This window comes from Talpa occidentalis, unplaced genomic scaffold (genome assembly GCF_014898055.3).
Source record: "Talpa occidentalis isolate TD23 unplaced genomic scaffold, MPIMG_talOcc4v2.1 talOcc4.6, whole genome shotgun sequence".
In the NCBI taxonomy this organism is placed as follows: domain Eukaryota; kingdom Metazoa; phylum Chordata; class Mammalia; order Eulipotyphla; family Talpidae; genus Talpa; species Talpa occidentalis.
Genome location: NW_023604972.1, coordinates 106,200,514 through 106,344,692, shown reverse-complemented (window position 1 = coordinate 106,344,692; position 144,179 = coordinate 106,200,514). Strand labels below are relative to the sequence as shown.

The following is a 144,179-nucleotide window of genomic DNA, read 5'->3' as shown; positions in this document are numbered from 1 at the left end:
GATAATAACATTGGGTGTTATATAACTAACAATTGTTATTTATTTATTTTAATAGAGGCATGCTTTATTTATTTATTTATTTGGTTGGTTGGTTGGTTGGTTGGTTGGTTATACATGCACTGGGTACAGTCAGAAGCGCGGGAGGGTGAGAGAATCACCAGAGTCAGAGCGGGGAGCAGAGCAGGCAGAAGGACCGAAGTACACTGCTGAGGGGAGCAGCGGGCGGCAGGAGAGGTCTGCGCGCCATGTGGGGCCCTCCTCCGGTGGCCTGGGAGCTGCTGGGGATCGAACCAGCGATGCAGAGGCCGCGGGCAGCTTCGCAACCCAGCGCTCAACCACTGCGCCACCGGGGAGGCCCTGTTATTTATTTTTAATATCTGTCTTATCTTTAAAAACTAGGAAAGAGCTGACACCACAGTACATAAATTTTAAACTGGAATTTATTACAACTGAAGACTAGATCTGCTAAGTTATAAGAAGGTCTAAAGACGACATTTTTATTCTCCTAGCAAGGATTTATTTTGAGCCTAATTGACATGAGATGAGAAACTGTTGTTTTGTTTTGTTTTTTTTAAAAAAAAAAATCTTACTATAAAAATAGAGAAGGAGAAAAACAGAAAACCTCGATCAACTCATTGCTTAGGAGCTGCTCTTTGGTAACATTTTGACCTTGGAATTAGAGCTAACCTATATTAAGCAACATGTTTCTCCCATTTCAATTGTATTCATTAAGGAATTCACATTTTTTAAATATTATTTGTCAATATTTTTCATAAGTCCAGAAGGTAGCATAGTTTTAAAGAGCTAGAACAAATCACCACCCAACACTCTGCAAGACTAGTTCCTCTTTCTTCCATGAAGGTATTAAATTACCCAAGACAACCTCTAATGATTGCTAAGATTGGGGCTAGCAACTTTGACTAAAGTTCTAAACTTCTAAAAACTCATAAATTAAGAATTCAAATAGGTGACAAAAAAGTTAGAAATGGGAAAAGAATGGTGGCTCCAAGCTTTGAGAGAGTACAAAAGCAAGAAGGGAAATGACATATGGCTGTGAGCGAGCCTAACGATTCATTTGACAATCAAGTTGAGAGTCCTATGCGCATGACATGCTTTTGGGAAAAGGAGATAAGCAAAACCTAGTGTTTGCTTCAAAATGTTCATCAAGTCAGAGGATACAAAATATAAAAGTTAACAGTATGATGGAGGGTATGCGGGTATGATAAGCATAATGTGTGGTTTGCACATGCAGCACAGAGCTCTGGAGTTGGGTTAAATTCCTAATTTGCCCATTTCTTGACTGTATTGTTTATTTTGTTTTTGTTGAGTCATGTGAGTTCTTTATATACCTTTGTGATCAGTCCCTTATCAGTTGACTGGAGTGCAAAGATTTTTTCCCAATCAGTGGGGTGTCTCTCTGTTTTGGTTAATGTCTCTTTTTCAGTTTGATGTAATCCCAGGTATTGATCTTTTCCTTGATTTTCTGTGCTTTGGGTGATGAGTCTTTAAAGATGTTATTGCGATGTAGGTCTTGTAGTGTTTTACCTATGTTTTCTTCTATATATTTTATGGTTTCAGGTCTTATGTCCAGTTCTTTTATCCATTTTGAGTTGATTTTGTTTTTATTTTTTTTAAGATTTATTTATTTATACAAGAACTGGGGTACAGTCAGAGGCACAGGAGGGTGAGAGAATTCACCAGAGACAGAGCAGGGAGCAGAACAGGCAGACGGACCAAAGACACTGCTGAGGGGAGCAGCGGGTGAGGCAGGAGAGGTCTGTCACACCATGTGGGTTTCTCCCTGGCCAGCTGGGAATCGAACCCGTGCAGCAGACGTTGCAGACAGCTTCACAGTGTGGCGCTCAACCTGCTGCACCACTGGGGAGGCCCTTGAGTTTTTTGTGCATGGTGAAGGGTAGTGGTCTAGTTTCATTTTTTTTTTGCATGTGATGGTCCAGTTTTCCCAGCACCATTTATGGAACAAACTGTCCATGTTCCATTGCCTATTGTTGGCTCCTTTGTCAAAAATCAGTTGTCCATATAAATGTGGTTTTATTTCTGGGCTCTCTATTTGGTTCCATTGGTTTGTGTGTCTGTTTTTGTTCCAGTACCAAACTGCTTTAATTATTATGGCTTTGTAGTATAGCTTGAAGTGTGATACCTCCTTTCTCCTTTGTTTTCATCAGTAGGGCTTTGGCTATTCGTGGGTTTTTTGTGGTTCTATATGAATTTCATCAGTATTTATTCAATTTTCTTTTAAGAATGTCATTGAGATTTTAATTGGAATAGCGTTGAATCTATATATTGCTTTTGGTAGGATGGACATTTTAATAAGGTTAATTCTTCCAATCCATGAGCAGGGGATGTTTTTCCATTACTTTGTGTCTTCTTCTATTTCTTTTTTTTTTTTCCTCTTAAGTCAGACTTCCTTTATTTTTTTTTGTTTCAAAATATTCTCCCATAACATTAACAGGAGGTTTATATCAAGGTTCAAATTAATATTTAATTATAATTATAACATTTTTATAGTGTTATAAGCCAATTGTTTAATCAAATAAAAAACTAACATATTTTAATATATCATGAATTTGTTATTATAAATTTTATTTTTATATTCCCCATACAATTGCTTCTATTTCTTTTAACAGCATTTTATAATTTTCTTTGTAGAGGTCTTTCACCTCTTTTGTTAGTTCCAAAGAGTAAATGCAAATGGCCAATAGGTATATGAAAAAATGTTCAACATCCCTTATAATCAGGGAAATGCAAATCAAAACCACATTGAGATACCACCTTATACCAGTAAGAATGGCACATATTAAAAAAACAAGCAGCAACAAATGTTGACGAGTTTATGGTTAAAAAGGAACTCTCTTACATTGCTGGTGGGAGTAAAAACTGGTCCAACCACTATGGAAAGCTGTGTGGAGGTTCCTCAGTCTACTAAAAATGGAGCTACCATACAACCCGGCAATTCCACTATGAGGGATCTACCCAAAGGACGCAAAAACATTGATTCAAAAGAACACCTGTACACCCCTATGCTTATCACAGCACTATTTACAATAGGTAAAACCTGGAAACAACCCAAATGCCCAAAATAGATGACTGGATCAAGAAGATGTGGCATATATATATAATGGAATATTATTCAGCAATCAAAAAAGATAAACTCATGCCATTCGCAGCAACGTGGCTGGAACTAGAAGGAATTATGCTCAGTGAAATGAGCCAGAAGGAAAAAGAAAAATGTTGGATGGTTTCACTTATAGCAGGAATATAGGAGAACGAAATAAGACATCAGTGTAAAAAAACAATTAACAGTACAAAATGCAACAAAGCAAAAATGGACAATTATAAATGAGAGACATACTACAGGAGAAGAGGAGGGAGAGACATCAGAGGGAGGGAGGGAGGAGCACAGGGGACTGAGGTGATGGTGCACGGGTGCATTGGTGAAGGAAACTCTATGGGGACTACACCTGAGGGAGTAGGGGAAAGCAAATATTGTTTAAAAATGAACAGTGATGTAAAAAATTAATATAAAAATAAAATAAAAAATTAAATTAAAAAAATAAATTCCTAATTTGCCATCTACAAAGAATGCATAGATTCTGGCTAATGTTTGAGTTTTCGACTTAGACAAATGTATCTGTCAGTACCAGAGAATGAGATCCATAGCAAGTCTATATTAAGAGACTTATAAAGAATTGGCTTATATGATTATGGGAGCCAACTTGGCAACTTTGAAATTTATAGGGTAGTCTCTCAGGAAGGGGAGACTGAACTCTCAGTCTACTGGCAAAATATCTTCTTCAGAGGAATTTCAGCTCCTCTCTTTAAGACCTTTCAAGGAATTGAGGCAGGCTCACACAGATTATCAGGATAATCTCCCTTACATAAAGAAACCAGGTGATAGACTTAATCACACCTACAAAATATCTTCACAGCAACATCTAGAGTACTGTTTCGCTGAATATCACAGTGAGGACAACACCTAGTCAAGTTGACACATTTAACTAACCATCATAGCAAACCTGGATCACACACCCAACACAATCACTTACTGTCTAAATGATCTTGACAGTTTCTAGATTTTAAATCCTTATTTTATCATCTGTAAAATGAGGAACATAGCAGTAATACTCATATAACTGTTGTGAAGATGAAATAAGATAGATGTAAAGATTAGATGTAAAACTGAATTTAAATAAGATTAAATTCAGTTTGTTCCCTTCTGAAAAGACACTAGTAATGTGCTTGACACATAGTAAATACTCAGCAAATATTACCCATCTTCACCATCTAGGTCATGCGGAATAAGTCAGCCCCTTTTCTCTGAACTTCAATTTCCTCCCCTGTAAAATCAGAATATTAATATCTACAATTCATAGGCATGCTGAGTACTAAATGAATATATACTGGGGGTGATTCTTTTAAAATTGTGCCAAAAGTGATTTAGCCACTTAGCAAATGGAGGAAACTTAAAACACATTTCACAAAACATACTTTTGAAAACTTCAATCAATAATTATAATCACAGATTTTTAAAAATTAGACTTCTTAATATATCTTCAGTTTCAAAGTGGAAATTCTCCCTAAGCCTTACAGGTAGTTAGGTAGCACTCAAATACACACAAACACATACACACATATAATCTATGGATTAATCTTTATGAAATCTATTAGCTAAAGAGGATATATAAGGAAAAATATTCTAGGATATAATACTACTAGTTAAATTATGTCTATTTTAAAAATACTTTTAGAGAAGTTATGGCTTAACTGACTTAGCCTGGTATTAACACTACATTAAGTTAAAATCCTAGCTCCATTGTTACTCAGCTTCTCTCCATATAAGTCGCTTCATCTTTTTTTTTTTTTAATTTATGCATACAAGAACTGGGGTGTACGCCAGAGGTATAGGGGTGAGAGGATTTACTAGAGACAGAGTGGGGAGCAGAACAGGCGGATATACTGAAATACACTGCTGAGGGGAGCAGCGGGCAAGACAGAGGTTTGCTGCGCCACATGTGGGTGAGCTCCCTGGCCGGAAATCTAACACCCTGCAGTGGCTGCTGATAGCTTGATAGCGCTGACTTTAACCCCTGTGCTACCAGGGAGGCCCCAGGACTCTTCATCTTTAAGATGAGGGTAGTAACAGTATCATCTTCACAGTATCATCTTTATGTTGTCAGTATAAAAAAAAATGATAGACTGCTGTGTACATGCCAGCTCTCCAAAAAGATGATTTCATGATCTCCTGGAAAGTTGTATGTTCTCATATGAAATATGCTCCTCCTCCAGGTTAAAGGAAAAAGAAGTTAAATGTTTATAAAATTTCTTTCAAATTAAATTCAGTTGTTCCCTTATGAAAGACATTCTAGCAGTAACTATCAAAATTTCACCCACATACATTTTTTGTAAAAATTTACCCACACAGATACTTGATTATATCTGTATGTATATGTGCATTGTAAAAGACGGAAAACAAACCAAGTGACAATCAATAGGAGGCTACGTTCTCTGTTATTAGGGTACACAACGCAACTGCTTAAAGGAATAAAAAAGCTCTCTATATACTAAAAATATATCCAAGATATACTAAAGTGTAAAACAGTATGTAAAGGGATGGAGATGGGAGGCTAAATTACATATTCATGTGGGTTTGCATTTACATAAAGAAACTCAAGAAGAATACAAAAGAAACCAATAAAGTGAGCAACTTGTGGTGGTAGAACACTGGATGGAATCTGGGTTGGTGGAGGAAAAGGGTTTGGAGCAAAACATTTTACTGTGTGTCTTCTTCTGCTTTTATTTTTAACCATGTGGATGTGTTTCCTATTTTTAAAATACATTTTAATAGGGCCTCCCAGGTGGCACAGCGGTTGAGCGCTGGGTTGCGAAGCTGCCCGATGCCTCTGCAGCATCGGTTCGATCCCCGGCTGCTCCCCGGCCACCAGAGGAGAGTCCCGCATGGCACGCAGACCTTTCCTGCCGCCCGCTGCTCCCTTCAGCAGTATACCTTGGTCCTCCTGCCTGCTCTGCTCCCTGCTCTGGCTCTGGTGAATTCTCTCACCCTCCTGCACTTCTGACTGTACCCAGTGCTTATATAAATAAATAAATAAATCTTTAAAAAATAAAATAAAATATATTTTAATAGAATTCAAAGGTGTTTTGTTGTATCAATTTTAATAAAATTGTTGTGTCACCAACCACACCCACATTTAATAATTATTTATTCTTAAAGATCTACAGGTCAGCTGAGGGGCAGTTGGGCTCAACTGAGAGCTATGGCAAGAGTGGATAGAGACAGGGGCCAATGATTTATTACCTGTTGATAATGATACACATCTAGAATATTCTAAACCAGAACTGTGAACCACAGATTTAAGTAGCAATGTGTGGTAGGCATACTAAAGTTTGATCAGTCTATTAATGTCATGTCTTGTCTTAAAGATTGTGTCATCACTGTCTGTCTGGATCATGGAAGAAATGGAAGACAGATGAGCTCACAGAACAGGAAGAGACTTTTGTGAGCTCACTGTATCCAATGCCTTTTACAGATGAGGCAACTGAGGTCTGGGTAAATTAAGGAAAATTAGAATACACAAGAAACTGTAAGTTAAGTTGAGCAATCACAGGAAGTACCAGGAAAGCCCTAGAGCATAATTAATTATTTGAAGGAAAGAACTTGGGAGGTACATCAAAGAATCTGTTAAATGCATGATATAAAAGAATGATTAAAGTTTCATCAGAGTGCAGGTGATGGGCTGACCCAGGAATACAGAACATAATGACATTAACTACAAACAGTACACACAGTCATAAATCAGGACTGATTTCATGCATAAAAAGGAATTCTAATTTAGAGATAGAGCTCAAGTATACATAAATAATAATAATGTGTTATAATTTTATTTGGAAAAATTTCATGAGATTTTATTTTGATTTAAAAGAGCTCAAGGGAATGCAAAAATGTGAATCTTTCTCTTATACTAGATATCTATTCTATCTTCCCCAGCAAAATACTGTTAGTTGTTTTGTGATTCCATAAATACATTCTGCATTATAGGTTTATAAAGATAAATATACAGGGCATTTGCATTTTTTTTTTTCCCAAAATTATTTTTTATTTATTTTTATTTTTTAAGATGTATTTATTTATGCATACAAGAACTGGGGTACAGGCCAGAGGTGTGGGGGTAGGGGGTGAGAGGATTCATCAGACAGAGTGGAGAACAGAACAGGAAGATCCACTGAAGCACACTGCTGAGGGGAGCAGCAGGCCAGTCAGGAGAGGTCTGTTTCGCCATGTAGGTAGCTCTCTGGTCGGCTGGGGATCAAACTCGTGCTGCAGTGCCTGTGGATAGCTTCATAGGTTGTGTCTTAACCCGTTGTGCCACCAGGGAGGCCCAAACTTCCAATGTTTTATGAACATCTGTACTTGTATTTTGTTGTGGTGCTTGCTCATATGAAGAAAAGGGCATTTGCATTTTATCTTAAGGATGTATTTCTAAAGATCTGTCATATTTCAATACTTACTTTCCTATAATACTGTTAAAGAATAACAAGATTTTTTTAACCAGCTAAAGAGGCAATGGCATTAAAAACAGTTTATAATTCACTAGACCCATCACTGTAAAAAAAATTATGTAATTCTTAATTAACCCTTTTAAATTTGGGGAAACTCACAATATTTATTTGTATAAAAATGCAAAAGACAGAATAGTTAACAATCCAGAAGGAATAAAGTTGGCAAAACTATAATACTTGAATTTTGAGATTAGACTATAGCTACAGTTATCAAGACAGGACAGTAAGTGTGGTAGGGGCACAAAAATAGGCAAATAGGAAATAGGTTAATGGAACAGAATATAACATATTCTTGGTATTTCCATCACACTAATGGCTGTACTTAAGTTGACAATTCATGTAAAACCACTAAATCTTTTTCAAGTGAGCAACTTTTTAATCTATGCCAACCTCATTCTCATTTTTCCCAGGTGATTATTTAGACCAAGTATAGGATTCTACATTTATCATGACTACATTTTAACTTATTAATTGCTCTTTTAGCCAAGATCTTCCTGGGATTGACTCTGCTATCTAATATAGCTTCTATCTCTTTATGCTTTTTATTCCCTGTAAATTTGGTAATCATGTTATTTAGCACTCTTTCAGTTACAATTAATAAAGATCCAATTAAAATTGACCTAAGCCATAGAGGAAACTTACTTGCTCACATGATCAAAAAATCTGATGTAGATTCAGATATACCAGATGTTGGTAATCAAATAGCACCAACTCATTTCTCTCCATCTCCCCATCTCTCAGCATTGTTTTCCTCTGAATGGGCTTGAACCTCTGTCCCTATGATTTCAATGAAAGACTTGAACCTATCTCTCATGGACCTGAAATGGGTCACATGTCCACCTCCAAACCAATCAGTGTGGTTAGGATAGTGTTTTTCTCTGATTCTTCCATTCTGAATAATATGCTCATTCCTGGAGTCATGGAAGGGTAAAATCCCCCTTGGACCACATGGATTGAGCCTTGAGAACGGGAAAAGGTGACCTCCCAAGAAAAACATTGGAACCACGTTGTAGGGGATGGACAACCAGAGAAAGGAAAAATGACATAATTATACTACAGCACTCACATAGGTTGTTGACAAAAAATGCTGGGTGTGGCCAAATGAAAGGATAAATAAGATGCTTACAAACACAGAGATATTGTCTCTGAAACTCCCTAATTTTATATTTAGTTTTTGAATATGTTACCAGGAAATGAATGGGTATTAGGTCTAATGGAAGTAGGAAAATATTACCTCTATATGCCCAATACTGATTAAGGCTTAATTGCCCTACTCTATTTATATTAAATCAAAAAACTGGAACAAGAGGAGAAGGTCTATATCTTAGTCAGACAGATTGCTATAATAAAATACCATAGACCTATTTGTGGTTTAAACAACAGACATTAATTTCTTACAATTCTGGAGGTTCTTAGAGCTCTACAGTTTTTTACAGTCCAAGATCAAGGTACAGGTTCTGGGTGAGGGTCTTCTTCCCAGCTTGCAGACAGTGGCCTTTCAAAGATCATGTTCACATGACCTTTCCTTGGTGTGTGCTTGTGGAGAGAAGGTATTCTCCTGTCTTCTTCTTCTTGTAAGAGTATTCATCCCTCATGAGCACACTATCCTTATGACCTAATGTAAACTTAAATATCTCCCAAAGTCCCCACCTTCAAATACTATCACATTGGGGAATAGTTCTTCAGCATATGAATTTGGAGGGGACACAAACATTCAATAACCTGAAAACAAGCTATAACCGAGTTCAGAAGTCAAGGAAAACAAGCTATAACCAAGTTCATAAGTCAAGGAAATGAAGGTTAATTGATCTGAAAGGAAACTTGCACTCCTGCTTATTGCAGCACTATTTACAATAGCTAAGACATGGAAACAACCCAATAGCCCCAAAACAGTTGAATGGATCAAGAAGATGTGGTACATATAAACAATGGAATACTACTCAGGAATCAAAAAAGACAAACTCATGCCATTTGTGGCAACATGGATGAAGCTGCAAGGGATGATGTTAAGTGAAATGTCAGGAGGAAAAAAATAAATATCAGATAGCTTCACTTACATGTGGAAAATAGAGGAAGTGAACAAAGGTTCAGAAAAAAAGACAAACTTGCAAACTGACCATAGATCTGAGACACACAGCAAGAAAGTGGGAGGGGGAGGGGTCAAAACAGGGGAGGGAAGAGCTCAAGGGAATTTGGTGATGGATCATAGGTGCAATAGTGATGGGAGAACTATTGGGACTATACCTGGGGAAGAAATCAAATAATGTCCAAAAATTATATCAATTAATTAATTATATCAATTAATCAATTTTTTTTAAAGGATGAAGTTTACTTAGCATTATTCACACAATGATGTTCACCAGAACCAGAAATGGTCAATCCAATCTTGCACTCAAAATGGGGTTACTCTTAAGGGAACTTAACCTGCACATAAAATGAGAAGAATATTCTCTATATCACCTCCAAAATTTTTCTTGGACCAGTAATTCATATTAAAGTCAACAAATCAGGTAAAAAGCCTCAAGCCTCAAAAAGCCTCAGTTTAGCTTATGATTGAGCTAAACTGTGTCCCACAGGCAGGAAGTTCACATACAAGACATTACACTTAATGGAAGCAAACTAGTCCATTAATTGAAGAATGTGACATGAAAACCACCTTTTAAAATCCACAAGAATATCTGATAATTATGTGATTGAGAGAAACTACAAGATATTAAAATGGGTGATGCCAAAAAAGAAAAGAAAATTACAGGTTATTATGCCAATTAGGTTTTTTTAAATTTTTTTAATATATATTTATTTAGTTATACAAACACTGGGTACAGTCAGAAGCGCGGGAGGGTGAGAGAATTCACCGGAGCCAGAGCGGGGAACAGAACAGGCAGACTGACGAAATACACTGCTGAGGGGAGCAGCAGGTGCAGCAGGAGAGGTCTGTGCGCCATGTGGGACCCTCGCCGGTGGCTGGGGATTGAATCGGCACTGCAGAGGCTGTGGGCAGTTTCGCAGCCCAGTGCTCAAACTCTGAGCCACCAGGGGCGGCCCTAAATATGTTTTGTTTTGTTTTTTTAAAGATTTATTTTTTTTATTTATGTATACAAGCACTGGGCACCGTCAGAAGCGCGGGAGGGCTAGAGAACCCACCAGAGCCTAAGCGGGAAGCAGAGCAGGCAGAAGGACCAAAGTACACTGCTGAGGGGAGCAGCGGGCGGCAGGAGAGGTCCGCGCGCCATGTGGGACCCTCCTCTGGTAGCTGGGGAGCAGCCGGGGATTGAATCCATGCTGCAGAGGTTGCGGGCAGCTTCGCAACCCAGCGCCCAACCAACCACTGCGCCACCGGGGAGGCCCACCTAAATATATTCTTAAAGCTTAGATATTTAGCTACTACCAGGTTGTCGTTTACATTTGTTAGATCTACAGAAAGAAAACAGGGTATGAGAGAAGTAAGTAGACTCTCTGCAGGGGCAGAGTCTACTTCTTAAAAAATGGAAAGGAATTAAAAAAAATAAAGAAAGAAATTAGCAAACCTGCCTTAACACATACTAGAGAGTCCAATCCAAGCACTGTAAGCTCACCATGGTTTTGCTTCAAAATCAGTCTCATTGTCCTAAAGTTTATGATTTCAAGTTCAGTGCCTATTCTAATAACAAGCAGACACCACATATATTTAGGGCCAAAAGGACAAAGTTGCGCTCTTAACCCTGATGTCAGACGGCTTGACTTCTAAGCCCCACTCCACCAATGTATCAGCACATAAATCACTTAATTCCTATGAAACTGGAGTACCATTTAACCAAACTCATGGAGAGTTACAGGGGAGCAAGAATCCACAGCAACAAATAGTGCAATGTTTTTTGAAGATGTGGCCTAGGCATATAAGCTCATTAACCACCCCGCCTCCAACTAGCCCCACACTACTTCTCATGTGGTCAGCTCTTAGTGATTTAAAACACCTACATGCGGTAAAGAGGTGAACATAGGGGCCCCCCTGATGGCGCAAGGGGTTAAGCACAGCAGTATGAAGCTATACACAGCCTCTGAAGCAGGAGTTCGATCTCCAGTCTGCCAGGGAGCTATCCACATGGCGCAGCAGACCTCTCCTGTCTTGCCCGCTGCTTCCCTCAGCAGCATATTTCAGTCAGTCTACCTGTACTGTTCCCCACTCTATCTCTGGTGAATCCTCTCACCACCCCCCTTTGGCCTGTATCCCAGTTCTTGTATGCAAAAATAAATAAATCTTTAACAAATAAAAAAAAAGAGGTGAACATGAATAATCATAATCTAAAACTGTATTAAGTCACTAATGAAAAGAAGGTCAACTACTTAATCTTAAACATGAGCATCATTATTTTAAAAATCACAACTTTCCAAGAAGAATAAATTGGCTGGTCATACTGAGTAACTCAAAAATGTGTTTAGATAATGTATTATAAATAATGCAACACTTTATTTTAATAGTTTATTTTGTTGTACAAATCAATAAAATTTATCATATTTTCTATATATTTTGGTGTTTGTTTATTTTACTATAATTTATTTTAATATAATTTAATGTTTGATTATATTGTACTCTTTCCTTGGTTTCATCTTTGTTTCTCCAATTAAATTGTTAAAGGTTTAAATTTATTAATCCTCTTATGAAAAATCTGTACACTCTCCACAGACAAAGTCACTGCAGAACCGTTATTCCTTATTAGCAACACCAACACTGGCTTTTGCAGTTCCCCTTATTTTCTTCACTCTATTCTTGTTTCACTGTTCCTGTTTCACTGATTTCTTCTGGTCTTTTTCTTCTGAGATAGGCCATGTCTGTCAAATCAAGTCTATGTTTGAGTTTATCTTTCTTTACATTATCCAAAGAATCATAAATCATGTCAAAGCCAGTTGTTTGACACCTCCGAAATGGGTCTGAATCTAAAACAAAGATCACATGGGGTGGTCTTGTACATTTTAGCTGTTTTCTCCTGAATTTCTGTATTGTTGTTTTCCTGGGGTCAATGACCTTTTGTTTCTGCTTTAGTAGTTGGTTGGTCATGAACTTCCTGGAACTTCTTTTCATAATTGCAATGGATCTTCAGGCCTTCAGTGAAATTTTCAAGAGATTTTATTTTTTAGAACAGTTTTAAATTTACAGAAAAATTATGAAGATAGAGTTTCCATACACCCCCTCATTCAATTTCCCCATAGTACAACTTTAAATGCATTATTTTAGTTTAAATTATTTTTTATTTCCACTTGATTTTTATTTATTATTTATAGAGGAATTTCTTTTAGTACAACTACAGATCTGCTGTATGCTTAAAATTATATTCAAAATTCAGAGTTCCCCCAAAGCCAACGATTACTTTACCTAATAAGACCTAACTCAACAGTATTAAGTTATATTTTAATGTAAAATTAGATTTTTACTTATATTTTAATGTAAAACTATAGGGATTACAGAGTCCAAAATTTATTGCTTTTTTTAAATTTCTCTGGTTTAGCTCTACTTTTTTTTTGTTTATACATGCACTAGGTACAGTCAGAAGTGCGGGAGGGTGAGAGAATTCACCAGAGCCAGAGCGGGGAACAGAATAGGCAGAAGGACCGAAGTACACTGCTGAGGGGAGCAGCGGGCGGCAGGAGAGGTCTGTGTGCCATGTGGGACCCTCCTCCAGTGGCCGGGGAGCAGCCGGGGATGGAACCAGCGCTGCAGTGGTTGCGGGGGAGCTTCGCAACCCAGCGCTCAACCGCTGCGCCACCGGGGAGGCCCTAGCTCTATTTTTTTTTTTAATTGCAGTAACACTGATATAGAATATCATGTATTATTTAGCAGTATAGGCTCACACATTTCAGGTATATTTAACCTTTATTTTTAAACGATATAACTGACATATTTGTTACACTGATCAAATAGAGCCAGAAAGAGAGGATAATTACATTAATCAATGCCTGTTGCATTCTCCCCCATGTGTTACCACTCCCATCTTACAGCTGTTAATGCCAGTTGCCTAACCTCTGTGTTTCTAAGTAACATATGTAAGGGCAGGACATGGGCACAGAGCAGGTTTTCTGATCCAGCAGACCTGGTAAAGGAGGAGTCAAGAGTCCTCAGCGGTTTTTTGCAGGTCTTTTATTGGGATTTACCCAGCACACAGCAGGCAGGGGTGCTGGGGGGCTGGGAGGCTGGCAGGCCTCCCAGCCCCCAGTAAGCCAGCCTCCCAGCCCCCAGTAAGTCTTCACTCTATCTGGGCTCTCCGGCGTTCTCTGCTTCTCTCTCGGCTTCTGCTACTTCCTTCTCGGCTTCTTGGCTTCTCTCTGCTTCTGCTGGCATCCCCGTGACGCCGCCCTTAAAAGCCCAGTCTTAGCCCAGGTGAATCCCATCTACCTATGCCCACACCCTACTCCAGGTGCCTGCCATCAGGCATGCATCCAGGACCTCAAGGATCCATCATCTATCCTGATGGCGGGAGGGCAGAAAAGCTTGATGTTTTCTTTACCCTACACATACTTATATTGAAATTCCTATATTTATCAATTTTAGAAATCTTGATAATTTTTCCAAATGCTCCATCAGCTCTATCACAGACATCAACTATAATTTCTGAGTAATGTAGTGTTTGCAAATGATCCACCCATTTCATTTCGTTCCCCTAATTCTGTTATGGAGTTTCCATCCTCTTTTCTCCAGACTACAATTCATGACTTTTCAGGCTTTTTGTGAAGCTATGACCACTTCACCAATCTGTGTTTCTTTGGTCTTGGGACTTAGTCTTTCTTGGGTTATTCCCTCTTTGTGCTGGAAAAGATCACCCACTTACTGCCTAAGAACAGATTCAAAGGGGCCAATTTTTTTTTTTAAGCTTTGCTCACCTAAAATAGTCTTCAATTTATCCTCAGAGTTGATAGTTTGGAATCTAGACTGAAAACACAGAATTCTATACTTCTATTCTATGTTCAGAAATCTATATTCTCAGAATTCTAATGACACTGTGCAGGGTAAAGAAAATGTCAGGCTTTTCTGCCCTCCCGCCATCAGGATAGATGATGGATCCTTGAGGTCCTGGATGCATGCCTGATGGCAGGCACCTGGAGTAGGGTGTGGGCATAGGTAGATGAGATTCACCTGGGCTAAGACTGGGCTTTTAAGGGCGGCGTCACGGGGACACCAGCAGAAGCAGAGAGAAGCCAAGAAGCCGAGAAAGAAGTAGCAGAAGCCGAGAGAGAAGCAGAGAACGCCGGAGAGCCCAGATAGAGTGAAGACTTGCTGGGGGCTGGGAGGCCTGCCAGCCTCCTAGCCCCTCAGCACCCCTGCCTGCTGTGTACCTGGTAATCCCAATAAAAGACCTGTAAAAAAACCACTGAGGACTCTGACTCCTCCTTTACCAGGTCTGCTGGATCAGAAAACCTGCTCAGTGCCCTGTCCTGCCCCTTACACATTGTTTCATTCTTATTTTTCAAAAGTTTCTACAGAGGTATATGATACCATTCTATTACATATTGTATGGGACCTGGTCTTTCAGCATTTTCTCTTTAATCTGAGGGTGATGAAGTTTTATGAGGACTTACTTTACAAGGGTCTCTTTTCAGTCACTGTGCAAGATAAACAGTGGGGCCTTGCAAACTGGAGACTTGTGTTCCAGCATCTTATTCTCCAGTTTCTATCTCCTAAAATTGTGTTGAAATATCTCATTTATTAATGGGTCTATTCCCATATTTTGCCTGAAGTTTGTTATGGTAATATTCTCAGGGTATAGTCAATGCAATCATTAACTCTAACAGCATGTATACTGACTTTGGAATATGGTCTAAAACTTAAGAATGGCTAGCATTCCAAGCCAAATAATGAAGTTATTTGATGAAAACCCAGTCACCTGAGTTGAACTTGTTTTCTCATCTGCCTCAGAAATAATTACCCACATGGGCCTGAGTAAATAACTAATGAAACATTTCTATGTTAGTATATCATATTATTACTGCTATTGTTCTAAAGCTTTTGAGAACAAGTTAAAGATATCAAGCCCTTTACCATAAACAGTCAACATGTATTTCCTAGGAACAAGTTTTTCTCTTCCACAATGCTGCTAATTTTATGACCAATAGATTGAAGGAACATGATATGCTTTTGCTAAAATTAATATATACATAGGAATTCTATATATAATGTATCTACAATGGACATAGGCCAAAAAAGATTTAATGATAGCAATACATCAGAGCCTTTTTGTAATACTTTCACCTCTTTCATCTTAAGACAGAGGCCCCATAAAGCTCAAGAACATGACAAGAGGGCATGATAAGCCAACATCCAGCATGCTTGCTAAAGCCAAAATCAACTCATATTTTATTATTCATCCTTGATATGCAAAGAAGACTAATGTGCTATATTTAGATGTTGGTTTGTTCTGTATGTATGCCACCCCTTCTTCTTACTCTATTTTAAAAGCTGGAGCTGTCCTAATTTATGAGTATAAAAAAAAAAAGATTACTGTATTTGGGCTTGCTATTTAAAACGCCTGAATGTAATTCTCTCCTTCATATGTGTTTCAGAAATTTCCCCTATCAGAAAGTTTATCAGGGTCAAAATCCGACTAATGAAAATGTTCTATGGTTTACCTGAAACTTGTAACTATGGTCACTTAAAAACTCTTTACTAGTCTTCAGCAAGGATTTGAGACAAATTCCACCCCAAAAAATTATTTTTTAACTCTAGGTAATCAAATACCATCAACATGTCTAAGTTACCAAAAAAGACCTACTTTTTAAATGAGTACTCTTTTCAGGGACACTTGTGATTGTTATTGTGAAATAAACATAAGCCATATAACAATCACAATGGAATATTTACAAAACCTTGATAAGATTTGAAAATTAATATTAAGAAAATGAAAGTTCAGTAAAAAAGCATTATATTACCATAAGAAAGATCAAGAGACAATGACTTGAATAGATCCCCAGAATATTTGAGATGGTTTCAGAAATAAATACCATACTATTATTAAAAACAGCTCTGTATCTTTGGGGTAAATGAAAGTCAATGCTCCTTTCACTTAAAAGTTTTTAATGACACCTTACCATGTAGTGGACATCTGTTGGTTGTGCCTGCCACGCATCCCCTGGAGACCTGTTCCTTTTACATACAATGTAGATCTGGAGAATTTGTCAATCAGAGGCCCATATTCCATCATGGCTTTAGGAGCTAATACAGTTCCTAAGTTAGTCAAACTTTATGCATTTTTCTCATGTTTACAGAAATTGGTCTAAGGGGTGAGCACATAACCCAAGAAGGACCACTCAGAGGCTCCTGATGAGATTGATTATGATTTATTATGATTTAAAAAGATTAGAGGTACCAAAGGCCATCTTTAACTACACATGCAGAAGATCTGCCTGAGAATCATGTTTAATAATCAGAGGAATTTAACTAGCAACAGAGAGTGACAGAGCCAGGAATTCTGTTGAGTCTATGGATTCAGTAGTGCTAAAGCCAGTTCCACACCTCAACTTTCTAAATAAAAGCCAATAAATTCTCTTTTCCACTTGACTTAATTTGAGTTGAATTTCTGTCACTTGCAGCCAAGAATCCTAACTAATAGAACAAGACAAGGACTTTTCAAATTACAATATATAATTAAGGTATATATAAGTATACTTGAACCACAGTTGCTCCTAAATAGTACAGCTGCCAAATAAAGTACCCTAGACTGTACCAGAAATGAAAATCATTCATCTTTGTTTCACCAGTGCCTACCCCAAAGTCATGCATTCAATAGACGTTAGTTTATTGACAAGGGAAGACAATTAGATATTCACATGCAAATGATGAGCTTAGACCCTCACCTTGTATTATAAATAAAAATTAACTCAAATGAATCATAGCCTTAAATGTCACTGTAGACATTTAAGTAGAAAAAAATAAAGGAGAAAATCTTTGAGACCTTAAGGAAGGCAAAACAAATTTATATGACACCAAACTGCATTTCATAAAAGAAAAAAACTGATCAGTTGGAACTCAACAAACTTTAAAAATTTTGTACTACAATATGTTTTTACTATAATAGACACCATTAAGAAAAATACAAAGAACAGTGAGAAGATATTTGTAAAACATATCTAGTAAAGGATTTACATCCAAAACATCCAAAGAATTCTTACAGCTCAATAATAAAAACCCATACAATCCAATAAAAAAAGGGTAAACTATGTGAACTGATATTTCACTAAAGAAGATATGCAAAAGGCTAATGATTTATATACACATGAAGAAAACAGAAACAAGAATGAGATACCACTTCATACCCACTAGAATGGCTATAGTTATTAAAGCAGATAATAAATGTTGGTGAGGCTCTGGAGACAACTCGAAATGGATGAAAGACTTGGATATAAAACTTGACATCATAAAATATAGAAAGAACATAGACAAAACATTCAACATTACTAATTACAGGGAGATGCAAATAAAAACTACAATGAGATATCACCTCACACCAATGAGAATGGCCCATATTAATAAAACTGGAAATAACAACTGCTGGCAAGGATATGGAGAAAAAGGAACATTCTTATACTGCTGGTAGAAATGTAAACGTGCCCAGCCACCATGGAAAGCTGTGTGGAGGTTCCTCAAAACACAAAAATGAAGCTACCATATAATCCAGCAATTCCACTCTTAGGAATCTACCCAAAGAACACAAAAACACTATTTTGAAAGGAAACCTGCATTCCTATGTTTATTGCAGCACTATTTACAATAGCCAATATATGGAATTAACCCAAATGCCTCAAAACAGATGAATGGATCAAAAAGTGTATATACACTTACATACACTTACACACACAATGGAATACTATTCAGCAACCAAAAAAGACAAACTCATGCCATTTGCAGCAACATGGATGGAGTTGGAAGGGATTATGCTAAGAGAAATAAGTCAGAAGGAAAAAGATAAATATCAGATGGTTCCACTTATATATGGAATATAGAGAAACCAAACCAAAGGTCAAAAACAAGACAATACTTGCAAGCTGACCATAGATGTGAGGCATTCAGAAAGGAGGAGGGAGGGGGTCAAAACAGAGTAGGGAAGAGCACAAAAGAATATGGTGATGGTTCATGGGTACTATAGTGGTGGGAGCACTATGGGGACTTCACCTGAGGGGCGAAACCAATTATTGAATGAACAATGATGTCAGAAAATATATTTAGAAGAAAACAAAAAACAAACAAAAAAAAAGAAACTTCGCTTTATAGTCATTTAGTATTACATAAATGGATATACCACCTATTTCCAGAAGATTTCTTCACCTTGACGATTCTTATTCTCTCTCATCTCCCCCCACTCATAAAAATAACTCTCTCAAGAACTTTTAATACATTTTAGTAAATTCATCCCAGTTTCTTTACCCATAGCAGGGAAACAAGTGCCCTTCAATAGTGGTTCATTCACATTTTTAAAGAGTCCTTAAGCAACCCAGGCAACTTGTCCTCAGAATGTTGACAATTTGACAAAGAAATAGAAGATTCTCAGAAATAACCATGAAATAGAGGTTCTGAGGATGGCAAGATCCTACTGGATGCAGATGGGGTAAAAAGGAGAAAGACTTTTTATAGGATGTGTAAGCTGAATGATACTGCATGACATTCAGAATTCCCACAGCTGGAAATGACAGTTACAAGGCTTCCTAAACCAGGACCTAAACATTTATTCTGAGTACTTTGAGCTACACATTCTTTGTTCTTGTTCTTCCCTTCTACTGCCAAACAATGTTCACCTGCTACAGGCTCTGTTCTCATGACCAAATACTCACACAAGCTCGGGCAGACAAAGAGCAGAAGCTGGAGAAATAATTGGGCTTTCATTTGAGTCCTGGGATTGTTATGTTATCTCTACATCATCAATACATAATTGTGTTGTAGAAGGTACTATTACATAAGTGCTGTTTTCCTCAAACTTAAGCTGACACCCAAAATTACTGTCCCTGAGGGGAGGAGTAGTTGAACAATAAGAGGGGAAGTTCTGCCAAAACACAAGAACAAAATAAAGCTCTGGAAAAAGAAACCTCCTTTAGTGATAAACATGTCAAACATATGGGTACAATTTCCCCTGATTAATATGTGAATCAAAAGCCACTATATAGTATCTTAGGTTTAACCAAGCATGGAAAATGAATCCTGGCTTTAGTGAACTACCCATTGAACCAGAAGTTTAACCTTTAGAAGATCTGTTGAATCACCATATAGAAGAATACTATCGAACTTGCTTCTTGAGTTCCAAAGTATTCTTAGGTTTTGAGAACCATGCAGATGTAAAGTGTCCCTGCTTTTAATATTTGTCCTTTATTATATTTACTATGCCATGAACAAATCCAAACCATTAAGAAAACACAGAGCACCTACCATATGCCAAGTACATGGTAGGTATCCTCATGGGTGAATGTTGATAAAGGATAAGGATGCCTAAGAATTTCAAATATAGTCCCATGTATATAAAACATGGTCTATGAAACCTTTACTTGTGAATCAACTGAGAAGTAATTAAAATGAGGATTCCTGGCCCCATCTCAAGCCAAATGAATCAGAATCTCTGCAGATAGAACCCAGGAATAGAGGTCTTGTTTTCTAGGTAGTTTTTATGCACACTGAAGCTTGAGAATGAAAGCTATGATAGAAGAGATTCACATCACAAACGTGTGTAACAGAGAAGAATAGATGTCTCCATGAGGTTCCAAGGTAATTATGTGCTGGAGTGTCTGTGCATAATAGTCTCAGTGTTGATAATTTTACATATAAGGTATGGAAGCTGAGAAGGCCAAGATCAAGGTATGAGCAGATTCAGTGTGTAGTGAAAGCCCACTTCCTGATCAGACTATGTCTTTCTGTACGTCCTCACACAGCTGAGGGATTTCTCTGTAGTCTCTTTTATAAGGGCACAAATGCCATTCATAAAGACTCCTCCCTTGTGGAGCCTCCCTGGTGGAGCAAGGGGTTAAGACGCAACCTATGAATCTATCCGTAGCCTCTGCAGCAGGAGTTCAATCCCCGGCCAGAGAGCTACCCACATGGCACAGCAGACCTTCCTGACTTAGCCCACTGCTCCCCTCAGCAGTGTATTTCAGTCGATCCGCCTGTTCTGTTTCCCAATCTGTCTCTGGTGAATCCTCTCACCCCCCACACTGCTGGCCTGTACCCCAGTTCTTGTATGTATAAATAAATAAATCTTTAAAAAAAAAAAAAAGACTCTTCCCTTGTGCCCTAATCACCTTCAAAAGGTCCATCCACCTAAGACCATCACTTTGGGGATTAGGATTCAACATACGAATTTGGGGGAAACATTTATTCCATTGCAGAGGTATCTGGAATTGAAATGAAGATGTCACTAACTCCCAAAAAGGTCATAACATAACTATCTGCAAAGCTTTTTCTCCTTTAACCGTATTTAAATTGCCTGAACTAGAACTTGGTAGATTCCCTCTGCTAATAACCTCAGACCATAAGGAGTAGCTGATCAATTGTTTCAAAAATTAATAATCCAATACCAAGTATACCAAGACTCTATTCTTCATTTTCCACATACAAATCTTAGCAACACTCAGTGGTAAATACTATAGGTATTAATAGGTCAACTAATATAATTATCTGAAGTAATACCTTAAAGATAATTTTGCAGGTTTATCAGGCTTCAGATCAACTCAATTCAAAACATTTACATCATCCATATTAAAGTTCTATAAAAATGCAGATTCATATCAGTGGAATTTGTCTTTTCTGCTTGTGATATAAAAATTAAAAGTTCAACAGAATGCTTATTGAAATGTTTAAGCAGATAAAACCTTAAGCAGGGTGAGATGTGTTCCACCAGAGTTAGGGTATTCAATTCTTTTTTTTTAGGATTTATTTATGCATACAAGAACAGAGGTGTAAGCCAGAGGTGCGGGGTGTGAGAAGATTCACCAGAGACAGACTGGGTAGCAGAACAGGAGAATTACTGAAATACACTGCTGAGGGGAGCAGCAATAATGACAGGAGAGGTCCACTGTGCCATGTGGGTAGCTCCCTGGGGGCAGGGGAAGGGAGGGGATAGAACTCAGGTCACAGTGGCTGGCAATAGCTTGATAGTGCTGAGACTTTAACCCTTGTGCCACCAGGGAGGTCCCAGAATATTCAATTCTTATAAAAATGTCAATATCTCTAAACCTCATTTTCAAATCATTCCTCAATTTTAATCCATGGACTTCAACCACATCACCTTCTTTGTTCTTGAGCTCCTATCAATTGACTTGGTCAGGTTATTGATACCTAAAATGTTGCTCCATGTGATAAAAACAAAAACAGGAAACTATGTATTTTACTTTTGTTTCTAGAAAAAAACTGGTTTGTTCATGGTTAGTGGTATTTAATGTTCTATAATGTGAGGATTCTCACAGGAAATTACTTTGTTCTGTTTATGAAAATGTGTAGTCTCCTGAGAGGCAAACACTCTTTCATTTATGACATAATGAAAAGTATGCAGAACAAGCTGTTTTTGTTTACATATTATCTCGCAAGAAATTTAGTGCTAAGTTTAGTGTCCAATGCAATAATTAATTTTAGGTGGTTTTAGACATACATTTTTTTCTTTATTATTTGGTTCATATTCTTTTAAAAGTGTGTTATTTAATGGTTTTCCTAAACTGGTTCATGAACTATTTCTTACACACTGTTTAACGATGTATAGAAAGTCTCCATTCTTTCAATTTATATTTCTATGAGTTAAATTTAATATAAAATTAATACACATTGAATGTACAATTTGGTGAGTTTTCACAATGGTATATAATCATGTAACCATCACCACAGTCAAGTTATAAAATATTTCCATAACCCCCAAAAAAAATTCTCTTTGAAGCTGATCCCTGCTCTTAACGCCCAGCCTCAGGAATTACTGATCTATTTACCTTTGTCACTTATTTTTACATTTTCGAGAATTTCGTAAGTAGACTTATTCAGGAGATAATTTTGTGGCTGCTTTCACTTATCATGAGGGTTTTCAAATTCATCTGCTATTGTATATTTCATTTCTTTTCTTAATTGCCAAGGTAGAATTCCATAGTACTTTTTTATCTATTAACTGTTCATGTTAAGTTGTATTATTTCACTTGAGGCTCTTAAGAAAAGTGTGGTTATAAACATTCACATAAACTTGTTATAAACAAGTTTTCATTACTCTTGGATAAATAGCTACAATGTGAGAATGCTGGGCCCTGTAATAAGTAGATGTTTACTGTATACAACAATGCCAAGATGTATTCTAAAATAGCTGAGCCATTTTGCAATTCCACCTGTAATGTATGAGAGTTCCAGTTCTTCCACATGTTCAGCAACACTTGATATTGCATACTTTTTAATTTTAGGCATTTTCCACAAAGCATGCAGTGGTATTTCGTTATGATTTTTAACTTGCATGTCCCTGATAACTAGTGATGGCAAGCATCTTTTCATTAGCTTACTGACCATATTAATATATTCTTTTTTTGAAGTGTCTATTCAAGTCCTTTGCCTAATTTTTATTAGGTTATTTTCTCATTGGTCTTTAGTTGTTTTATATATTCTGATTCCAAGCATTTCATTAGGTATGTTTTGCAAATACTTTTCCCCACAATGAGTTCTTTTTCATTTCCCTAATTTGTATTTTTCACAAAGAAAAAAATCTTTTATAATTTTCAGTTTATTTTATTATTTTCTGTTATGATTATTTTGTGATGTATTTAAGAAATCTCTAATTAATTGAGTCGTTCTCAACCTCTGTACTACTGACAATTAGCTTTACTTTAGTGAATTAGCTTTTTATTTTATTTTATTTTATTTTATTAAGGTAACACTGGTTTATAACACTGCATCTGATTTAGGGGGATAGGTTCAGACCTCCCCAGATGTATGTCACCACACTACACCCACCACCAAAGCACCCATAGTTTTTTTAGGACATTGTGTCCCCTCCCTGCTTTGTTTCCACACCACTTTCCCTATCTAGTATCATCAATTCTGCAATCATATTTCAAGGGTTGGCTTTGATTTAGTTTTGTCAGTTCCTTTGTTTTGTTTCTCTGTATCCCACATGAGTGATATCATCTGTTATTTGTCTTTCTCCTTTTGACTTGTGAACTAGTATTTTAAAAATTAATGAGAGTAATGAGACAATTTATTAAAAAAGTAGTTCAAAAATTCAAATGGATGCCTGAAAAATGTCTTTGGTAACTGGAAGATAATTGTTTATGACACACAACACATTTAACTATACTGCTATCATTATGACAACTTAAGACTTTTAAAATGAAGTTTGCACAGAGGAAAATAGATTTTTACCTCCAAGTTGGTGATGAACTGACGAGTTTAACCGTAAAAATTATAAATGAATTGCATTATATTTCAGGTCATTACAATTAATTAGGCAATAAAATGAAAGCACAAATAGATGAGAGGGTTGCTGGTGTGTGTGTGTGTGTGTGTGTGTGTGTGTGTGTTTAGTCTGATTGACAAGTAAAAACCAAATGATACTGAGTGATGGTGGTATGAGGCAAGTTGCAGTACAGTATAAGAAGAAACTAGAGTTTGTAGAACTTAGCTCAGGGAGAAGGAACCTAGACAGTGTCCACTGAACTCTTTGAATTGAGGAGATAGAGCATGAAGTCTCAGGAGATCAGAGTAGCTAGAGTTCACAATGAAAGTACTGGAGCTGAAGATATAATAGGAATAATTCCAGAGACCTGAAGATATTACTTCTGGAGCCTTCCCTGCGTACAGATGCATGTGAAGCAACTACTTGAAGCTGATATTATTTTTCTTCAGTCTTTTCTTCATTTCATTTCTTTTAGTTGGCTAGTGGTTCTCTTAGTTTAACATCATCTGAGATGTATTTATTTCACTTTTCATTCTTAAAATATATTTTTGCTAGATATAGAATCATAGGTTGACAATTCTTTCTCATTATTTTAAAGTTGTTGATCTATTGTCTTCTGGCTGCCATAATAACTTCATCATCATTACTAATATCGATGTTTTCCTATATGTGATGGGTCATTTTTCCTTAGCTGCTTTTAAGATTTTTTTTCTTTACATTTAGTTTTCAGTAGTTTATAATGTGTTTAGGTGCATTTTCTTTGAATTTATTCTGCTTTATAAATCTTGAATCTGCAAGTTAATGTCTTTCACCAAATTTGGAAAGTTTTTAGCAATTGTTTCTTCAAACATTTTTTTTCTGTATTTTTTTTAAAGGACTCCACTATTAAAAAGTTATATTTTTTATATAGTCCCATGCTTTCCTCAAATTCTATTCCATTATTTTTTTTCTTTTTGTTCTTTAGACTGGATAATTTCTATATATCTTCAATTTCACCAACTCTTTTCTCTTTCACCTTCAATCAGTATGTTTTAAATTTCAGATAGCATATATTTTAACAATATGTTGCTCTTTGTTATAATTTGATTTCTTTGCTGGGAAAGTTTATCTTTCCAGTATTTTATTTCATGTGTATTTATCTTTACCACATGGAGTTTGTTATAGTAACTTCTTTACAGCATTTATCTTATAATTTCTAAAATATGTGTGTTATCTAGGGGTTGACAGGTGTTGTCTTTCCTTTGAGAATTGGTCACATTTTCATGATCCTTTGCTTATCAGGTATTTCTGGACTTCTGGAATATTAAATTGTGCAGTAATGAATCCTGTTAAAATTCTTCAAGGGATGCCACTCTTTATTAGTATCATCATCTTCATCCTCATTTCCCTCATTACTGTTTTAACAGGTGATCAATGCAGTTAGTCATACTTCCAGTTTTAAAATCACCTTCAAGACACTGGGCAAGACAGGTGGGTTGCAACATCCTCAAACCCTCTAGTAAACAAGCAGTTCCTCTGAGCTTCAGACTCCAGTCCATGCTATGAAAAATTCCAGCAATAAATGTGTCAAGTGTATCCAATTACTGTATTCTCTAAACAGATTTTCCCTGCTTACTGAGGCTATTTTATACTTGGTGATAATGTTCTGTACTATCAAGTCATCAAAACCATAGGCCATTGTGTCCACACATGAAGGATTCCTTGCTACATGTTTCTATGAGATCCACTAGTGTGACAACCAGCTTTCCAGCCTTCCCTTTCCTAGTGTCCATGGTACTCACCTCCCCCTGCCCTGGTGGTCACTGCAAGCGCAGCCTCATCAGCCACTAGACAAAATGGGAGAGTGAAACTGTCCCACAAAGACAAGCTCTTGGTAAAGATGAATTGGTACCTTGTATGAGACCAAATAGAGACAGGGATGGGAACTAGATTGCCCATGGCACCTCAGAACAAAGAGGGCCAAGCCCATGGCCCAAGTGTTGGTGGCAGAAGTTGCCATTACTGACAATTTGCACTGAATACTTCATTATTGTAGGGAGCTGTCCTTAATATTACAGGTTGCCTGGCTATTACTACCAATAGCATGCTCCCCACCCTAGTTGTGGCAATCAAAATGCCTCCTCATGTTGTCAAATGTAACTTGAAGGACAAAATTATACCCCCAACCCAATTGAGAACCACTGATCTAAACCAGTGTCACAAAGATTTTCTCATATTTTTAAAGAAGTTTTTTGTCTTTAGCTAGCATATTTAGGTCTGAAAGTCCATATCAAGTTATTTTCTGTGTAAGGTTGAGGTAAGGATCAAAGTTCACTTTTTCCATATGATATTCAGTTGTTCTAGAAGTGTCTGTTGAAAGCCTATCATTTCCATCATTGGATTAACTTGGCACTTTATTTAAAAATCAGTTGATCATATAAAGGGGACTCTTTTTACTGAGCCTTCTATCTGTCCCATTTCTATATGTCTATCTTTATATCAATACCACACAGTCTTGATTATTGTAGCTTTAGAAGCCATGAAATTAGGTCATCTAAATATCTCATTCTTCAAAATTGTTTTGGAGATTCTAGGTCATTTTCCTTCCCATATATCTTAGAAAAAGCTTGTCAAATTATCTTCTTTAATTTTTTTAACAATAATTTTAGATTTGTAGAAAAGTTTCTAAGAAATGGAAGGTGCAATGATATGTATGATTTCCCATATTCCTTTCACCCAGTTTCTGTTTTCGCTATTGTTATAATCTTTTTTTTGTGTGTGTGTGTGTTGTTTTTTTTTTGGCATGTTTTATTTGTTTGTTTGTTTGTTTTGTTTATACATACACTGGGTACAGTCAGAAGCGCGGGAGGGTGAGAGAATTCACCAGAGCCAGAGCGGGGAGCAGAGCAGGCAAATGGACTGAAGTACACTGCTGAGGGGAGCAGACTGCTGAGGGGAGCAGCGGGCGGCAGGAGAGGTCTGCGCGCCACGTGGGACCCTCCTCCGGTGGCCGGGGAGCAGCCGGGATCGAACCGGCGCCGCAGAGGCCGCGGGCAGCTTAGCAACCCAGCGCTCAACCGCTGCGCCACCGGGGAGGCCCTGTTGTTATAATCTTATATAACTGTGGTACATTTGTCAAAACTAAGAAATCAACAGAGGTATATTACTACTAACTAAAGTCTCTATTTATATTTCACTTGTTTTTCTATGGTAGTCCTCTTTATGTTCAAAAATCCAGGCTAGAATACCACATTGCAATTAGTCAACCCATCTCCTGTTTCTCCTCTGGTCTGACACAGCTCTTAAACTCCCCTTGGTTTTCATGTATTACCTTAATGGTCCTGAGGAGTATTAGTCAGGTGTTTTGTAAAATGGTTTCCAATTCAGTTTATCTTATATTTTTCTCATGATTTGACTGGAATTACAAATTTTCAGAAAAAAATGCCACAGTGGTTAAGTGCCCTTCTCATCACATAATAGCAAGGGATACCTGCTATCCACACAACATCTCTGTGATGTAATCTTTGAAATCAATTTCCTTTTTAAACCCGGCTAGGAGTTAGATTGGGATGGAAACGATGCTATATATCAATTTGGGGAGAACTGCCATCTTAATAACATGGATTTCCAATCCATAAACATATTTTTCTCTCATTTAGGTCTTCTTTATTTCCCTCACCTCTTCCAAACATGGATTTCCCATCAAGATCTGTCCGCTTCTGTTCACTTTCCCACAATTTCCAATAGTTTTTCTCTTCTTTTTCCTCCTCATTATTATTATTATTTATACATTTCAGAGTTTATAGTTGTTATTGGAGAAGGTCACTTAAGATCTAACTCAGCTATTACTAAAAGCAGAACCCAACATTGCCTCAAAAACTTTTTAAATGTGGACCAAAAAAAAAAAAATTATATCATTATCCTTAAAACTACATTTAGAATAGTTATAATCACAATCTGCACTAAGCCAGTCTGCAATCTTAAAGTTCACCAACTGTAGATGTATAGTCTGCAATCATAAAACAGCTTTTCACTATATGAAATTGATGGCTTACTACTTGGCTAAAATTTTAAATCCTGAAAGATCAAACATAGGAGAAACATATTGAAATCCTGGTAAAGAAAACAAATTGGCAAAACACAAAAATAACTCAGACTCTGGAAACTATGGTGATGACCAGCAGGAAGAAAGGAGCAAGGTTTGGTAAAGAAGGGATAAGGTATAAGGTATTGTACTAGAACTTTGATGGAGGTTAAGTAAAGCATGCGCATACACTGAGGTATGAAGTTATCCTCCCAAATGTATCCATTTTTGTAAACAAATGGCAAATAAAAAAAAAATTTTTGATGGGGGGAGAAAACTTAAAAAAAAAAAAAAAGGTAAAATTATTCAGTGCTGTCCATGTTGGAGTATCATTGCTAAATTTAAAAACCCAGGGCCTCCCCTGGTGGCGCAGCGGTTGAGCGCTGAGTTGCAAGGCTGCCCGCAGCCTCTGCAGCGCCAGTTCGATCCCCGGCCACAGGCAAGGGTCCTATAATAAATAAATAAATAAATAAATAAATAAATTTAAAAACCCAAGCCCCCATTCCTTGCCCAGCAGGCAAGTTTAGCAAGTTTGAATGGATAAAGGGAGTGGATGGGACTGCCATGGGAAATCTGGACATTAAGCTGATGGTCTGATGGTCTGATGATCCTCTACACTAATTCAGATCATCAGTCAGGACCCACCCAAGACTAGTCACCCTAACCAGTCATGATGCCTGGAGTATAAATAAAGCCTCAGGACCCTCAATCTCTGCTCAGCAGACCTCTTCTATTTCACCCATTGCTTCTCTTCGCAATTTATTTCAATAAATCCACCTTTTCTGTTCTCTAAGTCTCTGGTGAATTCTTTCACTCCTTCACCTCCAGCCCACGCCTGTTCTCCCCCACAACAGTCCTGGTTGTGGTCAAATGGGCATCATTCTATAAAGTAATATATTTCTAAGGATACTTCAGCTTGGTTAAATCTTTTGAAAGCAGGTACCTAAGAACCTAAAAGCTGTCCTTATCATTGACTTAATAATTTCACTTCTGGACTTCCTATGGAAATAACCCAAATAGACTCAAAGGGAAAAGTGGCCTATGTACAAATGTTTTCACTAAAGCATTATTTATAGTGATATAAATGTAATCAGTGAAACTAATTAAATATCCAATAGTAAAATAAATGTTTATATCTATGATGTCATTATCAGAGTCTGTGAGTTTGGAGTGCAGGGTCCTTGGGTTCACTCTGGAAAAGGTTTCACCAGAGCTCCTCTTTCAGCAGCACACGATGAGTTTTCCAGGCAAGTTTCCTCACAAGACAGAGATGTTAGTTATACTTGAAAGAGCAGGTTTATTAGAGAAGGGACAGAAGAGTAAAGGACACTTGTATAGATACAAGCCGGCAGGAAGAGCTGCCCTGAAAGGGACAGGTTTGCTGAGAGAGGCCTGCATGGTTGCAGGCGGGCGGCCTTGAGGAGAGCTGCCTCTGCTGAGGGAGGTGACTGAAGACAAGCCCGGGCAGGTACAGGTCACGGGCAGGCAGGAAGGCTGCTGCCCTGCAGAGGAAGAGTTGGTGAAGAGAAGCACCTGCATAGTCACAGGTGGGCAGAAAGACTGCTGCCCCTTTGTGGGGGCAGCGTTAGATTTTTATCTTCTTTCGGTAGGGAGAGAATCATCTTTGTGGGTGGAAGGTTTGTGCTCCTGACACTCCCTGCAGCAGTCTGATACCTGTCTGGGTGTTATACCTCCTGATCTGGGCATTGACGTCTAAGGGTCTTGGTTTCTACAAATGGGTTAATGGCTTACCCTAATCCCCTCTACCCCTACTAAGTTCCTGACTTGTGTTGTCTCCTTTCTGGTTTTTCTATCCTTATCCTCCATCATCTACACAGTCATTTAAAAATAAATGTTTATGGAAAGTTTTCAACAATGTTACATTAAATATTTGTGTGTGTCTGTGTGTGTTGCATAAGCTCAACTCCATTTTTTCCTAAAAGGAAGAACAAAAGACGAGGAGCTAATATACCCTCATCTTAATAGAGGCTAGTAAATGTTTTCTTTTTCTTCTTCCTACTGGCTATTTGTTCATTAGTGAGCCAAGAAAACAGTAAAACTTGTCTTAGTATTATAAAATTTTACTTTCCCATTGAATTTTTGAGCTGGGAAAAAAAAATAAACTTAGGAACCAAGTCCACCCCCTGTATTGATAAGAAGTTTCCTTATCAATAAGAGGCACAAGGGGATCAAACTATTTGGCTAAGTCAGCAAAATGAGTAGTATTTTAAAACCGCTCTCTCCTGACTCTGGACATTAGACCATGTTCTGGTCATTTTTGTTGTGTTCCAGCCTCCACTTCTAGGGCTAAGGACATATGCATGGTTCACATCAGCAATATGTAAATAAAATAATGTTGAAATTTTTAAATAAGTACCTCAAACAAACTTAATTTTAATATGAAAGGTCCAGAACCTAGAAAATGGAAGGAGTTGTACTTCCACGACTATTAATAATGCCGAGTAAAAACAGATTTCTAGTCTAGAAAGTTTTCCAATTTGGGGAATTAAGATGCCCTCATAAAGAACCTATATTACATTTTATGTATTAAAAGCTCATTAATCCCTTATTAAAGACATGACTGTTCACAATTGCCCAAACAGAAATGACAACGTACAATGCGATCTTGTACGTTGGGACTTTCTGTAACCTGATCTACATTTACTGCTCCAGTCTTATGAGCTAATAGTGATACAGTACAACATTGCTGATAATATCTTCTAAGTCATACATTGGCCATGATACATGATAACCTTTAACTCGGTTTCTAATACCCCAAACAAATTTTCCTGAAGTCTTTCTAAAGAGGAAAATGAAATTTTGTAGATTAACATTTCACACTAATGGAAGATAATCCAAAGGGAATGTTTAAGGTTAGTAGATTATTTATCTTTTCAAAAGTGGTCTGGTCTGTTTGGGTTACTGTTTGGGTTCCAGCTAATCAGGTCTATTTACTAGTTTAAGAAAAGTTCAGCAATTAACAGTGTTCAAACAGCACCAATCTGCTATGTTATTTCAGCTGGGAAAGCAGCTCCATGAACCAATACAGCTTCCTGACTAAAAATAAATGATAGCACTTTCCACTCACTGGGGAGTTAGTTTTTAGGTATGTCACACTGTCACACTGCATAACAAAACAAATGAGTGTGAAATATCTAAATAGTAAAAAAAAAAAAAAAAAAAACCCAAAGACATGTCATGTTTGCAGATTTTAAAATAATAATAAAGTAACTTTGCCAACAAAACAAAAGAAATGAAAGAGGTAGGCTGTGGTCCCTCTTCCATCAGTCTTCCTGGAAAAGGGCCCAAAACCTACTTTCTTTATTTCTAAGACTGCTTGGTTACATTAGCAATTTTTAACACATGGTAGCTCAAATCAACAATACATTTGCTCTTCAGACTTTGACACTTCCCCAGCTGCTAGGCCTGTGCTTAACTAAACAAGTACAGTAGTGCAAGTAGAACATTTATGTAACACAAAAACTATAAATGTTCTCTGAGAAACAAAGAGACCTACTCATTCTAGAAGATATGACAAAGGAATAAGAGCATTACATTTTAAAATAGATTTAAAGTTCCTGCGAAGAATCTATCTTATACTTGTTATAGTTAAAAGTATACATGATTTGCTTACCAACAATAAAACATCTTTTCTCTGAATATTTTTTGAGCAGGTATTTGATGCCACACCAAGTATTCTGCATGCATCCTTTCATTTAATCCTGGTAACAATCTTATTAGGTGTGGATACTAGCCTTTATCTTCATTTTGCCGATGGAGAAAACTGAGGCTCAAACAGGTTAGGTAACCTGTCCAAGGTCACTCATCCACTAGCAAATACTGGAATGTGGTTGGAACTCAGGAGTTCTGAATTCAGGTTCTGTATTTTTATCCACTGTGGACAAGTCAAAATGATAACTACAGAATTTTTAGAAAAGAGATATCAAAATACCTGGTATAAATATTACCAAAAATAAAAACATAAAACACATCCTATCTAAGGCCTTTCTTTTCTCACTGACAGACTTAGTGACTTCCCTTACCAATGCTAGCACTTTCTTCCCCCTTCTGCCCAGTCCTCTTCAACTTTCCAGAAAACACACACACATCAGTTTTACTGTATAGCACCTATGGCACTAAAAAGGGGAGGAAAAGTTAATGTTCTACTTCAAAAGTGGACTAAAGTCTCAGAACTTGTGGGGCGGGAAGGGGAGGAGAGATTATTATTTGAACAATCGATTGGATGTTCCCACTTGTTTGTTTACTTCTAGGTAAATTCATTTGCAGGTATATAGGAACAAGGGGGGAAACAGTCACCACAGAAAAGGTACTTCCTGGATTTCCTTCATTTTTCTGCTCATACCAAAGGCCTGCTGTTTTCTTCACAAAAACAAATGGAATGGCTTTCTAAAACAGTTAAAAATTAATTTTCTCTGAATAAACATAGATCTTAGGGAAGCAGATCCTATAGACCAGTGTTTTTGAGTTACAGCACTTTCTGTGGTAAAAGAAATGATTGACATTTCCAATTTGGTAGCCAATAGTCACGTGCAGCTACTGAGTACTTGAAATGTGGCTAGTGGGACTTGGGAACCAAATTTTTAACTTTAATTTTAATTTAAATAATCACATGGCTAATGGCTGTCATATATAATAGAACCACTCTAGCTGTTATATCTACTTCTCATTTGGTATTTACTATGTGCTATGTAGCTACCTTTGAGAAAGGAACCATTTTGTCTCCATTTTACAGATAAGTAAACTGAGGTTCAGAGAAATTAAGTGACTCCCATGGAATTACAAGTATTCAGTGGTTCTGTTACTCTGAAACTCTTATCTTTCACTACCAGTGATCTTCAACACTAGCTGCATATTAGCTGCTGTACTTTTCAAAATTCTCATCCCCAGGTGTCCCTCCCCAGAAATTTTTATTGATTTGTCTGGAGAAGCACCCAGGAGCATGAATATCCCTGAAACTTCCACTTTGCAACACACCACTGTGACTGAGGACCCTTGGTTCCCAGAAACTATGTCTAAAAGGAAGCCTTGATGAAGTTTTCACCTCAACCTCTTCTTAAGCATGTTAAAAGTTTAATGCTAAGAGAGTCCCGGTCCTTCCTTTCACACATCAGAGGAAATGAAAAGAGCAGCTACTCCTAGCTAAGGTGAGGTCACACAGCTCATGCTTTGTTAGGCTGAAACCAGAGCCCAGGTATGGTCATGGTAAATAGTCTAATTTCTGGAACTTCAGCTCAGGGAGAAGGCCAAGGGCAAAGACTGAGGATGTAGTACCTATTTTTAGAAGTAGGAATGCTTGCTTCAGCCAGACTTGTCAACTTTGCCCTCTTCATCCCCCCTTCTTGCCCCTCTAAAGGCTTTAGGCAAGGCCCAAGGATCTCTATGCAGCATTTTCTACCTAGCAGGATTATTTTTAACACTGTAACCCTACCCTGGCACATAGTAGGTACTTCAAATCATGACTGTGAAATGAATGAAAGCAGATTTTGGAATTCAAGGAACTATGATTACTTAGTTCCTGGATGAGTTTAGTTATTTGAATATATATATAAAACATCATCTTTTTCAAAATCAAGATGTCCGTCAAGAAGCTTTATACTTGCCTCACAAAACATGGGTAGAGAAGATGACAATACTCTCCAGGGTAGGATAATTTTTAGTTTCAGGAATTGAAAAGCTTAAAGGTGATGAAATAGGTAGAGAAAATGAGAGTATTGACAAAAACCTGAACAGAGGAATTTATACCATATCCATACATACTCCAAGTGTCCTGTTAAGTACAGACAAACTGCATTTTTCTTTGTCTTGGATGAGAAGACCACTAAATTGGTTCTAGGAGTTAAGAAAGTCAACAATGCAAAGACTTAAAAGAAACTACCACAAAAATAGAAAATGCTTCTGTAAACACTACTCCTCAGATTACACAAGTATGTCTTTCCTATGATAAAGAAGTAAAAATAAAAATAATTTGTGTTTTAGATTATCCTTAGGAATGGTGTGTGGCTATAAAAAATGCACTGAAGAAATCATCTCTCCATTCAGGAACTCAGCACAGCTGCTCCATTAAGAAGGCTGTGTATATATTCTGAAGCTAAATGAACTTGTGTTCTAAGAATTTGCCTTTAGAAGTAACAGCTCAGAAAGTCATGAACAACAATCTCAAGGATGATTGTAGCAAATGGCTTCAAATAGAAACATCTAGTCTGTTGGCAAATGTTCTGTAGAAGGCAGGGCTTGAATTCTCTTGAAACAAAATCACCAATCATTCTTATAAGCCTGCTGCTTACAAAAGTAGGGAAAACATAGGTTTTTGTGAGCTACAGCTGCAGATTCAAAAATTACTACCAGTTGACTTTGCTTTAGTAATGCAAAAAGTAAAACAGTCCAAAGAGAGCAGGAAGAATTAACCAAGGGTGTTCAAGAAATATGAAAGAAGATAATGGTAGAAAAGTCACTTCAAATATCTCCAGATTTGAATTTCAAGCCACAGTTTCTTCTGAACTTTATCTGTCTGCTTCACACCCCCACCCTCAACCCAGGGCTCTTTTTTTTTTTTTCTTAATAGTAATATAGGCCCAAGGCTTAAAAATAGAAAAGAGGTATGTAAAATAGAATGTGAAAGTCTTCTACCCCTTTTTACTCTCAATCGTATTCCAAATCCCGAGGTTTTTTTGTTTGCTTTTTTGTATTTTTTTAATCATTATCTAGCTCATAAAGGTTAAAGAAATACAGTGTTTAATGTGTATATGTCCGAAGGACATTCTCCAGCTTTGAATTGACCATTAGGGGCAGCTATGTAACTAGAAAACAGGAGACAGAGAATCAAAAGATGGAAGCTCTAGTCCTCATTTCCCTCCAACCATGTTTGTGCCTTTGAGCAAAGTACTTCCCTCTCTGGAATTCTTTTCCCTGTCTGGAATGTAAGGGAGGTGAAAATGAGAATTTTTGGTTTGCTTCGACACCAGCACTAACAGAAACATAAAAAAAAAGTCACTTTGGTAATTCTAGGTAATTTTTAGGTAATTTTTAACAATCACATTTTTAAAAATTAAAAGAAACAGTGAAATTAATTTTAATACTTTTTTCAAACAATGTATTAAAATATTCAACATGTAATAAATATAAAATGTTAATATTTTCATAATGTTAATAGCTTACATTTTTCAAACTGAGTCTTCAAAATCTAGTACATATTTGACATAAAACATCTCAGTTCAAACTAGCCACACTACAAATGCTCAGGAGCCACATGAGGATAACTGCTAGTTTCATACCAATGCCGGACATTATTAAAAAAAGCCCTACCCCGATGAATAGCTCATTTCTGCATTTCCATACTTGATTACCTCTGTTGCCAACAAAACATTATTATTGATTATCATTTGTTGGCAGTATCTAATTATCAGCAACAAACTTGAATCTATTGAGATTACTCATAGTTGTGGTGTCAGACCTTTGATTAAAACTAGGGCTATTTTCCTATAATACATTTAGTCTTCAAGTGAAATCTTGTCTTGCTGAGTCATTCCTGTTGAATTTTAGATCACTTACCCTGCGTTTCACTGAATAATTAGGAAATAGTATCACTGCTAATTAACAGTTTGAAAAGCATCTTGTGTTTTTAAAAAAAGTAGATTAAAATAATGGCTGACTTACGAAGCTAATATTTTACTTTGTTTTATCCAGAAATTACTAACTTCCATACCATCACTCATGTTCTGTGCCTCTCAGTCCTGTCACTAAAGGAAACATATAACATGTTACAAAACTAAAGCATTAATAATCGGGGAGAATTTAGTAGATGAAATATTATTTAAACACTGCACTGTTTCTCAATATATTCAACAAATGGCTCTTGGATACTTTCCCAGGATAATAGCTGTGGCTTGGTTTTGAGGATTCCTGTTTTAGTGGCTTGATTTCAAAGATGCCATCAGATTGGCCATTATCAGAGACTACGGCATATGCATATTGGGGGAGAAGTGTAGGTTTGTATTTCTAGGGTATCGTTTCTTGTAGATGAAACTTACCTCCAAATCAGACTCATTTTTAGGACGCTTTTCCCTCTCTCCACATCTATTTTGCCTACCAAACAACATATATTAACACGTGCCATGTATCACTTTGGTATGTGCTATAATTTTTAAAGTAGCACTGGTACATTATAAAAGAAAATGTTCAAACAAGGCAGAATATACAAAGTAAAAAGTAAAAGTTCCCCCTCTCTTAGTGTATTATCCCCAGGTAACCCCTCAGAAATGAAGATTGTTATCATTATTATCTAAACTCTCCAAGCATATATAAATAAGAAATCATAATGTACACATATATAAGCAAATTTTGAGAAAGTATTTTTAAAACAGCACAATTATGAAGAAAGTTCAAATAATAGAGAAGCATGGAAAATGGAATAATCTATAATCACAATACTCAAGGGAATATTTTAAAGTAACAGGCAATTATAGGCAAAATGCAAATTATTGAAAAAATGCAAATTGTAAAATGCGAAGTGAAATTTTCTCTACTCTACAATCTCACTACCCAAAGATAATAACCAATCCCAAGGATCTTTATGTGTATGTATCCTTTGTGAAATGTTCTATGAATGCACAGGAATATATATATATATATATATATATATTTATATATACACACACATTCCTAACTATATATATATATGAATAGAGAATATATATGCATGCTTAATATAATACTGAAATATGCTTTTAATGGTTTTTATTGTGAAATCTCATATATACATATATAGGTGGCAAAACAACAAAGTGAACCTCTTACAATTACCACCCAGATTGTAAAGTAAAATACTGCCAGCACCTTTAAGACCTCTCTTGACCCCTTCTAATTACTATACCCTAACCCTCCCTTCTCAAAGATTTCCACTCTCCTGACTTTTAGGGTACATAATCAATTCATTATCTTTAATTTTACTACCTAAGCACATATCATCAAGGACTATAATTTTCCTGCTTTTAAACAACTGCAGTCATATTATATATATTCTTTTATTTGCAATATTAATTGGTTTTATTTTTAGTCTAAAACATCTTCAGCATCTTAGCCAGCATACACAGAATAATCTTACGAGGGGTGGGGTGGAGGGGTGAGAGTATTCACCAGAGACAGAGTGGGGAACAGAATAGGTGGATTGACTGAAACACACTGCTGAGGGGAGCAGCAGCCAAGACAGGAGAGGTCTGCTACTTCATGTGGGTAACTCCCTGGTTGGGATCGGGATGCAACTTGTGCTGCAGTGGCTGCTGATAGCTTCATAGTGCTGAGACTTAACCCCTTGTACCACCAGGAAGACTCCACCTCACCCTTTTAATTCCAAGGTATAGAACTGAACAAATAACCTAATAAATCAGGCAAGTTCCTTAAATTTTTAGACACTGTTGTAAAGAATATCTTAAGCATTCATCTTCACACATCAAATTTGTAACTTAATCCTACTAATGAAAACTGAGGTGGCTTATTAATTATTTCAGAATTCTTGAATAAATTACAGTTCCAAGACAATAAATGTTTAACAAGGGATGTTCCTATCTTCTAAATTATAGGTCCCTTTCCAAAACTTATATTTTGCTTAGAGGCAAGGGGACAGCTTTACAGCATATTGGCTTTATGTTTTCCAAAGTATGGTCCCTAGATTGCTGGCATCACAGTTCCTGGAGAATCTCAAGAAAATGTTTATTTTCTAGCATTCAACATCTTTGGAGATGGGCTTGATAAATTAGTTAGGATGCAGTCTAAACTGATATAACAAGAGTCTCAAAAAATATAGTACAGCCAACAAGATAGAACTTTACTTCTTTCTCATTTTGATCCAGCACTACTAAAGGGCCAATGTGGAGATGCCAGGTCTGCTCCTTTAAGTTATCCAGGAAATTAATGCTGTCTCTTTGCTCTGCCAATCCTTAAGGGTATAGCCTGGCTTACATGATAGAAGTTGGTCCCCTACCATGTCTGTGGGCTATGACAGGCAGGAGAGGCAATCATTTAGTCAGGAAGCAGAGTTTGTGCACATTACATTGGCAGAAAACAGTCACAGCTAGTTACAAGGAAGAGTGGGAACACATGGTGTCTGGTTCTTTTGGCCATTCACACTTCGAAAACAGGCAAGGGGCAAGGTTTAATTACTAAAAGGAAGAAGCAGATGGATATGGGGGATAATTACAATCTCTGGCACCTGGGGATCTACATTGTTATGAGTTTCAACTTCTCTGTCTTCAAGGTGTGATGAGCCAGTGGACTGGACATATGCTTATATTTATTTAGTTCAATGTCACTTCTCCTAAGTACTTTGGGAACTCCACAGCTATCTATACTTACTGGGAAAATCAGGAATCAATAAAAAATTAGCACTTATATCAATAAAGCGCTAATTACATGTCAAACACCTTATGTGAATTATTTCATTTAATGCTTACAATAAGCTTATGAGATAAGTACTGTTACTATCCCTGATTATAGATAAGGAAATTACAATTAATGACATTCCTTACCCAAGCTGCACAATTAGTCTGTAATTACTAAGGGCTATGACTTGATCCAAGACTTAGCCTTATTCTGTAAAGAGTTACATTTAAAAAAAGTTCTATCCTTAAAACTCTACACATGTTCATTATAAAAGTTGTGGTGATCAACAGTTTAGATAAAGGAGTAAAATTTGGGATAACTGTTGGCATAAGGCATACAGGGCCAGTCCAGTTCTAATATCAAGATAATATGTTGGCTCTGAGCATATGCACACAACAAGGCACTATTCTATGTGCTTTATCTAAGAAATGACCCTATGACCTAGTTCCTATAATCATATCCAATTTATAGATAAGGAAACTGTGAGAGAGATGTTAAGTCCCTTGGCAAAGGTCACACAGCTGATAAGAGCAATGTTCTTAAACACCAGGCTACCCACCAAAATGCAAAAAAAGGCTGGCAAAGTTCCAAGAGAAGTTGTTAATTGTGAGTCATATTTACCAAGTTGTGATATATTTTCTTTTTATAGGGTGTCTCTTGGGAAACAAGTCTTATTTTCAGTGGCATTACAAAGCAGGTTTATTGCCATAAACAGGTGTGGAGTTTGGAAGCTAGCCCATGCACAAATAATTAGTGTTTCCTCTGAATGTTATGATGACAAACATCTTATGTGGTCATCCTTATCAATTAATATTTACTAATTTTCAAACTAAATCCTGGACACTTGCTGAGAGTTTCTGGTTCTTATTTCTATTTGGCTCTTTAAAGTAAAAAGATTGACCCAAATTGCATTTCACTTTGGTCATGCACAGTAAACTCCAGGATGAGTGGATGGCACTAGGACATGCTGTATTTCCTTCCAATGACCAGTGTTATTTTTGTCTCCCAATTATTACCTTACATCTTTGCCTTGAAGCACTTAGAACTGCCAAGTTCATGATGTGCTGGATTCTAGAGACAAATTTCATATGAGATAAAAAACCCGGCAGTTATGGTATGAATTATTGAGAACTTCCAGTACCTACTATATCCTTATGGGATATGAATTAAGAGGTAGCATGAGGAAATTCCTCTGCAGTGACCGAACAGTTCCATATCTTAATTGTGGTTGTAGGAATACCAATCTATAAATGGGATGCAATTACGTAAAACTACAGACACACACAAATGTATGTAAATAAAGAAAACGGAGGAGCCTCCCTGGTAGCCTAGGGGTTAAGTCTTAGCACTATCAAGCTATCCCCAGCCACTGTAGCATGAGTTCTATCCCTGGCCAGGTAGCTAATCCACATTGCACAGCAGACCTCTCCTGTTTTGCCTGCTGCTCCCCTCAGCAGTGTTTCAATAGATCTACCTGTTCTGCTTCTGCTTCTCTGTCTCTGGTGAATCCTCTTCAACCCATGCACCTCTGGTCTAGACCCCAGTTCTTGTACACACACATAAATCTTTTTAAAAAAATGAAGAAAATGGGGCCTCCCTGGTGGCGCAGCAGTTGAGCACTGGGCTGCGAAGCTGCCCGCAGCCTCTGCAGTGCCTGTTCGATCCCAGGCCGCTGGCAAGAGTCCCACACGGCACACAGACCTCTTTGCCGTGCCCGCTGCTCCCCTCAGCAGTGTACTTCGTCGGTCTGTCTGTTCTGCTCCCCACTCTGGCTCTGGTGAATTCTCTCACCCTCCCGCACTTCTGACTGTACCCAGTGCTTGCATAAATAAATAAATAATTTTTTTAAAAAAAAATGAAGAAAATGGAATCGGGTCTGCAGTCTAGTTAATAATACTGTACCAATGTCAATTTCCTGGTTTTGATATATAGTATATGTATTGCTAGAGGAACAGTAGGAGGTAAATTCTGAGCCCATAAATGATGTCCTGACTGAAACCCACCCCCATTTCCATGCTGAAGAGATCTTAGGCACTAAGAATTACAATTTCCAGCATGCTATGAATATGACTTTCCTGGGAACTAGAAGTGAAATGAAGCACCCACGCTTGGCTTGCACTGAACACATGCATGCTCTTGTTTTCTTGCTTTTCTGGCTTGGAAGGAGACACATGGGAAAAGACACATGGAACAAAGATGGAGAGACATGCAGAGATACTCAGAAGAGACACATGGGTGAGGAACGTAGAGAGGCCAGGAGGGAGACTTGGAAAAGAGACACATGGGTGAGTACATGTGCAGAGGCTGCTCCTGGTCCCTGGCAGAGACAGTGGCAGCTGTAATCTTGATGTGGTGAGTTTTGAATTTTGTGTCTTTTCTTCTGTGTCACCTCTCTGGGACATGCCTAACCCCCTTTTCATGGTTCCCCGCCAGAAGGTACCTTAAACTTGTGGCAAGCTTTCTGGCCTCAGAAACCCCAGTTTGAGCCAAACCTGTTCGGTCCACAAGAGGATGGGTAATATTTAGAGTTTTACTAGGAATAACTTCTCTATGCACACTAATTCTTTCAAAGATCTATCACACTGAGAGTATGACTCCTTTGACTTTGTATATGCAGATGGCCAAATCCCTTTTAGAGGATAAGCCCCTTAAAAGTTTGGGGTCCCTGAGTACCCCTCTATCATACACTATCAATATTACGTATCTCACTAGATTACATATAAGATGTTACTGTTGCATGTTGGGTAATGTGAGTCTAATTATTTCCAAATAAAGCATTTTTAAGCAATGACAGGTGTGGGAGGAAGGTTTCCAGACCAGCTTTGGCATCAGAATGGAACTTGTAAATGCAGAGTCTCAGGCCCCACTACCTCCTACTAAATTAGAATTTGCATTTTAACAAGAAACTCAGATGTTTCATGTTAAAGTTTAGAAGCACTGCTGTACAAGAAATAAAAGTGATATTCAAATATTTCTCATTCTTCCAAAAAAATTTTCTTCATTTCAGTGACTATAAAGTTAATCCAGAGGCGCAGGGCCTCACTGCTATGTAAACAGTTCAACTGCACAAAACACCTGCTCAGATGACACTCCAACCCTATGAGGTTCAATACTCTGTCTTGAAATTCTACTCATTTTTCTGGAGTTTGAGATTTGAAAGTGAAGTCCTGTGAGACCACAGAGCATACACTGGGAGCTTGGAGCCTCAGTTTACCTGTCTTGCTGGAACAGGTTCTCAGCCGCCCAGGTACTTTGGGATCCCTATGCCTTCCTTTCCTCGCCCTCAGCTATTTCTTGCTGCTGACCCCTGCAGGGGCCTGGGCACAGACAGAAAGATTGCCCAGGCTTGGCAGCAGTCCCTCTGACCTGGACTGGCAGTACCTCAAACAAGTCCCAGAGCCTTTCACCCACCTCCAATCCAGGTACCTAGTACTTTCTGGCGTGGAGATTTGTGTTGCTCTTGAACACAACACATTCACCCATTCACCATGGGCTCCCACTGTGTGAACAGTGCAAATGCTCAGGCCCAGGGGAAGAGGAAATGTCTGGCACAACTATTCTGCCTCCTACCAGTAGCTGAAGGTCTTCTCAGTGGCTGACAGACAGAAGGGGGACCCAGCAGATAGCGCATGGTGTAAGTGTTTCATCACAGGATGGAGCCCTGGAGAATCTACATTCACCCAGCAAGTTACCCAAGCCTGAAGATGCAAAACACTATAAACAGCAAATAAAAACACCATTACAGGCTGAGAGTAAGGTTGTTGGGGAAAGGAAAAGGCTTTCTATTTTAATATTTCTGCTTTTTAAACAAGGCTCCACATTTTCGTTTTGTAGTAGGTCTGGCAAAATTATGTAATGAGTGCTTCAAAGGCATTTGGAAATCAAATAATGAAAATCCAGTGCCTGCATGGCAGATGCATGGATCCTGCTGTGAACTCATTACACAATGAGGACCTCAGGAATCCCCAGCAGTGCAAGGTGTGCTTGTACCTCTCTTCAAAGGAGATTTTCCACCACGGAAAAATAAGCCGGCACCAAGAAGTATAAGCACTGCTCTCCCAATTTTTTGTGTTTATACCTACTAGTACCCAGGTATGCTTCCATATTGTCTACATTTTAAGAAAGAAGATATAATCAGCAGTAGCTCACCTTCCACTTTTAAAAATTAAAATTCCTAAGTGGTAGAATAGAGAAAAAAGTGGGACTTTGTAATAAGTCTGGGGAGAGAGAGAATTTAAGTTATCTGTAGTATGACTCCAATTTTAATCTCAAGAATGTATATAATTACAACTGGGAGAAGCTGATGTATAAAGTTCTTAGAGACAGTTGTTTTAAGGGTATGGGATTGTGGATGGTGTTAGTTTTCTTCCATGTCTTTGTATTTTCCCAGTTTGTCTGCAGTGAATGTTATAGCAGATATTAGCAACATTACATGACAGGGTCCAGATGCCTCTGATACTCATTACTCTTTAACATGAACTACTTGGATTTTTCTCAGGAGTGTACTTTGATCTTTTGGGCACTGCCACCAGTTCACTGACAAGAGTGATGAAGCTAAGTGTGAACTTCCCACATGGAAGGGTGTTAATTCATTCAATAGCCCAATTAAGTTGCCACCTGATAACCCAATTCATTACAGCACCAGACTCCAAACACCCAATTAATTAACTCTGCTGTTCTACATGAGCATACATATCCTGACTTTGTTAACTGAATCATGAAAATCCTTTTTTTAAGTAGTGATGTCTATATTATGTAGTAGGCCAGTGAACTGAAGCAACCTAAAAATGACTTATATTTTCAATTGAAAAGTTGTTTTACTTAGAATCATAGGCAACCTACCATAATAAAGCATATCCAGTAGGCACATACTAAATAATTGTAACTGTTAATTTGTCAGACTTTTAACAACTTTCAAATAATTTCTGTCTTCCCACAGTATTTTCTAGAGAGAATTTAAACTACCAAATGAAAGAACAGGAAACATAAGCATGTAAACTAATTACACTGCTAATTAGGCTAGACTCTGAGAATCATCTAGTACATCTAGACATTCTCAATTCCCACTACGCACTTAGTTTTTAAATACACAGAATGCCTGGGCCCCACCCCAGATCATGGTATCTCTTTTGTGTAGTAGTCACTGTTCTGAATGCTTTTGCATGTTAAAACATCTAACATTATACTGCATAAGGTAGGTATTATTATCACCTCCGTTTCCTTATGAAGAATTAAGGCTTATCAAAGTAAACTGAAATAAATGACAGATTCAGGATCACACCAGGCTGCATCACAGCCTATTAAGCTATATAGTTTCACAACCCTTTAAATTATCTTCTTAGAACCTAGAGCATTGTCATGTAATTCTTGGTACTGCAGATTTCTATTGGACAAGATATAGTCAGAAATTAATAGATGCAGAAAATGCAGACTAATTTTAGGGAGAGCTAAAGGCACCAGTGCAAACAGCAGATATGATGAAATCTTGTAAAAAAAAAAAAAAGACACCCTGAAATGATGAAAATTAAGACAGTATAGCCTGGCTGATAGTGATCAGAAGCATGCAATATTTTATTGAGTGCCATTTTACAGAAAGAAAACTAAGTCCCAGAGAAGTAAAGTAACTTGCAAAGGGTCATCACAGAACTAGTAAGTAACAAGGCAAGGATCTGAACTGAGGAAATGTGACAGCCAAACCATGCAAGTGGAAAACTGGGAACGAGAAAAGACATCTGCCAACTTCATGATCAAATTCACAAATACTCAGGCCAATTGTGCAAAGTGAAGCCTTAATTATTAATATAATCTCATGGTGATTAAAAATATATGTGAGTAAGATAGAAATTTCTCCCTTAAGAAGCTAACAATTAACAGGCGTAGTTAAAGTAGAACCATAGTAAGATTCAAAAATTAGTTAAGAGATAGAATTGGATATTCTTTAAAGTATTTTCCAACTCTAGAAGAGTCTATGAATCTCTTTGTCAAAGTTTTGCTTGGAAAGTTAGAAAAGTTTCATAAGGTATAATAGGAACAAGCACAAGGCTTCCAAGAAGAGAGCAAGAGAATCTCTGATGTGGGTATTCTAATTTGGCAAAATGCAGTATTTTGTCTGAATTTGAGCCCCAGATCAATAAATCTGATACCTTTTGTTACAAACAGGAAGAATCAATTGACATCATGTCATATTCATTTGTGCAGTTGCTTTGCTTGAAATGCTCCATCTTACCTAATTATCAACAAAGAGGGTAGAGCCCTACCCAAAATAAACGAAAGCTGTTGGTGTGGGCAGATGGAAACAATGCAACTCTAGGTTTACAGACTACCTGCTGAAGAATCTGGACTTTGATTGCTTGTGTTTGACGGGATGTTCAAATTATTTTTTAAAATAGGTCATAAGTGCCTGCCTGAATTAGAGGAGGACTCTCAAGGGACTCCTGCTGTGTTTTTATAATCTCCTTTTGAGATCAGGGGCTTTGCCCATAAAGGAAAATGCCCTTGAAGAATCCAGGCAACAATTTCTATCTTGTCTCCAATTTGATCAGAATGGGTGGAGCCACAGGATTCGACGCCCTCTGGCTGTTGTCAAGGGACCAATTACTATATGCACAGCTCACTTAATGGGATCCTGAGTAATATCATTAAGGGCACAGTAGGCAATAAATGATTATAAAGAACCTTGTGTAATTCCCCAGGTATCTCTGCCTGATCTACCTGCCTCATCTAATACTATCTGTGGATGCATAGATGACCTGGAAATTGTGTAACTAATGGAAATTGTGTAACTAATAACTTAATTGAAAGAAATCTAACTTAAGTCTCTGTATACTGCTCATTGGATGTCAAAGCTTGGTTTAAAACGAGGGAATCTAAACTGGTTATTGCTAACCTCTTTAAAACTCTGAAGGTCAATCATCATTAGGCTTCATAACACCTACTAATGCTGAGTGAAATCATATTTTAAAAATTCAGTTTAAGGACAACCGTTCTTGATAGAATTTGCAACTTCTTGAGAGATGGCTCAGGGTGGCAAAAGGAGTTAAGGTGTTGTTAAAATACAAATTCTTGGCCTCTCCCCAGACCTACTAAATCCAAAGGTTGGCAGGCAGGAGCCCAGGAATATACATTTTAACAAGCTTCCCATGGGGAGTTCTTAAGTACACTAACTAAAGTTTGAGAACTTCTGCCTTAAGATGCACCAATACAATACTAGAAAGTCACCAATCCAATGCTGAAAGTCACTTGTTACTACCAGGTGTTATAAAACATTAGACTTCCTTTAATTGGGTATAGGAAACCAGCCTTCTTAGTATAAAAAAAAAAAAAAAACTTCAGCTACAATTTGACTGTCTCATATTTAGGTACATCATATAGCATATAGCAAGATAGCAATGCTATAGAAACTGCAAAGGTTGCAAACTTTTTCAACCTCCTAATAAATAATGTGGTTTTAAATAATATTCATAAATCTGAGTTAACAAAATAAAACAACAACAAAACACTAGGATGAAATTGGCAGCAGCCGCCCAAGAAAAAGACTCTGTCTGTCCTTAGACTATGTGAAGCCATATACTATCAGGCACTGAGAACTCTGCCAAATCCAGAATGTACAGTCTTATCTTGGGCAGAGAATTCTTTGCCTTTTGGAGAATATTAAAATTCTGTCTGGAAACTTGTGAAACTACTAAGAATTGGTAATTCAAGAACGTTTTTTACAGAAGCCTCCGTGCTTGTTTGTTTTTCAGTAAGGAGTAACAGCCCTACAAACACTTGATGAAAACAACATTTATCTATCTGAGCTCACACAGAAACTGGAAATTGGAAGGTACCTGTTAAAAAATAAAAAAGTTCAATCACCGAGGCCCTAGAAATCAAACCTCTTTCATGAAGAAAATTCTCCCAATCAGACACCATTCAGCCTGGCTCTCTAAGCGTCACTTCTAAAAAGGCAAAATCTTCAATGGGATGAATCCTAACAGCTGGTTTCTACTAACTGCCACTCTTACCAGACAGGAAGCTGGTTATCAATGGGTCGTTGGGTGTCATCACTGTCCAGGCTGCTCAGGCAGGTGAGATGACCTGTAAGAAGGGAGGGGCTCCCTGGGAAGCCCATCAAGGCAACTTGATCAAATGATAGCTAAGATATTTTGCAAAGTTTTGCATTTTGACTGTGATGCAGAGAAAGCTCAAGTTAAATGCCATAGTCCACAGGTACCACTTCCTACCCAGGGAGGGGCTATATGAAGTACGCCTATTAGCCTGTTCTGAGTTTGCAATCAATATATAAACCAACTGAAAACTAAAAACCTTCAGTTGTTGAAAAATAATTCATTTGCATGGCTAAAAAGATTAGAAAGGAAACTGACTAAAGTGCTGTAGTGGGAGGATGGTCACAGAGCAGGTTTTCTAAGATTCAAGCAGACCTGGTAAAGGAGAGTCCTGAAGCCCTTGGTGGTTTTCTCAGGCTCTTATTGAGAGTGCAGCAAAAGGGTACACAGCAGGCAGGGATGCCAGGGGGTCAGGAGACCACCAGGCCTCGAGGCCCCCAGGAAGTCCCCAGGCCCCCAGCAAGTCTTCACTCTGGGCTCCCTGGCTGTTGTTCTGCCCTTCTCTCTCCTGCCTCTGCTTCTCTCTGTGACTGTATCAATACTGCTGCCATGTCCCACAGACGTAAACAACACAACTTATAATAATGTAAGAAAATGCAGGTGCCCTACCAGGCAGGGCAATCCTAATTGTCGGAGGGCAGAAAAGCCTGAAAATCATTTACCCTAGAAGTGCTGTGTGAAAATTTGTTTTCTTCTAACAGACATATTTGAAAGTAAAACCTACTGTAAATCTACAAAATCATGCCACTGTGTAATATTGTGAAAGGATAGACAATCGATCAATAAAGAATAGATTCCAGAAATAGACCCTCATAAATACAATGGTCAATTGATTTTTGATCCAAGAGCTATTCAACAAAGACTGACCTATTAACAAATCATGCAAATCCATATGCAAAAAAAAGAACCAAAGACTCTGACTTCACATCTTATAAAAAACAAACTTCAAAAACAGACTTAAATGCAAAACATTTAAAGGAAACCATATAGGTGATTTTTTGTAAGCTTGCGCTGGCAGAGTTTTCAGATACAACACCAAAAGCACTGTCCAAGGAAAAACTGACAAATTGGACTCATCAAAGCTAAAAGTTTGATATACAAAAAGAACACATTTTGCTCTGCAAAGGGCATTTTGAAAAAACTTAAAAAAAACAGTCACATATCGGGAGAAATTATTTGCAAATAACAAAGCTGACAAAGAACTTCTATCCAGATTATATAAAGAATTTTCAAACGTTTAATAATATGAAAACAAACAACCCAATTTTTGAAACAGAAAAAAAAATCTAAACTCTTCAATAAAAGAGATATCAATAACAAATAAGCAGATGAAATGATATTCCCCACATCAGTCATTAGAGAAATGCAAAATTAAAACACAATGAAATAACAACACACACCCTCCAAGTGACTACTATTAAAAACTAAAATAAAAAAACTGACACTACTAAGTACTGGTAAGTATGTAAAAAAAAAAAAACCTTAACTCTCAAATGCAAAATGGTATAACCACTTTGGAAAATGATTTGATAGATTACTATAAGGTTAAATACATACTCAATACATGCAGTTAATCCCAATCATAGGTATTTGTCCAAGAGAATTAAGACTTATGTTCACCTAGAAACCATTTATGAATGTTTATAGCAGTTTTATTCAAATTCACCAAAAATGAATACACTGCAAAATATCCTTCAACTGGTGACTAAACAAACTGTTACATATCCTTACAATGAAGTACTATTCATGAACAAAAAGAAAAAAGTTCAGGTACATGCAACAACATGGATGAATTTCAAACTCATTATGCTAAAAGAAACCAGGATACAAAGGGCTACATACCCTCTGATTCCATTTATATGACATTTGGGGCGGGAGGGAGGTAATGATAGAAATGTTTGTCAAATGCTTAAAACAAAAAGTAGCTTTTACAGAGGGCCTCCCTGGTGGGTGCAAGGGGTTAAGATTCAGCACTATGAAGCAATGAGCAGTCACTGCAACATGAGTTCGATCCCTAGTCAGGGAGCTAACCCACATGGTGCAGCAGATGTCTCCTGGCTTGCCTGCTGCTCCCCTAAGCAGTGTATTTCAGTCAGTCCGCCTGTTCTGCTCCCAATTCTGTCTCTAGTGAATCCTCTCCCCCACCTCCCAACCCATACCTCTGGCCTGCATCCCAGCTCTTGCATGCACAAATAAATAAAATAAACCTTAAAAAAAAAAAAAGAGATTTTACAGCATGTAAGTTAAAAATAAATCTTAATGTTTACTCTAAGGTAATGTGACTATAGCAAACTTTCTGGACAAATGTCATTGCAAACAAAGCCTTTAAATTTTCTATTTTTAAAGTAAATTTCCAATGCCATGTTTTTATTTTGGCAAATATTACAAAGTAACATTCAGTTGAGCTGGACAAACCTATATGCTTAGAATAAGTGTATAAATAATTGCTTAATTTTAAAACCACAAGATAGAAACTTATTTAAAAAAAGATCCAGGAACCTAGAATGGAGGCAAGGATATTAATCAAGTCAAAATCTATACAAAATAGACCTCCTACTCCATGCAAATACTAAGACTGTCAACAAGGATTTGACAAAACTAATCATTTTGCATGTCTTTCTATACTATATATTGAAGTTTAATACAATCTGCTGGCTCTAACACCAGTATCTTCACCAGGATGAGAGTCATAAAAGATCATTAACATTGTTGTTTTTAAAAATATCCCTATTTGAGGTTAAAACTCTTTTGCAGGCAATCAAACCATACCTTATACTTTTTATTTTGTTGCTGTTGTTGGCTTAGTTGAGAAAAATTGAAAACATCACAATTCAAATACCCTGAGTATTTAAATCACCTGAAATCATTTTACACATAAGAAAAATCATTTATTCAAGGTGAGCATCAGAGTGACAGAATCAGAAAAAAAAGAACAGTTTTCCTTATTCTCAGTTAATGTTTCCAAAATCGTATTATAGATTATCCAAAATTTTACTGTTAATTACTCATTGTTAAAATTAATTTGCTATGCCAATTTGAAGGGGACATTACCACTTTAAGTACTATGAAACAATACCTGTCCTTGGAGACAAATGGGCTTTTCTTTATCCAATTGCATAATATTCTCTAGAACTGAACTGAAATTTTCAACTATTTAGTGATGGAAAAGTATTCAATGTACACCCTGCAAACTTTATTCAATAAGTATGTAGCTACTATCAGTAGCAACAATCTCTTACTAAAGACTCTTTCACATTATTATATCCACTGATCATTCCCTATTTCAAATTCCCAAATGAGGATCTCCCTGGTGGCACAAGGGGTTAAGTCTCAGCACTATGAAGCTATCTGCAGCCACTGCAGCACGAGTTTGATCCCAGGTCAGGTTGCTGACCCACACGGCGCAGACCTCTCCAGTTTTGCCCGCTGCTCCCCTCAGCAGTATATTTCAGTAGATCTGCCTGTTCTGCTCTCCACTCTGTCTCTGGTGAATCCTCTCACCACCACCACCATCCCCTGCTTCACTGGCCTACACCCCAGTTCTTGTATTCATAAATAAATACATCTTTAAAAACAAACAAATTCCCAAACAACACAAGTCTGCCTGCTGGGTCTCTCCCATTCAATCTCTTGTTTCCGGTACATTTCAGATCAAAGTAGCTTCAGGATCCCCAACACTGTTTGTAAAATTTACTTGCTATCATAACATACCCAATGCTTGAGGTGTGTGAGTTTAACAAATCTCCATGGACATGTGCTGAGTATGTCCAATGCCTAAGGAACCGCTGTTAATTCCACTCCTTTTCCTTTCTCTCCAAAAAACATGTTTGAATGCCAGTGACTGTGATGTTACTATTGGTAAAAACTTGAAAATATTGATATGTACAAGATCACACATACACCTCAGGCGTAAGATAACACTCTAGTAACAATGCCTCACTATAGCCATGATTCTGAATGAGAAAGTGCATGCACACTGGTGGATGTGGTCTGGAAATACTCCTCAGTTCTCTCCTTTCTCTTTCTCATAACTTCTCTCAGAAACTTGTTCAATTCCATGACTCCTGCTATTATGTCAATGAGATGACGCTCAGGCTTAAGACTGACATTTCCAAAAACTTGCCAACATTCTCACTTATATATTCTACCATTACCTCTAATCTAAACAAGCTCCTTCTTGTAATTTCCTTCTATCTTTTCATATGAACACTATCTTCTAGTAAACCATACATGAAGCTAGTAATTATTTTGGATTCCTCATACTCATTCACTCTTATATGCAAATAAAGCTGCCAAATTATTTAATACTATCTCCTCAGAGCCTTTGCTAGCCTCCCCCATTTCTCCATTGCTATGAACAATATAGGAATATTGTAGCATACGGTCTCATTACCTTTGCTTCCCACTTCAGCACCTTTTTCCATTATCCTTCCTATGCCAATCTATTATTCAGACTGCTACTGTTACAGGGCAACCCCAATATAAAACAGATTGCCTGACTGTGGGTCCTCACCTGCACACTTAAAAGGGACTTACACTGCGGGCCCACACAAAAGATTAACAAAGGTTTATTTACAAGGGAAAGGTTTATTTACAAGGGAATGAGGAAATGTACAACTCAGGGAGAAAAGAGGGAGATAAATTCTTAAATGAGTCCTACCCATTCCGCCAACCTGGAATCCCAAATGACCCACTGAGACCAAACCTGCTTGGCCAAGAGCATGAGCCAAGTGCCCGAGACCCCACTAACACTCTGGTTTTATTTACAAACATAGAAAATGGCTGCTTAACTCCACCCTTAGGTCCTCACAACTTCCCTTTGGGTATCATGGGATTTGTAGTTCCCAGTGTCTTGATGGAGTTGGGGTAGCATCCACAAAGCCTGTATGGAGTTTGCTCAGGACATCCTTTCGCCCTGACACTATCACCTGAATAGCATAGAGTAGGGGTTAGATTATGCCACCTCCTGGTCAGAATCCTCCAATGTCTCCCCACTGATCACAGAAAAAACTCTTACCCCAATATTGACAGATCTCTTCATAATCTCTCCCCAGCCACCTTCTTTCTGACTCCACCTGTCACAGCTCCTTCATGTGCCCCATATACAGGTAAACCAGAGTGCTGTCTTCCCAAAAACACCTTGTGAATAACACGTCACTGTTAATATAAGAACCCTAAACTTAGGATGTTTCAATATTCCCACTGTCACACCCACAAACCTTTGATGTTCCAATGTGAACTTTTCCATAAAGTTTTTCCCAACACCCTGAGCTGAATATGTTTCAGCAATCCAGAACTCACATGACTGATTCAGTGTCTATATAGTGGTTCTCATGTAATAGCCCTTATCCTCATACCTTACACACCCTATTAGAGTTTACAGTCATGTTTCTAATTCTATAAATATTCTAACCTGTAAAGGTCATATTGGTTCAAAAATCCCAAGCAACAGCAAAAGCTATCAAAATAGTAGGCCACAACAGATCAAAAGATCAAAGATGATAAATATGATACTTGAATAAATAGCTGACTGAAAGCAAAATTGGATCAGGGCAGTGGCAATTCTAATTCTTTAAAAACAGAAATCTTCTGTGTCCAAATACATGATATGTTTATCCTCTACTTTTTACCATAATATGTTCTAGAAACCATATTATAAAATATGTACATTTTTCCATGGAACAGTGATACTACTGGGGATTGTACTTTTGACCAAAGACTCATTATCAAATAAATCATAGATATGAACAATACGCAATAAAAGCAGATATAACAACTGCAATATAAGCATTTTCAAATGTGTACTATGCATTCTGCATATTTTTCATGCGAAGAGTTGCCAAATTTCACAAATTATCTATGCCAGATATAAAAAAAGAATTAGCTTTCATTAACCTCACTAAAGCCAATATGTTAGTTATAATAAACTGAAGCTGAATGGATCATTTTATTTCCCTTCTTACTATTTAATAGAATATTTAATGTCTATGTAGAGGCAGTGAGTGAGTGGAGTGACTTAAGTAATTTTTAGTAATTTTACTATGACAACAAAAAACATTCGGTACATTTCTCCTTATCTTAGAGTCACATACAAAGACAGGAGTACTAAATTTGAAAAAGGAAATGTTAGGTTTTGACTGAGCTCTGACACTTGCCAGCTGAGTGATACACAGCCTCTCTTGAGCCTCAGTTACTTCAAAGGTAAAATGAGTGTAAGCAAAGGTTACTCACAGAGAGAAAACTCTAGAGATAATCTAACTTCATTGCTTTGAAATTGCAATGTTCCACCAAGAATAAGTTGTTATTATCTATCAATATTGTTTTTATGTTGATGGCATTTGTCCAACTATTAGCATGTTTAAAAGTGAAAAGCTGAACAGACATTTCAGTCTTCTGACCTCCTTTGTTTATTCAGAAATATACATGCTCCGTTTCAGTACAAAACAGTGTGGAAATAGTATGAGTTGGGAGGTCATTCTGTACCACCCTCCTCAGAGCTCATCTGGCACCTTTATGGACATTTTGCACCACACTTAAAAGTCATCAAAACATTATCATGTGGGAAAATGGGATACTTTGGTCCCTACATTGTGCAATTCTGTGGACAGAACATTTTTTTCAACAGTATAGGAGGAGAGCGTTTTCTTGGTAAGCAGGAGAATTGAACCTGTGTGTTAGGCTTTTAAACGACATAATTTTCCTAAAGATTGCTACTGAAGTAGGGAAAGGCAAGAATCGAAAAGTAAAATAAGCTCAGAAAGATGTCAATGAAAACTGAGTATCACTAGAGCTGTGTTTTTGATAAATCTGAGAATGAGAGATGGCCTGAGAAAGAGAGGTGCCTAGCCTTCTCCTCAGCCCCACAAAAGAGGTCAGAAGACTGAACTGGGGCCTCCCCGGTGGCGCAGCGGTTGAGCACTGGGTTGTGAGGCTGCCAGCAGGCTCTGCAGCGCCGGTTCAATCCCCGGCCGCCGGGCGAGGGTCCCAGGTGGCCTACAGACCTCTCCTGCCATGCCCGCTGCTTCCCTCAGTAGTGTACTTCGTCAGTCTGCCTGTTCTGCTCTCCCCTCTGGCTCTGGTGAATTCTCTCACCCTCCCGCACTTCTGACTGTACCCAGTGCTCGTATAAATAAATAAATAAATCTTTGGGAAAAAAAAAAAAGGAAGACTGAACTGTTGGGGAGGACATGGGGTAGGGAAAGAGAGTGGGGGTGGAGGAAACTTTCCTTACTTTCAGACCACAATTTTTGAAAAGAACAAGAATGTCCTAGGAAAAGGAAAGAACTTTAGAGACTAAGAGTATAGCAGCGAAGGCCTAGAGCTGGGACTGTTTCCCCTAAGGTTGGAAAGGGACAGAGGTTGCCAATCTAAGGAAGGGTACAGCCCAAGTCCACATCCTTTCAGTTCCTCCGGAAAGCCAACACCTGGAGAAAGAGGTTGGACCTGGGAGCCCAATGCTGTCAGTCTCAACAAAGTTCCCAGATGAGCCATTTCTTTCAGCAAATCATTTGGTCTTGACTCATCACATATGTTTTGGTGCCAAGTAGTGACTAGGGAGAATTTCAGCTTCCCTTTTCATAATCCCTATTACTGCCACCCTCAATCCCCCCTACACCTCATACCCCCACACTAATCCTAATACTCAATCTAAATTAAAAACAAAACAAAACAAAACAAAACAAAACAAAACCACAGTACGTTTGCTATGCAAACCCAGTTTGCACTCAGGGAAGAACTGAACCAAGAAGAAATTATGGTTCCTTTTGTGTAGATAGAATCCATCCCAAATCCTTCCTAAAAAGGAAAACTCTTACGCTTCTAATGGATTAACCAGCAGTGATGGACATGGACCATAGAAACTTCTTCATATATTTTGCCCTTTGTAAGGTGCGTGGATTTTTTGTCCTACCATACAGTGAAACGGAGGGCTCAGAGCAAAAATTAACAATGATGACAGTAATAATGCAATGTGACATTTCTTGCACCTAAACAGAGTAAAAATTAATCTCACAGGTAGCGTAATTGTTTGGCTTAAAAGATGTGTTTGGGGAAAAAAAAAAGTCTCTAAATGTGTAGGTTTTTCATTTTAATTCTCTATAAATATTTAGTGAAATTCTTTTAAAGCCATCAAGGAAAGGAGATTTTTGTACAGGATTGAGCAAAGTTAGAAAGGAGAGTAGTATAATGGTGCAGAGGTAAAGGGAGCAAATGCCTTGTAGGGCAGGTGGTATCAGGGAAAGAGTATCCCAAAGGGAAATAACTTCCACCTGAAAATTCTCCTTACAGAGCACTTCTTTGCTATAACTCTGTAAGGTTCTGTGTTCTCTTTTCACAACAGAAAGTTTTGTAATTAGTAGAACCTTTTTATAGATGGCTTTAAGAAATAACATAAAATTACTAAAACATGTATAAGGTGGAATAACCATCTGCATTGGAAATCACTAAAGTATAGGCTGAAAACTAGAGTGCTGTGAGTTAATACAGGTCCAAAGATATTTTTAGTGTCCAGAAAATAATTACTGAAAATTTTAGTTAGGTGCTAACAAATAAAAATCAGCAATTTCAAGTTTTTCTTTAAAAATCAAAACATCAGAGAATACTGGGCTTTTGCATGTTTACCTAGCCAACAATTAGCTGAAACAAGATAACAAAAAACAAGAAAACTGACCTTGAAGAACCCCTAGCTCATCACAGGTCACACCTTTAGTCCCTGTGGCACCAAGTCTAGCCTGCTTCACTCAATACCTAATGGTCCCCCAACCTCTATAAACGGGTGACTTCAGTTCCCAAGGAGAAGTGAGAAATGGTTATTACTGATATGTACAACCAGGAATAGGGGTTGGTTCTACATTTGAAAGCCAGAGAAGGCCATAATGTTCACTAGTCCTCTGTCTGCACTACACACAAGATATCAGAGATGGGATCAGCCTGCATTGAGTTACTTCCATTTTGCCTTTCTCTGCACTGACATCATGTAAGACAGATTTCTTAGTTATTAAATCCAAATGATAGCTACTCAGTGTATGTAGTGACTGGAAGGACACTTAAAGAGCTGATTCAGACCCTGCCTCTCCTGGTGGTAATAGATGAGGCAGGTTGCTTTTAAATTAAGGGTGTCTGTTTCCTCATTCATCAAATGAATGGGTTCAGCTATAACGATCATTAAGATCATTTTTAGTTGGCCTCTCCCCATCTATACCACCTCTACTCACCTAGACTTTAATTAGCCTTTAAGAGATGTTCAAGTTCCTCCATAAAACATCTCGAGACTTCTTTCTCTGAATTTTTGTGCTTATCACCATCACCACCCAAGTTAGCATTTACAATTCTCTGTTTTGCTTGGTGTATACGGGTTCAATTTTTTAAACAAAAATTCCTTGAAATAAGAGATTATATACAGTTTAGTTTTTAAATCCTCCACATTTTACATTTAATTGCATTCATTCATTACTTATGATTTGAACTGAATAATGATATGAATACTATCTTTAAAATGGCAAACTTCCCTAAGAGCAGCTTTCATCAGTTCCCTCAAACTGAATTACCCTTATCAGCATCACAAGTTACCTCTGATTCAGGAAGGCACAATGCGTACTAAGCAACCAAGAAACACACACTACTGAATACCATAGTACTTTATACACAGTCACTGCTTCCTTTCCTAGTAGAAAAGCTCAGAAGGGGAAAAAACCACAAAGAACTCACTAAACAATTACCCACTGTCCCTAAAATTGGATATGAGAAAAAAAAAATTTTTACCATAATTAAGAAAACCAATTACTAGTAAGGGGCTACAGGTTACACTTATAAAAGCCACCCTTGCTCCTCCCCCACCCCTTGGATGTCATCAGAAGTTCTGAGTAAGAGAAGGCCAAGTTAAAGTGTCATGTGGGCGGGGATTTACCACATTCGCCGGAAAAGCTGTAGGATACAGGTTTTACTTGTTCTGACTAACCCCTCCCCCCAAACTAATTAAAGATTTAGATATGTGGTCAGAACTTCCCTATCAAAGTGAAGCGAACACAAGAAAATAATTAAAGTATAAAATTATTTTTAGTTTTTTCGTGATTGCCTTAATTTCTCCATTCAATGAATTTAAGATAATTAACACTCTAGTAAACTAAATTAACAAGTGTTAATCATATCTTAACAGCTAGCCAATTCTAGTGGATTAAAATTAAGTCAATTAAAAATGCTCTCCTGTAATGGAACCAGCGCTTCAATGCAGGTGTTTCCACTTAACCCATACTCGATGGAAGGAGGATTCGCTTTGTAATTCACATTAAACTCATACAAGCCTCGAGGGTCTGAATCAAGAGATAGTACCTGTAGCCTGAGGAAGGGATTTATTCAGGTAGGGGGAGGGATGATTCATGAAAAACTCCCTCTTGGACTTTTCTGGAAAATCATAGCCCATCCAAATTTAAAGGATGGGAAATACTGGTTAAATGCCTACAAATTTTTCTGGGGAATCCCTGTGAAACGCAACTATGTTGTACAATCTGAGGGAAACAAGCATCTCAAATTTCAGAAGAATAATTTTAAGAACTACCTTTGAGGGCTTCATAGCTATCAATATTTTGTCTTTATCTGCTGTTTCTGATCACCCAGTTAATTCATCCTCTCAGAGGGGAAGCTTATCTGTCAGTCTATTCACACACCGCCTGAAGAGGGCTCATGATTAGGCTCCCTCCCTTAGCCACGCCTACACGCCCAATGTCGCCAGGAATGGAAAGTATGCCCGGCCTGCCCGCATCCTCACACCCCCATCTCCCCCGCTTAACCTCAATAGCTTATGCCTAAGCTAGTTTTTCTCATATCCGTGTCAAATAAAATGGGCAGAACTCCAACAGGACCGGGAATGAGAGGTGTCGGTGTTCCTTTCATTCCGGCTAAGGCCAGTTCTATGCTTCCATGATCCTTTTATGAAAAGAGAGACCACCCTAATCAGGAGTGCCTCTTCAAGTCCCACAAAAAGGTACCCTGCCCCATCAGTGAGCTTCCGAGGAAGTTCCCTGGGGCCACAACCGAGTCGACTAGGGAAAGACTTAGAATTTCAATTTTCATAGTACCGTGCCTACCGAACTAAGGGTATCTCAGCCTCAGGCTTGGCGTTGTACTTAACCTGCTCCACACAATCTAGCACAACCCCAGAGCCTAGGGTGGAATGAGTAAATTTAGGGTGAGATGTGGGATTAAGTCAACCTCCTCAATTCCATTTGCTCAACAATAGCACTAAACTGAGTTTTGAGGAAAAGCTCTCCACCCACTCGGTCTACTCCTTCACTCGCGCACAGCGAACTCCCCAAGCTTCCCCAGCCGTCGGGGGACCAAGTTCTCCATCCCACATCGCCAGGAACGACCAACAGAGGAAAAAAACTCTCCACTCCTCTCTCCAGCCCTCACTACTATCCCCCTAAGGGGCGGGGCTAGGACTCCAGGTAATCAGCCTCCGCCACCCGGAGACCCGGTTTACCGAGGTTCTCCCAAACCAGCCTGGCCAATCGCGGCCAGCGGACCGGGACGACCAGACGTGACGTCAGAAATGATTAAGTTGGCGCGTCACCTCGACGTCAGTCTCTTACCTCTCGGACGTCCCGTCCCGGGAGCAAAACTCCTGAGACTTTGGGCCCCGCCCCCCGGGCGTGCGGAGGGCGGCCAATGAGGGCGGCCCTGGAGGGGAACCGGGCCAATGAGCGAGCCGGGGGCGGGGCGCGGGCCGCGGGGTGGGGCGGGTGCCCGCTGTGGCAGTCCGAGATCTGGCTGCGCGCAGTATATGACAGTACGTCAGCAGCGGGATGGCCGTAGCTGTGGCGGCGGCTGCAGAAGCCCGAGCAGCCGCGGCCGCAGTGGAGGCTAGAGCCCGAGCGGCGTCGGCGGCGGCACCCCGGGGAGTTTAAGATGGCGGCAGGGGGGGCGGCGGGCCTGCGGGAGGAGCAGCGCTACGGGCTGTCGTGCGGGCGGCTGGGGCAGGACAACATCACCGTACTGCATGTGAAACTCACCGAGACGGCGATCCGGGCGCTCGAAACCTACCAGAGCCACAAGGTGAGCGGGCCGGGCCGGCCGACCCGCCGGGCGAGGGGCGGGCGCGGGCGCGGGCGCTCCTCGTCGCCCGGCGGTGCCGACCCCTGACCCGGGTCGCGGGACGTCTGACCGCCCGCCGCTGCCGTCAGCGCCCGCGGCGGCACAGCTGGGCAGGTCGCTGACGCCGCGGCCCGCGGGGCGCCCGGGCTCCGGGAGGCGGGCGGGCGGGCGGGCGGCCCCTGGCGGCGGGGCCGGGGCGGCCTCATCCCTGGCTCGCCCGTGCGGCTGCTGCGGGACTTTCCGACGGCGACCGCGGGTTTCCTGGATTTTTCGGTCGCGACGTGGGAGAGGGGCGCCGGGGCGCCGAGCGAGGTGGCCACGCTGACCGGGGCGGCGGCGCGCCCGGCGCGTGGGGAACGGAGCCGCGACGACCCGCGGGCTCCGGGCGGCAGCGCTTGCGGTGTAACACGTAGGCTCCCTGCACCCGTGGGGACGCGGACGCGGGCGCTCCGCCTTTGGAGCCGGAGACCCCCTGTACTCGCGGGAACTGGAGATACAGGTGCTTGGTGTGTGCGCGGACACTCGGTGTACCCGGAGACGGGGACGGAGGCGCTCCGCATATGGGGGCGGGGGACACTCTGTACTTGCCGAGCCTGGGCGCAGTCGCTTCGCGTGGAAAGGAATGGGGGGACACACCTTGCACTCCCAGGCACTCGGGGACTCCGGTGCTTGGTGTTCCCAGAGACTGTCCGAGTCCGAGTCCGGCGCTGGTACACCAGCTCGGCGGACTGCGGAGGCCACGCAGCCAGCGTTCACCCAGGAGCAACACTTCGGTTACTGGGGATAGCGATTTTCTGGCAAACTCAGAGCCCTTGAGATGTGGGGCGAGGGTGTGGGGAAGACACATTGCATCCCAGACGGAGGCTCCCGGCCTCTCACCACGGACCTCGACTTCAGAGAGAGCCCCGTGGACACACACAGCGAGCACAGCGAGAGGGTCGGATTAACACACATGCGCGGCAATTAGGGTAGAAACCTTGGAACGCGTTTTCACTTTGGGGGGAAAAAAAAGAAGCCGGGGAGAGAGGCACCGAGAATAGACGCTGAAATCTGTGTACTTGTCGGAGCGGTTTATTAACTCTCAATGCTGTGTGTGGCGGAGGCAAACGGGGATGTACACACTGTCTGAGAGGAGGAATATGCTGTGAGAGGGAGAGAGACGCGCAGCATTTAATGGGAGAGGAGAGTTTATTGAGATAAAACCCACAGGGCATCTTCACAAATAGCTCAGTCCATCCAAGGAAACACTCCAGTTAACTGATCTCATAAGACAGGCACGGAGGGCCAGAGGGACAGCCAGACGCAGACTCACATAGTTCTTCAGATAAAAGTGGAGAAAGAATGAACATCTGTTGAGCTCCCACTAGTGCCAGGCACTTTAAATGCATAGAAGAAAGACAGTTGAAAGCAGGATCACAGGAGAGGTGTGAACCCTCATTCAGTAGGAGTTCATGAACTTGGGCCAGGGAAGTCTGAGACCCCTACGAAAGTGGGCAAACAGGGAAGCACAAGTTGTGCACAGCTTGGGAAGTACATGAACTCACATAGTGTAGCTCTAAAAAGGAGAGAGTCAAAAAGGTGAGCTTGCTCTCAGGAGGGTACTCAGAAGTGGGTGGACACATGAATGTACACACCAGGACACAGGTGTCACCAGCAGTGAAACATATGGTGAGAAACACTCAGACTTATGGGAAGGGAGGGAAGTGTACATGCACAAGGATAAAGATAGACCGTGAAATATAGATAGACTTTCTATAGATGGTGAAATCCCATGAAGAGTCTTATGTGTAGCTGGGAGGTCAGTGAATACCTAGCAGCAGAGATGTAAAGAGATTGAAGAAATACACATGTGTTAGTAGCTACTGCGAGTCAGGTGCACCTGCAGGGAAAGAATAGCAGCATCATGAAGTGGGAGGCCCATATGGGGGAAGCCAGATAGGCAGGCAGAGGGACAGAAGCAGGCACTGGAGAGAAACTCAGCCCTGTGAGATGGAGAGATAAGCTTGCTTGTTCCAAGGGAAGGGCGTGGGAAGGATTGACAGTGGGAAGAAGGTAGGTCAGGAGATGTAAAAAGAAAAACACAGGCCAGAGAGGAAGAAGCTAGCAGGAGGAGGCCAACCTCCAGTGAAAAATAGATGCAGGGAACCCGAGAAAGGCTAACACAGGGTGGGGAGAGACACCCCTGCAGACAGTAAGTCAACCAGCCACCTTAGATGGAGAACAGGAAATCTATAGAGTTGATTTCAGTAAGATTGACAGGTACTATACATTTGGCAGAAAAGTGATATGTAACAGGGGACACTCATGAAGGGATGGTGAGGTGACAGTTCACCAGTATCCACTGATCTGCATGACCACTAGAGCCTAGGGAACAGCACTGTTCACTGACTTTCATTTCTGTTCCTACACTGTAGTGACATGTTTGGGATTCAGGTTGGAGAGCTTTGATTCCAAAGTCCCTATATTTATATACCAGTGTCTTTGAAGAGACAGAGAGATCAAAAAATTTCTTTCTCTCCCAACCCTCAACTTAATTGATTTTTATTTGGTTTTTGTTTGTTTTGTTTGACAATCAAAGGTACCAAAGCCAGTGGCTTTCTTTGCTCTTGACTACTTCTGTTGCCTATGATAATATAGTTATCTTTTTTCCATCTCTGTGCTTGCAAATTAATGGGTCTAATCAGTTTGTACAGAGGCAGAAAAAGGAAAGGGAAAAGATTTTTTCTCTGCACTTTATTCTGAGAACAGACCTAGGTAGATTCCTTTTCTCCTGAAAAGCTGGTGGCAAAAACAGTAGCATACCAGGCACAGGGGTAAGAAATAAGCTGACGTGCCAGTAAAATTGGACAGTCTTTTTTTTCTGACTTAATTAATTCCTGTCCCCAGGCCTTACTTTACACTTCAGCCCCACAAACACTTTTTAAGGAACATGGAAAAGCAGGAGTTCAGATGAGACTGTTAACCCCATATGGTTGAAAAGGAGAAAGCGATTAAAAAAAGAAATGAGGGACTCTTTGGGTGACTGTACACATTGTTGGTGCTTATTACACTTTCCTCTGGTATCCTCAGCTCAACCTCCCACAAATGTGTCCTCTTCCTGACTTAATCCGGGAGGACAGGGCTTCCCCATAGTCACAGTAACAGCTGCCAGGAGTCCGCATCTGGTTGAGCTTTTCTCCACCAAGTAAAAGGCCTTTTATACCTTCTAACCTCAGAAGTAGGACTCCTGACTTTAAATTATATCTGCTTTTTAGAAATATGTTGACATGCATTGACTAATTGGGAAGAAGTGTCTGAGGGTAAAGCCATCAAAACTGGGAACAAAATGGCTTTGATTTCTCACATAAAACTACCCCCACCCTACTTGTGCTCAGATAGGAAGGTGCTTGATGCAGGACAAGTGGCCTTCAAGTGGCTCTGGCCTGTGCACAGTTATGATTATTATTCCTCCTCTTCTAATGACTTTTCAAAGGGCTAGAAATTTCAGCAGGTTTGAATTTCCTAAGTTAAGCTTCAAAGAGTTATTTTTATCCAGATTATTTTATTCATTGGATTTACTTTACTAAATTAATCCCCCTGTCCTAAGGCTTTAGGAGGTAAATTTAGGAATTTTAGGGAACTGTAATTTAGACAGAATACAGAAGTCCTTTAGGTGTAATTGAGCAAGTATGTGGAATTATTAGGGTTCATGGAAACAATTCCTCACTGTTTCAAAGACAAACAAACCTAATTGACCTTCATTATTCAAGTTTTCTATTTTTAGAGAAGATATGAAGAATGCTAACTTGGAACCTTTCTAAATAGGGACTGAGGTGGGGGAGAAGATGGGGGTTAGAGACATGTGAGTCCAGGAGTGGGAATTATAGTTGAAGTAAATATTTCCTAAAAGTAGTTTGCCACTCCTTTTGAATACAAAAAGTTTGAAATTGATGATATATAAAAAAATGTTAACTGAAGTTATTTTCTTAAATAAATTCAGATATACTGTTATAGATACCTAGAATATTTTTGCAAAGCTCCTTTTTTTAAACTACAGATAATTTTGAATGTGGAGACAGGTTACAAAATTAAAATCACAAATTACAACTTTATAACCCTTAAATTGGTATCTGTGATTGTGTGGTCTGTATGAGTTCTACATATTTTAAAAAAGCATATGTTACTCCAATTACATATTTCTCCTATAACTGTGTTTAAAATTCTAAAATATATTTTAGCTGATTTCTCCAGTAATGTAGCTTTCTTTATATTGACTTTTGAATAATTCGTTTGGAATAACAATAATCTTATCAAAATACTATTTTTAGATGCTGTGATTGCTGAGTTTGTCCATATAGTTTTTAAAAACATTTACTCATGGTTCAAAGGTGATGGCTCAAATAATATCATATTTACTCAACTGTTACATAAAAAGCTTGCACAGATGTGTTTTGGGGCAGGGGATATTCATTCTCTATGCCTAAAGATCAGAAAGCCTTTTAAGAAAGATTCGGTTAATCTGTTTTCTTGTCAACTCTAATTGCAGGCTTTACATACTTTTTCTTTATTTACTAAAAAAAAAAAAAATGAAGTAACATTGTATTGTAACATGGATTTCAGGTGTGCAGCATTAAAAATCAACATGTGTATTTCATTACATTAAGTCCACGACTAAAAGTCCAGTTCTGTTCTTCACCACAAAATTGACCCCTCATTGGCATTAAATAATTTCCTGCCTTGATTAGGAAAATGATCATTTTGAAAATTTGAACAAATGCATTTATTTTTTGTATGAGGCTTGGTCTCAGTATTACCAAATATTATTAGTTCCAGTCAAAGCATGAGGTATTTTATAAACCTCCAAAACTACTATCCTTCCTAATGAATGGCTCCCTTTAATGTATTACTTGATCTTTTAAAATCACCGATCCCACAGTTCATGGGGGAGGCGATTCCTCTCCGTAGCCTTTCTTTATACCCTGTGAACTTAAGCATTTGATTCATTATGGATTAAGGGAGAGAAAAGACTCAGGCTGTACTGTTTCCTTATCTCTTCCCTTTTCTGCCTCAAACAATTTTAAGAGTGTGGGTGCAGTAATCTGCTTTACAAATATAAAAAGACCCTATTCTCCTTAAGGCGCTACTCCAGCACACAGACCTGCCAGCACAGAACTGCCACTGCCATGAGACATGTTTACTAAGTAAAACAATGAAGTTTGTGTTAGGAAGTTCCTTTCCTCGCACTTTTAAAATACAGCCAGCTTTACTTTAAGTTCATTAACCTTACTGGGCTTTAACTTCTACCCATCTTCAGTTTGAACTTGATCTTAAAATGTAGTTTATCAAGTAAGGTCAAATTTGTGCCCTGTGTTGCAGTAAGTGCGCTTAAAAGTGTATTCAAATTATCAGGTGTTCAGTGCAAGGGAGGGTGCTCCTCCCAGTGAAAAGCAGTAGCCAGATTGCCTAAAAAGATAGACAGGGAATCTTGGCACCAGAATTGGGAGAAGAAAGAAAGAACATGTGTGAAGGATTGGAACATGTTCAAGAAGAGAATTTAAAAGGAAAGGGGCATAGAATTCTTGGAATGATTTACAGGAAAGTTTACTGAGGACAATTACCAGATCCAGCCTTTCCATTTGCTCTATTTGCACTTGTAAGAAAAACTATGAAAGCTGTGCTCATAGTACTTATTAGGTAATTCGTGATAAAGCCAAAAATTCTCAGGAAAATGAGAATTTCTGCTGAACCAATACCGGGTCATTTTCACAATTTGTGGTGAGGAGACTCTCTCTCTCTCTCTCTCTGTCTGTCTCTCTCTCTCTCCCTCCCTCCCTCCCTCCCTCCCCTCTCTCTCTTCTCTCCCCTCTCTCTCCTCTCTTCTCTTTCCTTTCTCTCCTCTCTCTCCTCTCTTACTTGTCATTAGAGTCCAACCACATATTTGCCAGTTTGGGAGAAAATGTATTTGAGTATTTGAGAAAGTATCTCTGAAATGTGACCTCATGAGAGTATTTCTGCATTTCAAAATAAGCTAAGTTTTAAAGAAAACAGCATGTATGTAATTCACACTTGACTCCTGCATACCTCAGCTCCACTGGACATTTCCCATGACTTATGCAAAAATCTAGAAAAGCAGGGCTGGAGTTGAAGACAAGAAATTAATGGCTATGTCTGAAGCTGAATCAAATTGAAGCTGAAAATCAAATTGAAGCTGAAAAACATGACATAATTCAAGTCAGAATTAACCAAGGAGAATTTGCTTTCTCTGTCTTTCTTTTCCCCTCTCTCTCTTCCAGTTTATCTACCTATCTGTAATTTCTGTTGTGGCGTTAGGGATCTTGAGAGCCATGTAAATGTTTATGCCCCTCCCTACCTGATACTTTGCCTGATAAGGCCCAAAATCTAGCATTTAGAGAGAGTCTTTAATTAGGATATATGTTCCTTAAAAATGCATGAATCAAATTAGCACCTTAAATTGAACTCTACAGTCAGAAAATTTGGCTACTAGTTTCATAGTTAACTGGATTGTCAGACAAATGGCCTGTATTTCTTTTCTGATTAGGGATCTTATCTGTTACTGGTCTCAAAATCATTCTTGAGTATTAAAGGATTTTAGTAAGATTTTAGCAGGCAGAGACTGGATGGACAACCACATCTCCACATGAGGAATGGCCCAGGCAAGGGAAGGACACAAGTAGAAAAGCTAGGACAGGCTCTGAGAATCATAAAGGGCCTATTCCACTTATCCTGGAGTGCAGGAGAAAGATCTAGTTGGACTGAAGAGAGGAAAGGCAGATTGGATTTTGTTCTGTTAACACTGGGGAGATAAAAATTAAAGCGATTTGAGCAATGTATCAAGATCATTTAGTATCTGGCCTGATGAATAGGTGGTGAATCCAGCAGGAAATAGACAAGTTATGAAGCAGGACAGAGATGATTTGGGTCGAAATTAGAATGCTTGTGGAATTAGATAAGAACAGGATTTAACAACATGTTTTAAAGGATTAGAATTGAATTGGGAAATTTCTAATCAACACCAGGAGTACCTTTCGCAGGAAAAGGAAAATCAGAAGCAGTTGTAAGATTAAGAGGGGTGGAGGAGCTAAAAATGATGAGTACCATTTTAGTGAACATTCATTTAGGATTTTGTTTGATGACCGAGAGACTTGGATTTGATTGTATGTTTTACATTTAAGATGTGTATTTTGTGCTAGACTAGAACAGTGCTATATAGTTTATTTGTCTTACAAACTCTTCTGTTTGGTTGAAAATTTGGCAGATTGGTGATTTGGGGGAAGTTAACATTATTAGGTGGGAAAAAAATTTGGTTTTGAGCAGAGATTTTTGAATTTTGTTTGTATTTTACAGACTTCCTTATTCAAAAGCCTTTTCTATAGATTGCACTTAAGACTTATAGAGCATAATTTGAAAATCTAATTTGACTTAACGTGAAGATCTGAACTTGTATGGTTTCTGTTCCCAGTGATTATTGAAATAGTGCCTCAATTTGTATTTCAAGCATCATTTTGAAATGATTCCTAAAAACCTTGAAAGGAAAGGTTAGTGTTCTCTCTTCTGGATTGCCTTAATTTCTGTTCTGGTTTTTGATTCTTATTTCTTTTTGACAGATTTTTTTGGGAAAAAAATAGTAAAGCTTTTGTTATACATTGTCATAGATCAGTTGTGGCTGCTTAACTTATGGTCTGTGGAGATAAGCTTGCTAGATGACTTTTCCACTAAACAGGTTTTTTCAAGGGTGGAACCAGGCTCAAACTTTCTAATAAGATTCATTGAGATACTTTAGCATCTAAATATGCTTACCTGGAAACTTCAGCGTTAGCATCTTTTGAAATAACATTTACTTAGTATCGTCATTTTTTGGTTTCCTTTATTAGAAACCATATGCCTCAGAGAACCAGAAAACACCCATGTAGTAAAAACTTAGTTGAGTAACGTAAGAGGTTTTTTTCTCCTTCATAAAAGATTGAGATAGTCAGAATTACAACTACCAAACACTCATTTAGCAAACATTTATTAATCTGGCATGTGCTTGGCATAGTAACTAGGACACTGGAGATACAGCAAGTTAAATAAGTCATGGATCACCCCTACCATCAAGAAATGTGAAATAGGCTGACATGTGAAAAAAAATTAATTCACTGTTTATGGGAGGATCCCTCAAGAGGGAAGATTATGTTTGAGGATGTGTCTGAGAAGCAGAATCTGTCTCCCTCCCATCCAGTGCTCGGCCCACTCCAGTTGGGTTGTCTCCGTCACACCCCTGAAGTGGCAACTTGTTACCAAGTCGTCTCTCTTGTTTGTGTCTTACCTGACCTCAGCAGCATTCTGTCCTGTTGAATACTCTTTCCCATTGGAAACATTTTCCTGATAGTCCTCCTACTCTCCCTGTCCATTCTTTTTGAGTTTCCTGCAGAGTATCCTCCACTCAAGTGACTTCTGTGAGTCATCTAGTTCTGTGAGATTAAATGTCACCTGTAAATTGGTCACTTCCAAATATTTATCTCCAGCTTCTACCATCTCCCAGGTCCACTCATTTCCAACATCCCATTTCCTCATCATAGCTTAGTAGGTACCACAACTTTAACATATCCAAACATAACTCTTGATTTCACTCCTCAAACCTGTATCTTCCTGAGTAGTCCCCATCTCAGTAAGTAACAGCATTCCCCACCAATTGCCTAGTAATTGACATATCTGATTCTTCAGCAAGTTCTGTCAATCTTAATTAACCCATTCACCACTACACTCTAGTCCTAGCCACCATTATCTCCCTTCACATGTGCCATGTACTTCACAGGCCTCCAAGCTTCCACTTTCCCTCCCCAGCTCTACCCCGAATCCATTCTCTGCACAGCAGCCAGAATGATCTTGTCATCTTTTTATATTAGGTATGATCTTATAATTTCCCTGTTTCAAGCTTTCTGATGATTTCCTTTGTGAGAAGTGTTTTAGATGCTTCATTTTTATTACGTTCCAGTACTAAAAATAATCTTCACCGTCAAATTCAAAATTCATTTTACATTTCTCTTAATACTTTTGTTTTAGCCATCCTGACCCTAAGGAAACAATCTTCATTTGCATTTATAGTCAGATATAGCTAGTAAGCTTATTATACAATTTTAAAGTTTACATTAAGCTTGGGGTGGAGGAATGATGGAATATTATGCGTAATTTAAAGGCTGGTTCATAGTAGTTAACTTTTTAGCTACTCAGTTTTTATTTTCCTCTTTCTCTGGAAGCTGTTTGAAATCCTAAGGTTTGTGATTATAATTTATTTTTCATTTGACTGGTATCACCACATCACCTCAGTTTCCCAGAAACCATCTTTCAAAATAAGGATTGTGCTAAATAGATTAGTTTTTTGGCCTCTTCTCACTACTGTTTTGGTAATACCTTTTTCATTTGTGGGGCAGGGAATACTATAATGGCTAGAAAGAAATCATTTGTGATACCATATGCTCTTTAATCTGGCTTTTCCCAATCTGCAGAGGATATTCTAAAGTTACATTGATTCACAAAGCAAAATACTACATTTTGTGAAGCTTAATTACTCTTTTTTGGCATCTAATAAAATAATGGGGGTAAAAAAGGAAATACCATTTATTAAGTAGCTTTGGGTTATCTCTAAATTTCAAATTCATGCTTTCATTCTAAATGTAGTACCTGTTTTTGACAAGAATTGAGTATAACTGATCAGGATCATCGGTCTGATTTTGTACTATTTACTCCTTTGGTTCCAATTTTCTTTGTCTCTTTTCTCTAGAAAGGGTTTCCAGAAATTTTTTTTTTTTTATCACTGCAGTTAAAACATAAGTATTAGTCTTTGGCTTCCCTATCAGGTAATATTTTTAAAGACTATAATACAATCTTTGAATTAAAAAATAATAACTACAAATAATAACTACAAGTTCTTAAAATGGTTTAGTTCCTCTTTTAGGGAATAAAAGGTGATCTCCAATACAAATTGTATCCCAGGGAAAGTCATAAATATTTTTTGCTATTTACTTGCATGACGAAACAAATTCTTAAAGTGCCTGATATTTCCCTTAAGCTATATTATTAAAAAAAAAGTTATCATTTCCTAATTTTGTAGCTTCCAGATAATTCACATTTTATATAACTGTTGTTAAGCAAGGGCAGGAGAGGCTAACTGTAGAAGGTGGTAAGAACACAGTTGTTAAAGTGAGACAGGCCAGGCTTTGAGTTCCACATCATTTATTAACTGTGTAATGTTAGGTAATTCATAGGACTTATTGCAGAAGTGAGAATAGTAGTATCCACTCCACATGGGTGCTGGGAGAATTCATGGAGATGATGGTAAAAAAAAGATTGTTGTACATGCACATATTAAGCACTCATTAAGTAGTATCTAGGTAGCTGTAATTGTTTTTTGAAACAATCCCACTTAAAGCAGTCACCGGAACCATCACCAGTTATAGAAAGTGTTCTGGTTTTGGCAAAGTTCCAAAAATATATTTGACTTTGGAATTACTTTTGCATTACCTTTGTCATGACTTATAATGCAGCTTCGGTGCTCAGATAAATCCCAAGTATAAATACCAATAAAGCTGTTGGTTGATTTTAAATAATTTGGGGTTAACTTTGAGTTAAATCAAAGTTCATAGTGGAAGGTTCAGAAGGAAAACCAAAGGTTTTCAAGTATATCTCTAAAATAAAATTTGAAAAATCTCTATAAGCTCGCTATGTTTCTTAGAGAAATTATACTTTTCTAGACTCAGAATGTTATACCTTATGTTTGTACATTGACAAAACCAACGGTGGTTGATAGAGTAAAACTATAGATTAAATTTGTCTGCATGGATAAGCAATATGTACCTAAGAGATGGCTGTAACATCTTTTACAGGTTAAGTAACTTTTTTATTAAACTCCAAAGAATATAGAGCTTTGCTCTTCTACCTTAAAAGAATTTCTGACTTGACAAATTATTACTCAGAGTTCAGATTACTTAGTAATTACTTAGTAAATTATATGCTACGTTTGTAGTTGTCATATATCATGAAGCACAGTCCCTGGAAATAAATGGACATAGATCTCTTTGGTCTCAGGGCAGTTTTTGTAGCAGTAGGTAGAATCAGCTTGTAATGGCAATTGTCAAAAGTATAATCAAACTTCTAAGCATTCTAGTATTACCTATATTTGTATTCTATGCTTTAAAATATCCTACATCCCTTGAAATACAGGTTAATCCAAGGAGCTCTAAAAATACTGAAAACTTTTTGACTGCAAACTATCACCATTATCAGGTTGAAGCATCAGTCCAAGTGAGTCTTTCCTTGCTAGTGCCAGTTTGCTTTGTGTTCCCTTGTTGAATGAGGATACCAAATCACTACTCACAGCTCAATTACTATTCAGTGAAACCCTAGGTTTACCTCATTTTCAAGAATTGCTTGGTGCAAATATTTAACTCAAGCTAAACATCAAAAGCTGAAGCCATATTGAAACTCATTTGTAATGGGAATGTGCTTAGCAAGATAAACATTATTTTAAAACTTGCCACCTATAATCACATTATCTTTTAAAATTGGGTTGCATTTTATAGTATATGCAGTAATTGAAGTTACTTTTGTGCTTTTAGCTAAAAAACTAAACTGCTTGAGACATTTGCTTTGAATGGTATTGACTTTTAAAACTTACTATTCCTGCTAACTGTCCCATTAGCACAGTGGTCAGGTACATGTAAGTGGTGTAGAGTTCTGTTTCCTTATGTTTTAAAAACATTCAAGAACTATAGCCTAGTAACATCTTTTTGTCTAAAATTGGGATTAAATTCAATAAAGCATTAGAGGTTCTCTTGTGTATTTTTCTCTTCTGGGTTGTCAGCTGTCTTAAAGGAACATTTCAGTAATACTGATCTTATTTGTTCTGTTGGAAAAGCAATAACAACTATTCCATAAATGAGGATGTTATTATATTTAAAGAAAAATAACAAAATATTTACATTTTCTCCTTTACTATATACATGTTGCTTATAGCCAAAAAAAAAAAAAAAGCCTAATTTTACAATTTAGAAACTGAACTTTGGAAATTATAAAAAGTTTCCTTGTAAACAAGCCAATGGAACTGAGCTCTCTTAAGGGTTTTTAAATGTTTTAAATGTTCAGCATTGAGGGGTGACTTGTTATAGAGGCAAGAGAGAGTTCTTTATTTAGGTTTCAGAGGATTTGCGGTCCAGTATTATTAACCTCTAACTTGGAGATTCTGAGCAATGTACTTTACCTATTGGAGAGTTATTTACCTCCTTTTAATGGGGGGTGATGATGCATTCTTACCGAAGGGCTAGTTTGGGGAGGCTCACTTGAGACAAGGGATATATAAATTCTCTGTACATTATGAAACTCTGTAAATAAAAACTTAGTTTTTGATGTGTAATCAAGAAATACAGATAGAACTATAAGCATACCTAGTTAAGTTTTAAATATAGGTTATGAGGCAAAAATCAGACAGGGTCTCCCCAGTGGCACAGCGGGTTGAGCGCAGCCCTGTGAAGCTGTCCGCAGCCTCTGCAGCACAGGTTCAATTCCCAGCCAGCCAGGGAGATTCCCACATGAGTGGCAGACCCCTCCTGTCTTGCCCGATGCTCCCCTCTGCAGTGTATTTTGGTTGTCTGCCTGTTCTGCTCCCCGCTATGTCTCTGGTGAATCCGCTTACCCTCTCATTTCTCTGCCTGTACCCCAGCTCTTGTATAAAAATACGTAAATCTTTAAAAAAAAAAAAAAAAACCAGATAGTCAAAATTACTCTCAAAAGTTCCTAAATTAATATAATGCACAGTCATATTGTTTTGTCTCTACAGCCCTGAATATTAATCTATAGGGAGAGTAATGTATATAGTAGTATACTGCATATGTAAAGAAAACAAGTCCAGCATCTTTTTTTTTTAATTAGCTCGAATACTTGTAAGTTAAATATGTGTTTGGCTTTCCATATCATAACAACTAGGAGTAAGACAACCTGTGAAAAAATATACCCCTAATGTAATAGAATTGCAAACAGCTAATGGGAATTAACTTAAACTGAGCATACTTCAGAGATAGCAAAACAATAGCAGTAATGTTTTGTTTGACAAGAAAAGGTTTCAGCTTTTTAAAATTTGTAACCTTTTCCTCTTGGGCATTCATTCTGTAGATTCTTACCACTTCTTACTTCATGTCCAGTCTCTTTTCACATTTACCTGGCATGGGTCCTTAAACAACATCGAATGTTTGATTCCTGGTTTACCCAAAGGAAGACCTAGCTGAGAAAATTAATCACAAACTTGAATTAATCATAAACTTCTTGATATGGATTGGCAAAATAGTGTTTGGGGAGGTATGCCAGCTTGAAAAAACACGAAGGAGGTAGAAATAGAATACCAAAAAAGGCAAACCTGATTGACCCACAATGGGAGAAAGCAGACAATTAAATTGGCCCCTCCTATAGATTAAGAGTCTGTTTACCATGAAGAGGAGTTTGTTTTGCTGTTAGAATCTACTGGGAAGGAGCCCACCACTGCAGGTTGTGTGTCAGGCTGAGAGTGACTTTTGAGAGAACTTTTGCTAGCTATTTAAATGATGAACAACACTTGAACGGAATTGAAGAAGTAGAGGAGGAAGGCTTCTATCTAGGTGCTTTGTGATGGGACCCTGATACAGCAAAGGGCTTTCAAAGTCAGGACTAAGAGCTTGATTTGATCTGGGCTGACTGGCTGGAAGATGATTGGGAGTTCTAGAGCCACCTTTGCTTCATTCTTTTTTGGTACCTGATATTGAAGCTTTCAGCACACTTTTTCATTCTTCCTTCAGAATGTCCAAACAGTCCACCATCACCTGTTTGCTCCAGATGCAGCCATACTAATTTAGCTCTTTATTGACAGAGTATTTCTAAATAAAAGATCCCTTGAAGCTGATCTCTAATCCTTTTCCCTAGCTGCAGTCATCTCCATCTTTCTTACCCACGTCTAAAACAGCTGCTTTCCTGAAACACTTCAGCAACTTATGTTCTTATTCCAAATTAGAAGAGCTTCCAATTATTTTTCATGTCAAAGGCAAGGGTTAAAGGCCACTCCTGAATGGGTAATGGAGAGGATTAGGGTGGAGTTATTTCATTTCACAGGATAAACCTTCTGAAGTCCTGAATTAATATCCTTTTTTTTTTTTTTCTGTAACAGGTAGAAGCAAAAAAAAAAAAACAACAAATTTTGAGGTCAAGGAAAGATTAGGCAGGGATAGCCAGGTCCAATTCCCCTCCTTTGTGTTGTGTTTCAACACAACTTGTGTTTTCTGTGCATGTACTGAGAGACCTTCCTTCTGCCACATAGTACCTAATCCTAGTTACTTGCTTTTTTTGCTTAGGGTTTTCCTGCTCCCTAGATTTTGTCTCATCTAAATTGCTGCTCAAGATCCACTTTTTTGTATCCCCTTTGGCTTTTGTACTATCTGTTCTAACCCATACTCTTCTCCTTTTTGAAGATTCCAGGTAGTATTTAGCCTAGTACTTAATCATTCTCACATGTTGTCCATCTAAAATGTAAACTTTATAGCTTGAAGGATTAGGCCCACACACTGTTGAATCTTCTTTAACAAATGTTTGTGGAGTACAAAGTAGTAGAAGAAAAGCAGTATGGCAAAATGGGACGATTGAGTTTTGGCTCCATCTTAGCTAATAGGATACCTTGCTTATGGCTGGTAGGCATCAACTGTATTACCTCTGGATTTGGAAATCTTCAATCCCAGTGGTGTATAATTGAATACTAGAATGTGTAAGGGGAAGAGGGGGAAAAGACTAAATTCAAGGTTGAGCCAGGAAAACCAAAAAGATAGAAGTACCTTGCCAAAAAAGAAAAGAGGTGCCAGTTTGGTTGTGGGGGGGAGTAGGGGAGAAGGGGTTGGTCTAGGGTTTGCCAGTTTTGCTGCCACTGAGAGTTTCTAATGCAACCACTGTCCTAGACAGATAAAAGGAGATTGTGGAGAGATCGCAGTTGAGGAATAGAGAAAAGATGCAGAATCATCACCAAACCAGCAAAGTGCATTTAGAAAGAGAAAAGGGAAGAGCTAGAAGCCTAGTGTTTTTAAGTGTAAGGAAGAAGTAACATCTAGCAGAGAAGTCGGCAATTTGAAAACTGAGAAATGTTAGTATTCATTTGACCAAGACAAATTGATGAACTTGATGGAAAGAATTTAAAATTGCAGTGCCTCTTGGTTGCAGGGAAGAAAGTTTCAGTGGCCTCCTACGAGATGCTCAATGTTGTGATTCGAAGAAAGGTTCAAGATGCAAAGCTGATTGAAACACCCTTAGAGCTAGAACCCAAATCTGTGTTGCTTAAATTGTAGGACAACCTTACCTCCAGGTGAGAGGGCTTCTGCAGGCATCTTGCCATTATTTCATGAAGAGATTTAGCTATCGGAAGTAGTTTGGGGTCAAGTTTTTCCCTTCTAAAAAATATCAAGTTAGTATTAATTTGTATTTTATATTTTCAAAAAGACCATGAATTAGAATAAATCACTACTAAAAAATATTTTAATACGTCAAGCATTTTATCTTTTCCTTTGTAAAAATCCATTTCTCACACACCAAAAAAGTTTGTCACTCATTTGTACTTTGATTCCACTGATAAGTCTAAAGTGAAATGATCCTTTTATAAGTTTGTGTACTGCAAAAGAAACCATCAGTAAAAGAAAAATATACCCTACTGAATGGGAGAAAATATTTGAGCATCATATTTTAGTAAGGGCTAATTATCTAAGATCTACGAAGAACACATACAATTCATTAAAAAGAGAACAAAGAGCCTAACAACAACAACAACATAAAATGGGCAGAGGAGCTAAGTAGATACTTTTCCAAAAAGACATACAGATGACCTACAGGTTACAATGAGATACCACTTCATGGCAGTGAGTATGGCTCTTATCAAAACAAGAAAAAAACCAGAAACAACAAATGTTGGTGAGGTTGTTCACTGTTGGTGGGAATGCAGTCTGGTCTAGCCACTATGGTAAGCAATATGGAGATTTCTCAAAATATTAAAAATAGACGTACTATATGATTCAGTAATTCTACTCCGTGGCATTACCCAAAGAACATAGAAACACTAATTCAAAGGGATGTATGCATTCCTTTATCGTCACTATTTACAATAGCCACATTATGGAAACAACCTAAGCGCCGGTGACAGATGGCTAGATTAAGAAAATGTGGTACATATATCCAATGGAATACTACTCAGCTATTAAAAGAATAAAAGATGAACTCTTGCCATTTGAAAAAACTTGGATAGAATTGCAATGTTTTGTTTTTGTTTTTTAAGTTTTATTTTTGTGTTGAAGAGCTGGGGGGTAGGCCAGAGGAGGGGAGATGAGTGGATTCACCGGAGTGGGGAGCAGAACAGGCAGATTTACCGAAATACATGCTAAGGGGAGCAGTGAACTAGACAAGTCTACTGTGCCATATGTGGGTTAGCTCCCTGGCTGGGGATGGAACAAAGGCTATCACGGTGGGCCATCTCACTATCTCAGTGATGGTGCTGAGACCTAACTAACTCCTAGGCCCCCGGGGAGGCCCAGGAGGGCATTATTCTAGGTGAAATAAGCCAGAGGGAGAAAGACAGATACCTAATGATTTCATTTATTTGTGTAATGTAGAGAAACAAAACAAAGGAACACACAGAACTAAATGAAAGCATAGTCTAGAAGTGACTTGCAGAGTTGAGGCCACTAGAGGGGTGGAGGCCCAATGGTATGAGATAAAGGAATGTGGGTGCTCTAGTGTAGGTATGGTGTGGTGATGCACATCTGAGGTAGGGGAACCTATTCCTGAGTTATATATAGTGATGTAAACCAATGTTACCTCAAATATTTTTAAAATGATCTTTTTAGGATGGTAGAAGGACAATAGTATATTATGATAATATCAATTGTATCTGTTACAGTGTTTTTACTCCAGGAATGTATTTCTCCATTTTTATAAATGAGAAAAAGATTAATATTGCCACTTTGATATTTTATTTACATTACCTACCCTCTTAAGTACTTACCCTTTCCTTATTTAGTTTATAGTAATCTTGATTAGTAACCTTTTAAATCTGCAGTTTCTGAAGTCATAGGTAGTGGTAGGAAATGGTAGCTAATGTGCGAAAGCCTAGAGGCAGGCACATACATATTTTTGTTTGGAATAAGCAAGATCAGAAACCACTGTTTTTGTCTCTGTGCATTGAATTTGGATATGAAGGCATGAGAAATACTGTAGAGACTAATGTATTGCTACTAAATATTACCCAATTGTGATTTCTATGGAAAAGCATTTCCATAGAAAAAACATACTGGTGACCTTGGATACAGGAAATCGTGCCTGAGACTATGGTAGATAGTCTAAATATACAACTCTATTATAAAATATTGATACTATGAAGAGGACAAAGCTCATACTAAAATAAAATGCTGTTCAAAAATTATATTCTCCTGAAGCAAATTTTGTGAGAAAAATATGATAATCTGTTTGACTCACAACTAAAAATTGATCTCTGATAAAATGAGAGGAAAAGGAAAGCCAAAGTTCATTCTCAAGTACTTTTATTTTTTATTTCTAGCATTTTGTTCTGCTTCCAATTCTCTTCCCTTTCCCCACCCCTTTTTAAAATATATCAAGAAACGAAATGAGAATTTCTTTATGTAAATTGAATCAGTATGCTAATCATTTTTGCCAAATCATGTTAACTACATTACCAGGAGATAGAAGCCTTTGTTGTCTGATTCAGAGAATTATATGTTGATCATGGGGATTTTAATTTTATTGTAATGACCGGCAACCCAAATGTGTAATGAAGAGATATTTTCAGAGACCATCACACGTGACTAAATACACAGACTTAAAGTTTAAACAATTCAGTTGTGTCACAGTAACCAAGGTTGACCTGTTTGTTTCTTATTTTTTTTTAATAGAATTTAATTCCTTTTCGACCTTCCATTCAGTTCCAAGGGCTCCAAGGGGTGAGTACTCCTATTGATTTAGCAAGAAAATCTATTCTTCTTCTGAACTAACACATTATTGTTTTTAACTCTTAAAATTAAAATTTGTTTTCGCCTGTTTCTTAGTAGTATGTCACTCATGTGTAAGCTTTGTTATTAAATGTAAATTTCTGACTGCTTTAAGATACTTGAATTATCTTCTTGATTTATTTAAGAAATGATTCAGGTACACTTAGAATGCTTTTTTCCAAACCATGGATTATTTTCAACCTTTTTTATATTAATATAAAACATCAAAGTATTATGAGAATTTATTTTCTGTACTACAGTTAAGCAACTGCAAGGCGTTATTCATTTCAGGAAAATGATAATTATGAAATTGTTGTTACTGTTAACAAATGTTTGCATCTGTAGCCTTCATTTCTTGGACTGTACATACTAGGAAATAAATGTATAAATAGCAAATTGAGTTTTTACAGTGCACAGAATAAACAAAGTGTTCTGTGTCTTTTTTATTGCTGCATTTAAGAGCATAATAAATGATAATTCCTAATAAAATGGACCTATGAATGTTGTATTTATAATAGTTGATAAACTTTATAGGAGAAATGTAAGCATAATTCTTTAATTATTTATAATTAATAGTTAATAAATAATACTCAGTCATTCCTTCACCTAATTAACATTCAGTTCTGAATTTATCTCTATATACTGATCTTAATATGAAAATTTGGAGTATATGTAAATGAATTTTAGAGCTGTAGAGAAAAGGCAAGCTGAATGTGGAATATTCTTGCTTATTGCAAATCTATACTTGTGAATTTTTGCTGCTACAAAATGAAAAAAGTGCAATGTAAATATACCATCTTTCTGAAATTTATAACTTGAAGACATTTCAAGAGTTACAAGGTTAGATAATGCTACACCAATGAGAAGTACTTCTAAGTCTTGTGTGATACTAACTTGGAGATCCTTGTATGTGAATGTCAGAGCTTTGCTTCCACTGATAAATTTACAATTTAGTCCTTTTTTCCTCCTCTCTCCTAGTAACTGAGTGTTCATGAATAGGTTCATAATCAGAACAAATGTTCTGATTTTTGTTTTATAACTTGTCAGGTAGTCTTAGCACATGCTGATTCTGTATTTGAGGGATTAACTTCAATTGTTTGCTTTTCTTGCAACATTTAATGGCATCAGTAATACCTAAAGGGAGATTTCAAAGGCAGGCCTGAATCCATGAGCCCTGGAGGGTGCCATGGATTTTCAGTAAAGGTTTACTGGAAAGGAGAGGGCAAGACCTAGAAGATAGTAAGGTTTGAGCTGCTTTTCCCTCACTAGCAGCTGTCACCTCCTTTGTGTTCTGCCTCTTCCCTTAACTCCCCTTCCTCCAGTTGGGACTTAAGGGCCAGGGAAATGGAAGTGAAGGGCATTTTCTTCTACCAGTTTACACTGAAAAACTGTATAATGGGGAACCGACATTTGCAGGCTCTTAATTCAGACACTTGCACTTGTTAGCACACCAGTTGCCCCTAGGCCTTGGAACCATCTGTAAAGCAGGCAGTTTGAGACCTTGGACCTCCATTTCTGAATTCTCTTATCTACCTGCCCACAACTTTCTTGTGTCACGTGTGCGAGTATACCAGGTAGTCTTTGCTTATTTTACTGTCTTCATACTCCATTCTTTGCTTGCGTATACAGTAGTCCCCTCCTTATTCATAGGGGATACAGGTGCAAGATCTGGTGGATTCCTGAACTCTTGGATTGTACCTAACCCTATATATTCTGTGCTTTTTCCTATGCAGACATACTTATGATAAAGTATAATTTATAGTTAGGCACAGTAAGAGGTAAACCCAAAATCTAACAATAAAATACAACAGCCATAATCATATAATATAATTTAATTTTGTGAAAGTGGTACACCTTTGTCTTAAAATATCTTCTTGTAGGTAATATTTTTCAACCTCAGTTTACCTCTGCTAGCTGAAGTAACAAAAGAATACTGCACATAGGTGGAGACTACTGATGTTCACTGATAAAAGTAATTTAGATATAAATGACTGGTAGGTTTAGATATTAGTGGGTGTTTGAATTTTAACAGATAAGTTTTTTTTTTTTTTAAAGATTTATTTATTTTTATGCAAGAACCAGGGTACAGGTCAGATGTGCAGGAGGGTGAGATGATTCACCAGAGACAGAGCGGGGAACAGAATAGGCAGACTGACGAAATACACTGCTGAGGGGAGCTGCAGGCGAGAGAGGAGAGGTCTGCTGCGCCATGTGGGACCCTCGCCGGCCGGCTGGGATCGAACCCACGCTGCAGAGGCTGCCCACAGCTTCTCAGTGTGGCGCTCAACTGCCTGTGCCACCAGGGAGGCCCAACAGATAAGCTTTTTAACCCAAATGAATGGTTATTAGATTTGGTGAAGTAGACTTGGGATGGAAGGAGGAGGGGCCTGGGTGACTGAATGCTCTGAGCTACTTGGTGTCCTACCTTGCAAATTCTGGATTCTGTCTCTTCAATCCTCCACCCCCACCCCAGTCTCCTTTTTATTATTCTAACTGGGAACAAAATATATGGACTCAGCATTGTTTCAGAGCCTGCAGCTGCATTCCATTCACCCCTCCCCCCTTCACTTTGCAGATCTCTTACCAGCCCTTTGGGGTTAGTAGAAACAAAGAGTCATTACAGGGGAGAGAGTGGGTTGGCACTGCCCACAGGGAATATGCAGAACCACAAATGTGAGGGTCTTCTGTACAGTGCGCCTCTGTTTTTCTCAAAAACCATGATAATTTAATATTGCCTGTTCTGATTGCTTTAAAAATTCTAAAGTATGCTTCTAGGTTTTTCTATGGTTAGGACTTTACATTGGAACGTTTAAATTTAGATTTCCCACAAGATGCTTTTCTTAATGAGAAATTTTGGTCATCTTTTAATATGGTATTTCAAAAACTTTAAAGCTTTTCCTACAAAAGAAATTAGGCAAATCTAGTCTAGTCTTTTTGTATCAAACATGATTAAAAATATGCACTAGCTATCATAATGGTGTCATGAAGCATAACTTAAGTGTTCTTAAAAGACCACTTTGTAAGTGAACATTTAATGTTAAGATTGTTTCCTGTTGCCCTGATGTTAAGTACTATGTGGTTATGCTATGGTGTTCCTTGTTACTAATTATAGGATTTTCCCCCTCCTCATGTCTGTCTTTGGAAGGTCAGAATGGGTCTTGGCAGGTTAACTTTTAAGTATATTTACTTTTATGCCTGAACATGTTCTTAGATTGAAGTTTTCTTCAACCTAAACTCAGGAACATTAAACAAAGTATAGCAGTTTGCTGGTAAAGAGTGAAAATTCTGGGAATCATTGATTTTTATCATCACTGTTAAGCTGCAGCTTTTTATAGCATTAAAAAATGTAAATTTTTTTATCTCATTTCCTTTGGTGAAAGAGGGTGCTCAAGAAATTGCACACTGAAGGCATTTTCTGGATGCAGAAAAACAAGGGCTGTCTTTGGGAGTCGTTGATGCTGATTACTAAACTCACAAATGTCAAGAGCTGAATGAATCTGTCAGGGGGAGGGGCACCCTGGGACCCCCAAGCCTGCCTAGTATAAATAGATTCTTAAATGCCTCATTGATTCTGAAGAGTGATCCTTGTAATTCTAATCCATCCCTAAGATACTCATAACTAAATATTTAATAAGGATTATAAATTTACTAGAATTATAAATTCTGTAGAACACTAATTGAACAGAAAAGGCAGCTACAAGATTCACATGGGCTAATATATTGATGTTCACATAACAACATTCAGAGGGATATGTGTATTGGTATAATGAACACAGTTTCCAAAAGCTATTATCAGGTAAGTTTTATACAAATCAAAATAATTCTCTCTGATGTTTAATCTAGATACTGAAAATGTGGCAAGTGAAAATTTCCCCAAAAATGTCTATTCTAATGAGGTTTTAAAACTTACATTGTATTTTCATACTTATTTGAAAGCTTCTTGTCCAAAGACATAGCTTCTTGTCCATAGACAGAGCTATGACTGTAGTGTAGGCCTCACAGCTGCCAGGAGAAGTTTCTCCCCTCTACTCCACAGCATTCAAAGGAGAGGTGCTGGAAGCACCTTTACTCAGTATTTTCAAGTAGTAACAGTTGTTATTGATGCATTCATTTACTAATGTTCTTCACACTAAATTATGTAATCAGTGAATGTGCTAATAGGTTTATTGTTCTGTTTCGTATGCATATGCATATTGCACTTTTTTTCAGCCCCTATTGGTGCCAAGTACTGTGCTATTCATTGTGCAAAAATACAGGATGGATAAGATACAGGCTCTGCCCTCAGGGAACTCAGTCTGAGAAACACATATAAACTAACATTCAGGAAAGAATAATGTAGGACTTTTCCAGAACCCTTCTCTGGGCACTTCATTGGAAACAGGACTGTCAGGAACAGGGCTATGTGTTCTTTCTGACTGGTATGAATCAGCATGTTATATCCTGACAGAAGGTATGTAAAATTCCAGGCCTATTAAAAATAGTGAAAACACACATACACAAAAAGGTAGATCTATGGTGTGTTTATAAGTCAGGCAAAATCTGAACTGACAAGATTTTCAACGGCTGATAATGGCCACGCCTACTGGTCTGTGGTGGCCTTGCAGAGTGGACTTATCTTGGCCTCAAGGACTCTTATCCAAGGAATGAATGCTCCAAGGCAGTGAGGAAAAATGTTAACTTTACCACAGTAAGCGGGATCCCAGACCCCAGTATAAACTCAGTATTTGTTATGAGACTATTTGTTTCCAAATTATCTCTAATTTAGTTGCTTACTCTTGATCTCAGCAATCCCAGAAGCTTGAGAATATAGATGTTAGTTTTCCATATATAACTTAGAAATTACTTTTGACAATTGAAAATAGAAAATATTTTCTATAAGTACCATGTAGTGTCTGCTGTAAAATTACTGAGTCATAAACACTTCTTCAAGAATGAATAAGGAATAGCCAGTCAAACGAGTTTTAAATGTATGCCTTCCAACAAGGCACTGTGATCTTTTGAAGATGGAATCTGCATTTAACTGCTAACTTTGAAGGCTTAAATAGTACTCTAAAACTGTTGCAGTAGAGTCACTAGCTCTAAATAACTTTTTTTTTTTTAACTTCCAAAACTTAGTAAAACATTCAAAAATATTTTGTTAATTATTTTACCTTGGGGGTCTAGGGAGAAGGTATGGTCTGGAAAACTAAATTACACAGTATTTGAAATTAGTAGGCAATTTCAGCCCACCTGCATATGCTTCCCGCAGACTGTCCTTCTCTAACCTACTTGATACCTGGGAAGCAAAGATAACTATCAGCTTGAAACAGCAGCAGAGGCAAAAATAAATCCCTAGCACTGCCATTGCTTCTTAGATGATATGCCTGCATTCTCTTTCCCCCTGCTGATTTTGGTTTGACTAGCCCACTGGTCTTGCCAACAGTTATGTTTAGTCAGTCTGCCCAAATGTTGCTGACTAACAGCTACCTTTGTAAGATCAGCTCTGAATATAATTAATACTAGAAGGATGTTAGAATTATATTCCTTTGTAATGACATTTTTGTTTTATTATTACCGTGGTTGACACACATAGATCCCATTTTAATATTTGCATTGACTTCCAAGTCTTTTAATCACATGTTAATTTACTAAGGTATTCTTTATTTGAAAGAAATTTTAACTTTGATACATTTAAAGATGCATAATTATATATAGTTTGTAAATACTTTTATATGTATTTATTTTATATGCATATATTATATATATGTATGCATAAATCTCATTTTGGCCAAAGATAATGGCTGATAATCTGGAAACTCTTCCCAAACTGTAATTGGATCATCATTTGAAGTTAGTGTATTAACCACCTTCTCTATTTTGAATTGCCATTCACCTGTGTTCTTTTCTTTTTGGATAAGAACTAATTTTCCAAGTAAGGAGAACAGTGAGTAATATTTCTTACTTGTATCATCACACCTTCAGCAAGTACTAGTACAGGCACTACTGACATGAAGAGGAGCTGGACCCTAGAAGAGTGTGCAGTGGCAGATGGCAGGAGGGTGACTTTGACTATGTGTGGGGGTGGAGAGCATGGAAGCTACCTGAGTAAACTGTGTCAAAGTGCTTGCTTACTGTAGCCTCACACAGGCTCCTCTGTGTGTTATAGCCGGATAAGACTCCCCAAACATGATCATGACTATGAGTTGAAAACAAAACTACCCTGCCCTGTCCTCCCAAAACTTTATTCACTTTGGAGGTCCAGCTCCTCTTCATGTAAAGAACCTGAGCTGCTATTTCAAGGTCCTATTTACCTTTATATAGGTATCTACTGTGATGCCGGGAACATGTTGAGTATTCATAAACTCTTAATGAATAAAGACATAAGCTTAACTCACTGCTTTATTCATTAAGAGTTTATGAATATTCAACATGTTCCCGGCATCACAGTAGATACCTATATAGATAAAGGTAAATAGGACCTTGAAATAGCAGCTCAAGTTCTTTACTGAAATCATCAATTATGCCAAAACTCTGCCACTGAGGGTTTTGCTTTTTTGTTTCCCACCAAAAACTGAAACTTGTAAAACTGATTAATCTATGTTGCAGTCACTTTAATAGCACCCACTTTTTCTTTTTTTTTTTTTTTTTTTTTTTTTTTGTGGGACCCTCACCGGTGGCCGGGGATCGAACTGGCGCTGCAGAGGCTGCGGGCAGCCTCACAACCCAGCGCTCAACTGCTGCACCACCAGGGGAGGCCCTTTAATAGCTTTTTTTTTTTTAAGATTTATTTGTTTATACAAGAACCAGGGTACAGGCAGATGCGCGGGAGGGTGAGAGGACTCACCAGAGACATAGTAGGGAACTGAACAGGCAGACTGACTGAAACACACTGCTGAGGGGAGCAGCGGGCGAGACAGGAGAGATCTACCCCGGCAAGTGGTTTGCTGCTTGGCCAGCTGGGATCAAAATGGCATTACAGAGGCTGCGGACAGCTTCACAGTGCAGCACTGCCACCAGGGAGGCCCAATAGCACCCACTTCTTTAAGTTTAGAAAATAATAATCTTTTGCCATCCCATAGTACATAATACCTTGTAGTTCTTCTAGCAAAACCACCCCTTAAAATTGGAACCATGAGCATTATTTAAATGTCTTTTGGCCTCTTAATATGTGCAAGGCCCTATTCTAGGCGTACAAGATGTGCTTATAAGAACTTTGTTTTAAAAAAAGTCAGAATTTTGGGCCTCCCCTGGTGGCGCAGGTGGTTGAACGTAGCGCTGTGAAGCTGTCCGCAGCCTCTGCAGCACCGGTTCAATCGCGGCGGGCCAGCAAGGGTCCCACATGGCGCGGCAGACCTCTCCAGCCGTGCCCGTTGCGCCCCTCAGCAGTGTATTTCGTTGGTCTGACTGTTCTGTTCCCTACTCTGTCTCTGGTGAATCCTCTCACCCTCCCGCACATCTGGCGTATACCCCAGTTCTTGTATAAATAAATTAATCTTTAAAAAAAAAAAATTTAAAACAAACAAAAGAAAAAAAGCCCAAGCCCCAATGTTATTTCAAACAGTAGTTAACATACACACACACAAATACTGTCTTTGATTGCAAGATGTGTTTTCTTTTTAACATTTAACATCTTTGAAATTGGAATGCATCTCATTATCTGTGGCAGCTTAGTATTGTGTTGTAGTGTGTCAGCATTTTATATTATGCAGGGGTACATAAAATCATGAATTAACTTCCAGTTGCTGGCATCTTAGATTCAGTGAGCCACAACAATGCAATGGAAGAGTTCCTGTGCTCTGTTAACATAATTTTATTTAAATAGAATCTTTTCAAAAGTTTTCTTTCCTGACCCCACCCTTGACTAGCTTTCATGTTAACTAGTTATGTTAAATAATCTGGAGAATTTACAGGGGGGAATATATATTTATAACCAGCTATACATTATAAATATATTGCTTATAAATATGTAGTTATAAATATATAACCAGATATGTATTTATAACCTGTACTTCAAAAGTAACTTATTTTAAAAACAAGTTTAGAAGAAAGGACTTAAAGATTTACAAAGCCCACTGACATCTTTGCAGCTAGTGACTATGTTCTTAGCAGCTAAGAATTCTCTAATTCTGCTAACTAGTTTTCTAGTTTACACTGTATTTAGCATAAATGCACTATAATATATTGTTATTTTGTTTACAGATTCCATTTTTTTAATAATTACTGTAAAACTTGTTGAATATTTATTGCATGCTAAGAATACTGTATTAAATATTTTACATATATTAATTTCCTTTACATATATTAATTTCCTTTACATATATTAAGCCATGGCTCTGAAGTGAAATTATTTGTTGAAAATCATAAAATTACTGAGTAAGGGGCATGAACTCAAATCTAAGAATCTGATTCTAGAGACTGTTCTCATCACTATGTTGATAGCTCCCTGCAGTTCATGTTCAGTAAGCATTTTTTTTTCATTCTCACATTAACATAACAGTTGGAGCACCTCCCCAACTAACAAGGGCAAAAAGGGACAGTCAGGAAGTTCTGAGAGAAGAGACACTGAGTTGAGATCTGAGGGATTACCAAAAGTTAGCCTCTGGCTCAGCTTGCGCAAAATGGTAAACAAATGTGGCCGCTGTTCCCACCTTCTTAAGAAATTGGATATCTGGCCTCCCCTGGTGGCACAGCGGTTGAGCGCTGGGCTGCGAAGCTGCCCTTAGCCTCTGCAGCACCGGTTCGGTTCCCGGCCGGCCACCGGCGAGGGTCCCACATGGCACACAGACCTCTCCTGCCGCTTCCGCTGCTCCCCTCTGCAGTAGTATATTTCGTCCGTCTGCCTGTTCTGTTCCCCGCTCTGGCTCTGGTGAATTCTCTCACCCTCCCGTGCTTCTGACTATACTCAGTGCTTGTATTAAAAAAAAAAGAAAAGAAAGAAAGAGAAATTGGAATATCACCTTGGCAGTCAGTGCTCTTTACTATAAAATCTTCCTTGGGGTCTGGAAACTGAACTTCAAAAAAATATTTTTTTTTTCTTCCAGGTTTTCTTACAATCAGTTCACTGTCATTAAGAATATAATATGGGTAGATGTGCATACATTCTCTTCTCTGGAGAAGGTTCATAACTTTTCATTATTTTCTGAATGGGATCTGTGGCCTTCTCAGCTAGGAAAAAACTATTGCCATAGATGCTTTCAAACCCATTTAGAAACAATTCATGGTAAGAAAAAATTTTTGCATTTTTCACACATACAGGTGTATACATTCATACAGTTAAAACAAAAGTTTCACAGCACCGTATTTAGCCTTCATTAGTGTACTCTGGTATTTTCTGTTTTATTTTAAAAGAATCCTAGTCACAGTCCACTAAATTACCTCCCAGTGGGTCCTAGTCTATTGTTTTTTAGAAAACACTGTAGAAAATAATCTATATGAAAGAATTTCAGCTAAGGAGTTAATGTGGTCAGATGTGCATTTTAGCTTGCTTATCCAGTAGCTTCCTTAAATTAGTTATTACTTATATATGAGAAGAAAAGAAAGGGAGATGCCAAATTTAAATATGTCAAGAATTTAGGAGAAAGGATTACTTTTCAAGGTTGGGAAAAACAAGTTAACAAAGAAAACAGAAGTCAGGTCTTGAGAAGTTATCTGTAGCTAGACACCAGCTCAATGTCTTGCTAGTCAACTACTTGACAGAGTTGCTTTGTCATCTATCAGTAGAGAAGGAAAGTTTTCTTCTCATCTGTGATCTCTCTACCCAGTAGAAAGAAGGTACAGGCAGTGTTGCTGGTGTTATCAAGGGTGTAGGAGAGACCACTTTCCTTTCTGAGTTACCAGTTGGTGTTTTAGAGCAGTGGTATTATAAGGTGTTCTAGGAATGGATCTGTTCTAGAAAGGACAGATTAGGACAAAGGACAAAGTAGTACTCAATTAAATTTAAAAAGATACAGCTCTTACAGAGTTTCCTTTAGATGATAAAACTCAGAATGCAATAGAGAACTCATTAAGAATAACTAAATTTGATGCACAGTATTAGAGGTTTGGTGCTTAAGTAACCATAGCAAAAGGGGCAGTTTTTGATAATACAAAAAAACTTGAGTGTTTATTAATCATGCAATAAATTATATGGGATATATCTTATTTTAGAAAAAGAATATAAGGCATCCATGTTTATGAATATGTAATACTCTACTAGTTAATACTAAGAATTTCTTATGACTAATAATTTTGTTTTCTCTTAATCTAGTTGTCAGTTTTTACAGATGAGCAAGGAGGGAAGATACTTGAGGGTGTTCCATTTTCACTGACAGATAATAATGCTGACTTACTAAATCTACAATTGTTTGAAAGTTTTGTGTTTGGCTATAAAGGAAAACTTTCTACAAGGGATTCTTGGTGTTTTGCTTTGTTTTTTATTAAGTAAGCTAGTGTTCTGTTCCTTTCTGGGAAAACATGAAGAGTAAGTATGAACCCGGGATTAATTTTGGATAAACTCTTATATTTCACAATTTCTGATTCTGTTTTTTTTTTTTTTTTTAAAGATTTATTTATTTGTACAAGAACCAGGGTACAGGTCAGATGCGTGGGTGGGTGAGAGGATTCACCAGAGACAGAGCAGGGAACAGAACAGGCAGACTGATGAAACACACTGCTGAGGGGAGCAGCGGGCGAGACAGGAGAGGTCTGCTTGCTATGTGGGATTCTCGCCGGCCAGCCAGGATTGAACCCACGCTGCAGAGGCTGCAGACAGCTTCACAGTGCGGCGCTCAACCGCCTGCGCCACCAGGGAGGCCCTCTGTTGTTTTTTTTTTTAAAGATAATTTTTTTCAAAGATATTTGAGATGGTTGAGTCATGAAGGTCAAGTACAGGGATAACTCTAAATCTCTTATTTTTTAAAGCAGCCTTTTTAGAAAGTTTTTTGATTGAAAAACAAATGAATGTACAATTTAGAAGTGTATGCAGGATAAAGATGAATAATAAGTGTCCTTAACAGTGAAAACCATTTAATGTTGCTGGATTTCTTTTAGGCTTTTTTTTCATAGCTTTACCCGTACTGCTAAAAAATATTGCAATCACAGTGTATTTACTACTTTTTTTATAACCTGCTTTTTCCCATTTGACACATATCATGAACATTTTCCCATGTCGTTAAATAGTAAAAATGACTCTTAAATAGTTACCTAACATTTTATTTTATAGTACACTGGCATTCTTTAGCTATTCTCTTGTTTCTCATATAGTTCTATATAACAATAATGGTGTGATGAACATTCTTGTGTATAAATCTTTATTTCCATATCAAATTATATCCTCAGGCTAGATTCCTAGATGTGGAATTTCTAGGTCAGAAGTTGTAAATGCTTTTAAAGTTTTTGATAACTGTCAACAAATTGCCACCCCCACTCCCAGCCCTAGAAAGCTGCTGGTATCTCCACAACCTTTTGAAAGTGCCTTTGCACCAGGTGTTTCCCATGGCCATTACTGAATGCATGTTTTGTGGGGTTGTTTTTTTTTTTTTTTTCAAAGCTGATCATTTGTTAATGTTTTAAAGTTTTTTGACAACATACTTTGCTTGATAAGATCTGGTATTACTTTAAGACATCATGAAGATATCATCTACCTCCATCTGATATTGCTAAGAGTGGTTTAAAGGTTTTCATTTCTTTATCTTAATTCATTTCTCCCAATATAGGAGAGAGTTTTAATTTTATTCATGAATTTTCTTTGAAATAATTCCTGTATTTCTGTAACTTTTTTTAACATATTTTGCTATCTTGTGGTCCTAATAATTTGGTGGCTTTGAGCTTCCACCCTCATCTTTAGATGCCTGTCTTCCTTAAAAGAATATTACAAACTTATCATAAAGCCTTGTGATACACATAATCTTTTTATGGGCAATGCAATGAGCTACCTGCAATGGATAAAATTTTATCTCATCTACTTTCATTGTCATAGTCATCCTGTGGTATGTGGTTCTGCCATCTAGCAGAACTAAATAACTATCTACAATCAAGCTGAATTCTGTGATAAGAATTATTTAAATATTGTAATTACCTTATCCATATATAAAAGCTTTGCCTTTAATATGAAGAAATAGGTGTGATGGATTTGCCAACAACCTAAACATATGTGGTTCTTAAAAAGGAATAATTTTTTGTCCTGTATTTTTAGTCATAAATCAATTGATCTTAGAGACTTGACAGGCCCTCTTATTTACATCAGATCTCCTAAGTCTCCTAGATATCAGAACTGCAGTTTCTAATTTAGCTCTTCATGTACTGTGCATATCAAAAGCTTTATACATATATATATATATATCAAGAATAGTTGTATTCCTTTTGTAGGCTTAAGGGAAATTAACAAATGAAAACTGCATCAAAATAAATTTAATGGACTCTACCCTCAAGAATTTATTTTCAGAACATATGTTTGGAAAGCGATCAAAAACACTGTGAAACTACTGCTCTGTTCATTTTTAGACCTACCTATAGCTTTGACACAAGGGAAAAAAACCTGCAAACTGCATTTATGAAGATTGAATGTTTTAGTCACAAAGTTGTCATTCTCATGAGAGTCCTTAATTCTATTTTCTTTGTTTCTTTGTTGTGCTGTAGCTAGTATCTGGAGCTCTCTGGGGACTCTGAAGAAGGCATATTTTTTTATGGATAAGGCACTTGGGAAGCAGTGTTTGCTACCCTTTTTGAGTAGCAGCAGGCGTCTATAATTTTTTAGCTTTCTATGGACACCTGTTGTGACTGTTTCGTTCTTATATCTTATCTTGCTGTACTTTTGAGTTTGGAACAATTGAAAGTATTGCCAATCTTTTTGGTTGGTTGTTTTTCCAGATAGCTTTTTTTTTTTTTTTTTTTTTTTTTTTTTTGCTTCTATTTAAGCTACACTTAAACTTTGACCCTGAAGGTTTCTAACACCTTGTTTTTATAAATACTGAGTGTTCTTAATAAGTAGACTCAACTTTTAATTATCCACAGGACAGTTATTATGAGTGCTTACAATTTGAAAAATTTTATAAACCAAAACATACTGGGGAAGGCATGTGAATAAAACAGGCCAGAATCAGACTGGGAGTCCCCTAGTGTCATCTTTATGAGAGTAGACATTTGGGGGCACATATTATAATGCATGGCTTATCTATTTAAACTTTACAATAATCACATGAGCGAAGTAATATCATTATCCACATTTTATTGATGAGAAAACTGCGAATTAATGGGACACATGCCCCAGGTAACACAGGTGGATGGCGTCTACCATCTAATATACTAGATGTGGTCTGTTTGCTTTTTCTTAAGATTTATTTTATTTTATTTATGCACATAAGGTATAGGCCAGAGGTGCTGGGGTAGGGGGTTGAGAAGATTCATCAGAGTGCGGAGCAGAACAGGCAGATCTACTAAAATACACTGCCGAGGGGAACAGGGGGCAAGACAGAAGAGGTCTGCTAAGCCATGTGCAGTAGCTCCCTGGCCAGGGATCAAACTCACTCTGCAGTGACTGGGGATAGCTTGATAGCCCTGAGACTTTAACCCCTGCACCACCAGTGAGGCTCTGATATGTTTGCTTTGCTCCCATTTTATCTGGGTGTAAAAGAGAGTTCTCACTTTTTTCTTCTTGAGCCATTGAAAGAAACCCAAATTAGAACTAGAAATATGAAGGGATCAATGTTAAAGAAAGCATTTTAAAAGGAGAGAGGACAAGACAAGACACCATTTTCTGTCTATGATAGCTATCCAATCTGGTACGTGTCTCAAAAATGACACCTGAGAGTTCATATTTTATATACACTTTTTGTGATTGACATTGAAGATGTGACTAGAACTAGAATGTAATAAAATGATATCCCCAACTACTATATATCTTGTTAGTTTCTTTTTCCTTAGCATAGAGCTGTGGCTTTGTGCCTTTGGTCCCCAGAGCCTGGGGATTCTATGATGTTGCTATAGTGGCTGCCTCAGCCATCCCATTCCTCATCACCCCTTTCCTCAACCAAAGCCATTCTAACCTATGTGTAGGACTTTGGTGGGTTTCTCTGTAGATTTACTTCATAAAAGTGTTCTGTAGTCATTGAAAACAGTTTAAAAGCTGTTAGTGTTGAAAAACAGAGAATTGAGAATTGAATATATTTCCAAATTAATATGGAGATAGTCTTTGGGCTTAAATATTGTTTATGTTATTGAACTTACAAGTTTTCATGGTGACATTGATCAGGCTGGGGTAAAAACCATGCGTTTTGCAAAGTCTGGGGCCAGGGCTGCTTTTAGCAACTTATGCTAATTTTGAGGATTCACATCTGTCCAGTACAAGTCTCTCCCCTAGATTTACACAACTGTTGCTGACTGCCATGCATGACTTCTGTTCCCTACGGTTTGCCAGCAGTTCTTCCTGGCATAATGCAAAAAAAAAAAAAATAAAAAAAAAAGCAGGGAGAGAGGGAAAGAAGATTGGCAGTGAATTAGAAGCTGGCATTCATATTTAAGATTTTTTGTTTTCCTTTTAGAATCAGATTTGGGCTTTATTTCTGAGAAATCATTTTTAAACAAAATTCTGCCTCTTATTTGATGAAGCAATTATAAATTCAGAATTATTTAGTGTGGTCTCCCTCGGTCCTTTAAAATGCAGAGTGGTTTTAAAGACACTGGATCATGTTTTCAAGTGGAATTTGACAAGGTCTGTATTCTGCAAGTATTTTAATAAAGATGAAAATACTTTTTTAAAAAGAAAAATGTATAAAATAAGTTTAAGTCCCACAAACCCAGGAAGCCACTTGGTCTAGAGTTTGGGGCTAAACATAGCCCAAGAGAGGTCAGAAACTTTCTAATCCTGACATTCAATACCACAAAGCAGGCAGCTATGTGGGATTTTTTTTTCTCCTTTCATTCCGTTATTTATTTTTGTCTGCTCTAGGGAGCCCTGGTTTTCCAAAGATTATTAAGTGATCTATTTTAGTTCCATTTCTAACTTTTTAGTATCCCTGGCATAAGACTTCTTCTGAGTTATTGAATGTAGTTCCAAGTTTCTTCAGATGAATAAAACAAATATTTATTAAGTTGCTGCTATGTTCCAGATAGGTATGAAAGTAAGACCATGGTCCATACACCCAAAGAACTCACAGTCTGGTGGGACAGATGGATAAACAAGTACTTAGCATGCAGTATAGTGAAGGTAGCAGTGGAGGTGAGCCCAAGAGACTGTGAGGACCCAGGCAAGGGCTTCTAAAGGTGAGCTCCTGAGGTGAGTCTTAAAATAAAGCAGAAGTTAGCATAAGATAAGAAGTGGGACATAGTGTAGTGTGTCGTGGTGCCTAGCAGCACATTATTGCTGATGGAACATCAAACCTGAGGCAGAGAGTGAAGCCCAGGTCTATGTGACAGAAACCTTACGTGACCTGTTAAGGAGCTTAGACTGATAAGTAATGGGGAAGCATGAAAAAAAATGACGACACTCAGGACAGATATGATCAGATTAGCACTTTATAAATCTCGTTTTGGTAGCTGTGTGATTAGAAAATGGGGTCAAGAATGGGCAAAAGCAGAGGCCAAAAACAAGTTGTCCAAGCAAAATGTGACAACTGAACCAAAGCTGAGGGTGCAGATAAGGACATATATTTAAGACATAATTTAGGAAATAAAGTCAGTAGATCTGGTGACTATCTGGATGTTGAGGGATTCGGGTAGTGTGAGGGAGAGAGGAGTCAAGGTTTACTCCCCAGGATGCCAAAACCTCAATTATTTGATGACTAGTGGTTTATTAACTGGGAGATAAATAATGTGAGTAACTGGGAGATAATAATGTGAGAAACTGGGCAAATTTAGAGATACCATGATAGTTCTTTCCTATATAAGCATTGATAATATAAAATATACTTAAATTTTGGAAAATGCTGGTTAATAAAATGAAAATGAAAAGCACTTTTGTAAGAGTTACAGAATTCAACGGGAGGTTTTAGTTATTGCTACCAAAAAAGTATGGCCGTGACTACATTTTGAACACACACTTCCCTGATTCTGTCTATGGACTCTCTCATTTTTTTTTCAAACACTACTTTGGCGATTTTGCATTCATTTTTAAATTCAAGATTTTTGTTCCTTCATGCTGCATAGTCTGTGTATATTTATCCTGTTACAGTATTTCTACTCTCTGCTATTTGCATCTTTCCCTTGCCATTAACTGTCATCCATATTCCCCCCACCCCCAATATTTTCCTGGAAATACCCAGCTGCTAACCAACTATACCCAGCCACCTGGTTTCTTCTAAATAATTTTTAGCCATTGAAGCAGCAAAATGAGTCAGTGTTTTAGTTGGTGAAACCAGTATTGATCAATGCTGTTTTAGTATACTTAACTAGTACGGATTCAGCTACATTAAGCACTTGGCCTCATACCAGAGAGATAGAGAGACTATATGCAAGATGCTATACACACACATATCTATGTATGTGTATGTATACACACACATATACTCAGACAGGTTTACTTTTCTAGGGGAGACCATCTAGGAGATGTCATTCTTTATTTCTTTCATTCCTCTCATTCAATATGTCTGGGAATCCTGCTGTCTCTACCTGCAACACATAATCCGAGGTCCATCTGGTTCTTCCCAAAGGCCCCAGTCACCAGCATCTTGCTGTTGGATTTCCAGCCCCATGTGCCTCAATGACAGGGGACTTTGTTGCTTTTATTCTCTAATGTTTCGCAGAAACCCAGAACAGTGCTAGGCAGGGTAGGGACCAAGTTAATACTTGTGGAATAAATGAATTAAATGAGCGAATCAGTAGATCAGTCTCATAGGACACACCAACAATTAGAGGCTAGTTTCATATTAAGAGTAATTGTATTTAAGAGAGTCAAAAATCATTCAAGGTATTTTTTCTGTTCAAGTTTTATATCAATTTGGGTGTATTGACTTTTAAAAATGAGCGCTTCCATGGATGTTATTGTTTACTTGTAACCAATTAAAATTAGTTTTGAAATATTGACATTAATGATCTTCTCCCCTCAAATGGCCATAAATTTAAAGCAACATATAAGGGATAGGAGTACAGTTCTCATTATTTCTAATAAGACTATCTCCCATCGAAGTGGCAGAACCAAATCACAAACCTCAATATTTGGCCTACTCTACCCTTTCATCAAGAACCTAAGAAACTCTAATACTGGATCTAAGGGAATGGTATGAAGAATAATAGGGAAAATTGTTTCTACTTTACTTTTTTTTTTCCTTAATATACATCTAGCTAAAAAGGAAGAATGTAAAGAAAGAGACTTATTTTGTTCTGCATTATTCATGTTAATTGCTCTATGACCTGCCAATATTTCTCCTTGTGCTAGATAAATTTGGCATTTTTACTGCTCTCCTCAGTAAAGTATCTATCACATGGAAATTGCAGAGATTTCTAGTATGTGTGGGATCCTCGTCACCCCCTGCCAGTCCCTGGCAGTAGGAATAGTTACTCATACTGGTTTCTCTAATACTTAACTTTTTCTATTGCCGATGAAAGATAACCATCCATCACCTGCTCCTCTATACCCACCCACCCACCCATTGGTTTCCACATCTGGGCTGATATAATGCCCATCATGTTAGGCTTAGAGTCATAACTGGAGCTCTAATTTAAAAAATAGGACTTGTGGCTTTCAGGTTCAGGTTTCTATTTTCTGTTCCGATTCTAGATTATTTATTCTGCCCCTCATGTTTGGAACCTGAATAGTACATGCAAATACATGTACTAGCTAACCTGAATTTTTGAGATTGTTGGGAAATCACAGAATCATTTAAAAATCTGGACATGATTTGAGAGTAATAGAATTCTAACAGTTAATTGATTGCAGCAGTTTTTAATCTAAGCTAAGATAAATAATAAAATGATAGCTATAATAATCAGTCAGGATTGTGAGACAGGTTGGCCTCCTAAGATACTACAGGAATGAAGTAGGGGACTTCTGAGGTCCTACAACTTAGGAACAAATATTAAGTATGAATGGACATGTAGCAAATCAAGTTGTCTTGTTTAACCTGGAATTTCCCAAATTTATTTGAGGATAGGCCCCCTTTGTCATATAAGGAGACTTCATGCTTTGGAAATACTGGTGGAAATAGAGCAGACACTTAAGTTCTAGTCCTGGTTCAGGCATTAACATTTTCATTTGCCCAGCAAACATGTGTGGAATAACTCCTCTGTGGCTAGTAGAGATGCTGAGGATTTATTCAGGAAACAAACGTCCGCTTTCAAGGCTTATATTCTGGTTAGGGGAGAAACACAATACATATAATCTATAAAATGAAGAAACCCAATTGGATAATCTCAAATGCTCTGTCACCACTGTGGTTCTGCTTTAAGAACCAAGAATTGTCCTATCAAACTGTGGGATTGCTGCATCATGAGCATCTCAATGAGCGTTTTTTATCACCTATTGTAAGGCAGTAAAGGGTGGATAGTACTACACATAGAATTACTCAAAGGAACGCTTCTATAAGTTTAAATAATTTGTTAATACCCAGAATTTCAACACAAAATATTTAAGTAGGAAAAAAAAAAAACCAACAAAACTTGCTGGTTCTCTCTTTCATCTTGTCTGTACCTTAATCTAATACTGCATGGAAAGTATCAGGCTTAAAAAAGGAAATCTCTGGATAAAGGTATCAATGACTTTCAGCAGGCCCTTAGAGAAATTTGTAGCAGTGAGAGAATTGTGCTTCTGCCCTATATCCTTATGTAAATAGAGGTCTGTGATTTGATGTTGAAATGACCTTTCAGACAGTATTTCATTGCCTCATGCCTGAACTTGCATCTTAGAATAATTAGAAGCTTTGACTTCACATATTGGTCTGTCCAAGATGTTAATTATAAATGTATGACTGTTTCCTGAAACTTTTCTAAGTAGTTTGGGAGGACGGTTGTGGATTGTGGTCCTCAGCCTTTGGAAATCAGACTCTCATTTTTGGATTGAAAATTAAAATCTGCTTTTCCAATTGTCCAGAACATGGTATAGTATATTTACATTCTCCATCATGAATAAGAAACTGTGTAGAATCGTAATCTTTAATACTTTAAAAAAAATCATTTGATTCTTAAGGCACTTAGGTGAAAGGTTCAAGTAGACTATAGGTTTCTAAATATAAAGGTTTTCCCACTGACCTGGAGGAAAAATACTAACATAAAGAAGTTCCTGTCACATAAAGGGATGCTCTTCCAAGATTGTTTCTAAATCAGACCTAAGAATTTCTTTTTCCATGGCGATTAGCCCAGTCCCCAGAGCTGACCCGACACTCACCAGTAATTGTCATTTCATTTTCACCTCCCCTTCCTCCTATCCCATAAATGAAAGGGCGGCTTATAAGAAAATGCATTGTAATAGTTCCAATTTCACTGGAATAGGCTCCTATATATCAGAGAGAGGAGCGATATCCACAAGATCCTCTGCAAGTTAGATCTCTGAAATGACTCTAGATGGGACAAGGTCTCAGATCCCCTTTTAACCTTTAATAACCCTATGGACCTGGTTCACTCTGAGGTCCCCATAGTTTAGTTCTAAAGCCTCCCACTCCCATCTTACCACACCTGTCCTAATATCCTACACAACCTCCTCTTTTCATTGAGTCTCTGCTTTACTTATGGTCCACAGGGCTAAACTGTTATGCAGACTTAAAACTATAGACATTAAGTGCTCCTTTGTGCATCCATTTCATTCTTCAGAGTATATTCAGATATTGATAGCAGTATCAACTTTGTATCTAAAATATCTAACCATTTCTAGCAAATGAGAGGATATAACTAAATCTGTAGATTACATAAATTTAAGCTTTTGGAATTTTGAAAGCTATAAAGATTGCTTGTTTGGTGACATTTTGCACTCAGGTCTTTTACAGGAATAGCTTGATATTAGGTCAGATATTTTTGTGTCTCTTCAAGACCTTTTTTAAAATTGCTATCTAGAGTAGGCATTCCAAAAGAAGTACATTTTTATCCTGCTCATTAAGTGTTTGCTGACTTTATAATGTTGAGAAATTGTAAAAATTCCAATTTGAGGTAGGTATTTACTCTTCACTTTCTACAACTAAACATACTTTAAATAAGGTTCTTATGCACTTCCTTGCTTTTCAGTGTCTTCTGATTGGACATTATAAAGCAGGAATTAAGGTTTTTAAATCCATTAATGGCTTCTTTCATTTGAATTAAAGTGGAACTTTTATTTCTTTAAAAATAGTATTTTCCTCTTCAATTCATTAACTTCGGAAGTCAGTTGAAGTAAAAATTACTTTTCTAAGGAACTGACTACCTCTTCTTCTAAGCCATAGTTTCTCAGCTTCCTCCCTACTGACATTTTAGACTGGATAATGCTTTGTTGTGGGGTGGTTCTGTGTATTGTAGGGTGTTGGCCATTATCTCTGGCCTCCAATAGAAGCCAGTAGCAGCCTCCAAGACCACATGTCCCCCAGGGGGCAAAATTGACCCTCATTGAGAACTGCTGTTCTAATCTACTCTTAGTGTATGCTTCAAACACTTCAGCAGGCACATAGCATGCGTTGTATATGCTTTTTTTTTTTTTTTTTTAATAGAGGCATGTTTTATTTATTTATTTGTTTGTTTGTTTATACAAGCACTGGGTACAGTCAGAAGCGCGGGAGGGTGAGAGAATTCACCAGAGCCAGAGCAGGGAGCAGAGCAGGCAGAAGGACCGAAGTACACTGCTGAGGGGAGCAGCGGGCGGCAGGAGAGGTCTGCGCGCCATGTGGGACCCTCCTCTGGTGACCGGGGAGCAGCCGGGGATCGAACCGGCGCGGCAGAGGCCGCGGGCAGCTTCGCAACCCAGCGCTCAACCGCTGCGCCACCGGGGAAGCCCTGTATATGCTTTTTAAACTGTTTCTTTTTAATCTGATTCTTTAATCTTTGATTCATGATAATATTTTTTAAATGCTGTAGCATTATTTTTCCTATTCAAGGGACAGTTAAAGAGCATTCTATGCTTACCATCGGGCTTGACCCTAATGCTTGAGGAGTCAGCCCAGTAATAAATTCATATGAGATATTTTTGCTGTTGAATTTTTCAAATGTATACAAGACTCTAAATTGTGTGTCTGTTTTTAAAAAGAAAGATAAATTCTCCCCATGAAAAGTGTCAATATTACTTAAGAAAGATCAGTTTAAAGAATGAAAAAGGAAACCTCTACATTTAAATAATACAAAAGTCTGTTCAGAACTTTGCTGAAGTACTCTGCTTAATAGATGTCAGAGCTTAGCAGGCAGTAATTAACTTAAAATTTTTCATCAAAAGAATACTGAGCATTTATAGATTTGAGTACAGGTTCTAGTGACCCTTTTCTGTAAACATGAGAATAGGTAAGGGAATCATAGGGCAGGTAGAAATACCTTTGCTGCATTTTTTGTAGAATGTAAGTTATGGCATTGACCTTACGCTACTAGTTATTCCTCAAAAATATTTCTCAGAGAAGCAGAAATTAAAGTGAAATGTGCGTAAATAAGAGAGGAAAACATTGGGAAATGGACGCAGACCATTTAAATAATGTAGAAGCTATTCAGCAGGTGGTCATGTCAGCCAAAGACAGAAGCTATGTAGCTCAAAAGAGGAGAAGCTTTTTAGCAAGTGCTTAACTAATTCGACTGTGTCTGCCATGTAAACTGTAATCACTTGCCACTTTGAAATAATGAGGGTCCCTCTTATAAATTAATTTCTAAGCAGAAGTGACTATAACACCTAAGGGCAGAAAATGGAAATAAGAATGTGGTGAGTTAAAGATAGGACTTGCCAGATTCTTTCAACACTTTGATAATTTAAATGTTACAAAGATATATTAAGAGGATATAAATGAATGTCACATGAAAGACAATAAATAGGTCATCAGAACATTCTATGATGAATTTATAATATGAGGTATTTCTCTCTTTTTACCTCCTGTTAGCTTGTCAAAATCCCCAAAAATGATCCCTCCAAAGAAGTGCATACCTTTAACTTCTATTTGTCAAATGTGGGTAAAGACAACCCTCAAGGCAGTTTTGACTGCATCCAGCAAACATTCTCTAGGTAAGTACATTTCAGGTTATGTTAAAGGGAAAATAATTCTTTAATTTAGTTTTCTTATTTAGTAATGTTTTATTTAAGAGGGTATTTTAAAATTAAAAAAATACATTGTAGTCATTCCATAAATATTTATTGAGTCGAATAGCAGAGCTCATTTATTTATTTGAGAACTATTTTTAACACCTATGGTGCACTAGAAATTAATATTTGCTATTGCTAATGTGGACTATAATCACAAAATTGTAAGATTCTTGCACTAAAGGGACAATCAAGGTGTGGTTTGGTTTTGTTTTGTTTTGTTTTTTGACCTATAAACTTTTTTTTTAAATTAAAGACGAGTTTGGAGACTTGAAAAGTTTTATTTACTGCATTTAAATAATATAACGTAGAGTACTTAAGGCTGACACTCAGAGTGAAGGAGGAAAAATATATCTCACATATCCCCTTCTTTCATGTGTAAGCCTTGTTTTAAGGTTAATTTTTAAAAATATTTACTCTTGGCAGAATGGCAACTAGAAATTAATCCTAGTAAAGCAGTCACTTCTGATTTTTATTCCCTAAAGAAGAAAAAGGAGGGAGAAGGACAAGAATACAAACCCACACCCAGGGTACCATGGAACCCTTATCTGCTGAGGTCGTCTACAAACAATAAGCTGTTTGTCTCACTGTTCTTTGCTGTGGTTGTTTCTGATTAAAGAATGGGCTCCTTGAAGGGGCGGGGGGGGGGGGGGGGGGGGGGGGGGGGGGCGCGTACAGACGGACGACATGGGGTCGGAGAGGCAGTTTGTACAGCTTCTGGGTTAAGCCAAGGCCTGAGAGCCCCCAGCTTCCTAGGAGAATTCTTTATGACAAAGCACCCAAGTTCCTTCCGTATCCCTGTTTCTCCTCTGCACAGTATATGAAACTGCATAAGCACTTGCTGTGCGTGTGAGGAAAAGGAAAGAAAAGCTGTTTCAAGTGAATATGGAAGGTAGAGACTGAGACCCTTTACTGAAAGAGTTCTAAATTTCCCCTCCTATTTAAGGTGACTGAATAACTTTTTTTTATCTTAACCATTTTTCCTGATTGTATGTTAATTTTGCTTACTAACTTTGCCCACCCCAACTTACATTTTTGGTATAGTTTATAAATCACATGTTAAAGCGCATATAGACATTTCTATAAGGTCCACTGTGATAGCCACCAGCTCATGAGGTTATTTACATTCAAGTTGATAAAAAGTAAAAGAACAATTCACTTCTTACCGACATGGTATAAGCTCAGTAGCCATATGGCTTGTGGCTGGTATGGTGGATAATACAGATACAGAACATTGTCACACTGCAGAAAGTTCTATTGGACAATATAGAATCACCAAGCATAATGGTCCTTGCACAATTTGACTCATTTCACAGGTGACTTATCCACAGTTACATGGCTAATGAGTTAGTGACTGCTCTGAATGATACTGAGTTCTTCTAGCTCCCAGTCCAGTGTCCTTTATGCACCACAGAGCACAGCAATTTCTAATTGTGGTAGAATCACCTTAATGCTTGTCTATAGAGAATTATTTTTAATAGTGAGAACATTCTGACAGCAGATTGAATTGTGTTCTGTTAGAATTTTATTAGGAACCTTAATCCCCTCTTGAAAGCCAGTCATATCATCAGAGGTAATAAGGTTTCACCGCTACATCATAAACACCCTGTGTGTTTATTTCTACTTTGTTTGTTTGGAGAAGGATTTAAGGTCACTTACAAAACTATACATGATGCAGCAAGCAAAAAGAAACAATTATTGTGAGAAAATTGGGGCAAATGCATTAGTATGATCCAAGGTGCTTTATAAAATTTGTTATGAGTATAAATTGAAATGTGCCACTATAAAAAAAAATGCACCCTACTTTTGGTTCTCAACCCAGCAAGCAAACCTTTTCATAATGTGCCTTCATTTTTTTCTATGCAGTTGAATTTTTCTTTCCCATGGATCTTATCTCTCCTATAATTGTGCAAGCTCCTCAAGGACAGGAGCTTCCTTATGTCCTTTTTAAATCTTACAGTGCTGACAGTTCAAAATAGATGCTCAATAGATAGATTTAAAAAAAAAAAAAACATAGCAGGCTCTTTTAACATCTTTCTCTTTAAATCTCCTTGAACCGCACCTTTCTGATATGTAAAATAGAAGAAATCACAAAGTCAAAATTAAGAATTCCTATATCTCCCCATTCACAGACCCAGTGAAAATAGGTGCATATAACCCTGTATAGTAATTTGGTGCATATAGCCCTGTATAGTAATGGACACACAAGTATAGCAAATGGTGAGCTAGGCTCTAGGAAAGTTTATGTGCATATGTCAAAATATTGAAACTGTCAAGGTATCTCTTCCCCTTTGCTTAGTCATCTTTCTAGATCAGCTCAGGCATCACTTCCTCTTGGAAGTCTTTGCCTCCCCTGTAAGTCCAGATGAACTCCCTTCCTAGGATGATGTCTGCCTTCCCACTCCCATATTTGTCACAATTTCCATTTTGCTCATCCTTGACACCCTTTAAACAGTGAATTCCTTGAAGGAGGTAGTCTTTGTCATGTCCTGTATACCTCAACACATTGCCTGGCATGCAATTCCTGCCCATTAAATTTTTATGAGATGAATGAACTGATTTTTTAAGTAGCATTTGTACTATTAGCAATTTACAAAGTTTTATCAATCCTTATTTTTTTAGCATCCTAACACAACTATTTCTAATTAGTATCAGAACTGTAATGGACTTTTCATTGTTTTTGTATTCTAGTCTATTTTAGGCCATAAGTAATTTCCTTTTCAAATACCAGTATAACTGTTCTCATGATTCCCTAATTTTAGTAGAATATTTTGAAATAGAGTCATTTCCTGAGCTAATATTCATGATTACTTAAGTGACAGTTTCCTTTTAATATCTCTGCCAAAATCTCTTGTTCAATGTTTGCTGTATACATACATAGTTCGTCTTATACTGAAGTTTTAACAAAGTGGTAGATATAAGTTCAGCAAGATTTTAGGATCTTTGGACTAAAGATAACAACCTAAGCCCTAATGTTTGGCAATATTTTAGACTTAAAATTAATATCTTATTAAAAATCAAAAGCATTGTGGTGGGTTTGTTCCATGTAGTCAGTTCTAAATTATGCATGTTCGGTCCCACTAAAGTAAATAATTAACATTTCTGTTATCAGTGGTAAATAATTAGTAAAAATAATGGACTATTAAAAATAAGTAGAACTACAGCATCCATCAAGACTATCTTCTTTCCAAATGCTGATTTTTTAATTCAAAATTGCACGGATTTGGTCTCTGAGAGTTCATTTCACCTATTCTGTTCAAAAGAAAAAAGCCATGAAGAGGTACTTAAATATTTTAAATAATTTTTACATTAAAAAATTGCCGATGTGAATTTAAATCTAAAAAGGGATTGTAAAGTTAATTTGGGGGCTGCTGATTTTAGGATCATGCAATCTTTGCTTGTTTTCGTTGTGCAAAGAGAAGAGGGCATCGTTCTAACAAGCCACTATCTTACCTGACAGCTCCGGAGCCTCGCAGCTCAACTGCCTGGGATTTATACAAGATAAAATTACAGTGTGTGCAACAAACGACTCATATCAGATGACACGAGAAAGAATGACCCAGGCAGAAGAGGAATCCCGCAACCGAAGCACAAAAGTTATCAAGCCCGGTGGACCATATGTAGGTTTGTATAGATATCTTTCTCCTTCTTGCTGAATGATGGGAATAAATCAGGATCATTATAGGTAAATACCGGTAATGTTCACTTAATGAATACAAAGAAATAGGTTTTCAGAGAATTTTGGATAATGTGGGCATAAGCCATTTTTTCTCTTCACACAGCTAATAATTGAACAGATCAAGTTTTACTTCTTTCATAAATTCTGAATCCTCTGTTGGCTGTTACTATTTTAAAATACTGGGATCTGGTCAAGTTACTTTACTCTGTGAGGTAGTAATTGTGGAACTGTTGTGTTTTCTTTATCACTAGGTGATGTAATTGCAATGAGGGATGGTGTGGTTCTTGTTTTACACTTTTGGGTCAGGTTATTTTTACAGTAAAATTTTTAGTAGAATGTTTGAGTTGCTAACCTCATTGTGGCAGGTTTTGCTTTTATTTTCAAAGAACCTTTGCACAAGTAAGCTTTCTTGCAAAAGTATAAAATGTGCTATAGCAAAGCATTAGAGCGATGCCACTTTGGTACCTCAATTGTGATGTCATTTATGGATCCTCATCCTCATCCATTAATTAAGAGCCTGCCCCACGCCCAGCATCTTTATCATCAACTCATTCAAATACCCATCAGATTGAAGGGAAGTAAGACCAGCCCAGCAAGATGAGTCTCTCTTGTATGAACAGTGACCCTAGCAATTTTAAAGAGTCAATTCACAGTGACTATTAACAGGAGTACAGAGAATTATCAAGAGTGAGGATGAACTCTTTGAGGCCGTGGTCAGTTTAATAACACAAGTGACTGCATAGTAAATGATGAAAGGATGTTAATTTGTAAATGTAGATGCTCACAAAAACAGCCTCTTGATGAACCAGATCCCTTAATTCAACATCTTTCCGTGTTTGGTATAATTCTGCTTCTATGTTTCCCCCATTGCTGACCTGGCTGCAGTATAATCGGCTTTCAGAAACTCCACTAGTGTCTTTAATAAGTATTTCTTTGGAACAAAGTCAGGGCTCCTGGGACTTGGTGCTTAGCTTAGATACATTTAGTTTGGTTTAACAACAATTCATGGCTTCCCCAGGTGTCTGTACCCATAGGACCCAGTTCCCTGCCCAATAAGTTACCAGCAGGGAGATTTTTCCCCTTTTCTTTTGTATTGAGTGAGGTAACAACTTTCAATCTCCGTTCTTTTTGCCTTAACGTCATAAGTAATTTAGTTAACTGACTGGGTTCATAAATCTCAGATTGTTTTTAAAATGTACAAGATGTGTGGCACTTAAATTTAAATACAGACAATGAATTTGCTGTTCCTGTTAAGTTAAAAGTGCTTTTTCCCCCCTCTGTCTAGTACTAACATTTTATAAACAGTGAGACATATTGGTGTGTTTGACAAAGGAATGGAAGACTCAAGTCTTAAAAATGATTTTTCCCTACATTACTCACCAAAAATCCTTCACCTTGATTTATTCTAAAACTGCAAACCAGCAATTGATGTTCTTTTCCATTGAATGATCCTTGGGTATCCCCTTGTTCATGTGTTCTTGATTGTTTTTATATGTCACAAACAGTTCATTTGTCACTTACACAACAAACTTTCAATTCCCATAGACCCATGGACTGCATACTCCCTAATAGTAGTAGGAATTTTAGAACTTGTAGGGTCTTCTATAGGCACCACAAATAATTTTTGTGTATTTACATACATATTAGGGAATGACCTCATAAAATTTGAGATTATCTAAGTTTAAATCTCAACCAAATTACATCTTCGCCATTCTAAAAAGAGTTGGTCATCCTCTTCTGCACACCTGTACTCTCCCACAGAGCCTGCGGGGATCTCTGCCAGCCCTGCTCAGCCTTGTCCTCTGTGCTGTGCCCCAGCCGCTAACCATCACAGCACAGTGTTCTTCTCTGATCTTAAATCTTGTCATTAACCTCCCTAGCCTTTTATTCTCAAGGTCAGATAACCCCAGCTCCTTTTAACTTTTCTTAATATGGCCTGTATCCCAACCCTTTAATTATTTTTATTGCTCTCCTCTGGGCTGCCTCCAATTCTCTACCTCAGAGTTCAAGACTAAACACGCTACTCTTAAGAAAGTCTGATCAATTCTGGATGGGGGAACTAAACACTAGTAACCTGATTGACTTTTTTTTTTTTTTTTTTTTTTTAATTTTCTTACTCTTCTTTGTTATAGCATGCTTTGATTTTTTATTTTAACTTGATTCACTGCTAGTCCTTTACCATGATTCTTCCTGTCTGGGTATCTCAGTTTGTATCAACCTGCTTTTCCAATATCTCAAAACTCTCTGATTCATTCCATTTTTTAAAATGCTAGTCAGTCATCCTTTGATACTAACCTAACACAGCACTGAGAGCTTGTCATGCACAAGGCCCTCCTGAACACCCTACATGTAGTTATTTGTCTAAATCTCACAGTCACCCTCTGAATTCAGCTCTTTATCCCTCCCCATTTTACATATCAAGTTGTTGGTATCAGCAAATAGCAAGTGATACGGATTTATCCTCATTAACAAGTTGTATTCTTTTTGTTAATACAACACGAGAAACCTCTTTAGTTCACATTGAATAGATCATATAAAATGATATCCAAAGCTCACCTGTGCTAGTTTACAGCTACCTATAGAACAGGCTTCTTTTGCCAGAGTCAGCGTGGGTGGTAGACATACATGAAAATGATGGTCCCATTGTGATGTTGTGGCATAATGTCAGGCCAGGCCTCTGACAGTTGAATGAGGGCACAGGCCCAATAAAAGGACATGAAGACTGTCCTCCTCAGGGTCACCTGACCTCATCACCCAGACATAAGGGCTTCTTCCACTCTTGTGGGCTAAGTACCACCAGAACCTATTTTGCATAGATAGGAACAGGAGAGACTTAAACCTCGAAAACATTATTTCTTCAGTAAGATTTCCACTTCTGGTCTGGTATTTATATCAGTGGTAAGCACTGTTCTATTGTTATAATTATCCCCCTTGGTTAAAAAAGAAACCATTGCTTCCAGTTCATCACTATTTTAAGTTTGCTCACTGACTTGAATTATAAGTTTTTATACAGGCTAGTACTTTTTTAGGCATATAGAAAAACCAGTCAATCTAATTTATCTAATTTCTGGGAGTCTGTTTCTGATTTTCCAAACTTCTGGCCCCCATCCTCATTTTTGTGGAGTTAGTACATGTTCAAGTGACCTTGGACAAACTATTTAACATCTGTGGACCTTAATTATTTCATGTAAGTAAGGAATGCTTGCATTAGGTAACACTTACGGTCTTTTGTAGTTCTAACATTTTGTGACTGTTGCAGGCAGGTGGGTAGGTAGATAGCTAGCTTTTTGCAAAAGTGATCACAAATGCCAAATGGTGTCTGTGGATTCCTTGCCATGGATTGTATATTTCACAATGACAGAGTCACACCATCCTCAAGGTCCTGCCAGTGTTTTTAAAGCCTTGGGTTAGTGTTGCCAGGGTTTCCAGGCAGGTTCCACAGAAGAGAAAAACAACTGCAGAAGAGACTGCAGTCCCTGCTCTCTTTCTGACATCCAGTTTTAAGATCTTCCTTTAAGGTTGTTTACTCAGAGCCAATAGACAGAGGGAACATTTTTACTATTTCATAGTAAATGGGGAAAAGACATGGACTCCTTGTTATGAAACAACGATTCAGATATAGTCTCAGATTATGCAACACTGTCGGACCCACTGCTGCTGCTGTTTATATAAGGAGCCCAGGGAATTGATTAGCAGTTGGGTCTGGGAAGAGAATTAGGTTCTCCCACAGGCTTTATTAAAAGGGCTTTTCTGAGGCAAATGTAAAAAAATAAAAATAAAGCCTTTATTCTGCCTGCTTTGAACCTGTCATTTTCCTGCTTCACTTTTTTTCTTTTTTTTTTTTTCCTCTTAGCCTCTCAATTTTATAACTACTTATACTATTAGTGTTTTTTTGTTGTTGTTGTTTTGGCAGGGGGGGGGGTGTTTTTCATCCTAGCTTTTCTTACCTTGAACCAGAGGACTCCTTCCTGGTTAAATAAACACAAAAGGGATGGGGAGACAGCAAGCAATTAATCTTTGAATATAACCCAGTTACTCAGTATGGCTGGATTATTCTTTCAGCATTTGAAAGGAGTGGGTTACTCCATAACCAGCTGTTTAAGAGAAAAATGAGGTTAAGGTAAAGTGAGTGTGTTGAGGATTAGAGGTTTTTTGAGTGATGACAGCCTAGCATTAGACCCCAGGTAAGACTCCAGTGCTGCCATATCCCTGACCAAATTCTGGTTTCTCTCCAAACATTGCACTTATACCCCCTCTTAAAGGCATAGTGAACCTCCTTTATTTGTCTGCCTATGCCAACTTCAGGGAGAGGTGGGGTTAAACCCAGGAGACCTTAGAGCTCTTCTGAGACTGAGGACCCAAGGTGGGTCAGCGGTACGGAAGAGATAGTGCAGTCTGGAACACAATGGTAGTACTGTCATCATCGCATTCTCTTTTCATTTTTATTTGCTTCCCTTACTAGCTTCAATTCATTCTAAGTAGCCAGTCATGATGTCTGTGAGCTTAACTAAAAGGATATTTTCTGCCCATCTATCTCCAGGGGTAGGAGGGTAGAGCTCCATGGTCAGTTGGTTTTGGGGAAGCATAAGTTAAAAAGATTTCAAGGAGGGGCAGAATGTGGGATTTAGAGCATTTTCCTTTTGTGACCCTGACCCTATTTTTTTCCCCACAAATAGCTATTAAAATTTCAAGAAATAGTACTGTTGGTTATGACTATGGCAAGTGAGAAAGTGAATTGTAAGGTTTGCATTTGCCACGTTAGAAATTTCACTATGTCTTTAGATCCTGGCAGACTGGCCATGTGTAAAAATATAGGCCATGTTGATTCTGGCTCCTCTGTTGTCTACTTGTTTTCTTGCTGTACTTGTTCTTTTGCTGTTACTTTAGCACTTTGCTAGTCATTGCACTTTGCTACTCATCAAGTACTGATTGAAAGTCTGCTGATAGACAGAGCAGCCCCAGCCCTGCCCACATAGAACTTGCAACCCAGCACAAAGCAAAGGCATATATTAAGCGTTTGTTCCCGGTGGCGCAGTGGTTGAGCGCTGGGATGCGAAGCTGCCCGCAGCCTCTGCAGCACTGGTTCGATCCCCGGCCACCGGTAAGGGTCCCACATGGCCCGCAGACCTCTTCTACTGCTTCCGCTGCTCCCCTCAGCAGTGTACTTCGGTCCTTCTTGCCTGATCTGCTCCCCACTCTGGCTCTGGTGAATTCTCTCACCCTCCCGCTCTCCTGACTGTACCCAGTGCTTGTATAAATAAATAAATAAATCTTTAAAAAAAAAAAAAACTTTCCCACAAAGAAATACAAGTAGAAAATTTGGACTATTAATCTCAGAGCCTTCCAAATGTCAAGTGAGCACTTTATCATTTGAGTTTATCACGTTGAATGCTTCATTTTTTTTTTTTTTCATTTATCTACCTCATCGGGTTACTGTGAGATTAAATGTGTATAAAGCTCTCAGCACATGGGCCCCCCCACCTCCACACGTAATTGGTACATAATAAATATTAATTAGTTCCCTGCCCATCTGACATCGATCTAGCTGTCTCTATATTTAGGAAAATACAGAAACCAGATCTAAAGCTGCTTCCAAACTCTGATTTACCTTAATGTAGTAGCTTTTCTTATCATTGGGCAGTGTCCCTTTAATGTTGAGTTCCTTTGTTGTGCAAATTTTGGTCTGATATTTACAATTGGTTGTATTCAGATAGAAATAATAGGAGCCAGGCCTCCCCTAGTGGCGCAGGCAGTTGAGCGCAGCGCTGTGAAGCTGTCCACAGCCTCTGCAGCGCTGGTTCGATCCCCACCAGCTGACAAGGGTCTCACATGGCGTGGCAGACCTCTCCTGTCTCACCCGCTGCTCCCCTCAGCAGTGTACTTCAGTCAATCTGCCTGTTCTGTTCCCCACTTTGTCTCTGGTGAATCCTCTAACCCTCCCGCGCATCTGGCCTGTACCCTGGTTCTTGTATAAATAAATTAATTAATTAAAAAAAAAAATAATAGGAGCCAGTGAGATCATTCATCCTTTCTTCTTCTCTATAGGTAAGATGGTTTTAAATAAACAGCCCTGAGCAGGCCTCAGGAATCCCTAGAATGGACAGAATTACCAATCACTAAAGCTCCTGTTCCTTTAAACTGTTCCTCCTCCCCCATCCCTTAGATCATAACACTTAGAGACTGCCTTTACTTATTTTTCATTTCCACTTGCTAGTTTGTCCTTAATACAGTTGCCTTCACATTGTGTGTCATTACCACTTCTTCCCCCCACTTTCCCCATGGGTGCTTAGAATGATTCTGTCTCAGAAATCATAAAATGAGGGCTTATGCAGTTTCATTCTATTTTCTGTTTCAGTAAGGAATGGCCACCAGGTATTGTCAGTGACCAAACATGTCTTAGATAACTTCGAACATCCACAGAGTATCCAGGTCACTTCAGCACACGATATTTTCTAGAAGTAGCCACTTACCAAACACTTCTCAGTGTTAAATTCAAGCAGAAAGTGGGCTAGTTACATGAGTGGCACTGACCTACTCGGGAGTGGTATGAAGGCATCCTTTTTACGATTTTCCATTTCTCTAACTCATCTGTAGAGTCTTAGCATTGCAGAAACTGTTTTGTTGGTGGGTTAGTTTGTTTTGTTTTTTCTTTTTGAGTTTTAAAATTTCTTATGCCTATTGAAAAGAATATGACTAGTGGATGCCCTTGTGAACATTGACCCCCAAATTATACCCAACTCCCAAGTTCTTTGTAGTTCCTGAATCTATGAAATTAGAAATAGCATGGAATTCATTTTATTTCCATTTAACGTCAAATAACTACAACCTTAAAATTTCCAGACTGTTGTTGTGTTGTATGTCACTATTTTCCATGTGCTGCAAAGTGGTCAAAATACTCTTATAATGCATACTTATTCCAGTAAACAATTCCATCCAAAAAATTCCTAATTCATTTTTAGGCCATTTTATTCAAAATGTTTTCTGTTTGCTTATCTCTTTAAAGTAAAAGCCAAAATAAAGTGGCCTTTATTCCATCTAGAAATGAAGAGGTACCTAAGTCGTAGTTGAAGAAACATGATCCGCCTTATATTACTTGCAAATGTATAAGTGTCTTTTCCATTGGACTTCAGGGAAAAGAGTGCAGATTCGCAAAGCGCCTCAAGCTGTTTCAGATGCAGTGCCTGAGAGGAAAAGGTCAACCCCCATGAACCCTGCAAATACAATTCGAAAGACACATGGCAGCAGCAGTGTTTCTCAGCGGCCATATAGAGACAGGGTGATTCACTTACTGGCACTGAAGGCCTACAAGAAACCTGAACTGCTGGCACGACTGCAGAAAGATGGTGTCAATCAAAAAGACAAAAACTCCCTGGGAGCAATTCTACATCAGGTGAGAACAGCTGAGAGAGTCCCTTACCTTGTCATTGTTTTTGAGGTAAAGAAGCGTCAGGATCATCTTGATCAATGGTCTAGAAATATAATTCCTGGATAGTAAGTTAAGCCATCTTTTTCTAAGCATTTAATTAAGAGTTAATTGTGGACACTTCTACTAGATATTGTATGTCAAATGTTTTTGGATTATTATTTAAAAATTAAAGTTTTGAATCATTCTCATTTGGATTTAAAAAATTATGCCCTAAAATTCCATTTAAAAAGTAAGCAAGAAGTTATTATTGTCTGCTTTTAGTCTTGAATCACTTGAACTATTATTGTAATTTTTATTAGTTTATATAGGTGAACTTGTGTAATGCATTTTATAGATCTTTGGTATAAACTAGAATATTTTTATCTGTTAAATAGTTGAGGATATGCTTTGCTCTTCGTATTCTTTGCTTCCTGTATTACTCTTCTTTCTACCATTGGGTGTGCTGAGATAAGGCACCTGTCTTCAATTAAGAATATGAATATTTAAATATTCATAGAATATGACTAGTGGATGCCCTTTTGAACATTGACCCCCAAATTATACCCAACTCCCAAGTTCTTTGTATTTCCTGAATCTATGAAATTAGAAATAAAGTGTTAGCACTGATTAGTTACCATATAATCACAAGCTTAAGTATAAAAGTAGGTCATTAATTGTTAGTGATTTCTTAAACTGTAACTTCTATATTTTTCATGCTGACTTTGGGTCATAAATGTTGATTAATGCTCAAATCCATCAAGTGGTTGTCCAAAAATATCTATTTGTTGCTATTTCCTAATTTAAACTCCCATCCCAGCTGTCTTCTGAACACCAAACCCTTATATGTAACCACATACTGAGAATGTCTATGTTTGAATGTATAACAGATATCTCCCAAATAGAATGTAAGACAGAATTCCTAAAAGAGGAACCCTATTACACTGTTGATGGGAATATAAACTGGTACAACAGTTATGGAAAGCAATCTGGATTTACTTTAAAAAATCTAAAATTGGAAATATCATATGACCCAGCAATTTCACTCTTGGGCATCTATCCAAATGATGTGAAACCATTAATATTAAAATCCACATGTTCCACAATGTTCATAGCAACATTATTTATAATACCTAGTACCTGGAAGAAGCCTAAATGGCAGTCAACAGATGACTGGGTTAAGAAGAGGTCCTAATATTACTAAGCAATCAAAAAAGATAAACACACGCAGTTTGCAGCAACATGGATGGAGCTGGAAGGGATCATGCTCAGCAAAATAAGTCAAAAAGAAAAAGAAAACACTGGATGGTCTCTCTCACAGCAGGAATCTAGAAAACCTAAATAAGGGACCAGGAAAAAGACTAATTAATACAAAGTAAAAATCAAAATCAACAAGCAACTATAAACCAGAGACACACTACGGTGGGGAGAGGAAGGATAAGGGTCAAAATATGGGGGGGTGTAATTGTATGGGGATTATAACCAAAATGAAAATGCATACATTGTGCAAAAATGAAAAATGATGTAAGAATTATATAAAATAAAATTTAAAAAAAACCTGCAGTGAGTGAGTCACTAGGCACAGTCTTCCACCAGGCAGGGCTAGGCAGTGCCTACAAAAATAAAAAAGAGATCCTATATCCACACTGTTGTGAAGGCATAGAAAGGATGAAATACAGCCATTTTCAAAAAAAAAACAGAATCTGAGAGAATTATGTGTAAGAAAGCAAGTAATGATACAAAATACTGGACATATATATAGCAAAACAATATAATTTGTAAAACACTTTCAAAAACCTGCAAACATCAGTAAATGCCAGGAAGAATCTGAGCTTAAGGGGGTGGGGGGGTGGTAGAGGAAAGAAGATTGGGAAAGGAATAAGGGCATATAAGGGATGGGGGAATGAATGAATGAATGATTATGAACTTTCTCTAATAGGCTTTTTATTTAAAAAAAAAAGAAATATTAAAAGGATCTAATGTTTTTTTTTCATACGTGTATTAGGTAGCCAATCTGAATCCTAAGGACCTCTCATATACATTAAAGGATTATGTTTTTAAAGAACTTCAAAGAGACTGGCCTGGATATAGTGAAACAGACAGACGGTCACTAGAGTCAGTGCTCTCTAGGTAAGGTCTTTTGTTCTCTATTTTTTTTTTTTTTTCTTAAAATGTGATGCAAATAAGTAATTATTTTAGTCATTGTTATTTTAGTGTTGAGGTGAGAAAAGGGAAGCCCAGGGTAAGCTTTCTATCATGAACATCTTAAAATTCTCTCCTTAACTGAAATGTGTGTCCTTTACAGAAAACTAAATCCATCTCAGAATGCTGCCAGCACCAGCCATTCAGAATCGCCCGTCTGTTCTAGTAGAGACACTGCATCTTCTCCGCAGGTATTTCATAAGGTTATATAATCAAATGGACTTAGGGGCCATCTAATCCAGGTGCTCTGATTTCCAAGTGAGAGAAAGGAAGCCCCGAGAAGCTAGCTGCACAGCTTGCTTTCCCAGAGTCAACAGTTTTCATCACAGATCTTGGTCTAGAATTCAGGTCTTGGCTCCCAGCTGACAACTCTTTTCTGCAACATTTGTTGCTTGTCAAAATTGTCTATCTTGCTTTTCCATATTTAAAGTTTATATTTTGTTGTAAGATTATCTGCTTATCTAGTCCCATATCCAGTATCCAGTCCATACGCAATTGAAGATACTTAACTTTATCAGAAACATGTTACAGAAAAATATCCTTAGAGAAAATATTTTTGCCATAAGCAAATAAATATTTCTGCCATTTTCATTCATTTTTTAAAAAGTACTTTTCAATTAGGTCTTGGTCAGAATATTTCAGTCAGACTCGAAGAGATTTGACCATCCTGGAAAAAAGATGTGGAGAGATAGACTATGGACAGTATTAGAATTCAGCCCCACTGTGTTCTCAGAAAACACTGCCAACCTTGAACTCTCAGGTGCCTACATCTTTGGGAGTGGTAGTAGAACAGACCGCTCATTACAGTGTTACTGACAGAGGGCTCTTCTCTCTGGACCCTCTTTCCAAAGACTGGGGACATTGGACAAATGAGTGGAGAACAGTAAGAACACCCGCCCTGGGCAAAAGGCTATTCCAGTGGCAGAAAATGTTAGACCTGTTGTGAGGAACAGATGAGGAGCAAAATAAAAGCAGTGCTGTCCTTGCATGTACACTTCCTATAGAAGCCTCACTAGGAATGCCAACTACTGTGAAGCTACCAATGCTCTGACCTGATTATATACTGGTTGCCAAATCATGGTACTGAGTTGAAGACAGAACAAATTAATAGGGTGACTAACTGACTTTCTTTCAAGCTGAAGCATAAGCCACAGTATTAAATTGTAATGTTTTGTGCTTTTCAACTGTCTGAATTCCCTTTTTAATTTACCTACTATTATTGCTGAAATAGGCAAATATTAGCATATTTTTTTTATTAGCATGATTTTTAAAATCTGGGAAGCTATAATTCTACAATAGATACATGGACCCTGTCTTAAGACATCTTCAGTAATGCAGAGTTATATTTAAGGAGGTGGGGAATGGACTATCATTTCAACAACAGTAGAGATACTTAGAGAAACTACTCCAATGATATTGGGTGTTCCCCTCTTAAGACAGGTAAAATGATAAATGACAGCTGGTATAATCAAACAGGAGCACATTGGTACGTAAGAGCATTTATGGATTATTTGTTTCTGCTTAAACTTGGAGAAAGGTTAATACAACCCTGGTGATAAACTTATTAATAAAGTTTCTCAGTTCATGTGGTAATCAGCCATGCATGTATTGAATTTTTGTGTAAGCTGGCTCATTTTTTTTGTTCTTTCCTCCCAGAAACGGCTCTTAGATTCAGATTTCATTGATCCTCTAATGAATAAAAAGGCTCGAATATCTCATCTGACAAATAGAGTGCCGCCAACATTAAACGGTCATTTGAATACCACCAGTGAAAAATCGGCTGCAGGCCTCCCACCACCCCCTGCAGCCGCTGCCATCCCCACCCCTCCACCGCTGCCTTCAACCCACCTGCCCGTCTCCAATCCTCCTCAGACTGTAAATTCTAACTCCAATTCCCCTAGCACTCCAGAAGGCCGGGGGACTCAAGACCTACCTGTTGACAGTTTTAGTCAAAATGGTAGTATCTATGAGGACCAGCAAGACAAATATACCTCTAGGACTTCTCTGGAAACCTTACCCCCTGGTTCAGTGCTACTGAAGTGTCCAAAGCCTATGGAAGAAAACCAGTCAATGTCTCACAAAAAGTCCAAAAAGAAGTCTAAAAAACACAAGGAAAAGGAACAAATAAAAAAACATGACGTTGAGACAAGTGAGGAAAAGGAAGAGGACCTTGAAAGAGAAGAGGAAATTGCCAAGCTGAACAACTCCAGTCCTGATTCCAATGAAGGTATTTCACATTTATCAAAACCCAGCTACACATGTTAAATGAATGGGAAGAATAGGCTATCATGGGTGTAAGACTATGCTGTTTATAATTACTAATGCTTACCACATGACCTTCCATTTAGTTATTAATGTCAGTGTTATGCTTTTGAGCAGATTTTTTCTTGCATTTTACAGCAGTCACTTCAGTCTCTAAATAGCCAACTATTAAATATGGTTTCTTTGTTAGTAAGATGGTGGTGACATTTGACAATGACTCTGTCATCCTTTAAGAAACCCCCTCAGAAAAGGTGGACTTGTTGCTTTTTCTCATAATTCTCATGGTACGGTGCAACCTTAACATGACCTGATAGGCCATTCTTGAACTGATTCTTAAACCAGACACACAAAAGCAATAAAAATATTCATTTCCTTCTTTGCCAGAGAAAACAGGATCACCCCTGCTTTAATTAATATTAGCACAGGAGAAATGTCAAGTTCTTCATAGAACAGGCAAAGTAAAATTACATTTGCAGATCTATAACATCATCTTGTCTTTTCAAAACTGTTGCCTCTCAGCTTAATAGATCTTAAGAATTTTTTTTTCAATTTTGAGAACCCTGTTTTAGTAAAATAATGTTAATTAGTGTTAGTAAAATTGACCATTTCAAAATATTGGAAGCTTTAGAAGCCAAATAATATAGTCAGTGACACTTAAAATAATGTTTTACTTTTAAAGAAAAGCCAATTAGTAAAAAGATTGCTTACCTGAAGTGTAGTGATCTTCAAAAGCCTAATGACAAAATTAGATTTTCCTTATTAAAAAAAAATTCTCTAAAACCTAAGTTTTATGTGCCAGCACACATAAGTCCGTCATTTAGTATTGCTGCCAACTTAAATCCCAGCACAACTAAGGCAAAATCCCCCAGAGAAATATAACTTTAGACAAGTTACTCTAATGAATGGAGTTAAAGAGTATTTTCTTTCTGTATTTTGCCCTGTTAACCTGTAATGTGGGAACATAAAGGTTAGTTGGTCAGCCAAAGTGCGTTTGGTTGGGAATAGTAGAGAACTGTAATTTGGTGTACACAGATTTAGGTAGAAACCTAAAACATGTTCAAAGAGGACTAAAAGTCAGGATTTTTTTTTTTAATAGAGGAAAAAGATGTAGTAACAGAAGATGAGGTAATGCTGAGATGAAGGAGTCACAAGGTAAAAGTGGCCAGGTGGAGGGGTCACAGAGTAAAAGTAGGTAAAAGTTCACTTTTATCATTTTTTTAAAAAAAATTTTTTTTTTATTTATACAAGAACTGGGGTACAGGCCAGATGTGCGGGAGGGTGAGAGGATTCACCAGAGACAGAGCAGGGAACAGAACAGGCAGACTGACTGAAATACTGCTGAGGGGAGTAGCGGGCGAGATAGGAGAGGTCTGCTCGCCATGTGGGTATCTCCACAGCCTGCGGGGATCAAACCATCACTGCAGAGGCTGTGGACAGCTTCACAGCGCTGCACTCAACCGCCTGTGCCACCAGGGAGGCCCCACTTTTATCATTTTTATCTGTCCTTTCAAACAGGATTTTCTTGTTCTTGCTGGCTTGGAATGTTTTGGTGGTTTAGCCCAGTCCATATAGAATTCCTCTAATAGGACTGCCCTAGCTCTATTTAAAATGACTCAACTTTTTGCAATCCATAACACGGAGAGTGTGTAACCTTAGATTTAACTAACCATCTTGCTATATGAAAGAAGCTTTGATTATAATAGTTTGATGTCATACCGTTGACCTGGATTGAGTATATTGCATATTAGAGCATATCTGTTGAAATGGTTAAATCAGTGTAGAACTATATATAGTGGCCCAAAAGATAGGTATAAGCTTTTTCCTCAAACACTAGCTTCATGTTTTAATTTGCCATGTCAGGAAAAAGTGTGAGGTGATTATACCCCACACTCAGAGTTAGTAAGTGAGGTTCCTGGGTATATCCCATTTCTGATAATGATCTTGAGTCAGAGGTGAGCACTGGGAGGACTGATTTCTGGTATGTGGAGACCCGCCACAGTGTTTGAATGTTCTCAGAGTTAGACACCTTGAGAAGCAGATCTAGTCTCTTTGAATTTGCTATTGAGGATATAGTGCCTTTCAAAGCCAATTGAGATGATCACAAAGGATAGATCCAGACCCATGTCTCCTGCAACATCTATTGGAACTTACCTGGTATCCACAGACAAAGGGGAAGCCAAGTGACATGCATATGATGCCTTTTACTGTAGACTCAGGCTATTGTGGAAAGAAGCTCTTTTACACAAGCCTCAATTAAGGAGAGGGAGAGAGAGAGATACATCTACATGAACAATAAGCCACAGACTGCTCAATTTTCTTAGTATGTTTTGTCCTTTAAAATATATAACCCAAGACATTATCCAATATTCACTTTTGTTTTGTGTTGAACATGTATGTTTGTTTTACCAGCAGATAGGGTTAGGGTTTGAGTTATTAGTTTAATTCTACTTGGAATGTTAAAAAAAAAAAAAACAACAAACAAACCTGCTATAATAAAGTCTAAATATACTCTCTGGAAATGATCCATTCAAACAAATGGAATACTGAGGAATTTTACTCATTTTCACAGCATAGCCTTCCATGAGTACCACTTTATTTTTTCCCTTTAAAAGCAAATCTGTATAGTATTATGAGGGTTAGAAATTAGAGGAGTGTAAGTTGGTGTTCAATAATAACTTGGCTGTAAATTATTTTAAACTGATGGGAAAAGTTCTTATCCAGTTCCACTGTCTACATACAAAAAGATCTCAGTGAAAATATAATGACCGAAGCAGTCTGCTACCTGACTCGGTTGTCTCATCTGCCTTGCTTGCATCCTATGAAAAGTAGATGTTGATGTAAAATTTGTATCTCCCATTGTCTGACCGCATCTGCCACCACAATCTTTGAATTGCTGGGCAGATGCCACAACTGTTGCTGAAAGAAAAGAAGACTGACCTTGGGTTAAGACGGAATTCCTTTATTGTGCAGACACTGCTGTAGCCAGGGTGCTTTCAATGCCTGGCGTGGTTCTGCTGGCGCTGATCATAGGGCCTCTATTGTTTGTGTTCAATTGTATTCCTTGCTCACTGTTGCTTATTGAAATGGAAGAATAGAATTTGAGGAAAAGTGTTCCAGATGTTTCTGATCTATTTTAGAATTATAGGCATTTAACAACCATACTGTTTGGTGAACACTTGATTTTTTTTTTTTTTTTTTTCTTTGTAGGAGTTAAAGAGGGTTGCACTGCCTCTACGGAGCCTTCTTCAACAATCGAACTCCCAGATTATTTGATGTAAGTTCAGATGCCAATGGGAGACAACTGTTTAATTTTAGAAGTTTGCAAATTCTTTTCCCGTAATTTGCAAATCAGAAAAGTAAGAAGTTCCAGAAATAGAGTCCTGGAGCCACCCCTGCAATTAAAAGGCTGCCATTAAGCCTGCTTATCCCAAATCCACCCTTGTCTGCTTGAGCAGGTTTTGCCTCCCCCTGCGCTGAGCTCTGCTCATTGGCCTTTAAAAGAGAAGCCTGTTCTTTGTTCCAGGGCCAAGCCAAGCATTTGATTAGAGAAGACTTCAGGGATCTGATTCCTCAAAGCTGTCAGTCTGTCAGTGCACAGTCATTTCACATGGGCCCCTTCAAAAGGGGCAGTTTATAACTGATAGAGTGCTTCTACATCTGCAGTCAATACAGAGTAGAGATAGGTTGGTTTGTATTTAAATAAAACTCGGCCATCAAATTAATTTTAAGAGGAGAGATTAGTAAAATGTTATCATATCACTTTAGCACTGATTATGATGTTTTTCTTGTTATGACAACAAGTTGCTAAAGGCTGAGCTGGGAACATTTTTGTAACTGGTTATCACAGAAATTATAACTTGGACACATAATTCTAGCTTTTATGGTCTCAGAGCCTTCTATAAGAAGAAAATAATTAAGTTGCAAGTGCCTGGAAAAATGGAGAGTGAAAGAGCAAACAACTGACAAAAGACAGCTTTGAAAATTAGGAAATGTGCCGAATAGCTTGAATATAGAATGAAAAATGGAATTTGGCTAGACAAGCTTCTCGTGATAGACAAGGTTAAACTATGTTGTTTAGCTGCCATGTCCTTGAAATGCTCATTTCCAAAGTAGAGAACATTTCACACTAAAAATGTGTTGCTTTTGCTTGACACAGTAGTCAATACGTGTAAAAGTTATACTTATTGGGGAATGATGCAGCATGAAACCATGATGCTGGTTATCATCTCTTAACTAAAAGGAATGAAAGAAACCTTTCTAAATACTCTCTCATCTGAGGTAGTGTATGATTTTAGAGTTCGGGGCAAGGAGTTTTGAAAAGCAGTCACTACTGAATTGGCCCAGGGAGTGTCATTTGGGAGATAGCCTGATTCCATTCATAGATGGGAGAGCATGTCACCTCTCCCACTGCAAACTCACTGCTTAACAGCCTTGTGAAAGATAGCCATCTCAAATCACTATGGTGACATGTGCTCGTCTTGTAACAGAACGTTCTCTTTTTTCTAATAGGGATGTATACTTATTCTCTATAACAAAATCATATGGGGTGACTGAAAAATAATTCTAACCTTTTCTCCATGGAGTCAGCATTGCTGTGTTCTGTGGACTTAATCAGTTAATTCTAAATTTTTAGAACTTTTTTTTAACTTGCTGGTCTATGAATGATTGCTGATTTTGTCTCAGTGCATATCTGTAGGTTTGCTGTGTTTCTAGCTTTTTAAAAATAATTATGTAATTGTTTGCTTAATTTAAGTAAAAACAGAGTAACCAAAACTAAATCTTATATAAATACAATGAATTTGCTAAAAATGGTGAGAAAGATAAAGAAAAATCACCAAAATTGTGGACTTCAATTCAACTTGGGTTACTTCACAGGAAAACTAAAAGGCCTTACTCTAAAACCTTAATGATCAGCCTCTGAATAATTCATTCTTAACCACAACATTCCTAATTTTTAATATAATAATAATACTTCTGTTGTGTTTATGAATTACTCAAACTGTTTAAAATTTTATTTCATCTCTGCATTAAGAGCCAACTATAGATCTAGAATGATTTTTGTTAAAAACAGTGAAATGTTTTTGGTTAAAATGCCAATATAACTAAATAATCTATAATAGCACCACTGCTGTTGGCCAGCTTCGTATTTTTTTCCTAAGGAAATTACTAAATAAAATACTGAGGGTGTGATTTTTTGAGAAAGCAAGATAAGGGCTTTATATAACAAATTGAGCCTGAGTTTCATATTGGTTTAACCATTTTGTACACCTATCTTCAAAATCTCTTCCTCACTCTGGGCCCTCTTGGGGGTGCAGTCAGGGCAGCTGGTGTCCTGAGAGGACTGCTTCACTGCTTTGGCCTGCCATGTGCTTCTACAGCAAAAACACCAGCAGGGCCACTTAAAATCAGTGTACTATTAACAGTCTCAATTGCACTTAGAAAATTAAACCTTCACACTCTCTAACTCACTCAGCATGAATAAAAATATTAATGAGGACATTAAGGTTGCTTGCAGCATCATTTTTTTCACTTTCCAACTCCAGGCATCTGTGCTATCTATTGTGTTTTAAATAAAACCAGTAAGATTATCTCATATCATTTTGGAGAGGCCTGGACGCTAAGGTTTTCCCACAGTAAAGAATACATGTGTACCCCTCCTGGGGGCATGCTATGTCCCCTGCCACCTGCCTAAAATTGCTTTGAAATCTCATTTTTTATCTCCAAAAATCAAGGGAATTGTGGATTCTCCAGCAGGAGCACCAAGTGCAAAGAGCAGGCCAGACCATGAGATGATTGCAGTTCCCCAAATCCACAAATAAATACTGACTTTGTTTAATATTAAAATGCCTTTTTAATTTACTACACACTAAATTGACACACTGGAAAAGTAATCTTCAGTCTCCAGGTCCTGAACGATGTTCACACCCAAAGTAAAACAGATTTTGTGGCATGATTTTTTAAAGAAAAGAAAGTTTGATTACTAGTGTGCCACTGGCTTTTGATTACACATTGTGTGACACTTAAAGTGTTAGAAAAGATAAAGAGAAATACAGCTTTTTCTTATCCCCCAGTCTCTCATTTTTATATAAGATAAACAAGTCCGCTTTTCTGCTTGCTAGTAGAAACATGAGGACAGTGATAGAGGGAACAGGCCTGAGTGAGCCACCTTGCTGGCCGCAGGTGGGAAAGGCCTAACATAGACTCCCTCTCACAAAGCAGCAGGTCTGGAGAGAGCTTTGACCTCAGTGCTTAATGTTAATGCCATGTGACATTGTCCTGGTGTCATGTTACCCATGCAGCCCTTCTGCCTTCCTGACTAGTAACATATGGGGTTGCTTCTGTTGCTGTGTGGTGATGAATTCTTTTGCAGACAGAAAGGTCTAGGAAGCCACAAAAATGTGTTGTTTTCTTTTTCCATATTTGCACGTTAGTTCTATGCCACCACCTTTTTTTCATGTGTATACACCTTTAGTGAAGCTCTTCAGCTCTCCTGTGAGACAACTTCTCCTGGAAGGTCTTTGAAGGAGTGACATGGCAGCAGACAGTGGCAGAGTGGCATTCAATCTAGGGGAACATGGGTGGGTAGAGTTTACAAGTATTTGGTTTAAAATTCAGAGTATCTAATGTTTACTCTGACACTATTTTTCATTCCTTATTAGAAAATATATTGCTATTGTCTCCTATGAGCAACGCCAGAATTACAAGGATGACTTCAATGCTGAGTATGATGAGTACAGGGCCTTGCATGCCAGGATGGAGACTGTTGCTAGAAGATTTATCAAACTGGATGCTCAACGAAAGCGCCTTTCTCCAGGTTCAAAAGAGTATCAGGTAAAAAAGTGCCCTTCATGAACTGACTTTCATATTTTCCTTCTCTTTTTCGCTGCCTACCTGTCCCTAGACTCCATAGCAAGTCTCCTGACAGACCAGTCTCTGCAGCTTTTGGTCTTCATTTAAAATTGACTAAGCAACCAAATGTTTGAAGTAGTCCTTAAAATAAGTAAACACAACGAACGTGTATATCAGCCAGTAGGGAAAAGTACATTTTTTATTTAACATGATTTGTATAAATGTAATTAATACATACATATGTATTTACTATAATGTCTATAGTACATTAAGGAAAAAAAACACAGCTAAAGAGGAAAAATTTGGATTTGGGATTCATCTAAATATTTGATTACATTGTCAACTCGGATTACTGCTCCTAGACCTGGTCCCATTCCCAGAAACTATTCCAAATAAATGTAAAAAATATTTTTTTTGAAACTTCAATCAGACATAGAATAGGGAAGATATAGACTGTCTTTATTAGAAAGTGGGCTTAAGTACCACAGAGTTTTGGGGGTTAAGTGAAGAAAAGCTTAATGCTTCCAGCTGTTCCAGAAATTGACCGTTAACAAGTATTAATCTGTTTTCACTTTCCTACTGTAAGTAGCAATATTACCACAGCATCAAAGAACAGTAGAGACCATACCTGTCTTCTCTCTGTTCTTAAAAGTTCTTAGCAAAAGGATTGATATAAATTGAATGTTTCCTACCTTTATGTAGGTTGTATCATTTTTTCAAACTTTACAGCCATAGATGGCCCTTCCATCCTGGCCCACAACAGTCATTATTAAAGGAAACTACATACAGGAGTGGATGGGTTTTCCCACAACAGGAAAAATAGCCTGAGAGTATGCCCTAGAGATGCCCTGTGTTTTCTATTAGTGGGAGTTCCATCTTTTTAACAAGCTGCTTGTAGAAGACTTTGCCAGAGGAGCTGGTGCTTAGGGTGCAAGAGATTGGTGATTTGGGTGTGGGTTTGTTGTTTTGTGTTGTTTTTTTTTTTTTTTTCTGTTTACTGGTGTACCATTATTATACTTACACCTGAAATGTAATCCCAAGGATTGCTTAGTGCTTAGGAGCAGGCTCTAGAGCCAGACTGCCTGGATTTGACTCCCAGCTCTATCTATACTTATGTGACCTTGGGCAAGTTACTTAACTTGGCTCAGAATGCCCAACCATAAAATGAGGTGATCATAGAGTTATGCAAAATAAATGCACACATTTGGAAAATGTTTAGGTCTATAGTACCCCAGGTTATAAGTCACATAAGAATTAGCTATTTTTTGCTGATACCCTCCCCAGAGACAACAGTACTGGTTTCCAGTGTATTGAGAGGTCTGGGTGTGTGCCTATGATACAAGATCTATGTATACTAGCAAAATCACATATGTGCAACGTTTAATTTAATCTAAAATGTTATCAGTGACTGTATCAAGGAGATGTGGTATGCTATTCAGCAATCAAAAAAGATAAATTCATGCCATTCGCAGCAGCATGGATGGAGCTAGAAGAAATTATATTCAGTGAAATAAGCCAGAAGGAATAAGAAAAATATCAGATGGTTTCACTTATAAGAGGAATGAGGGGAACGAAATGAGGGATCAGGGAAAAAAAATAACAAATAAAAAACCAAAATTAACAGGCAACTATAAATCAGAGACATTATGATTTATAAGGGGAGAGATCAAAACACAAGGGAAGAGCACAAAGGACTGTGGTGATGGTGCATGGGTGAATTGGTGGTGGACTTCTATGGGGACTACACCTGAGGAGAAAGCAAATACTGTACAAAAATGAACAATGATGTAAAATTATATAAATAAATATAGAAAAATAATGTCATCAGTTATAAAATGGACCATTGTCTGTGTTACAGAACATTAAATTATGATATATTATTACTGGTTTTATTAAAATGAAAAATATGATCCAAGGTGTAATGAAATTCTTAGACTAGTATGGTATTTCCCCCTTTTTAAACAAATGATGTCAAATTGTGTAACTCATTCTATATAAGCTTTTTTCACTGAACAATATAATGCATCTTAGAAAATTTTTTCATATCTGTAGATAAGCACCCCTCCCCCCAATGACCTTTAGGTATCCCTTTGTTTGGATGAATGAACATTTAGTTGTGTTTTACTTTATAAGCAAAACTGTAGCAAGTTACCTTGTAGGAATATCATTTCACTTGGACATGTTAGTCTGAAAGAAAAACATTAAGTGCTGAGTCAGCTTTGCCTTTGGTATTTTTGATAGCAGTCACCAAACTGCCTTCCCTAAAGATTATACCAATTCACATTCACACCAGTAATAGTTTCCACTCCATGACTGAATGTGTGGTTAGTTCTTCGTTCATATTGCCAAAAAATAAAACTTCTTTTCTGATTTCTAATTTTTAATTTTGTAGAATGTTCATGAAGAAGTCTTACAAGAATATAAGAAGATCAAGCAGGTAGGTATCCCCACTGTTGGTTTCAGACCTGTAGTTGAGAAGTATTTTAAACTCTACAACCTAATTCTTCATTGTTCTTTTTGTCCACAGTCGAGTCCCAATTACCATGAAGAAAAATACAGATGCGAGTATCTTCATAACAAGCTGGCTCACATCAAAAGACTAATAGGTGAATTTGACCAACAGCAAGCAGAGTCTTGGCAGTAGAGCTCTGCTTGGACCAGAAGATGTGAATAAACTTACACTTATTTATTTGAAATTCCAAATAAGTTGCTCGAAGATTCTAAAAAATGAAACTTTGCCTGTTAAAAGTTTCAGTATTAGTACACTTGAGTTACTTTTTTTTCCCCCATTTTACTTTGCTTCCCTGCATTTTGAAGCTGCTTTTTCTGGTTCTTTTTTCCCCCTCCTCAAGACTTGTGTTTGTCAATAGAAATCATTTCTTCTTAGATATTGGGGATCCAGTGTCTATACTTCAATTTTTTTTCCTTAAGAACTCGTGTTTGTCGTTAGAAATGATTTTTTTTAGATATTTGGGATCCAGTGTCCACACTTTAAAGTTATGTGCATTTAAAAAAAAAGTGATGTGCAAGGTGAAATGCTTTTGGATAAACATAAGCCTATTTTCTGACCATTCTTAATGCGAACTCTTTGCCTTAAATGGTAGAATATTTAGAAATTTGCACAAAACACACAAAAAAAAATTTAAACATTGTTTTGGAGGGTTAAGAAATAGATATGTGAGTTTGTATATGTGTGTGGACACACATGCACATACGTCTACCTAGTCTGACTTAATCTCGAACAGTAAATCCGCCCTGCAAGTTAACCCCCATTGCAATGGTTGCCTTAAGGTGTTTGCTAGTTGTGTACATAGTGTGGTTAATCATTAGCTGCACTGCCTCCCACTTGATTAGAGTAGTGGGAAGCACACTGTGGCCTACCAGCGTCTGAAAGAGTGTGCTCGACCTGTGTGTATGCAGAGGTGGTATGGATGTGAGCGTGCATGAAGGAAAAAAAGCTGCTACTCTCAGTAGGCCAAACGCTCAGGTTAAACAACTGACGAGTGTTACTGTAGGTTTGTTTTGTTTTGTTTTTTCCTGTCAAATTGCTACTTCTATTGTGGAAGACAAAAGCATTTCCATTTCAACAGTTTGTCAGCTTTATTAATGTTGGGCAAAATTGATATGTAATGAAAATGAAACAGATCTATAGTTTTGGGGCAAAATATAAAATTTAATGTGTAGGTAACCTATTTATATACTGCTATAAAGTATTTTTGAAGAGAGATATGCAAAGAAGCTATTACCTACATGAAATGTATATTTAAAGATTTTTTTTTTTTCTCATCCTGGTTGCCAGGAATATAAAAAAAAAAGAGCGGATATATTTAAACATAACATACTGTGATTCATCAAACAGCACAAACTTTTCATTTCATGGAGTTTATCTGTTGACGTTGATTTAAACTATCACTTGTTTTATCATGTGGGAACATAAGTTATATGGTCAAAAATACAAGGATTTTGAACTAATGTTGATTCAAGTTGTGTTGTCTTATCGTATTGTCTTTTCAAAGTGCTGCCAGTTGAAAGGGAAGCATTATGTTTACAAATCTGTTTTGAAATGTTTGCCAAAATTTTGGTAGTATCTTTAATAAAGATGTTTGTCTCCAGCATCCAAAAAAAATAATAACTTTGTTGTGTATCACTGTAAACCAGAAAAGGTTGGTATCTGGAAAACCGGAAAGAGCGTATAGATGAACTCTTCTCTTGGGAGTTCTTCTCAAACATTAACTGGAAAGAATAGATACTATAGTAAAGGATACAAGAATATACAAACTGTACACACCCTGTGACTATAGCTTTTTAACATTACTGCAGAAATTTGATGTCTTTGTAGAATAGGAATTTGATTTCTTTCAACATTAGAGATCCCTGGTGCTCTTCCTTTTACCTCAAAATTGGTACAATCATTATTAAATGTTAATTTCAAGCCTTCAGTTTAAGAAAAAAGAAAAGAAAATTTAATTTAATTTGGGGTAGATTTGGTCCTCGCTCTCTTCTAGTGGAGTCTCCTAAGGGATCTCTCCACAATGATCTCAATGGTGTCACTTCTTGGACCTCTTGGCCTTCTAATCACAGATTGTGTTGCTGTTTACTGCGAGCACTGTTTCTCAGAAGCATGGTGCTTGGAACACTCGAATCACTCGAATTCGAATCTCTGGGGATAGTCCCATGTCTCTGCTTTTTCATGAATATCCACTAGGTGATATTGGCAAGCTAAAACATAAGAATCAGTGACTTGGATGTAGCACTAAAACTTAAGGTCTCTATATCACTAAGTCTTAAGATGAACTGCAACTACCGGTTTTGATTTTTTTTTCACCTCATCCCCATCCAGCAGGTGCAATCACTGTCCCCACTATAGGATGTGAGGCATCCTCTCAAATTGTTCCACTGCCGACTCTTATTTCAGAACTTTTTTACAAGCAAGCCTTCCAGTTGGTTGTTAAGTCTTTGGAGCTCCTACCCACCTACATCAGCACATCTTCTGATTTACAAATTGGGGAATAATGGAAGCTGGAGATGCTTTATGAAAATCCAGCATCACACAGCTGTATGCTTGACCACCTACCTTTAGAAGCCTTAATTTTGATGTTTGTTACATAGTTTGGGCAGAACTTTACAAACTATCCTTTGCAAATTTGAGAGATAAAATCTCTGAATCTGTTACCCAAAGCTGCATCCCTTTTTGAAGATGGGCATGAGCCTATTAAAATATTTATAATCATTCTTCTTCATCTTCTGCTGCAAGATTTTTAGATTCTCTGAAATGATTGCTGCAGGAATGGGTGGCCACTTAGTTACTCTGGTTGGAGAACTGTTTGTGTTTGTTTTGGGATTTTGTTGTTTGTTTTGGTGTTTTTTGAGAGTGAGTGAGCGAGAAATAGTAAGTGTAAAACTATTGTTAAGATGAATGAGTTGTGTTGGTTTTTTTTATCATATTTCACTAAAATAATTCAAAGCATTCTTGAAGATCTTTACTAGTACCATCATTTAACTCCAGGTTAAATGAGCAGCTGATTTAAAAACAAACCAAAAGAACATTAACTAGATGTGTTTTGTTTTGATGTGATTTCATTTCCTGTCTTGTTGCTTATTTATTTCCCTTAGAATACCTTAGAGGGGTAGTTATCAACTCTTAAGTAGTGACAGATGTTTAATGCTTGCTCTCACAAAAGTAATTGGTGTGATCAGTTTATATATATTGCTCCATACATTGATTATAAAAATTCAGTATTAATTTTCCTTCATCTCTTGATTGACCTTTTAACCTTTATAGGATCTTTCTTTGCCCTTAAAGTATCTCACCTTCTGATGTAAAGCAATGCGTACTTGCACGTTAGAAGCCAGATGGTGAGATGAGGTCTAGACACACAGGGCCCATCAGTTCCCACTCTCCTTGGTTGCCTCATCCCTTTCCACTAGTGGCATCTTCTGCTTCTGGAACTTGGCTGAAACTAGCCATTTCGTTGTCTTTCCAGCAGCGTGAGTGTTGAGTCACGTATGCTTAGTAATGCCTTTACTACTTTTGAAGTTTTTACGGTTTATTACTTGCCTAAGTGTTACTAAATCCTTTTCTTGTGTGTACCAGACCAGGGTGGGGAGATACAGCCAGCAATTCGAGAAGAGCATTTTGGGAAAGGATATTATCTGACACTACTAAATGAAGGCAACAGAAGATGTTATAATGTTCTTTGTAACCTGAAAACTGAGCAAGACTGTGAGGCTCATTTCAAAATATTTTGAAGTGTTAAAATATATAGTGATATATTTCCACTGTTTCTCAGTCGTTTACCCAAACCATGTCAGGACTCTTGAAGGCAAAATGTCACAGGGACTTTTCAGTTGTTACCAAGTTCAGCAGCTGTGGCCCTTGTTCTACACCAATTTCAGTTCAATAAAAATGTTAACTTTGCAATTCTGGTACTTGTTTTTACTTTATGTCATTTCAAGACTTCTAAATTTGTCCTGAAATCAGCCACCACCACTGCAACAACATACTCTTTTGCACCCCAATGAAGTGATCTTCCTGGGACAGGACTATTACTCTAGGAACTCTGGGCTCTAGCCAGTGACTATGGAAAGCAGGAGTGAGTGGGGTACTTGCTTCAGGACCCTGAATATTTGACAGGTGTACGACATACCCTCCAGAAGCAACAATACTGGGGGGACAATAATGAATAATTACCATTTATTAAGGGATTGCTCTGAGTTACACACTTTTTGCAGGCATTGTCCTATCCTCACTGTAACGCTGTTAGCCTCATTTTATAGGCCAGTCAACTTCTCATCTCACAGCTAGTAAGTGGTGGCACCTACGATGACTATCCCCAGCATCTGTGTTCTCAACCCCTTCTCCATACCACCCCTCAAACGTTGGCACCTATTTAGGGTGGGAGTCATCTTCCTAAAGTGACAATTCCAGTTACTAGCACACAGGTAAGGAAAACCTGATGCAGAGGAGGCTAGAATGTGGGGGTCAGGGTGATGTCTGGTGGGTTATTCTCAGCGCGTTTATTTGGTCAGAAATAACAAATTTGAAGCAATGCCAAAATACTTTTTGAGAAAAGGTGTTTTCAAATGTGTGCCGTGTGAATGGTGCGTCCGTTGAAGGTGACTGGGGCAGTTGGAGGTAGGAGGCAGGGGCACAGTCTTGGAAATCCACTGTTTTCATATTAAAAAGACTGACTCACAACACAGAGTACTAGAATTTTAGAAAACCTAAATAAGGGAGCAGGAGAAAGATTAACCATAATAAATTAAAAATCAAAATCAACAAGCAACTATAAGCCAGAGACACACTGCGGGGGGTGGGGGTTAGTAGGAGGGATTACGGTCAAAAAAAGGGGGGTGGGAATTGTCTGGGGAATATAACCAAGATGAAAAAGCTTACACTGCAAAAATGAAAAATGATGTAAAAAAAAACAAAAACAAAAAAAAAGACTGACTCAGAGACTCCAGGTCTCTGGTTATCTTGTTTGAGTTAGACACAGAGATGTCCTCCTACCTGGATCCTTGACTTCGAGTTCTACAAGTTCTCTGAAGAAATAATGGAGGAAGAAAGGAAGAACACCTCAACTGAGCGCTAGTATTAAACGCTTGTAGCCATCAGTGCCCGCTGTGACTTTCACCAGGTTTATGAGGAGCCGCGAGGAGGTATGAGGGTGTCAGCAGCCTCTTCCCACTGGACTATGAACATTGCACGTTCAACCCTTGCCCCAGCTGTAAAGTGAAAATAGGTAGCTGTACTAGGGCATGGACGTTTGATTACTGTTCAGAAAGCTCTCGGGGTTGCAAGAGAAGCCGCTGTCTTCATCTGCATTGTGTGCGGAACGTGCAGGGAGATCGCTGGAGCCCCCTTCCATGGACACTAAGTCCATTCAAACTGATTGTAAAGGGGGCAAAGACAGAAGCTTGGAGCCTCAAAGTTTGGAGTTTGTTTTATTGAATGTTAGACCTACATGTTCCTGTTCCACTGGTTTTACCTTCCTGAGGTCGGGACTGGACGCTGGCAGTGGCAGTAGGTGGCTCTGATATTTTATGATTGCTTAATTCCCAAGTTGCCATCAGATGATTTCGCTGTGTGTGACGGGGGAAAGGTGTCATTTTCAACTCCTGCCTGCCTAGTTCAACTGACCAGGCACGCTGCTTTGTTTCACTGTAATTAGTTGCTTGGATCCATGAGGACATTTGTAGATGAATGATAAGAATTCTGTATCTGGGTCTGTGAAGTGGAGAGAGCGTCCTAAAAATGAGCCCACCATACTTGGGTTCCAAAGCTGGGGCACTGGAGGAGTGGCCTTTCTGTTTTGCTGTACTTCATGATTCTCATGGGCTTCCAGAATGCCTGTGGGTTGTAGATAGGCAGCGTGTTCTACGTTCCAGTCTCACTCCTGCTATTCCCACTCTGCACACCAGTCACACCAGTTCACCAGCCCCTGCTTTTCCTATTCCAGGGCCTTACTTAGCACTCACTGTGCTCGCTGCACGACCAGCCCCACCCCTTCTCACAAGCCAAGTGTTCCTCCTCCGCTTAAATAGCACTTTTTTCAGAAAGCTTTGACTAACTCAGACTAACCTGACATGTTTTCATATACTTCTTTGTGGTCTTTATCACAGTTGTATCTAAATACTAATTATATTATTAATCTAGTAAATTCTATAAGAGTAGAAATTTTTGTTCACTAAGGTGTCCCAGCTCTAGCCTAGTGCCTGGCTTATAGAAGGTGCTCAACAATCATTTATTGAAACAAATGAAGCAGACTACTCATATATGTCATATTTAAAAATCATGTTGCCAGGGGCGTCCCTGGTGTCCTAGGGGTTAATCTCAGCACTATCACTGCAATAGCCTGAGTTCAATCCGATCCGTGGCCAGAGAGCTAACCCACATGGCATAGCAGACCTCTCCTCTCTCACCCACCATCCCCCTCAGCAGTGTATTTCAGTAAATCCTCCTGTTCTGCTCCCCACTCTGTTTCTAGTGAAATCTCTCACCGCCCCCCTGCACCTCTGGCCTACACCCCAGCTCTTCTATGCAAAAAAAAAAAATCGTGTTGCCAGAGGATTTGGGTTCCTGCCAGAGCTGCCATTATCATCCAGGTTTGTGTGCTCTGCTGCTCAGTCCACAGTCATGGAGGAATTAGTTAGTGATGGCAGACTGACTCGACTCTGGGAGTTCCTTGGCCATAGTTAACTGGGCACCATCAAAGGGACATCTTCTGATGCTGGCTTCCCCACCTCTAATCACCTCTGGAATGTGAGCATCTAAACAAGACTATAATGGTTTGGTATATGAAATGAAATGGTTTCAAAGGTTACTTTTATTATCATAAATGACAGGTTCTGATTTCATTTCCTAATAATTTATTTTTCAGTAGATTTTCTCCCACTTCTCAAGGACAGAGGACAGCAGTCCAAAGATAATGTCATATGTCATTTTTCCAGCTTCAGCATGTGCTTTTGCTGACAATGCCTTGCATTTCTGTAACCTTCCAAGTGATAGACATTTTGAAGATAATCAAAGGACTTTTGTGTTCAGTGATGATGGAGCCAGCAGAAGCCATCAACAGCATTCAGAATAGCTGCCTTCATTTTATAGATGTTTTAATGACAGCTCATGGCAGAGCATGATGAGACCCCAGGAGCTTCCTAGAGAGGGGCTGAGAACAGCCCGCAGCCACAACTAAAAAATGATACAAATATGAGGGGCTGCAAAGCAACAAACAAGATGTGCCACATACAAGTATCAATAATTCAGGGCAGTCAAGCCAGATAGCCTGCCTGAGAGTCCACCAGCCACAGTCCACGGGCAAGTTTAGAAAGTCCTCCAGCCTCAGACACCTGAACCCCATAAATAGGATAGTCCTGCCTTAAAGGGTGATAACACACATGTAGAGTGATGCTTGGCAACTACTATGTTTTCTGTCCATGCTTATTTATTTATTTTTTGTGGGACCCTCGCCGGCGGCTGGGGAACGAACCGGCGCTACAGAGGCTGGGGGCAGCCTCACAGCCCTGCGCTCAACCGCTGTGCCACCAGGGGAGGCCCTGACCATGCTTTTATTGTTGACTCTCTAATGTTTTTTTGCTACCTTTCATTTGGGCTTGGAGAGTTTATAGCAATCTACCTATCAAACAATCAGCCAGCCAGAACTGAAAACCCTATTGGGTTAATTTAGGTTTTTGTTAAACAGTGATTTTTAGATCCCTTCTGATAGAGAAACAACCCAAATCTTTTGAAAGGCTCTGCTCCCGGTTGCTCTGTGGATCTTTCCAATTACCATGTCAGCTCCAAATATCACAGCCACCACCAACTGAATGCACTGGTTCCAAACCTGAACCTAACTTTGAATTTTCTATTCTCCTTCTGTAGTTGTTTTCACAGGGGAGAGTTTTGTTTGTATGTTATAGAGCTACTATTGGTTGATATGATCTTATGTTTTTGGGGAGAATAGGAAACTACCCCTCAAGTGTTATTTCATAGTGCACCTATCACCAAACCACCCATGGCACCCTACCTTAGTCCATTGTGCTACTGTGGGTCTGCTAATCCCAAGCTGCCGTTCGGCCACCATTTTTGTTACCTGCAGTTTTGCATTCCTGTACAAGGTCACAACTGGTCGGTCAATCAGTCACAGGAGCCAAACCTTACAAGGTGCCTTTCAAATCAACCAAGAGCTTAAAGCTTGATCACCCTGGAAAGGCTATGCATCACGAGGTATGACTGGGAATGCCCGGGGTGCCAAGAACCGATGCAGAAACATACTCCCAACTTATACATCACAAGGTATGACCAGGAACACAGGTTGAGGGGGGGGGCGGGGAGAGGACAGGCCGAGGACCAATGTATGTATGACAAGGGACAGCAGAAGCTAATCAGTGGAAAGCCTTGTTGATAAGGCTGAAATCAAGGCTGGGGATCTAGGGCTGGATGTCAATTACAATACCGAGTCATTAAGCAGATGAGAAGTGCCTGAGGGCAGACCCACAACCCCTGATACTATAGATGACAGAGCACATTTTCTAATTCACCCCTCCCTTCTCTTTTGTCCTCCTTCCCCTCACAACTGATGCTGTATGATTATTCTAGCAATAAAAAGGCCAGGATCTTGGTCTTCAGCAGCATCCTGCCTCCCACCCCTTGTTCCACAACACCTGTTTGTCGGTGCAGTATTATCAGCTAGGGAGACTTCTTAAGAGAAGCTTGTCTATACAGTTGAGTGCTTCTTCTTGTTACCTAGTTACTAGAGGGGGTTGGCACAGTTCATTTCAGCTAAGATACTTTAGGGAAAATCACCTGTGAAAAAACAACCCTCCCTTACACCTGTAGTGTTTTCTTTCTCAGGGAGAGTTCACTTAAGTCAGCCTCATCAGAGGAGCTCCAATAGCGCCTCCAGGGGTCTCAGGGCCGCCTGAGCTACAGAGCTCCGCAGCTGAGAACAGCTGTAAGGGGACACTAGGGACCTTAGGCAATGCCACCTCCTACTTCCCTTTCTTCCTCTTTCTGCCCATGTGTGCAAATCTTTATGGTAGCCAATTACCAGCACCCCATCTGCTCCCCCCGCCCTTAACTCACTATTCTCGCCCAAATGATCTATTATGGCTCCTCCCCCTGCCTACATACATACATTTTCCCTGTCTTTGGGTTAAAGTTGACTTGGCTTATAGATTGTGAGGTCAGTTCAAAAGGGGGACCTGCAAACCAGACATGAAGTTTGGGGAATAAAATTGAAGGTGCTTTGTAGTATAAAGAGCTAAGAGTGGATCAGAGAGCCCTACCCCCTGTCTCTGAGTCCTAGTCTCAGTCCTACTCTCACAATTTATGAAACTGTGACCCAGAAAAATTTGCCTAAACCCTGAAATCTTCCATCATCTCTGAAGTTAGGATATATGTAAAGCCCATGTTTGTGTGGGGATTAAATAGATATGACTGTGTCCAACCAGATGGTCTGGGTGGGGCAATCGCAAAGCAACACTGTTTGTTCTCAGTGGACTCCAACAAACCCATTCTGGTGAATTTCTCTGCCCCCAGGGACGAAACCTCTGACAGGTCTCACAATGCCTCCTGGACAGCTTCTCTCAGGTAATAGGCCTGTGTTCACTCTTAGCATAGCCCTCATTTCTGTAACTAGTCAGTGCAGTCTGGTATAATATCCAGAACTCTGAAATCCATTTAAAATTAAAGTGTCTCCACTCCTAGAGCTTAGGCTTGCTTTAGACTGGAAGCCAAGTGCTTCTTGCCACCCTCCCCGCTCCTCCCACTACTCTGCATCCCATGGGGCTGAAGGAGCAGAGGGGCAGGAGGAGCTCTAGGGGCAGGGAGATCCTATTTACAGTCACCTCTGCAGTGCGACCTTGGTTCCTCCGGGCATTGTCAGCCTGCGGACTGGGCACCCTGAACAGTGCCCTGTGCTCCTCCAGCCTCTCAGGAGGTTGGCAGGGCCGTCCCTCCGGCCAGTCATCCCATAATAAGGCTGCACAGGTCTCCTCAGGTAGGAAACAGCCCTTCTTTCAAGGACCTGGTTTCTCAACCACTTTTCCTCCCCAGCCATAAACAAATGTCAGCACAGGTGACCGGTTGCCCTGCAGTGGCTTCCTAAACGCGCCCTGGACTCAGCTGTAGTGTTGTTTATTTCAGCCATGAATCAGACACCAGCCCTTTGTGACCCCCCAAGCCTTAAGAATCCCAAATCAGGTGTTTTTTAAAACCACATTATTGAGGTATGATTCACATGTGTAACACTGTACATATTTAATGTCTACAAATCAACGGATTTGAGGATATGTACCTGTGAATCCATCACTTCAAGGCCACAAACATATCCATCACCTCCCCAACTTCCCTCTCCCCATTTTTATGATGATGATGTGGTATGTGTGTGTGTGGGGGGGTGTTTATCAATCTGAAAATTTGTACCCCTTGACTATTACCTCCCTGTTACCATCCCCCTAGGCCCTGGAAATCACCAATTTGCTTCTATGAGTTTGACTATTTTAGATTCTACATAAAAGTATATAAGTGAGAAAGTACAGTGTTTATCTCTCTGTCTGGCATGTTGCATTTAGCATAATATTCTTCGGATCCATTCATGTTGTCACAAATGGCAGGATTCTTTTTTAAAGGCTGAGTAATAATACTCCATTGTGTGTATGTGTGTCTGTGTGTGTGTGTCTGTGTAGAGTTAGTCTATGAACACTTAGGTTTCTTCCCTGTCTTGGCTATTGTGAACAGTTTTGCATTAGACATGGGAATATCTTGAGAAATTAGTTAGCCTCTTGAGAAATTAGCCTCTTTGAGAAATTAGTTCTTTCTGAAGATTTATTTATCTATGCATACAAGAACTGGGGTGTAGACCAGAAGTGCGGTGCGGGGAAGGGTGAGAGGATTCACTGGAGACAGAGTGGAGAGCAGAACAAGCACATCTACTGAAATACACTGCTGAGGGGAGCGGTGGGTGAGACAGGAGAGGTCTGCTGTGCCATCTGGGTTAGTTCACTGGCCAGGGATCAAACTCAGCCCACAGTGGCTGGCAATAGCTTGATAGTGCTGAGACTTTAACCCCTGCATCACCAGGGAGGTCCAAGAAATTAATTTCAATTTCAATGGGATTGCTGGATAATATGGCAGTTCTATTTTTAATTTTTAATGAAACTTCCATATTGTTTTCCATAGTTCGCTGCATCAATTTATATAACAACAGTGAATGAAGGTTTCCCTTTTCTCTGCATCCTGGCCAACATCTACCGGTCTTTATGACGCCACTGTCAGTAGGCTGTGGTAAGGAAATCACACTCTCCACTCTCTGTGAGGGTTGATTCCCCTTGTCAGCTGACTTCTCAACTTCAGCCTCATGCCAGTGAGATGAACCAGAAGCTAAGAGAGCAACACTGGATTTCTGACAGCCTTCTCTGGAAGCCCTCCACGTGGTTCAGCATCCTGCTTTATATACTGAGGGTAGATGGCATCCATTGTCTGGTGACTTCAAACCCGGTCATATATGTTTATGCATTCATAAAACAAATATTTGAGTGCACTAAGGCTTTGTGCTAGGTGGTGGGAATTCACCTTTGAAGAAGATGAGTGAGAATTATGCAAATATTTTATTTCGATTGTAAATGCCACAAAATGAAAACGTGGCGCATGGAGCCATGAAGGAACAGGATAAGGCCTGGAAGCTAATATCAGAAAGATGAGTGGGAACTGGAGGAGAGAAGAGGGTACTAGGAAGAGAGAACATATTGGCAAGGCTCAGAGATAAGGCCTTTAGACACACCGAATGCATGTTTTTCCAAATCACTTTTCATTAGCCAAAGGCATTCGGGGTACTGCTTTTTGATTGTTGAACTTTTTCACTCAGTTGTTGCTCTTCCCTTACCAAGCATTTCTGGGAAAATGAACTGCTTGTGCTTCAGGTTATTGTCTTATCACAGGCGTTTGGTATTTGAGGTTCTTATCTCATGGCCTTCTCATGTTGCTAAATTAGTTCTTGGGAAAGTTGCCAAAATTGAGAGGTATCAGTTTTGTGGCCAGTGGATCTCAACCTGGCCCGTAAGATTTCACGTGGGAAATTCTGAGCTGGGGAGGAACAGTGACTACCAACCTTTCCCAGAAATCGGCTCTCTTTCCTGGGTGGGAGGCTGGTGCATGATGAGTGCAGACAGAGCCAAGATTAGCAGGTGCCCTCTGTTGGTGGAGGTTTCTGGGGTTACAGCAACAAGTCCTGGCCACACTGATAGAGTCCTATCAGCCAGAGACAGCAATAACATCTGCACCATTAAAATGGCCAACCCGCCCTCTGTGTTGTCAGCAGACAGGCAGACCATCTGTGCGTTGTGACGCTTGCTAGGTAATTGGTGAGCAAGCAGGAATTTCAAGCAAGACCTATGAGGAGAAAGGTGCCAGAGGTCAGAGAAGCAGATAAAGCAACTCTGGCAATGAAAATGTGCAAAAGTGGGGGAGTTAGGTGGATTTTTTTATAGCCCACATTACAGTGCTTTCTGCCCTTTCTAAGCATTTTCACACAGGTTCCCAATTGATTCTCCTTCAAAACCTTTTATCACAGGAAGCGGGACATCCCACCAAGAAGAAACAGGTTTGGAGGGGTCATATGCTACCAGCACCAGGTGGGGAACACAAATCTTGTCATGCTGCTGTACCTCTCGTCCTGCTGTGGTGCCTTCGGACTTTACTCTCTTAGACTTAGCTCTAAGCCCCAAGATTTACCAAGTTTCTGAGGGAACCAGCAGGTCTCCTCAGAGCCAACTCACATTCTACCTCCTTGAAATTTAATTCTTCCTCTCAGTCGTGTTGAAGTAAACATTTTTAAAGAAGGTAAAATGTCCATTCCCCTGCCTGTGTTCTAGGCCAGCATCCTTCACTGCCTTGGCAACTTCAAACCAGGTCAACCCTTCAGCCTGCTAGGAGTCCGCTTCCTCTAACACCACCCTGGAGTCTGAGCCATTCCACAGACCACTGCAGCTTTCCCAGGCCTCCTTCTGCTCTTGTAACCAGGCCCTCCTCCTGTTAGCCACCTGGAGGTGAGGTGCTCTATCATGGCCAGAGTAAGTTTTCACCTCTTGGTGGGAAAAAACCTTTAAGGACACTCCTTGGAAAATCAATACCGCTAAATTATCTCTCCAATTCACTGACCATGCTGTTACAGTCATCCAATAAAAAATTCAAGTTTGGGGTGGGGGGGCGGGAGGGGAGGGATTGGGGTCAGAATGGGGGGGTTGCAATTGTATGGGGAATATAAAAATAAAATTTATTATAAAAAAAAATAAAAATTAAAAAATTAAAAAAAATAAAATAAAAATACTATTATGTGGTAAAAAAAATTCAAGTTTGTTCTTTGTCTTTTTCTTAATCTCTTATAAAGAAAAATGCCTCTTTGCAAACTTCAAATAGTACATAAGCAATAAAGTAAAACCATAAAATTAATGAAATAATAGTTTGAAAAGGAGAAAGTAGAAGCCCCTACTACTGACCTCACACTCCCCAGGGAGCCACTGAGAGTACATATTCATGCACTGTTTTTTTTTTTGTTTATGCAAATAGGATATTAAACCAGAGATCTGCAACTTAATTTTTACTTAATGTCATTACTTGACCCTCACTTCATGTCAGTCTCTGTTGACTTATTTTAGCATTTTTAACAACAGCATGGTATTCTATTGCTTACTTATATCATCATTTCATAATTTAATTGCTGCTGATAGAGATTCAGATATTCCTAATAATGCAAAACTGAAATGACCAACAATGGCCAGAAACATTCTCACTCCTTTTTAGCTGTTATATTTTAAGTGTCATCCCTGCTGACAGTCTCTTACCTTGCCTCACAGACTCCTCTCAAAGCATGAAAAAACACAAAATCATAAAATATAAGGACTGTGTAGAGGATATTCAGAAATCATTTACAAATCAAAAGTTTTAAATATTACACATCGATTTCTAAAAGTAATCAAGTAAATTTTGTTTCTTGAATTCAGCTTTCTTTGATGGTAGCTCTAGTTCCATATTATGAATGAGGAGAAGAAAAAATGTTTATTTTCCTACTGGCAGTTTTGGACTATTACATTATATTTCACTGTATATTTATATATCTAGGATTTACAATAATTACAGTCTATTTTTTAATCATAAATTGCATGTATTTAGTTTTCATTCCTTATTTAAATGGATTCAGGATTCTGCCCCAGTCTTTTGACATTTATTTTGATTCATCTCAATTCAACCAGATGTTGTTGTTCACTTTTTCTCTAATTGACTATCTCTGTCAAGAAATCTGATCAATCTGCTCTTTTGCCAGTTATAGGAAACCTGCTTTTTCAGACTAAAAACCCAGGTGTTTCTAATATTGCCTTTATAATTTAGTAACTTGAATCACTATGGTGTCTTTGTGTTGATTTTTCTGATATCAGGGTTGCTTTCCTTTTTTCCTGAAATCTCTTTCAATCTGTAGAGTAGGGTCATATTTTATTTCATTGAAGTTTTCTTAGTTTTATTTCTGACATTCTTATTTTCTATTCCATTTGTTCTCTTTTCTACTTCAGGTATACTCCTATCCCACACCTGACTGGCTACTGGCTGTCTTTCATAGTTCATCTTCTCTCTACTTAATTTATTTGTTTTTTTCTGTTTTTTGTAAATACCATTTTCTTTAGTATCACCTCTGCATTACTGAATGTGTCTTCACCATCTGTTTTAATATGATGTTCTTTTCTAGGACAGTGTTACCATCTTCCATTTCTTTCACCACTCTTAGCTTATATATCTTTTGATTATTTTTCTTTGCTCTCTTATATTTCATCTTGAACTTATTTTCAAAAAAAAATATTTTTCTTTTTGTGTGTATATATTTTTAACTTCTTTGAGTGGGCAGATAATTATGCAGCTGAAATTCTTTGGTTGGCTGGAAAAGTTCTTCAGAGTATTCTCTTTTTTTTAAGATTTTATTTTTATTATTTATTTATACAAGCACTGGGCACAGTCAGAAGCGCAGGAGGGTGAGAGAATTCACCAGAGCCAGAGTGGGTAACAGCACAGGCAGACCGACGAAATACACTGCTGAGGGGAGCAGCGGGCGGCAGGAGAGGTCTGCTTGCCATGTAGGACCCTCGTGCCGGCGGCCGGGATTGATCTGGCCCTGCAGAGGCTGCGGGCAGCCTCGCAACCCAGCCCTCAACCGCCGCACCACGGGGAGGCCCTCTTCAGAGCATTCTTCTTCATCCGCATTTTGATTGTGAGTTTCTTTCCTCCTTTTAATTTTTGCTTGTATTTGCTTTGGTGTTATTAATATGTCTAAGTCTACATGAAAACAGAGACTCTGCTCTGAAGAGAAAGCTGTTCTCACCCGGTTTGCTATTTGTTTCCAGATTTTGGAGAGGAATCAGGCACAGCCAAGGGAGGACAGGCTTCAAAATGGGTCTGATTAGCACACTATTTTTTAGCCATATTCACCATATTCTCTGACCTTTGGAGTGAGTGGGTCACCCAAGCAAGATGTCAGCAAGAACTATGGTGGAGGCTTCCAGCTCTCTAATATTTTGTTTGGTAATTTATGTTCATCTGTAGCTGCTTGTTTGAATCTGATTAACCCACTGCTAAGATGGTTGCAATTACCATATTTTCATCCTCCCTGTCTCATCTCCTAAAAAGAAATTGTGTTTGGGGGGAGTATAGACAATTCTTGCCCAGTAACTTCCTTACATTACTATTTAGTCCAACTCACCATATTTGGTAAAATTTAGCAATTTCCCATTTTCACTCAAATTCATTTTGATTTTTCAACACAAAAATTCACTTATTTTAGTCAGGAATGCAGAATCAATATGTACAGCGATGTGGGCTGGAGCACAGGTACCATGTCCAACAGAATGACAACTTCCAGAGATCTCACACGGAGTGGGGGCCATGGGGGAGGGCAGCGCGTCATGGTGCTGCTGGAATCTCAGGCACCAGGAAGCACTCTAGCTCACCACATGCCAATGAACTTGAACATGGATGTTCTGAGGCTGCATCCAGTCCTCCCTCCCACCTGGCTCTCGGTCTGGTACCTAGCCCTACCCCAGTCATGCACAGAACAGGGATGCTAGCCTTGGAAGAGGAAGCCGGCTCTGGTGTTCTCCTGCATCCTAGAATCTTCCCCAGATGTGACAGAGGTGGCCATCTCAGATCATATACTTACCGTGTACCCTCAGTGAATCCTCTCACCATCAGTTTTGCCATTGGTAGAATACCTAAGACTACCAAGCTGTTATAAGGATCAAGTGGAATAATCCATTGTACAATGCTGGCTCACAGTAGGTGTTTCATAAGTGTTTGTTCTCCTAATTAACTTTGTGTATTGTGATTCATCTCTTAATTAGCATATCTGTTTTATTAACTATTAAACACATAGGAAGATTAAAAATAAAGATGAGGGCTCTTACCCCTTGTTAATTGTGTCTGTATATAATTGTATAACTTAGCTATATCATTGCTTTAATTAACCTTATCTCTATAAAAATCAAATGAGGCAATGTGAAGTGCTCCACAAACTATCAAGCAGCAGCTGGGGTGAGGTGTAGCATCATCTTATCCTATGTCTGTACTTGACAAAGAAATCCCAGCCCCCTTCCCACCTTTGAATGAAAGCACCTTTAGCAGATTTAAACTGGGATTTACCCTGGTATATATTTAGACAATTTCTCTACCAACCGAAGGCCATTTCTCTGAGAATATTTAGAGTTGGATTGAGGCTGGCTTGGTACCTTGCCAGTGTTTTCCCTCGAGGTGCAACATTATACACATAAAAAGAAAATAGGTCAGAATCAGCTGTAGTTGTGCTGCCTGGTTCCTCAGCTAAAGGTCATTCTTAATCCTCCTACAGCTCCCAGAACACTGTGTGCAGTGGTTTTTTAAATGTTCCAGGAAGGAAATAGCTTCTATAAAGAAAAGCATGGAACAAATTCTTCATGGGAGCAAGGGACCCCAAATGCTTCCCAATTCTGTTTAAAACACTGCAAAGATGAGTTCTAGGGAAACTTTCAGTGGTATTTTTCCTGTAGCTCAGTTTCGAAACTACACCCTTGGATAAAGCCATGGCTGAGACTTTCACCATTAGCCTTCTGTGAAAGGGATGGAAAATGAGAGGATTCCATGGCCGGTGTTAGCAAGTACAAGTGCAGACGGTGGTGTTAAGCACAGCTGGAGAGTTTGCATTAATCCCAGTGGCTCTAATCTGAGACCAAAGTTGAACTATATGATTCTTAGAAAGAATTGAAGAGAAGCTGATGATTGAATAAAAAAGATGTACACACACACACACACACACACACACACAATAGAATGCTACTCACCTACAAAAACAAGATGAAATCCTGCTGTGTGCAATAGGGCATTATGCTAAGTGAAATAAGACCTGGAAAGAAAGACAAACACCATATGGTTTCACACATGTGGAAGATAAAGAAACATAGCTAATGAACAAACAAAACAAAAGCAAACTCTTAGACTCTAAGAAAAAAATACTGGTAACCAGAAATGTAGGGGGGATGGGGTTGGGTAAATCAGGTGAAAAGGGTTGAATGTATGGTGAAGGATGAAAACTAGACTTTTGGGTCTATGTAACATACCTATGTAATTGTATACACCAATATTAGTTCAATAATTTTTTTTAAAAAAAGGAAAAATGAGAAATGCAGAATGCCGTGGGCCAGACTCCTTCTGTGAGAGACATAGCATTGAATTAAGTACAAAGATAACAGCAAGGCTAACCGGGAAAGCTGCCCTCTTGCACCTCAGTATCCCCACTTCCCATGAGGAGCAACTGTCTTCAGCAGAGGCTAACTTAGTCTATTTCCCAGAGACACCAGTGGTTGCCATCACCCTCAGTATTGCCCACCAACTAGATGACACATTACTTACCACTTCAAAAAAAACATTATTTTCAAAAGTAAATTTAAATTTAATGTTCTCTAAGTATGATCTCATTTCCATACTTCCTAAACCTACCACACAATTTGAATTTCCTTTTTTCTATTCATAGAAATTCCCTCATCTAGTTTCGACTCAACTTGTATCAAGTTGAGTCATTTCCTCAGACATTTGTCTGGAAACACTTTGTGTGATTCAGGAACAAACAAGTAAATAAACATGAGTGCCTGGGTATCATCCTTTTGGTTTACCACCTTTATTTTTGAAAAGTGATGCTTCAAGTCTGCCGTTGGAGATAAGCAGAGGATATTGGGTTTTAAAAGGAGAGAAAGCCAAGAAGATGAAGATAATGCAATTCTTCTTACTCCATATGGCTGTCCTTTGGGTCAGTAGGAAGGAAATCACACTGGCAGTAGTGATTATCCTATAGTCCATGGAGGCCCAGAGGACTCTTGAATGGAATTCCAAGGGTCTATAAATTTGGATGGTGTAAAGACTCTTCACAGATTTTTGCAAATCTGTAGCTGAAATTAAGTATTTCCTTCAATTATAAATATAGGTAACAAACTACAATCGTTTGTCACCATTGTGACTTTTTTCCATCAACAGCTGTTACCCAAACCTTGAAGTAGCAGTAACATACATCTACTACCTTTGGTACATTCAGTATACTCTGAATGTGTATTACATATACTAAACCCACCACTAGATCTTATTTAACGTGTTAATAAAGAAGCATGTAGTACTACAGCTTATATTTTAAAATGCATTAAATAACTCTTTTTAATAAAATTGTTTTCCTTAGTATCCTACATATTTTGATTTACATTCTTAAAAACACCTTTGTGAGAAGAGGTCCCTAGAGTCTACCAGACACCCAAAGGGGACAATGGCTCAAAATCAAAGATTGCGACTCCTGCATTAGAGTTGCACAGATGAACTTGAACCACTGGCTTACGAACACATCAATCACAATGGAAACATGGCGGATGATAATGACGAATGCCTAAGGAATTTGATTTAGGCATGGGCTTCTAACAGGTGTTCAACGCTCCTGGGTCAAGAAACTTCAAAGAAAGGGTGGAGAGAAAGAGAACCTATTGTCAGCAAGCTTTTGGAACTGCAAGGCAAGCCATTGCATAACTATAGGCCTGATTCACTGGTTGGCCTCCTTTATTTAGCTTGCTGAGATTATGATATTCTTGTCTTCAAGGATGATTATAGGTGACTAGACCTGCAGGTTCAAAATTGCCCTCTGAAGCTATTTGTAAATTCCTCTGACTCTTTATTTATTGCATTCCCTGATTCTTTTCCCTATAAGGTCTAGCATACTACTTTGACTTAGGGATTCATTTAGAACTTTACAGTGAAAGAAGTTTCTTTGTCTTCAACACAAGTTGACGCCATAATGTCAGGTCCTACTGGACTTGAGATGATTCTTCCCTTAATTTCAGCTGATTCATATTCTCAATGGCTGACTCACAGCCATGACTCAAAAATGACGACACTATTTTAGACTTATAAAATTTGAAGAGAAGCATAGACAGAAATAGAAGGAAAAACATGTAAAGCGAATGATGAGAATAAAAAAAAACACACACAAATGAATGACTACCAGTGTTCCTTTGTCTTGGAATAAAATAGAAACTTCACTAATAATAACTCATAATTTACATTTGAATAGTGCTTTTATAGTCACTAGTTTGTTCGATGTCCATAATAACTCAGTGAGCAGTTACAGAAGCTAAATCTCAGAGAACCTAAAAGAGCAGCCATCAGGCCAGAAAGTGGAGTAACAGTCAGGGAAGGGGGCGAGGCCTCCTGCGCCCATGGCTTGGGCGTCTCCTCACAACACAAAATCTGAAGCGCCCTTGAGATGCTACTTTAGTAAAACTAAATAAACAGAATAAACAAGAATTGTGGGCTTTCCTGGTGACACAATGGGTTAAGTACAGCACTATCGAGCTATCCACAGCCTCTACAGCATGAGTTCTATCCCTGGCCAGCCAGGGAGCTACCCACATGGCACAGCAGACCTCTCCTGTCTCGCCCACTGCTACCCTCAGCAGTGTATTTCAGTCAGTCTGCCTGTTCTGTTCCCCACTCTGTCTCTGGTGAGTCCTCTCACCCCTCACACCTCTGGCCTGTACACCAGTTCTTAAATAAAAAAATAAATAAGTCTTAAAAAAAAAAAAGAATTATGTGATGATTGGAAACTAAATGAGACTCAGGAGCAAAACAGTAAACACGGGCACAACTCCCAGGTCTTGTGAGCGAGAGTATTCCTAACATTTCTCACATTCACTGAGGACAGAAAAGAACAGAGATGCATCATTGGCCATTCTAAGCAAAAGAAAGAAATAATGTACACAGAAGATGGGATCCAATAAAAGAAACTAATGTCATAAAACAGTTGAGGATCTACTTGAAGTTATATTTCAATGTTTAACAAGGTTTTGTTGATCTATTCATAGGTCTGGTTTATCTTAAAATAAATATTGAAACTTGTAATACATAATGAATATTTTGTAAACATTTGTAAACATTGTATAGATGTCTCTCTGTGTGTGTGTATAAATGTTACATTACCCACTGGGCAGTATGATATACCAT

The 144,179-nt window shown here is 38.4% G+C and overlaps 1 protein-coding gene across 2 annotated transcripts; it reads left to right on the top strand.

Moving 5' to 3' along the window:
* Positions 1-58,067: 58,067 nt before the first annotated feature.
* ELL2 (elongation factor for RNA polymerase II 2) lies at positions 58,068-125,260 on the top strand. Of its 2 annotated transcripts, XM_037530652.1 has the most exons (12): positions 58,068-58,565; positions 76,538-76,585; positions 98,551-98,672; positions 102,208-102,371; positions 109,557-109,816; positions 111,834-111,958; positions 112,134-112,221; positions 113,687-114,257; positions 117,500-117,566; positions 120,952-121,123; positions 123,534-123,578; positions 123,669-125,260. In XM_037530652.1, the coding sequence occupies exons 1-12, from the start codon at positions 58,419-58,421 to the stop codon at positions 123,783-123,785; spliced, it is 1,926 nt and encodes a 641-aa protein (XP_037386549.1). In that variant the 5' UTR covers positions 58,068-58,418; the 3' UTR covers positions 123,786-125,260. The 2 variants fall into 2 exon arrangements, with proteins under 2 accessions (XP_037386549.1, XP_054543971.1); XM_054687996.1 differs by lacking the exons at positions 117,500-117,566; positions 120,952-121,123; positions 123,534-123,578; positions 123,669-125,260 and adding an exon at positions 115,389-115,507 and having other exon boundaries at positions 58,372-58,565.
* Positions 125,261-144,179: the final 18,919 nt, after the last annotated feature.

Bases quoted from the DNA above. Each gene is read 5' to 3' on its own strand.
- ELL2 (XM_037530652.1), top strand. From the start codon at position 58,419: ATGGCGGCAGGGGGGGCGGCGGGCCTGCGGGAGGAGCAGCGCTACGGG. The intron at 58,566-76,537 runs GTGAGCGGGCCG...TTTTTTTAATAG, and splicing joins AAACCTACCAGAGCCACAAG to AATTTAATTCCTTTTCGACC. The intron at 117,567-120,951 runs GTAAGTTCAGAT...ATTCCTTATTAG, and splicing joins GAACTCCCAGATTATTTGAT to AAAATATATTGCTATTGTCT.